We start from the raw sequence: 144,179 nt of genomic DNA on the forward strand, positions 1-144,179 counted from the left end.
TTTCTAAACGTTGTAACGTTGTGAGAAACGACGTATATAAATACGTATTACAACAATAACAAGTACATATACTGCCACTAGACGATAAGCTGCGCGGCTTTTTCTTTTGTTATGAACCAGGGCCGGCGCTAGTCATTTTGCCTCCCTGGGAGGTAGCGGCAGATGCCGCTCTATTTCGACCCCCCCGGTCATTACGCAGCAACAGAAAATTGAAAATCAATATATTCCTAACTAAAACATCAAAATATAAAATAAATAATAAGACTTCTTATGCTATTTCAATACTATTCAAAAAAATATCTCGCTCGATCACAGTTTTCAATAGGCTTATCACCCATCAAAACATGGCAATTTTAACACAGAAAACAATATGTATCGCATTAAGCAGCAAAAATAACAGCCTCCTCTATGCAATTTCTACAAGAACACGTGCCGGAGCCAGAGTTGAAATGATGTTGGAGCTACATAATTTATTTATTTTGAATAATTCCAAAATTATGAAATATGAACAATTTGTTGCTGCTGTTCGCTGCTCTCTTGCCAAAATGCTTTATTGGGATGCTAACACCATGACTGGCTTCCTCCTTCATGAACTCGTGCACGTTGCTTAGAATTTCCCGAGCTTGGCTATGCAAGGTTTTTGATTTCAACTTCGACAGAACTGGAGGCATTATGGAATTTAACGTTCATTAGCAAACACACACTTTTACATACACACACGCAATACACGCACACAACGTCAAACCGGTCAAATACTTAGTATAAAATAAAAATATGGTGCTTCCAATCCAACAAAACTCACCGCCACTTTACCTGCCTTTTCCCCTTCCATGACAGAAATAGTGCTTCATTATTACAGTTGGCAACACTAGTTACTAGCTAGCCAATAAACATGCACTGCATAAAAAAAGCAAGCACTACGCCGTGCTATATTGCCACATTAGCGTCCCTACCGAACGGTGGGAACCGCGAGCTGGAGCGCTATTCAATTGTTTTCAATAATGTTTGCGCGAGTGTGTCCAGGAATGGAATAACAATGTGGCAACAATAGCGAAGGTTATCGAGCAGGGTAGAACACATGATGCTAAGAGAGAGGGAGACGAAACGAAAATTCGTTTCTACGCAACGGCAAATTTACGTGTGTGGCACTCTACCACCATCGCCATGAACACGAAACAAAAATTGGGGTAGGGTATATAAATAACATAGAGTGAAAAATAATAATAATAACAACATGTCTCGTATAACTGATTTGCCACCCGAGCTACTATCTAAAATATTCAAAAAAATAGTAAACGGAGATGTAGGGAAACTTGTAATCATAGCAAGAACAACGCCGGAATTTCGCATCCCTTGTGAAATGGTTCTCAAGGACCGTCTTCGGGGGATCAGCGGCCTGAGGTGCGGTGATCTCAACATTCTGCTTTCGGCTGCAGGGGAAAAATTGGACGAGAGGTTGGACGAACTGGAGGAGGCAAGGCAGGGAAGAAGATGGTACACAGTAGATTGGTACAAGTCTATGCAGGAGACGGAAGATATCATTACGCACATCATCGCGTTTTCCGAAGCACGGACTTTCTTCCTCTGTTAAAAAAATAATAATATATATACGTGTCAAAAAAAAACAACAACTTGAAGTTGGCAATAGAAATATTTTTTCCACACTTAGAGCACAGTTTGGTCGCACATATTCGCTTTCCCGGCACACAAGTACGACAGTGCCTTTGAAAATGTTTACTTGACACAGCAGTTTGGCACGTAGGGCAATTTTTTACAGAACGCATAATGCAGAGATTTTTTGGGGGTATGTTATTTAATACCTAATGCTGTGCAATGCAAAATATAATTGTTCACTTTTTTTTTAACTATTCTCTATGATCTTACTTGGTTTTTTTTTTTCGCCAAATTATATGCTTCTAGTCTCCTATACAATACAATATACGTACAATATTGTCAACAGTATCATATTTGAGCAGGTCGCTTGTCACCTAAACACTACAGCTCACAGGTTGGGAAAATCTGACATGAAAGCAGATAATACGCTTATGCCTTATTTATATATAATTTTCACGGGGCGTTCAATATTGTCAACAGTATTATATTTGAGCAGGTCGCTTGTCACCTAAACACTACAGCTCACAGGTTGGGAAAATCTGACATGAAAGCAGATAATATGCTTAAGTCTTATTTATATATAATTTTCACGGGCGTACAATATTGTTAAGAGCGTCAGTTTCCGTAGAGCTCTCTTTTTCCATCTTCCCTCTATACAGTAAAGCTGTAGAAGACACAATTAGCTAACCTAGCATACAATATACCTTCCTAATTAATATGGATATTGTCTGTGAATTGTGAATAATAAAAATATATCACCTTTGAATATTCTAGTAGAGTTGAGGAGGGGAAGAAAAAATTAATTGTTTTCTGGTGTCATTGGTGGAAAACTAATAATCCTCGTAAAACTAATTTTCAGAAAACTATTTATGGAACATTTAATAAAATAACAAATCCAGGTAAACAAAATAAACAAAACATATTATTACGAATAGATTTTGTGTAAAAACCAGAAATTGTACCTTTTCAGATAGATAGCGAATAGATCACATGTAGAATATCATTTAGGCAAATTATAAGAAATTAATTAAGTCAGTTATCGGAGGTTCATACCTCCAATTTCTCTGTAGGCACTTTAGAATAGAAGTTTTTCTATTTAAACATACCTATTCAAGGGGATATAGAAAGCCCTTTGAAATAATTCATGAAAAAAACAGATTTCTTTCACACTTTCATGAATATTTCGGAAGGGGCCAGAGCCCCCTAAACCTCTCCTCCTGGTTCGCTATGGAAATGAGGAACTAGCTGATTGGAGAGGAGAGCATAAAAGTTTGTAAATCTAATTAAATATGTTTTATTTTATATATTAAATCTTATCATTTCTTCAATCAAAATAATCAAAATTAACATGAGGTAAATATGTGATTAATTATAACTAACATTCCTTCTGTCTATTGAAAGCAAATGTTGCGTGCATGCGGAAATAACACAGAAAAAAAAAGCGGATGGAAGCAATTTAAAATCAGTGGAGCAAGGTTAGTATTACGAGAGCGTAAAAACATGTGCTTTCATTCAACTTCGAAAAATAAGAATAAATGTGTGCATACAGAACACATATGCTTTCTTTTCACAGTTGTAAAATCATATAAATTGTACATGAAGTAAGTTACGGGAAGGCTCTCTCTTTTATGTCTGTGTATATGTTGTACAATTAGGTACAAGTATTGTACAATTAGGTACAAATTGTTGTACAATTATTTTCCCCAGTTGTCCAGTTGGAGTTGGGGGCATAACACTGGTACTATTTGTAATCACAGTGCTTACTCATGTATTTTGTTTAATATTTTATTTCAAATTCACTGTCAGAAACTAGTGTTGCCAGTTCCTGGATGTAGGTTTACCTACTCTGTTGGTTGTCACTGTCAAGCTTCCAGTATTCGTACAGCATAAAAAGCTATAACCCCCCTCTCAAAATATATACATTGTATACGCCAAGATGCTCAATAGCCTAGCAACACATCATGAAAAAACATGTCAAGAGAACCCAATGGGTTTATAAGTCAGTGCTGCCAACTCCTATTTGTAGGGTTAGCTTAGCTAGTGAAAGATCATATAGTGGAATTTTTGTAGAGTGGGTAGGCAACACCGACGAGCATCAAATAATGATTTCAAGCCTCAAATAATAATTTCGAGCCTTGTTAGTGTTGCCAATTCCTATTTGTAAACTTTTATTTTTTTTTTGGTTGGGCACCACACACTCCTGGCAGGGTTATGGGGGCCACAAATCCTAAAAACAACAATTATTATTATTTTGTTTGTTTGTTTGTGTTATAATATAAGTGTGTGTGTGCGCGCGCATGTGTGTGTGTGGCACATCGTTCCCCCGAGAGAGGTTTACAAAAATCACGATATACGGAGTTGGAAAATTACGATATGGCGCATTCGCTCATTACCGTTGCCAGCCATAAATCTCTCTCTCTTTTCATCTTACAGCAACGTTGGCATCTCTATTTTTTTAGTTGGAAGTAAATTGCCAACACACTCTAGTTAATAATGCTACATATTATACGCACACACGCACGCACATACTATATTGCCATCCACCCATCTTTCTCTCTTTTACGGCAGTGCCGGCTCTCCCTGTTTAGTATATGTAGGTTGGCAAAAATTGCTTTATGCACTGTAAGGCAAGCCTCAAGCAAAATTGCCAGCTCCTTGCTTTAGGCTAGGTTAGACCAAAAAAGCTGTAGGTGGGCTGTCGGTTGTTTAACTCTCCCCTCTCTCTCTCCTCTCTTTTTTTTTGTAAAAGGTTATGGCAAAAATACCAGTAGGTTGGCAACCTTGCTTTATGCACTGTAAGGCAAGCCTTAAGTAAAATTGCCAGCTCCTTGCTTTAGGCTACGTTAGGTTAGGTTAGGTTAGGTTAGGTTAGGTTAGGTTAGGTTAGAGTAGGTTAGGTTAGGTTAGGTTAGGTTAGGTTAGGTTAGAGTAGGTTAGGTTAGGTTAGGTTAGGTTAGAGTAGGTTAGGGTGGGTGTTGGCAGCTGTCGGTTGTTTAACTCTTCTCTCTCTCTCTCCTCTTTTTTTTGTAAAAAGCCATGGCAAAAATACCAGTGCTTTATGCACTGTAAGGCAAGTCTTAAGTAATATTGCCAGCTCCTTGCTTTAGGTTAGGTTAGACCAAAAAAAGCTGTAGATGGGTGTTGGTACTTGTCGGTTGTTTAACTCTTCCCTCTCTCTCTCCTCTCTTTTTTTTTGTAAAAAATTATGGCAAAAATACCAGTAGGTTGGCAACCTTGCTTTATGCACTGTAAGACAAGCCTCAAGCAAGATTGCCAGCTTTTTGCTTTATGCACTGTAACGCAAGTCTCAAGCAAGATTGCCAGCTCCTTGCTTTAGGCTAGGTTAGACCCAAAAAAAAAAACCTTGGTGATTTTTTCGAGTAAAATATTGGCAACACTACCAGAAAATAGAGCTTATGCCTTACAAGAACAAACCATTAAGGCGAGCCTCAAGCAAGATTGCCAGCTCCTTGCTTTAGGCTACGTTAGACCCAAAAAAAAACCTTGGTGATTTTTTCGAGTGAGGAGCTGGCAACACTGCCAGAAAATGAGGCTCATGCCTTACGAGACAAATCCATTAAGGCGAGCCTCACCGAGCCTCATTTTCGGTTTGTGAAACCGCCCACTACCACTACTGAAATCAATCTTTTCTCGTCAGATTTGGTCACCTCAGCAGGTTTATTTATAGTTCTATGTATTGAGTTATTGTAATTATGAACTAGGTCAGGCAAAATTTGTACCCATTTATAGTTACCATGTAGAGTAAATTGTTCCCACATGTGATATTTTAATTTTCTGTTGAATCGTTCTACTATGCTTGCTTTAAGATCACTGTATGTAGAATATTGTCTAATATTATGTTGATACATTAATTTGATAAATGTGGAATTGAAAAAATCTTTTCCTCTATCTGTTTGCAAATAATTCGGTATCCTTCCCTCAATAAATATTAATTTTAAAGCCTCGGTAACACAAGTACCAGTTTTGGATTTTAGAGGAAGAGCCCATGCATATTTGCTAAATGTATCTATCACAGTGAGTATATATTTGTAACCATGATTTATCTTATGTAAATTTTTTAAACTTCCTGTGTTTATTTCAATCAAGTGTGACTGCCATAGATCATCTGTGCCTTTTGTTACTACAGATAATCGTTTGTAGTTACGACGGGCTGGTCTGTGTAATTCATTAACTACATCTTGTCTACACATTTAGTACGAAGAGAGAATATTATATAAAATTGATTATTTTCAGGGTATAATTTTTTTATATCAAAAATTAGTTTATCACCAATTTCAATATCAAAAAAAGATAATTGTTCATCATCATGTATTTTATATTTGTTGCTAGACTCATCCCAGTATGCTATAGGTATTTGAACTGCCTTATGTATACCATCTTTTCTCACCATAGTAAATTGAGGAACTTAAACATGTTTTCAATTTTTTACAAATCTAAACTTCAGAAATCGAAGATTGCCATCGATGAAAACTTCGTGTGCGTGTGTGTATGGATATAATTTGTAAACATTACCAGCATTAACATATGTCCAGTGCCCTCGAGCATTTGGAACACTTTGTAATCTAACACTCTTGATAGAGGAAAATTGACGGAAATCTATATCATCCAATCTGGTTAATATTGGTTCCAGGTGTTAATTGATAGTACGAACCAACTCATCATAACCTGGTTTAATTTTTACATCGACATAAAGTTATTGGAATTGTTCTTTCAAATCATGGAGTTGAATGGTAAAATTCCATAAGTTCGATTCTTGAGCTGCTTCAATGGTGCTAATTTGTAACTTGATGTTTTAAATAATCTGCTGTAGACTCTCTACGAGTTTTAATTTCGAACTCTGGCTAGCAAGATCGTGTACTTGATTTCTGATGTTCATAAATAATGAGTGGAGTTCATTGATTATTTGGTTGGTGGGAAGAGTAGCAATAGTTTCTCTAATTTGTACAATTTCCCCCTGAATGTTTTTGTATCCTCTGATTTGAGTATTCGATTTACCGCTCTCTTCATGGCTCTGATTTCCTGAGAAGTAGGTAACCCAGCTACAGTATTCTGAAGTGTAGTCAGAGTTAATTTTACAGCATCCAGTTCGGTTGCATCAGCTACAGTTTTCAAAATTTATTGGAGTTGAGTTATGTCATTTTGCGTAGGTGTCGATAGTTGCAGTATTTCTAATTTGTTCTGTATGTCATCAATCAGATTATGGAAATGTGATAGTTCAGATTCGGTATTGAGGTTTTCCAACTTAGTAATCTGCTGTTGGAGTATGGCTAGAATTTCAGTAATACCTAGCAATTTTGATTCCAGATTTTCCTGTACACTAATTAATTCATTTTTCATGGTTGCCAGAGTATCCTCGATGTGAGCTATTGTTGCTTGTATTTTACCAAAATCTTCAAAAGTTTCCAGCTGGAGTTTAATAATTGCCAATGAGCAAGTGTTGTGTGGTTGGGAAATCCTCAGGAGTTGACTTGCAGAGGCATTCTGTGACGAGGAATATGTTAATGGAATGGTGAAAATTAGGCGAGACGTCAAATCAGTTTCTTTAACTCCCTAATGCATACTTTTGTTTTGCAACAGCATTGTACCGATAAGCCAATACTTCTTTGAAGAATTCGAATTATAGTGAATATTTTGGATGCGTCAACTCGAGCTTATTTGCCACTGTGGGTAGGGTTCTGTCTGAGGGGATTTTTTTCGACAATCTCCCTGCATAATGAGCAGAGGCGCAACCACGAATTTTTGTCTTGGGGAGGCAAGTACCAGGAGTAACGTACCAATAATAATAATAATATTGGTAATAATATTAATAACAATAGCAACAATAATGACATTATTATTATTATTACAAGTGGTAGTAGTAGTAGTATGATAGACGTGATTATCGTCACAAATTACGCAAAAAGGGGGTAGAAGTCTGTGCTAAAGCATTTGATTTGAACAAACTATTTAAAATATTTTTTCAACACGTTCATTTCACATTAGTTAATAATGGAAAACAAGCACACGAACTTTATTTTTGAATTGCAAAAAATGAATGATAAATGCATTCCGAAGAAAATTATTCTTGTACATAAGATGTATAACTTTCATGTACAAGATATGTTCTACTCATATGCAACATAGAGCGACATAAAATAAGTGAAACACATATCCAACATGCTAACACTAAATTGTGTACGTATTCAAAGTATATTCAATACATATATGCAACACATATTATCAGGGGCGGATTCAGTTTTTTTTGGGGGGGGCACCAATTTCCAAAAATGTACACATAAATAATAATGAAGATTACAGTACTACTTTAAATTCAATTTACCATTGTGAAACAAGTCTTTAATACTTTAATATTTCTTTAAGTACCAATTCCAGTCATCTGTACATGCGGCCAACTTATTAAGAACAAATATATTTAAAAATTGTATTGTATAAAAAAACAATATATTAAAAATAGCGTATTCCTCGCGAACACAGAAACGCACAAGTTACAGAAGTATTTTCATATTATAGACACACTGTTTTTCTTCATTTCTTAATTCTTTTTTGCTTTATAATTGGTTTAATGTAGCACCTGAGTCCTTTTCAGTAACATGCATGATACATGATAAAGCTGCTAGTAATTTGGATACCAGTTTAACTTTTCAATAGTTAAATAATTGGAACTTACTAAAGACATTTACCTCACCCTACACATACTGTAGCTGTAGTTATCATTAATGTTTCCTTGCAAATATGTCAATAACCTCCTCTGGTTTCACTTGGTAATTGTCTTTATGGATGTTCAGGAGAACCAAACCAATCAATCGTTCATTACCCATTGTAGATCTAAGGTAGGTCTTGATTTTTCGCAGATTGGAGAATGAACGCTCAGCAGTAGCCGTTGTGACTGGAATCACATACAACAGGTGAAGAAAACTTCTAATGTTGGTATACAAGGAAGAAAATTTGTACGCCTCTGCTGGATTATTTGGGGTAGATTTTTCCAATAACCAGTATTGTCTCCATAACTTGAGTTCCCCTTCTAATGCTAAAATAGACTGCACATCATCTTCATAAAATTTAGCTGCCTCAATTATATCTTTAGCTGGATCATTTTCTTCAACAATGAATTTCGGAATTACTTTCTGTAGAGTGCTTAAGACTTCAATCTGGTTTCTTTTAAATCTATAATCAAATTCAGATATTAAATAATACAGAAAGGGATGAACACAACACATCTGAAATAATCGATGACATCCTTTGAGGGAATATTTCACCTATGTCTTTGATTCTGTGCAATTCTTGGGACTTTTACATCAACATTCAGCTCTTCAGCAAGTGCTTTACTTTCCTGAAAGACTTTATCAAACTCTTGAGCAATGTTCTTTCTTATATCCAATAGAGATGAGTTAACAATGTAAAGATGAGAACATTGTTGAATAAGTGGGAGCTTAGTTCTGATCGCAACACTATATGCATTATATGCAGGTAGGATAATGCGTTTTAAACCTTACTTTCACGCCCTTTGATTCTTTCATGACGGAACAAAGAACAGGGAGAAACTTTACAAACGATTTATGAAAGAAACATAGTTGATGTTCGAGAGGCACCAACTTTCAACGGCATACGGGGCACTAACTTTCGACGATGCACGTGGACACCAACTTTCAACGATGTTCGGGTACACCAACTTCCAATGGTGTATGGGGGGCACCAACTTTCAACAATACACAGGGGGCACCAATTTCAAATGATGTTCGGTACTGAGCAATTTTTAACGATATACGGGGTGCACCACTTTCCAAAAGTACACATACTTAATATAATTATTTTATTAATTTTGTTATTACATATTACGAGTAAAATTTGCTCAAGCATTTAGGGGGGGCATGTGAATGTGCCCCCCTCTGGATCCGCCACTGAATATTATTTAAATACATGACAGAAAACAACAAAACAGCGAGCGAAGCGAGCACGAAAGTTTTTAAATCCAATTTTTACAAACTGATAATAATATTGATTTAATAGGGTGCAATAATTTCACGGTGCACCATGGCATTTTCTCTTTTACATTTTTTTTCCTTTAGACCGTTCTGCATCCCTCGCCTCCTAGCTACGGCTCTAAACTTGACGAGATTGAGAAAAGCAGGCATTTCGAGTGAAGCGAGCAAGAAAATTTTACGAAATGTATTTTTATTTGCATAAACTTTGAAATCGAGGGGGCAATTTCTCCTCTGTGCCCCCTGCAGGTGCCCTTGGCCGTCAACTTTGGCCCCCATGCCCCCGTAGAATTTACTTCCGTCGAAGGTTGGGGGATTCCCCCTACCGCACCCTGTGGTTGCGCTACTGATGAAGAGACTCTGGATCTCACCCATCCGAAGCGTGTTGCGAATCACGTCACCTCTGCTCTCACTTCTTTCTAAACTATAGATGCGTAGTAGTAGCATTGCCTTCTAATCAAAGGGTCAAGGGTTCCATACCCAGTGGAGGCGGATTGCGAAGTGGTTCGGTTAATACTTTACACTGTAGGTCCAGTCCCGATTAGCCTATCTGATTAAAATGGCCTTTTAATTTAACCCCATACACACCTTCGCTGCACAAGTTTCTGCTTTATCTCTACTAACAACCTGTGATTGAGGTTTGAGGTTTTAAGTCCACTTTATGCACAGAAAGGCTAATCGGGACTGGACCTACAGTTTAAAATGGAATCCGAACCACTAAGGGCCTCCAACGGATATCGAAACCGACCTATGATTGAAAAGTATCATGTCGGAAATTTTTATATTTTATTTTGCTTCACTTTTATGTCACGCTCCATAATCAAGGTTAATAAAAACTGATGATTAGACATTCGCCAAGGAATGGCCATTCTCGGGGCCAGGATTCCAACTCGAAACCAATCATGAGTTGACGACCGGAAAGCCCAATTTCCTAATACACACACACACACACACACACACACACACACACACACACACACACACACACACAGGAAGACTTACTGGGCCGAGCACGTTAAGTGGTCGCCTGTTGATCATGCCACTGGAGTTCCTAGGTTCAAATCCTGGCGTGGTGTTCTTTCTGAATGTCACTTCATCAATTTCATAATCATTCATCGTAGCGATTAGCCAAAAGCAGGGTTTCGGAGCGGAGCGGATCGACGCTCCGGCTGTTGCCCACGCTCCGGAGCGAGATTCTAAGAAATGGTTCGCTCCGCTCCGGAGCGAGGAGCGAAATTTTAGAAAATGGTTCACTTCGCTCCGGAGCAGAGCGCTACCTTGACACGCTCTGCTCAGGATCGGAGCAGAGGAAGTTGGCAGCGGATATCGCTCCGGAACGAAACTTTAGAGAACGGTTCACTCCGTTCCGGAGCGGAGCGATACCTTCTGACGCTCCACTCCGAAGGAGGAGCGATATTCTAAGAACTTGCCCACTCCGCTCCGGAGCGACTCCGGAGCGCTCCGAGGTTGGATAATACGAGTGTATACAGAAAACTAACGATCAAAGGTTCCGAGTACATTAGTAATTTTGTTTGTGGAATTTGTACGGCATTTGAAAATCGCCCGTTATTGTTGTTATAAAACTGTTTATTACTAAAGCTAACGCCACGGAAACAGTCCAGACAAGATTACGTCACTCGCCTACAGTGTTGCCAATAAGCAAGGAATAATCCTTACACAAGACACCAGGGAAGGCACAATCAGGTGCATATGTACAACGCGAAATGTGTCAACTGTGAAGCGTGTGAAGCGTAGAAGTAGTATGGCAAACCTGGAGGGCCAGGGGTGTGGAGGAGGTAAGGGGAAGCTTCGATCTTCACTGGACTGTTTTCGTGAAGAGAGCGATATTATTATAATTATCACATTTTCATTACCACTTTTACTACTCTACTATTACTTCTGGGGACAATATATTTCAATAGCAGGTGTGCCACCTGTGGTTTTATAAGTTGAGAGAACCACTCTCTCATTTCCTGCTACCAGGGATCGCGACTGAAACTCATTTCGGTTCAACTTCTGGTTCGGGCTAAGCACTTCGGCATATCGGCACGACGTTACAGTCCACGCCGCGGGAGAAGCGAGTTATTCCGAAATATTGGTTCGAGTAACACTGGCGAAACTACTGCAGAGAATCCATTCGACCTTCTAAAGGCCAGGAACGCGCAGAGGAAAGGCGAAGCAACTGTACGGAGGAAGATAAAAGGTAGACAGGTGTTCATGCAAAACACTCGCTGGTGCATGATTGCCATATCTAATTTTCTTTTACGCTGGTTATGTATGATACTTTGAATGTAGCGAAAGGGAAAAGTTTAAAGTAAATGGAAATTGAGGTTGCTAATTTTAACTTTTCGATTTTTGAATGAATGAAGTTGAAAATCGAAATCATGCTTATTAATGTTACCGTAAACACGGCCAATTAGGAAACGTTTTAATTTGAAATACAGAGTTTTCATATCTAACTTTTTAAAAATCCTGACACTAGAAAGTTGAAAACCGGCTTAACCAAAAATGTAAGTTGCGACATTTGGTTTAATTTTATGAAGGTATAAAGTCGAAAATCGGAATGCTGTTTGTATACATCCGAACAGGGGAATTTCAATAGTATGAAGTACAGGGTTGTCATATCCATTCTTTTTCCCAATTACAAAATGTCTGGTTGCCATATCTAGCATTTCAAGTTTGTAAGCAGTAACCTGGAAATAGGCATGGTGGTTATAAGAAAACTGCAAAAAGTTTGGAAAAACGACGAATGGAATGTTGCTATATTTAACTTTCTGAGTCTAGAAAGCCAGAAAACGTATACGTAAAAAAATAATATTTTTTGTATTAAGTACGTTGTACACAGCAAACTGAAAGCAAGTTTTCAGTAATAAACAATGTGTAGTCAGCAATTAAGTCGAAAGAAGATGTATAAATCTTAATAACCGTGATAAACACAAAATGTAATATTATCTACTTGGATAGGGACATGTCCTGAATTTTATGGTTTCATTTTGAAAAGCAGGGCTGCGAGCAATACGTGCCTTCCTCATTGATGGCATTTCATTTGATTTTTGTTACTTAGCTGTGAATTTTGTTTAATCGCGACGATGTTAATGAGAGAATTGATAAATGTGTACTGAAAAAAAGTAGCGCGCTGTACGCCGATAACATAGTGGTAACAACGTCGCCTTGTAATGAAGGGGCACTGGGATCGATACCCGGTGGAGGGACATAGTGGCTCGAATCCCACTTTAGGTAGGATTTAAACTGTACGTCTATACTCGATAGCGTATTGTTGAGTCTTAAATCCACCAAAAGTCCATAACAAAAGGCATTGTTTCAACGTATGTTGAATGTATAATTGCAAAGTATATTGTGATAAATTAATCCTTAAGCAAATATACATTTGTAATTCTGTTTAACAATAAGAGACTTCACTTTCCTTTACATCTATTCACAAGAGCATAAAAATACAACTTGGAAATTAATTTCCAAATGAACATCCTCTTATTCATATCTTTTACGTATGTGTGTGTGTGTTTTCTGAAATCTGACAAAGTCCTAATAATGTATTCACTTCATAAGTGTCTATTACATAACAGAAAGCATCATTGGGTATTCAATATCAGACGAATAACGAATTCCATGGGAATATTTCTGCGAGTTCGTGGACGTGAGTTCAGCTCTCAACGACAAATGGTGTTGGTTTGACCCGCGTTAATGTCATTGGTTTGTGTTTGTTTCTCTATCACAGCATATTTCTTTTCCATAGTTTCGGTGTCCTATTTTTTTGCCGACTTATCTAGGATTTGTTTAAAATTACGGATCATGAGAAATATACGATTAAAGGCAAGGCAAAGTTAATAGTCCTGCAAAGACAAATTGAAACTTATACTTAGTTGAAATGACAATTGGTCATTGTTGATTACAATTATAGAAATTACTTGATCCAAATACTTGGTTTTCTTTTACATACATTTTTGTAATTCTTTTTGTGCACCTTTCCATTTTTACTTGAACAGGTAGACTATAAATAAAAACTCGGCATGATTTCCTTCAATTCATTATTACAGTATAGATCTTCCATGATTCTCGTGGCTTATGATGCATAGAATTAACAATTACGGATTTTTCTTTGTTGTTCTTGTATATTGATTTAATAAATCTAGTCACCTTATAATTCCATTAACCGTGACTGGTTGGAATGATTTATCCATACGCATGGACGTCCGGAAGGGAGGGGGCCACGCCACCCGGAAATTAAAGTCAATCAAAAAGCTCATATTTCACGCATATAATTTCATTTCAGTCACAGTAATATATGTTAATTATTGCAAGGGCGTTGCAGGAACATGATAACTTCAAACTGTAGAATTTTTTTAAAGGGAGTAATACTATTTTGGGGAAATTCTGCCTCATTCTGCCCCCTCCCTTGGAAAAATACCTTGCTTGTCCCTTCCTGGAAAAAGTCCTGAAGACGTCCATGTATCAGCGGCGTTAAAAATTTCATTAAATGTCCATACATCACCGTTGACAAGCACACATAATATGCATGTAATGATACAAGAGAACACAGCCTTTAAAGGCTTCTTTTTATGACAGTGAAGAGAAGAACAACACGGGCAAGTAATACTTTTAAAAGAGAACAATCTAGCCAGAATTGGTGCAGCATAATTCTAATACAACTGGCAACACTGGATCTGTCTGGCAAAGGCGATGTCTCTACCATGTACGGATAAGTCGAACGCAACATACAGCGCAGCGAACGAAGTTCTCAATCCCGAAAGCACACATAAACAAGCTATGTACCAGTTTCACCCTCTCCCCTCTTGAAACGGGCACGAGACCAATGCGCTAGCCGATTGCACTGAGTCACCTGCAAGGAACACGGAATACGGCACAAAACGAAGCTGTCTGTTGTATGGGGGAGGTGGGTCGGACAAATACGCAAAGCAGAAAAACTGATTGCTTGAAATTATTCGTAACCCATTCAACACATAACAGTCAAACTCTTATAACTCTTAATCTAAGTGTCACAATAGAAAATAGTACAGTTCAATACAGAAATACTATTTACGTAATTCATATTTCAACTTACCTCAAATGAACAATTTACGTACTATAGCTCGCTCTCTCTCTCTCTCTCTCTCTCTCTCTCTCTCTTTCTCTCTCTATTGAGCCAAAACAGCATTCTTGTATTGTTTTACCAATGTTTAATTTGCATGATTGATTGATTGATTTAGTTCATTTTACTTCTCTTCTTTGTCGCTTTTGACTAATCGCGAAGATGGGGATGATCGATGTTATGATTAAATTGATGAACGATACACACAAAGATTGTACACTCGCCTCACTTAGTACTCCGGCAGTTTGTTTCTTTATACAGCATATTTGCAGAAGATACAATTCAACAAGTGTATAAAACAAACTTATTACTAACTTCGTTGACCCTGTGCAAGCCCATGCCGGGATTTGAACCACCCCACGGATCCCTGACGTCATAGGGTGATGTGCTGTAGAGCGACCACAAACAAAAAAACTTCGGCCAAAAGTCCCCGCGCACCTCCCCCTTCACCCGGAGCGCTCCGAAACCCTGGCCAAAAGTAGAATAAAAACGACGTAGAATAACAAAAAATCTAGAGACGAAGAGTGACTGAAAATTTTTCAAATACACTTTGTATGTTCAAAACCGTCATTAGTCATATTGAACCAATACGCTCTCTAATATTTACAAACATTAATATTTTTGGGAGGTTTATAGATCAGATGATTTTTTTTAAACCTCTTTAGTTCTCTGAAATCTAATGTCATGGCAATCTTCCACATGTTCTCTTGTTTTCAATCTCGAAAGATTAGAGAAGTTTCAAAAGCTCGCTTGAACTGTAATCCACGAAAATTCACTTATTATTCACCGTCACGAATAACTGAAGACCCGTTTTTATTACGAACATGCTTTGAACGGATTACTGGTAAAGAACAGACAATAATTGCAAGTTGATTCTTATTTATTGGATACTGATACACTTCCAACAAATCATTTGAAGCAGGAATGAAACATTTTTTTTCTAATATGTTGACTTCCCTTTCACCAACTGTGCTGCAACGATGCTCTAGTAGAGTTGTTGCTATGGAGACCTGACTGTTCCGCTGAAGAGCACAATGCCGCTGTCCTTCTCAACAATGAAGTGGAGGAACGGATGATCTGCGTGGAATGTGTTAGGGTCGTCCGGTATCACCAGACTTACAGCTACTGCTTGTATCACTGAAAAGAAGAATAAGCTTAGTTAACCCAAGTTTTATCCACTGGCGCGCACTGGTGTATCCCCTCTCCTTCTTTGCGAAACTGAAAGTTGCATGTTTATTCTTTTCAACAGGGAATGATGTCCCATTTCGGTAGGGTGACCATACGTCCCTTTTGACCGGTACAGTCCCGTTTCAGATGTGTGTCCAGGTCGTCCCATCCATTTTATTAAAAAGCTACTATTTGTCCCGTTTTATAAAAAAACCTAGGAGTTATCTTGAAAACTAAGTCTAAACGTGAAAGAGATTTCATGATAAATTAATATGTTTTGTATGTGATCCGTTATTTGTAGAGCAGTGAATAAGCATGCAGTTTCTTTACGGAATTGCAACATGAATTTAAATTTCCTACGTCTTGACACAAACTCAAAAGAAATATCTAGAGTTGTGAGTCTGATAGGTGGGGTAAGGTTTTCTGGGAGATTAATGAACGATTGGTGAAGAATAAAGTTTATCTCAAAAAGATTTGTTGCCCGACCCTGTGGCCGAGCGGTTAGCACATCGCGCTGCGACGCCAAGGGTCCCGGGTTCGAATCCTGGTCGGGCTTGGTTGTTTGTGAATGTCCATTCATCAATTTCATCCTTTCATCACTCATCCTCATCTTCGCAAATTAGCCAAGAGGCACAAAACGCGAAGTAAAATAAACTAAATCAATCAATCAATCAATCAAAAAAGATTTGTTCTTCTGCTAAATACTTCTGGCATTACTCAACTTTAACATCAAAGGTTGATCAGAAAGGACGAGAAACGCTATGTAAGTCTTCCCTAGATTATAATAATGCCTTCTGACAACGGGAGATCATATTTCATTTATTGTTTATGGTATATCATTTATGTTATCCAACCTTTAATAATTAATAACAATACGTTAATAATAGCACTAATTTTATAATTAGGCTTAAACGGTTTTTATGGAAAAAAGGGAGTAAACTGTTCTCCTTGGGATGTTCCGTTCTGGAGTCAAAATATTATGGTCACCCTATATTTCGGACATAGAATGTAAGGCCAGTTCCTTACAGTGATTGGTTATTCAAGATCACTTGAATTTGAATATAACATTTTGGGTGTGTCAACACTTAGGCTATTTTGCACCCACAAATAACATAACTGCAACGTCGCATAACTAAAATCTTAAAATATTCTGAATTAGGTAAAAGCTGAGGCTGTAAAAGGGCACTCAGCACACATAAGGACAAAAAACAGGACAACACACAAAATTATACTGATCATAGGGCCAGTCGCCAGAGCCTCGTTAGTTTGCAAAAAGCAGTCCAGCGTGTATTACGTGGAAGTGAGGTTGACAGTTGGGTGCACTACGTGGAAGGTCACCCCTTACACCCCACTTGATAGTTCGAGTCATAGTCCATAAATACAGGGTATCTCATAAGTAATAGCGCAAACTGACACAGGTGAAAGTACACGATAACAGAAACAAAAAAGTCTCAGTAAACATGGGTCTGAAAACAAGCCGTTTTCGAGATAATCGCGAATGTGCGATAAGCCGCCACTGGCTTCATTGTTTGTAAACGTCGTCCTAGTTGGTAAAATGGTAATAATGTGTGGGAATGTGTGGGTAGAAGCCGTCACTGATTGCATGCAGAGGCCTGCACAAGACCTGGAGCAGACGCGTTCGCGAGACATCGCTCCTTAAATGCCATGCAACTTGCGCAACACCCTCGCTTGAGCAGCTTGTATGCCCACCTGCCCAGATCGTTCCTGGCAGGCATTGTGGACCCGCCGGGTACTCGCAGTCTTACGATACCTAGTAGGTCTCAGTTCGTTCTTTCCATCAACTGCAGACCCCTCCCTCTGCATGACGTAGTTGCTTCGAGTAGAAACGGCGCCGGACCCACACCGTTCTGCAGTGTTGCCAACTGCACTAGATTTTCACTACTTAAAAAAGGGAACTCAAAGCTTCGTAAGCCACATCACCAATGAAATGAGATTTACGAATGTTGCTACCCCCCCCCCCCCCACACACACATTGAAATAGGTTTTCCGTGGCACAGGATCCATAAGTATATGTCGTAAATAACCAATATACGTATATATAGTGATATAGGGCAGGACCGAAACATGTCACGTTCGACGCTGAGGTTGCGAGTCAAACAACACACTGTTCTACTGCGAACACCAGGGCCGTAGCCAGCCAGGGGCATTGCCGTTACCCTCGTTTGGGGGGGAGGGCAAGTACTTGGATAAACGTAACAACAAGAACAATCACAATAATAGTAATAAAGTAGCATGAAAGGCATTATTATCCTCATAAATCACGCAAAAAGGTGGTAGAAGTCGGTTCTCACGCATTTGTGTTGAAACAGAGGATTAGAAATATTTTTTTTCAACACGTCAATTTCACATTAGCTAATAATGGAAAACAAGCACACAAACTAGTTTTGAAAGAAAGAAAGTGCGTGATAAATGCATTCCGAATGTACATACATATGGCATGTAAAATTTCCATCTACAATATTTTCTTTTCACATGGAGCGACGTATTAAATAATTAATTCATCCAACTCGTAACAAACCAACATTAATAGCAAATAATATCACGGGCCGCCATAGCATTCTCTGTTTTAAAACTTTTCTCACTTAGATCGTTCGGCGCTCAGGGCCGACTCCCGCTACCCCTTTGCTACGGCATTGAACTTGATGAGACTTGTACTTTAATGTTTGACCCCCACCCTGACCCCTCCACTAGACAATTTCCGTCCAAGGTTGTTAGCAATGCACCCTGCCCCCTCTGGTTGCGCCACTGCGTGCCTGGTTAAGGCACCATGCAATGAAAAACAGTTAGTTTTCAGTGAGGAGATTTTTGTTTGCTCGATCATTCATTTAGATAAATGAAACTGTAATATTGCGTGCATTTCCTGGCAATAAGATAAAAACTGCTTACGCTAAACTGAAATCACTAAGTGTATAAATTCTCCTTGGAGAAGAAGCTCCTCCTAGGACTTCGTAGGATTTAGTAGATACGTAAGTAGGCAACACTGGCTGCAGCCGTCCACGTGGTGATGAAACACCTGGAGCGACACGCTGCCGGAGGGCTGTTTCCTTCCAGCAGGTTTTGCAGGCGCCCGAGTCTTGTTGAATGCCCAGGTACCTTGTAAGCGCAGAGCGCCTTGAAGACCAAGAACCCGGGTAAAGACGCAAGTCGACATGTTGCCGTGGGCAGGCGAGCAGGTAAACCTGTTATCGCGTGCAAGCGGGCAGTGGGTAGGTAAAAGGCAGACTATGCTGGCCTCTAATTGCATCTTGTAAACACCGAGTGCTTTACTCCTTGCGCTGTCCGAGTTTTGCTCTTTGTTTACAAAATAGACCATTATTAGCATTTTACCAACTAGGGCGACGTTTACAAACAATGAAGTCAGTGGCGGCTTGTAATCACACATTCGCGATTATATCGAAAACGGCTCGTTTGCAGACCAATGTTTACCGAGACTTTTTGCTTCTATTATCGTGTACTTTCACCTGTGTCCGTTTGCACTATTACTTTTGAGACACCCTGTATATTGGTAGAGTTGTACAGTCACCCGCAATAAAAATGGGATATCTAGACCCTGAATAACTCACTTCCCTGTTCTGAGTGTTGCCGAACTATACAGAGGTAGCTGAACTTGCTATGGAAAAGCAGCACAATTCATTCCAGGGAAGCGAGTATATCAGGATCTACGTGCCTAATTTTTATTGCAGCTGACTGTACAGCCAACGTCAAAGGTAATAGTAGGCAAATTGATCATCTCGGGTTTCATTATTTTTATTCCACATCCTGTGGTGTTTAAAGGAATGGAATTCGGCTGATTCGAAACAGGCGTTGGCCTCTATTTATTGACTTTTATTTCATTATCATCACAGTGTGGAAAACAGACTGAATGAAAATAGTGATGAAACAATTCGCTTTCTGTTTATTTTGCCGTTGGGTGTACAGCTTATGATAAAAGGTTCCAAACTTCAATATACAAGCGAGAGTCAAATGAAAGCCTAAATTTGTTTTAGTTTCCTATCTAGTAGATTTCTATATGTAGCGCTGCACAAGTTTTCTGCATTCTAGCACAAACTTATTGCTGATCTACGTATATTTTCAACTTTGAGTTAGTGCCTGTGTACCTAAAGAAGAATAAGTCTTTGGGGTCCACTTCCATCTGCCTGTGAACTGAGGCTATTGTCGAACTTTCTCCTCCATTAGTAAACTTGCTGGTGTGGTAAGAATGCACAGAGATATTGAAATTTCATTTGCAGAGACATTTCTGTAAGTTTTAGGCTGACAGAGGGCAAGAAACCACTCCTCTTCACTGTGTCACTTTAAAATGACAAAATTTGTATTTTGAAGCTCAATTGATCAGTGTTGCCGCCATGAGATTTTCTCTAAAAGTCTATACTTCATAAAAATTTGAGTTGTAGAGGGTGAATCTCAACATGTTCATAGCACAAGGTGGACAGCATGTTGAAAACATTGTGTAACTTTCATATGTCCATAACTTCTTTATCATTAAAGTTTTCACAAATCTGACTTCACCACTGAATTTCTGGTGAAATTCTAGCCCAAAACCATATCCCACATGCCTCCTTTCCCATTTAAGGAAATGAAGTTGGATCCAAGATGGCGGTCAACAAGATGGTGGACGTTGTCATGACATGCACCAAAAAGTTTCCCCCTAGGTCTAACATATTACTACCATGCCTAATTGCTGTAATCTACACTCCCTTTCATTTTATAAGGAGTGGTCAGGGACTTTTGACTCACCCTGTATATTGTTATTTTTGTCTGACGGTTAAGGTTTTCATTTGACTCACGCAATAGTTTAGCTATATTGATTGGCGGCTTTGCTATATTCACGCACAGCTGCTTTGGAATAACCAAACAGAGTTTGCCACGTACCAAGTCTTTGTTTACATTGACTTCTTTCTTGCAGTGGACGGGAAATTGGTCTTCTCATTTTTTTTTTTTACTCTGTCTCTACTGTATGAGCTTCTTTTCCAGTGTTCACTGTTAATTCTTGCAACTTGATACAAATCTGAGTTTTCGTTTGTAAAAAGAAGTAAAATTTTTCCCTGTGCATTGCCCTACACCACGAAGACTCTCGGATGCCTCTTAAATATCTGCAAACTCTCTTCGTAGCCATTGTCAGGCCTCGATTTATACTCTGTCTCTGTAATCTCTGGAGCGAGCGAACGAAAGCAAGTCTCTGCGCAAGTACAGCTCACCGCACACGAGAAGATCCCCAAACGAGGGAAACGGGGAGCGGGGTTGAAGGGAAGGAGCGGTCCATTTGCAGATTTTAGGTGTAGCAGAAAGCCTTCCGCTGCGGTCTAGTATCCTATTCGAAGTGCGTGGGAGTTGATTTGCGTCAATTACGCAGAGCGTGTGTCCGCAGCAACAGTTTGCTGCTTTTCTTTCAGTGGCCAGAATACTTTTGTATTGCTTATCCTGTGCATTATTTAGACTGCATTTCAAATAATTTTAAAAAGAATATACGGCATTTGGTGAGCTTTCACACCGTTTCCATATAACTAATAATAGGCCTTATTATAAGCATATGTCTGAATATTCTAATATTCACTATGCCCACAATATTATACGGTTATGAAACTCTGTCTCTTACTTTAAAATAGTAACATAAATTGACATTCTGTTTCTTCCAGGCCTAAAGTCAGGAAACCGTTTTCGTAAGGTAAGTCGTTACTAAAATCTCAATTGCGTTTCGTCATGGTTAAGATCGCTGATCCACAGCACTTCGCTTCTCCACTGCCATGTAATAACTAAGAGTACAGCAGTTAAAAACTATTGTTTATTTCTGAATCCTGATGTCGAGGAACTCAAATCAAAGAAAGCCGCGGAGTATAGCATATTCTTACTTATTGTTAGAAACTTGCAGATCACCATGAGCCGCGGTAGATATCACAAATGCTTTGAAATCAAAACCTTACGCGACGAGCGGCGACAACAGAAGTGACGCAAATGTCCAACATTTTTTCTTTGTTGGAAGAAAAATTTCTTGGCTTTGCGGTTGGAACTGAGAGTGTCGTATTTCTTTACTTCGAAATTGAAGACGAAAATAATAGTAACAATTATTATTAAATAACATTTTGTTACTAATCTTGAAGCTAAGCTTTGGTTTGAGTTGCTGTTTTAAGTCCACTTTATGCACAGTAAGGCTAATCGGGACTGGACCTACAGTTTTTAAAGTGGGATCCGAACCACTTGTGCCTCCACCGGGTATCGAACCCGGGACTCCTTGATTACAAGGCAATGACGCTACCACTGCGCCATGGGGAGGCCCTCTTGAAGCTAAGCAGTTGTCTTTATCACAGAAAAGATAACATTTCCAAATCTTACTAAAAATCTTGCTGGACCATTTTTAGGACTTGAAAAGAGGATTAGTCCAGTTAAAACTGGAAACGCTAATCGACTTGTATCGCTGCATTGGTTACAGCGAGTCCACATATGTTTTTCACTCAGGGTGTACTCCCCTAACCCTAATAGTGGAGTCGCCTGTCGCTACGTCAATGTACTTCCGTTGGGGATCATCTCCTGAGCGGTGAGCTGAAGGGCTCGACTAATGAAAACGTGAGAGGGAACGGGATTGCGTGGAGGAAGAAAGCGATTGCAGCGCTCCCAACTCTTTGTAACAGCGTGTACTGCTTCGCTCCGCCCACTTCCTTTCTATCTTTATGTGCGACCTTACTCCCGAGGGGAAAGTGGGCTTGGTGGTGACTCATTCTCGAGCCTTCACTGGAGAAATATTACTTCCAAAAGGGCCAAAGTACGAAAAATAGGATATCTGAAATGTGTTAACAAAAAATTTAATAATATAACTAGCAATCTAACGTAACATTGGCTGGAAGTTATGAATGAAATTGTCCACCCAACGGCAAAAGAAATAGAAGGCAAATTGTCTATCACCATTTTCATTCAGTCAGTTTTCCACAATATGATGATCATGAATTGAAGTAAAAACGTCATTAGGCAGAGCACAACATCTGCTTTGTATCAACAGAAATGCATTCCTTAAAACAACACAGGGTGTGGAATAAAGAGTAATGAAAATAGTGATGAACAATTTGCCTACTGTTATATTTGCCGTTGACTGTACATCGGCGGAAAAGGAGTAGGGGCTTACGACGTTGTTAACCTCGGGCTTCAACATCGACCCTGTTTAATCTGAACTAATAAATATTAATGGCAACTGTACTCTTAGTGATTAACATTATCTACTAGTTTGTTCCATCTATGAAGACAATGGAATATTTATGTAAATTACAAATGTGGAGGAAACGATAAGTTGTAGCCACTGCGAAACTGTTATATTAGTTTCAAGAGTACTGCCTTAGAAAAATATTTGGACCTAAAAGGCGATGAGGAGACAGGTGAGTGGAGAAGGTTATATAATGTAGAACTACATAATTTGTATTCATGTCCAGATATTATTAGAATATTTAAATCAAAAAGACTTAGGTGGGCAGGCCATGTGGTACAAATGGGAGAGGAAAAAAGAGTTTAGAGGATTGTTATTGGGAAACCCGATTGTAGGAAGGCCAAGACGAAGATGGAGGGATAACGTTGCGATGGACCTATACCCTGTACCAGCTATCTGTAGAGCAGGCGAACGATTGATTGATTTGGTGTTTTAAGTCCACTTTGTGTACAGTAAAGGCTAATCCGGACTGGACCTACAGTTTAAAGTGGGATCCGAACCACTATGTACCTCTGCCGGGTATCCAACCCCGGACCCCTTGATTACAAGGCGTCAACGCTACCACTGCGCCATCGGGGAGACCCAACAGGCGAACGAGAACAAGTCTCTGCGCAAGTTGTGACGCGAGAGGACTCCACCAACGAACAGTGAGAAGAACGGGATTGCGCAATGGGCGACTGGAGTTACCCGCTTTCCCAGCTTCGCTCTGGCAGCGTTGCCAACTTTTGAAAACGATGTTACCGTACGCACAAAATGAAAAAGTTCGACTTACCAAACAATAGCAATCAAAGCTGTTGCAGTTCTCTTGATCGTCTTGGAATATTGGATCTGAAGAATTGGGGTCCAGGTTTAGAATCATTTAATGACGTCTTTGACACAGACTTATGCATTTGGGCCTTCCCGATTTGTAGAGGTAACGTTGTCGTCTTGTACTCAAGGTGTACCGGTTTCGATACCCAGTGTAGATACATGTCACATGGGTTTGGATCCCACTTCAAACTGCATTTCCAGTCCCGATTAGCCTTTCTGTGTATAAACTGAACCAGGGGCGCCGACTTGTCAAAATTATTGGGAGGGCTCTGATCACTGAAATAAATTAACGAATGACTCACTCTCTCCCTTATTTAAATTTTGGCCTCAGTGTTCGGAATCTCAAACGCTAGGAGCGTGCGGGATCACGAAAAGTCGGGACCGTGATCGGGAAAAAAATTTCCCGTCCCGATCCCGAACTTTTCGGGATCCCGAGCAGTCGGGAAGTAATGAATGCTCATGTTGAAATGTCGTTATTTCTCGACGTTTTCTGCATTGTCAATTTCTGGAACTTATCGTAAATTGTTAGTTTTTAATCCGGAAATCACTTAAAGTGAAAATGACATGTAGAATTAGAGATTTTCAGAGCTTCGGGAAATTTCGAACATTTCCCGTCCCGAAAATTTCACGACTTAGTAGGGAAATTAAAAATTTTTCCCGTCCCGCACACCCCTAATAAAAGCCCATGAATTCCTCAAAAATATCAATTTTTTTATTCACAGTTCGAAGGCAGAATATTAATTGTCCACGCATGGATATGTCACAAGTTTCGTCAACCATAATAGCAAAATATTCCCGACTTTTAATATCTGCTACCATGGAGCGCAAAACAGATCTCCCTAATATATCAATGATCTCGTTCTGAATGTCATTTCAAAGCCATTTGTAGTCCGAACGTCCCATCCACTACCCTAGTTCATGCACATCGTCTTTTGAAACTATTTTTAGTAAAAATGTTAACAATACTCATAATTACATACTTAGTATACAGTAATGAGTCGTGTGTTTTGCTATCTCAGGTCATAGCCTCCCCCAAGTTGATGGTTTAGCGGTCTGAGCCCCCCAAAGTTGATGGTCTAGAAAATTTTAAATGTGTATTTAAAGTTAAGTTCATGTGGCACAATTCAGAGTAAACTTTACAAGAGAAGCAAAATAATACATTAGATCCTCTTAATCAAAATTATTTGGGGGGCTCTGCTCCAACATCGTTAATATTGGGGGGGGGGTGCTCGAGTACCCCCCAAGCCCCGTGGAGTCTGCGCCTATGAAGTAAACTTAATACAACAAATCAAGCATGTACACTCACTGTCGATTCACTGACTAAGAAGCATACACCAATTAATGATCAAAGTAGAAAAGAGATTCCTGTTCTTTAATTTTATCATATTTGTTTTACTAAAAACACGTTCACAGTCAACATTTCAATGTAGGAGGGACAAAACAGCAAGTGGAAATTTTGAGAAGCCGTACGTCTGGACCATACGTCCGTACATGCCATGAAATTTCCGTACGTGTACGGTTAGAACCGTATGGGTTGCAACGCTGCGCTTTCACCACTCGATTTCCCTCCTCGTTCTCTGCTGTTATGTGCAGCCCTGCTTCACAATTAGCTGGGACAGGATATATACCAAGGATGGAAAAGATTGGATTGATCTTTCCCAGGATCGGGACAAATTGAAGGCGTGTGTTGCTCCAGCTATAAACCTTCGGGTTTAAGAAGGCTAGAGATGTAGTTCGAGTTCAAGAGTACTGCGTGTTCACGTTGCAGATACGTTTCATCCTCCCTAATTATGTGGCACTTGGAGGAAATAATAGGTGGAGATGGAGAGTGATAAAACGTGTTGACAGGAATCATGTAGAAAGATAATTAAAAAATGGCAATTGTGTAAGATGTTTGCAATACTTTTTAATAAAATAAACGATACAGTTATTACAATTATTATCAATTAATAGATTGTAGTGCATTTCCATATTCGATAAGAGGTTTCAAACTACTGAGGATTCAGAACTTTGCTGCTGAAGATCACTACGCCGCTCTCTTTCTCCACAATGAAGGTGGCGAATGGATGGTCCACCTTAAACATTGGTGGTTCACTTACTGGAATTACGAAGGAAGTTGCAACCGCGATAATCACTGTAACGATACGAAAAGGATAGATGAGAAAATAAACAGAAATTGCACTCTCAAGTTGTTTCTCAGGAGAGAAGTAAGTTTCCCACACCAATAACTGTTCTTTTTAAATAGACTTGCAATTAGGGTGGATAAAAATGATTTTTTTAAAAAACTTAATTTTTGTTGATTTTTTATATTAATCGATTTTAAAAAAACATTCTTAAATTGCTTATATTTTTCTGGGCACCGTACATATAGGTAGATATATCTTTGCTTATAGAATGACTTTTCTGGTAAACGCCCTCTAAAATGTTTGAACAGTTTGATCAAAACAAATAGAAAATTACATCTAAATACACTTTTCTCTTTCTGATACTGTACGTACATATGAATTTAATTTGGAAAAGTATGTTGAGTGTGTTAATGATAGTATAATAATTTCAGTAACTTTTATTCCAGTTAAACTCAAACATTCTGGATGCAATATACAATTGTATCAAAATATTTTTACAGTTTTTGTAGCTGAATTTTGCCGATATTAATAACGACAGTTTGCAAAATGTCAGCTGCCATGTTTATTTACAGCTTAGTGACACTATTTACGGTTCAATATGATTAGCATTTTATATATTATAACTTTAAATGTGTTTACAGTTTAGATATAACATTTTCTTTCATATGAGCTTCACCCCATTAGCACATATATTTTTTTCCTTCCTTTTCCCACCTTAGAGCCTAATAAACACAGTTCAATGATTACGAGATTAAATTTACTTTCACCAAAAGTGATTCCGATATCTTCAAATTACTTATGTACGTTATTCTATATATTATTTTTTTAAAATGTTTTAAATCAACCTGATTTAAATCAACCCACCTTGGTTGCAATTCTATTAGCGTTGGATAATTTTAACTTCTTAGTGGTGTGATGTACGAATAACGATCCTATCGACAGAAACAAATATGTACTTTTGTTATTGGTTCTCAAGAACCTGATAGAAAATAATGAAGTATTATTTTCACAAATCCTTTAGCGAATTAAAAATTGAAGACTAGGATATAACCATAGACAAGTGTATTAGTATATAATTGATCTGGCCCCTCCCTCAAAAAATCCTAGGTACGGGCTTGCATAGATGTTTCCTCATGGCCATTAAAGGTCTTCTCTTTTGAGCCGGAGTGGGTTTGGGGAAGACAAGAGCAGTAGAACTTGCTATCGTCTGATGCAAAAGATCAGGCAGCCATCTTAAGCCAAGAAGGATGCTCTCAAGAAGTATTGATTACAAGAGTTTAGTCTTTTATTGTTAAATTGAGTAAATACAAACATCTATCATAGTTGGATCAGATTTAGATTTGCTGGTCCTGCAGTTGCACTAACCCCGAAATCCGCTGCCTTTTTACAGTATCAAAAAATTCATTCATCGAGATGATCATAGATACATGCCCGTACCCGGAGGAGGGGGCATGGGGGCCATGGCCCTCCACATCGAGCCGTGAATTTTCTAAACTTGAATCTATAAAAAACTACGATAATAACATCGACGATTTTTTAAACTTGAAAAAATATCAGTTATGTCCTTGCATAAATTAATGTGTTTTTTTATGTAGAGAGGCAGTCTCCAGAAGTTTGCAGTCTGCGATATTGGGTACTTTTAGTTTTCTAACCATTAATGCAAGGCTACCATCAGTGGCGGCGATTGGAGGGGGCATTGAGGGCAGTTGGATCTTTCATAGCGGGCTCTGGGTTAACTCACCTTTAGAATTATTTATTGTAATAATTGCTAATGCGTATAATTTTATTTACAAATATATTTTCTAAACATAGAATTATCGTGGCTGCTCAATGGTTCTGGTATAAGAATATAAAGGACATTTGAAAACATTTTAATTTTCGAAACTCTGAACTATCCGAATACTTCCGACCAGTATCGATGATTGATTGCCAAAACTGGGGAGGGGAAGGCGTGGGGCAAGGATAGTTATTTTCTCTTGGTAGACCAGCATTAAGAGGGCGTAGTACGGAGGCAACTGCCCCAGGTCCTCTCAAATAGCCGCCACTGTACACACACCACAAACATACATTTACACATTTTATTATATATATATATTACTGCAGGACCAGGAAATCTACATCTGATTCAACTATTGTAACTATTGTCTAATCATCAATTTCTGTATGCCCACCTGAATTATGTCAACATCAGCAACAGCTTCTTCAACAACTACCCCTAAAACAAATTTCTGAGCAACAGCATTAGCTAGCCTCCTTTTGTTGAATGCATTAGCCAGGTTGTTCTTTCAAACCTCTTAGCCATAAAAATAGTGACGACACAACTGATGCTGTTTCCGAGAGATCCCTCAAGTGAGGGCGGAAGGGATGGGATGTTACCCCACAGCTAACAACATTTTCACAAGGCATCCTCCCAGCTGTCTAATTGTTACCATGTTAAATCATAGGAGGACCCCCACTCCACAGCTAACCCCATGGCTGGTCTAAACAAGCCCCAGATGACATTTTTAACTTCATGCGCTGCCCTGAAGAACTCTAGAGTCCCTTGATTCATTCACTTTTAAGTCCTGCTTTCTTTGTTTCTTCTTGGCAACTGGAACATGACAAACATTGGTCTTTGATTATAATCAAATATAATAAATATAATTATTAATACAACAGCGGCCGATGCAATCCACAACCTTTCTACTGTAGGTTCGTCCCTTCTAACCTTTTATTACTAATCCACTAGTTTGAGCTTTGTGTGCCAAATAGACAAAACGAAAACAAGTCCTGGAGAGGGTTCGATCAGTGAGTGCATGGAGGGGAAACGCGGCTGCAGCTACCAGCTGTTTGCAGCAGCGTGCACAGTTTTTCGTCCACTAGTTTTCTCCTCTTCTCTACCGTTGTGCATCGCAGATTCCCGGTGCAGAGTGTAACCAGGCTACGAAAAAGTACTTGAAGCACTCACGTGTAAAGTTCAACAATATGAGAATGACAGACAAGAATGCTATTTTTCTGAGGTAACTAATGCAAATATTTGCTTTCAGGTCATTTTAATATTTTCAAAATAAGACATTTAAAATTATATATTCTATCCATCTATAGCACATGGGCTACTATAAAATGTTAGAAAATAAATATATAAAAATATTGTTTAAATGTAGCACATATGAACAAAAAACATCAAAATGTGTGCATTATTGCTGAACACAGCGAGAGTAGGGGAGCGCATATAGCGAGTGAAAGCGCGTGCGCGTTCAAACGTTGCTCGTTACAGGGCAAATGTTAGTAAGTTCGTCGTTATTGGTATTAAATGAAATAATTTTATACTGTACAACTTTTGTTCGGATAATTTTCCAATATTATAATTCGCAACGAAAATACAGTGCCAAAAAAAGTAAGTTTAAATATTTACATTTTTTTCATTTTGTCTTAAAATTACTGAAAATCCACTTGGAATATTTAAAAAATGAAGAGAATAAAATTTGTAGAGAGTAAGGTTGGCACCGAAATTTAAAAAAAGAACGTTCCGGTATGTTCACTAAATTCAGAGATATGGACGTTTTCCTAAAATAATGCATATTGAATGTTCAGGGGGCTAAGGGGGGGAAGTTACGGGGGAGGAGTGGGGAATTTTGCGAAAATACATCTCTCATGATGGTCTAACATTACACCAAAACAAAAATCCTTCGATTACTGGACTATAATATTTCGAGGAAGTCTTTCAATGAACGTTAGAATGTTTGTAATTGCTAGATAATAGAAGTATTGCACGTACATAACGTATCAAGATATTTAAACAATTTAACTAGAGGAGATGAACAACAGGAAGTTGGTGGTGTTTCAACAGTACGCTTTCGATTCTACCTTTGTGACCAAGATTGTTTTTTACAAACATGAAATGAGTAGAAATACGTTTATCTTATCGGAAATGTTTGAGCAATGACCTTAGTAATTCATTTCCTGTAATTGATGTTTATGACACACATGCACATACGCGTATAGTGTGCTTCGAAAGGTTTTCCATCAATCAGAAAATTCCTAGAAGTAATATATTTATGCAAAAAACACTCATTTACACCAGTTACCAGTGGCGGCGATTGGCTTCCAAAACTATGGAGCAAGGTGCCAAAACTGAGAGGGCAAACTCAGATTACTTTCCCTCGTAGTTAAGGTTTAGCATAGTGCTGGGGAGAAGTAAAAATTTGTCCCCCACTCCCTCCCATAATCGCCGCCACTGACAGTTACAGATGTTTAAAGAATTATATAAGGCCTTCAGCCTTACTCGCACGTGTAAAAATCAAAGTTTTTCTCCATTAACTTCAGATCAACTATGAACAGATTTTTGTCTATTTAGAGAAAATCACTTTCATAGGCAATATGACAATTTGGAGAAATTATTTTCATATGTAATATGGCAATTTGGAAGAAAATTACTACAATATTTGATATTTAATATTTATATTTTAGTACACAGAAATACAGGATACCACAACGTTTTCGAATGTACAATCATTTCAGCTACACAGGTTTGAAAACTTTACTGCTGAATACAATGATTCTGCTATCTTTCTCTACGATGAAGCTAACAAATGGACGATTAACATTAAATATTTGTCGCTTAGGTTCGCGAATTACCAAAGCATATAGCACAAATTTTATCACTGAAAAGACAAAAGAAAAGAAAGTATATTGTATTAACTGGAATATATAGCTTCATACGTACCAAATATTAGATTAAGGCTTAGTTTGGTTACAAATGTATATTGAAGATTCTTTTGTTTTGAAGATTTACACGATATCTCGAATATGTGAGTATGTATGTATATTAAGGTGGGTAGAAAACGTAATCTAAAAGTTAGGAAATGTTATAGTAAACTAATAGTTTCGAAAGTTCACGTGCGAAATATCATCTCGATACGCCATCATTTAGGCCCACAAAACTTTCACACTTCTTTTCATTGATTACGATTTCGGGAAAACGTATCTTCTTGTTAAATTCAAATTATATTATTCTCCGTAAGGAACGGTATGGAGAATTGGAAATTTTAGTTTCTCAATCAATATCTCTACAAACAAATTTGAAGATTTAGTCTACTTTATGCACAGATAAACTGTAGGTACAGTCCTGATTAGTCTAAAGTGGGATCCGAATCACTGTGTTTCCAGTCAGCATCGTGATCCCTTCATTACAATATTATCAGGAACCCCTCACGGAAAAGCGTTACTCCCACCAAGATATCTTATTTTGGCCTATATACTAGAATCTAGATTTAATTCCAACATAATGTACACCAAGTAGATTTTCCTGCTCCAACAGAGACTCCAAAGAGAGTAATTATCCTGAATGACAAAATCCTGTTGACAAACCTTACATGTCCGGAACTGCTTGTGAAAACCTTGTACTCTTATCACATGGATATGAAGTTGTATAAAGCAATACGGATGTACAGAGTCAGAATGTGTCGAGTTCGACAACGGTTGTGTCAAATTTTAGTAACATAGAGTAGTAGTGGTATTTGACCTATTACTAGGACGAGAAAGTATGAGCCCCCCCCCCCTCAGGCTGATTTGGCTACACTTACAAAAGCTACATCTGTCAGATTGTTGTCCATAAACTTGTTAAAAATATGGCCCTCTTGATATTGTTTTGGCTACACTTAAAACTACGTCAAGATGCTCATAAGAGCTTATTGCTTTTAGTGTAATACTCTGTAAAGTGTAATCTTATTAGCTACATTTACACCCACGCACACCCACACCCACCCACACATATTTACTTCCGGTCCACTTCCGGTCTACTTCCGGTCCACTTCCGGTTTAAGTTCAGAGTATTAATATGTTAACCCGAATATTTTAATTGGACACCAGGCTCAACTTGTATATCTAGTACTAAGACAATGTAATATGCAGAGGTTTTCTAGAATTGCTCTGCGACTCTCTCATTTCTTACATCATAAATATATGATTTTTCACCTATAAGAATAACACTACATATGGTGTCATCAGGGAGTGTATCATGGAATTCACAGATAATTTTAATGTTTGTCCTGTCATTAACCACAACTTGTTTCCTTTTTGAGGTGTTGATGACAAACATGGGTCTCTGTGCTTTGAATTCATCTGGTGAGTAATACATGTCTGTATTCCCGGTTGTAACTCTTTTGTATGCTGTATATGCCTCGTATAATTTGAGGAAATCATCCTTGGACATGTTTAAATTATAATTTTCTCTGGGGAACACATCATTTCTGCCATTTTTAAGATATATGTTCTTGATGTTGCAGCTATCAAACTTACTTGAAATTTTTTCTTGGTTATTGTTTCTTCCAGTCTGAAACAGTTCTACTACAAAATCTGGCATGTCATATTGTATACTGGAGAATGAGCTTGTAGCATCAAATTCATAATAGCTACCAGTGGCAGGCTTCTGCACACATTGATATGTATAAAATTGTAAAGGCACCTGTGGATTTTTTAGTATATCTGCTTTGTATTTAAGAGCATAACTAGCTTCATATTCAACTACAGGGATTCTTAGCTCCATAGTCTGAATAAAGCATTTGCCTTCATCAGGTAGAGTATTAGGCAGAGCTGCACCAGTAGAATTTAATGTACTGTACCTCATCAAAGCATTATTATCATTAGCAGCTCTTCTAAATGTAATTCTTAAACCACCCTTCCACATAATATCTTTGTAATCTGAGAAGAATCCTGGCAACAGGCGCATAGGGAACAGTACTGTGTGGCTCTTAGTTAATATTTTATCACCAGCCTCAAATCCACCTATTTTGTAGTATGAGGCCTCGGTTTTGGATAATTTTAGTGTGGCTAAAGCTGTAGAGGTAATACCAGGGTAATCTACTCTGTTTATAACAACACCATGTTTTCTGATCTCAATTTCAGAGAACAGATGTGGCACAAAATTGTCTACCAATCTTATATTTGAGTTAGCCGGATAATCTGTACCATCGAGCTTTAAAACATCAAATTTGATGTATAGGTCTGCTCTGTAAGGGTGTATAAAACCATCTCCTACATCAAGGTCAACCTCAATCTCTGTGTTGGCTTGATTTAAATTTGCAAAGGTCCTCCTGTTTGCGGGGAATGATTGTAGCTCATAACTCTCAATATTTTCCATTTTATTTATTTATTTATTTTTTTGTATGTATTTTTATTTAAATATTAATTTCTATGATAGCAGTTGTTGTGGCTCCAGCAAAATCAACTAATTCTTCTTTTTCATTAGTGACCATCAACTGAATGTAGTCGATTCTATTATGGCACACAGGAAAATATAATGTTGGTGATGGAGTGTAGATGATCGGTTCCATAAATTCAGAGTTAGGTTTAAATGTTGCAATAATGCCAGTTTGTTTGTGAGTGCCTATGCCATTTGATTTGGTGATCATATCCTCGGCCACATTACAGTGAATATTTAGTGTCTCTATGGCTAAGAATTTAGGTATATTAATAGCAGTGTGTTTGATGGCTGGTTCAAGTTTTGTGTTGTTCTCAAAGCCAATAGCTCTCCTATAGTACCCAGATCCACTGTCTCTGTAGCAGACACAATCTCTACTCTGTGAGTGACAGAATTTTGAGTTAACACTATACCTCTGGGTAACTGAGCATTTAGAGTAGACAGATTATACTGCCCTGGAGTGATGACAATTTTTTGGTCACCAACTGCAATTTTGTTGTTGTGATGTGTAATATTAGGGATCAAGTACATGCCATAGAATGCTCTGAGAGCTATTGTTTTGGGATAAACTATATCATCATGTAATCTGAGCTTTAATATTGAATTTTGGCTGGTGAGATGGAATACTCCCATGATGTTTTAGATACCACAAAGCTTTTTGAAAATTTTCAATTGATGGTTTATTTATTTGAGACAGATATCTAAGAACAGATAAACACAGATGTCCACAATTAACATCTTTGAAGTTTTGAATACGGGCATTATTGTAATAAAGATTAGTTGATTTTAGATATTTTACTAAATTCTCAGGTGGAATACCTCCAAATGAATCAAACACAAATGCCTCATTGTTTAAATATTTAAGATAGCAAATCCAGTGAGTGCCCGGATTTTTATATTTATCCAAATTAACTATGCCACACTCTTTTTTGAGTGGTTTTTCTGCTAAAGAATCAGACATGTACACACCTCTAAAATATTTGATGCCTAGTGGCTTAATTGAAGCTTCAATATCTTGGTTTGTAAGCGGCTCTTGTTTTTTTAAAACTTATTCATGGCTCTCTTAAGACCTTTGCCTTGTTTTTCCATAGCCAGAATATGGCGCCTTTGTTCATCTAATTCTGCCATATTCTTCTTGGCATCTATTACTGTTTTTGCTATGGCAGCCGATCCCGCTGCTAAGCTGCCAACTGCACCAAGTGCTGCTAAGATAGCAGGGATACTAAATATAAAGCCCCCAGTATGCAATTTTTTCTAGATTGCTGTAATTTTTTTAATTGGGGGTACTAAGTAATAATTTCATACCATGGCCCTTGGCAAGACAAGAACTTTTTTTCTTGCGCTGCTTTTTAGTTAAAAGACTATCAATAGTTTTAAGAGATTTAAGACCTGCATAAGGTATCTGATACATAACACCCTTGGCCTTCATTGTTGGTTTATTATATACATATTCTGGGATTAACTAGTTCAATTAAATTGCAACTAGTTTATTTAATTTATTACAACCCCCACCCCAGTTTTTGTTTGGTGTTCATAGCTATGGTGGTCCCCAATGCTGCTATTCTCTCACCCAAGGAAGCATCTTTGCTTACAAATCTACCAAATGCAGCTTCTTCTAATTTTTTGTCTGCCACATGTGTCTTGTCAAGATCGGTATGTGTGTTGTATGCTATGTCATGGTCTCTACAAGCAGCATCTAGAGGATTAACACCAGGGTCACCTCTGTTTAGTCTATGGTCTAGTTTGGTACCGGGACCACAATACTGATAGCCTGGTATGTGTAGCTCAAATGGCAGCTTGTATATGATGTGATTAACCAGCCCCCGACCCTCAGAGATATTCCAAAATTTAGGTGGTAGAGTATTAATAATTTTTATAAGATATCCAATCCCCTTAGTGTCATTCACTATAAAATTAGACAATTTGGTGCTTTTCATGTCCATAATTCCAACCTTTTCATTGTAAAAATTGTGGTTACCGGCATTTTCTTCCCCAGCTATGACCAGCAATCTGTCTACAAGTTTCCTGACATCATCAACCCAGACAAATTCTTTAGGCAGGGTGTTGTACTGTTTGATCCCACTACCTGTCTTGATCTGTGACCATATGGGCTTGATTAAGTTGTTGTATTTTGCTCCACTGCTAGACTTGACTCTTTTTTGTGTGGGATCATTGTTCTGGTATAGAGCATCTGATTTTATTAATATTTCTTTGTAATGCTGATAATCTTGATCTGTATAGCGGCCAGGTCTCTTCCTAGTCATCAGTTCCCACAATCCAGGTGTGCCAGGATACTTAACAAAACCACCTCTTTCTCCAAGATGAGATTCTGAATATACAATTAGATCATCTCCCATAAATGTTACCCTAAAATTGCCAATTTTATGTATGATGCTACCATCAACCTCTGTGTCAGCATATAAACCAAAAACCTCATCTTTGTTGCCTTTAGGTGTGCTTAAATATTTCTGAGCAAGAAGACCCAATTCAATAGGATCCTGACTAGCCTCAATTCTTCGAGGAGGAACAGGACTAGGTGTATGAATACTAGAAAGTGGGGTGATTGGATAATCTAATATGTTCCTAGTAGCTACAGGTACAAGCTCTGTGATCAAATTTTGATTTTGCTCTGTAACAGTTGATATTTTTACCTAGTTCACTAATAGCATCAATAATAGGCTGTTCTGTTTGCTTGTGTTGTTCATAGATTCCTCGGTTCTCTGATTTCCATCCCTTAAATCTTTTTACAAGATAGTCTCTTAATTTAAGATCATCAATAATTGGTCTTTTCATGGTTATTTATATATGTTTCAATGTCTAGAAAATTGTTAATTTTATTTCTATATTTACCACTATTAGGTTTCCTTGTCATATCAATTGTGACAAACCCATAACTGTCCTGGTTCCAGCACCTACTGCAAAACTTAGAAAAATCATTGTAGCTCAAGTCCCCACCTACAAATTCATCATGTATGTGTTTGAGGTTGGTATGGTCTTGATGAAACACACACATAAAATTGCTGTTGTCTCTTATCAGCTGCTTTGGTATTTTAGAAAAAGTTTGTGCCAGGTAGAAGCAATCTATGTTTTTGTGTCGGCCCTGTGTAAAGAAATTTCTAACCTTGTTTTGGTTTTCCAGTATAATATCATCAAATACAACAACAGAATTATCAAGACAGTCATGGAGTGGCTTAACATCTGATTCAAAAGTGGCAATATCCAGTCCATCATATAGCTTCATCAGCTGCTGATATTTTAATTGTTCCAAGCTCTTAGAGAAAACATACAAGTGCCTGTTTTCCCAGTCTAACCAGTTGGGTGCCAATAAAAAAATATCAATCATTAGTGTAGTTTTACCACAAGCCGATGGTCCAACAATAAGACATCTAATATTATCAGGCAACAGCTTTCCATTTCTGCTGTTCAGGATCTGGTAGTCTCTTTATAACATCCCAGGTGTTCATAGTATCACTTTGTCTGCCTCGATCCAGCTGTGTTCTGGAAGTCCTAGCCATTTCACCAGTATCTTTTTGCCTTTTCTGCGGATAACTTTCTCTATCAAATATGTGTCAGGCTGTTTAGTTTTGCTGAGTTCTTCTTCATAAAACCTGCCTTTGAGAATTTCTCCTCGATGGTCTTTTATTATATATGTGTATCGGGTCGCAGGTTTAACTTGAACCACTGTAAATAATTCAGTACTCCAGTTTCTGGTAAAGTCTCTTTTGAATAAGTGCTTATATTTGCTAATTCTTACTTGATCACCAACTTTGTATTTAGCTTTTTTTGTTGTTGGCTGGTATTTAGGATAGTAAACAGTGCTGATCAATTTCTGCTCATCAGATGAAGTTACCTCAGAGGGCCTCATGTTGATTGTGGTGTGAACTGAGTTGTTATATCTATCTAGAAATTCTGGTAGGATATTAAGCAATTTATAATTACCTTGAAGCGTAAACTGTTTATACATATGATTTTTTAGAGTTCTGTTGAATCTTTCTACAATAGAGGCCTTGAGATCACTGTAACTCGAGTAATGTTTTATTGACTGGCTTTTAATAAATTGTTGGAACACCAAATTATAGAATTCTTTGCCATTATCTGTTTGAAGATAGCGCGGTGATGTTCCACTCTGATTGATAATTGTCCTGAAGGCTTCTGTAACACATTTTCCAGTCTTAGATTTGAGTGGCATAGCCCAAGCAAATTTTGAAAATGTATCTATAACAGTAAGTATATACTTGTAGCCCTTGTTGATCTTGTCTAAGTTTTTCAGCTGTCCACTTGCCATTTCAACCAAGTCACACTGCCATAAATCATCTATGCCTTTTGTAACCACTGGCAATCTCTTAAAGTTATGTCTGGTTGGTTTGTGTAATTCATCAACAATAATTTGTCTAGACATAGTATGTAAACAAGAATATTGCAACTATAGGGTGTTGAGCAGCTGATACTACAGGATTTTCTAAATATAATTTGTCTTCTATTTGTATATTAAATTCAAGAGAACCATCATCTTCAGCATAAGATGTCTAATGTATTGGGGTCTGTAAAATCCTCTAACTCTACACTGGTGATTTTTGGTTTGTTGTCAGCATTAGTTATTGATAAGATAGGGTAGTGGTGTGCCTGTGGTTGTAACCAATATTTGATCTTGATTGGTCTGAGTGTGCCCCCAACAAAAAACTGGTAATAAAATTGTGCAGGGGACAGCATATACAATTTACCACCTGGTGTAAATGGTGAATCATATTCTTTGTTGGGGATACTGTACAATTCAAGAATTACTGTATGTTTAGGATTCTCGATTAGGCCAGTTATTTATTTTTCTGCTGTAAGCAATCTACTCATTACAGATTCAAGGTGCTCATTGATAGTCCTAACAATCTCATCGTGCCCTGGTTTAAATCTTATGTCAACAGCAAGTTTTTTGTATTGTTGCACAATTTCTTGAAGCTGCGTGGCAAAAACAGACAAAGCATTTGCTTGGTTGGATTCCATGGCCCCTAGCTGTTGCTTGATATTAGCTACAATTTGCTGTAGATTTTCAACAACTGCCAATTTTGAATTTTGAGCAGTAAGATCATGGACTTGTCTTCTGATATCCTCAAACAAAGCATAAAGTTCATTAATATGTTGATTAGTTGGTAGAGTGGCCACTGTCTGAGTAAGCTGTTTGATCTCTGTCTGGATATTCTTGATATCTTCTGATTTCAATATGCGATTCACAGCTCTCTTAATATTTTTAAGTTCCTGTGATGTAGGCAGATTGGCTACAGTATTCTGCAAAGATTCAAGTGCCAATTTCACATCATTTAATTCAGAAGCATTAGCCACACTACGCATAGCATCTTGGAGCAGGGTTATGTCTGCCTGAGTAGGTGTTGATTGTTGTAAAATTTCAAGTTTTGTTTGGATATCATCGATCAAGTGATGAAAATGAGATAGCTCAGATTCAGTGTTTGGTGATCTGTTGCTGGACACTGACAAGGGTGTCTACAATACCAGGCAAGCGAGATTCTAGAGTTTCTTGTACATTTGTCAGATCACTTTGTACTGCTGCTATGGTACCCTCAAGGTGGGTTATGATACTTTGAATTTTTCCAACATCTTCATATGTTTCAAGTTGCAGCTTGATGTTGGCAACACTACGAGTGATAGCACTCAGAGCATCAGAAGATGGTAGGTTGTTCATAAAATTTTCAAGTGTCTCAATTTTTTCTTTAACCTCGGCTATGGCATTGTTCAGAGGGTCCAGATTAGGAATCTGTAGTGATTGGATCTGTTCTTTTAGAGTGGAAATTACTAGATCAAAATCTTCTTGTGATTTTATGTTTTTGACAATTGTTTGGAGCTGTGTCTGGACATTATTAATCTGCTCTTCTAATTGTTGTTTCAATTGCTCAGAGTTGGTAGCCTGAATCTTTAATTTGGCTTGAAGCGCTGCTATGGCCTCCTCTAAACTTTGAAAATTATCTAATGTGGCCAAGTCAGTATATTTTTGAAGCAGTAATTTGAGTTCTGAATCAATTTTAAGAAGAGGGTCCATGCATTGTGATTGTAAATTTGTAATTTCTAGTTGAAGACTGGCATTGAGTGTAGTTTGTAGAGCTTGTACATCACTTCTTAACTTTTTGACTGACATCAAGCATCAGAATCTCATCACTGTGATCTTCATGCCTTGTATGGCCAAATATATCATTAGGCATTTTTGTTTTTGTTTTAGTGGTTATTTATTATAGAATATCTAATTCTTAATTCTATAAAAAGAGGTATAAGCTTGTCATAGTATCCCGGGACTTCAATATATAAGCAATCACCGGCAGAGACAGTATATACAGTGCCAGAAACCATGTTTGAATGCTTAATTCTATAAATATTTCTCCCTACTGAAACCTAGACATCACCCTCGGGAGTTGTAATAAATTGTAATTGACCACCTACAGGTAACTGGTAGTGGTTTAAGTTATTGTTAAATATGTACAATGTTTTACCTGTTTTATCATCAACATCTGTAAGTATGCTGTTCAGATGTATAATTAACAAACCACTTAGTTTAGATATCAGATTGTATATCAGAAGAGGTTGCTGGTGTTGGCAGGTCCATAATAGCCTGTTTTTTTAACCCAAATAAGTTCATTGGCATGTTTATTTATTTCAAATCATGCTCTGTGATTGGGCATTGTTTGCCACTTATCAAGACACAATGACCCCATGGTAGAGTATGTATGCCACATGATAAAATGCATCTCTTATCATGTGGGTCCAGAGCCACTTTTCTTTCAACATTTGTAGTCAACAAGTGATCCACACTCTGAATTCTGCATTCTGATGTTCTGATTAAACTCTGTGATTTGAGACAATCTTCATAATCTTTAAATTGGAGCTCTTGTCAACAGTTACTCTACCAATACCCTTAGCTTTTTTAGCAACAGCACCACTACATGTTTCAAAGCTGTACATCTTGGCCCTTAACCCAGCAAATGCCATAATAACATCGCCAAGTGTTTCATTTTTTAACTTGCCAGGCACCTTTTTCTTGTGGTGTTGAATTTTTGTATGTTCACTGGTATCAAAATATTTAAGCAATGCAGGCTGTGATATATCTTGATAGACATCTTCTGTCTGAATATCAAGGATAAAACTATCTGTGTCCATGTACATCAGTTTTACACGATCACCATAAAAAGGCTTCAGCACATCATAATAGAGCTTTAGCATGTGTAATTTGGCCAATTCTAATATCACAGCCCCTACATAAATAGGCTTATCAAACTTAATCTTTGTTTTTTTCATGTTGAAGAGTGCCATATTGTCATCATAAATTCTTCTGTAGTTGAAATTAGGCTTTGCAATGAATGTTTTGCTCCGGCTGGGGTCAGTAACTAATTTAACATGAGTATGTTTTCTGACATTTTCTATGGTTTTGCCATACACTGAATTGACCATTAATTTAAACAAGGTCTTATCAAATTGGCTTACTGCACATGTTCGAAGCTCGGTGTTTGTATCAATGTATGGCTTCAACCATCTTGAGTGCCTGAACCTTAAGACTTTGCCAACTTTGGGCACTTGAACACCATGATGCATCAGGAACTGGAGGTTTTTGTAATATATGACATAACCCTGTTTTGGCTCTAGAGTCATCATTAGCTTCTGTTTAGAGCCTGGTGAACACTTAACCTCAGGAATTGGGGGCAGATCAGAAAACTGGTTGTGTAAATTATCTGGAATTGTCAGATCAACCTTTGAGAATAGACCATAGTTACTGTCATCAAAATCCTGAAGATCCCCAATACTAAAAGCTTCAACCCACTCAAGCCCTGCATATGGCAGTTTATCCATCATAGCATAACCATACAGGCTGTTGGCATCCACATAAAGTATAAAATTTGATGGCAGTGCTGGATTATAATCAGGAATATATTTGTTGTTGGCTCTAGCATATCTGACAGCATTGCACCATGCCTCCTCTTATACATTGTTCCATAAACAGATACATGTTCTGATCCTGAATGAGATCCAATTGCATTTTAGTATTCAAAAACATTGCAGACCATGCTAGGCCTGGAGCACTGTAGAAATACATTGGATCCAGCTTATAATTTTCCATTGATGATTTTCTAAATGCCTGAAGTATATCGGCTAAGAGAGTCACATCAAGTTTCAAGTATGCCTTATGATAATCACCAAATGTCTGGCATTTTAAATTGGCCCACATCAACTGAGCATGGTCATAATCTTCATCAGTGATTCCGGATGCCCTGAGTTTACTATAGAACTCTTGTTGTGATGGCAAAGCACACTCATCAAATTTAGAAAAATCTGTAACATAATCATATGGGTATACACCTTTTCGCCTAATTAATTTCAAGTCCTGATTTGGAAACATAGCACAAGTAATTTTAAATTGATCATCAGATAATTGACTGGCCAGAGTAGCCAAGCTAGCCGACAAAATTCTGTATGAATCAAGAAATCTTAAGTGAATGGGAACACCATTAAGTTTAATTATCTTGCTAATAGCTATATATTTCTCATCATTTTCTGCTAAAATATTTAAATTCTGCTTGTCAAACCCCACGTACCTGATCAGATGATGAAAATCATAATTGGATGCCCCATGACAAAATATCGGGACAAATTTTGGTCTCTGGATCTTAATATTACAGCTATTACACAGGGCCATTTTGAATTTACCATCTGTATGAGAATGGTGATGCACCTTGATATTTGTATCTGAAAATTCAGAATCACATACCGGACATTTTTCTGCATTGTTGAAATCTTCAATCTGATCCTCTGTTAAAGGCAACATAGGTTTTGATGTTAATAAGACATTAGATGCTATATATGGCACTCATTTTCTATTCTATGTGGAAATTCTTTGATGGCATCTGGTCCCATGTATAAATATTCTTCACTAACAACACCATCCTGTACAACCACATAATAAAAAACTAGAAGGTTCATGTAGCTGGTATGATGTACTTGAAGATTCATCAGGATCTGGGCTGCATAATGCAAGGGGTTTGAGGTTTGATTCAAAATCACAGACTATATATGCTGGATGATCCAACAAGGCTTCAAATTTTTTTAATTTGGCATTTTCATTTGGCTTAGGCATAACCATATGAACAGGTTTATGGTTGCCACAGTATTTCAGATGCTCAACTAACTTGTTTTTAGCAATTTCTGCATTCTGTTCACAAACACTATTCATCATTTTTCTACCATCAAATACAGTCAAACATCTTCTACACAACTTGTATATTGTATTAGATTTGTCTTGTTGTTTTCTGACTAAAGCTTCAAGACTGTGTATCAGAGTGTAATGGCATGTGCTATCCTCTTCAATTAGGAGCAGATCAATCGGGACAGCAGAATCATCATCAAGTGTACTGATTCTGAGAGGTTCTATCAAGCAATTGCCACGACCAGTAGAACAAATAAAAACATTAATAGATAATGGCCTACCATTGATATCTCTGGCCTCTTTTTCAAATTTATCAATATTCTGAACTGACATTGGATATTTTAAGCCCTCCATTGCTTCATCAAAATCATGTTCATGTTGTGTATAATAACTTACTCGCTCTGGATGATCTAAAATTGGAAACAAAGCAGCTAAAATACACCACAGAAAGCATTTCTGATCATTATTTTCTAGGTTAACCACGGCTTTTTTGTTTTTGATATTGGCAGGTAAAGGCAGATATGTAGATCCTTGTAATGGGTTAAATTTAGAAATATTAATATATAACTTGTGTGGAGATGCACATAGGCTCCAACCCGATTCTTTTGCAGCAAACTCAGAATGTTTAATATTCAATTGCTCTATCAAACTGCTTATTATTTTGTCTAAATTTGTATTTGAATATATAGCTACAGTTTCTGTTATGTGGGGGGTGTAAATTTTGTTCCATTTGGTTTCTTATATTGTGTCAATAATTTGAGGGAAAGCTTATAAGAGCCATTTTGTGCATTTAGAATAGCCTGCACATCAGAATTTATAATGTTCAAAAAATTCTTAATCACATCTTGGCTCTGATACAAAACTGTAATCCCTTAGTTGGCCAGCAAAACTGCTATGAATGGGTGCATAGCGTGGCTGCTTTGCTGCTCTAGCATTATCGGGTGTTTCAAGCTTCCTTTTTAGACCAGATGAAGATGTAGATGTCTGTGATGAAGTAGAAGGCTGTACATAACAAGTACCTATATGTTTATATGTGAAGTATTCCATGCTATATTTTCTCTGGCATTTTGGGCATATTTTTGTGGGTGTTCTGCATTTTTCTGGATCACAATTCCTTTGGTGCTTAGCCCAATTGGGGCTAGATATATTCTTATTGCATTGATTACAATATTTTTGATTTGGCATTTTTGTTGTTGGTTTGTTATATAAGATTTCTTGGGGTTCAAATCAAAACTCTATACTTAATACAAAATATCAGTTGGGTTCAGCAGTGTGCTTTGTATACTAAGTGTATATACTAAGTGTCTTAATATTTTTGGCTTTGTTGTTGGTTTATTATATAAGATTTTTTGGGGTTCAAATCAAAACTCTATACTTAATACAAAATATAAGTTGGGTTCAGCAGTGTGCTTTGTATACTTAGTGTGTAAACTTAGTGTGTATACTAAGTGTGTTAATATGTTTGGCTTTGACATTTTTTGTTGTTGGTTTATTATATAAAATTTCTTGGGGTCCAAATCAAAACTCTATACTTAATACAAAATATAAGTTGGGTTCAGAGGTGTGCTAAAAATTGGAGAAACCCACAGGTGTGTCAAGTAGACCGGAAGTGGACCGGAAGTAAACCGGAAGTGGACCGGAAGTAGACAGGAAGTAAACCGGAAGTTGACCGGAAGTAAATATGTGGGTGCGTGGGTGGATGTGGTTGTGGTTGTGCATGGGTGGGTGTGGCTCTTATGAGCATCTTGACTTAGTTTTAAGTGTGGCCAAAACAATATCAAGAGGGGCATATTTTTGACAAGCTTATGGACAACAATCTCACAGATGTAGCTTTTGTACACATGGCCAAATCAATCTGAGGGGGGTCATACTTTCTCATGGAATCCATGAAGGCTTTCTTTACTAAATGGTTGGATTCAACAGAGTAGCACACTTGAACAATAACCTCATATAGACATCTTGACCTAGTTTTAAGTGTAGCCAAATCAGCCTGAGGGGGGGCTCATACTTTCTCGTCCTAGTAATATCACAAATTACACTACTTAGTGATTGAATGTATTCTTCGTATCCAATGAATTAAGTCGACATTGCCTAAAAATGAAGTTCTGGAAAGTTTAAAAGGACAGACTGAAATGTAACAATTTTCTAGAAAAATGTTTGCGAGTTGGAAACTGCATAGGGCAGTTTACTTGGGATTATGGCTAAAATTCTATACCCTTACAGAATATTTCCCTTTAACATAATGAAATTAATTGCACATGGGGAGTTAAACTTAGCAAATTTAATGCATAACGATTTCTCAGAAAATGCCTAAATGATTTCTCAAATAAAATTTATTCCATATTGTTTAGACAGGATTTTCAGAATATGTTCTACTAAGGAGATACGATTTTGCTGCTGAAGAGAACGACCTCACTATCCTTTTCCACAATGAAGTTGATGAAGGGACGATCGACCGTAAACTCGGGTGGTGGATGGAGAGTAACTAGCGAACTGAATGTAACCACTTTTATCGCTGCAAAAGAGAGCCAAGAATTAGATCCTAGTCTTGTTTGTTTGTATTGCTGTTTTAAGTCCACTTTATGCACAGATAGGCTAATCCGGACTGTATATACAGTTTAAAGTGGGATCCGAACAACTGTGCCATGGCCTTCGTTGTCATGTTATTAGAATTTTGTTAGAGATAATATTGTTTGCTAGAACGTTCGATGAAGTTTTGTGAAAGTCAGACTTATTGCTCAAAACTGAATGCAGTTAGTGTGTTTATAATATGCTACTGAGAAAGTATACGCAGTCTGGATTAAGGCCGCGCATCGCAGCATCAAAGAAGGGGGCAGAGAATGAAGCAGTACACGCTGCTGAGAAGGCTGGTAACTAGTTGCTTCCTCCCCCTCCACGCAATCATGTTCTCTCTCACGTGTTCATTGGTGGAGCTGTCTCTCGTCACTACTTGCTAAAAGACTTGTTTTCGATCGCTTGCTCCAGAGATAGTAAGGACACAGTATAGATAATAAATAATCTTAAAAGAGGACGGGAGGAGCTGATGCGCCGAAGATAAACTAAACTACACGTAATCAAGTGGAAGCTCGCCGAATGGGGCCGGAGTAACACGGGAGAAGTGAAATTTCTCGCCCCCGAATATACTACGTACTGCTTTGTAGACAATTAAAATGTCCATTTCTAAATAAATATATCATGCACTAAAAACGTTTAAATAAAAAAGTAAGTATTTCAAACGATATAGTTTCTTCTGTCAACATGAATCGCCCTGTACAACTATTTCTCTCTGAAAGACCTTCCAGTGATGGATTGTAGAACTGATTTGGATACTACATAGATTATTCTTCAATTGAACATACTCGCGGGTTAGGTATCTATTATTGTTACTTGTTTTGATGAATTGTCAGCAATTTCGTGTGCTGTCAGTGACGTACTAGTTTTGTTTAAACAAAAACATCTTTAACGTTCGTTGCTTCTCATGTTGCATCAATTTTGTACTAGTGTATGCATGAAGGTCACATAATTTAGACAGTGTTACATTTCATTTGTCGGGAATAATCCTACACACATATTATAGCGTCATCGAAAGTAACCCGACCATACATGGCATCTTCAAAGGAATTTTAAAAGAAGTATGACAAACTTCTTTTGGGCTTGCCATGCTGACACTACGACCGTCATAAAATCATTCTGTAAATATGTGATAGCAGCTACTGAAGAAGTTACCTCAATCAGAAAAGTAGGCACTACTTTCGCAGATTAGAACATTTCAATTGAAGATAAGTCCGATTGCGACCGGATCTACACGGTAATCACATATTGACCTGTTGTTGACAATGGATGGCGTGAAACATTTTAGAACCATTCCTCAAAACCTTCTTGAAGATGACGCATGGTTAGAAACCAAATTCACAAACTATTAAAACATGTAATGATAAAGAAATGTTTGAGGCTTACTGCTCAATTCAGGGGTGACAGAGATTGAGCTTCATGCGAAAGTTCAACTACCTCTCAACTGATCTGCAAGTGAAAATAGTCATTGAAATTGTTAATGTGGCCCGCACTGTCTGACGAGTTGAAGACCCCTGGCTTAGGTGGTTAAAATGCTGAAAGTTTATTTCCTATGACAAGTTGTTCATGTGAAAACGTGTTCTAAGATGGTACACGTTAGAACTAAATTACGATAACAACACCTGTTCGCGCCCGTGATCCAACAGGAAGCACTCTTCTTGTTTCGGACGCCTTTTGTAGTGTTTCCAGGAATGGAAACTGTAGACAGACTAGTACACACAAAGACACTCAATTAGATATATATGATGTATTCGTTGCAAAATACTACATTAATTGCAGACAGCCTGCAATACATCTCATAGCGCCGCTTCCTTCCGCTCACGGACTACACTCTCTTTACAGTAGGCACTAGTGTCATGAGAGTATTCTGGCAGCCATCTTGGCTCCAATTGTTCAAGGTACGGAAATTATCTCACCGCACAGGTTTGCGTCTGTGACAAAGCAAAGCTACTTTTAGATTAGCAAGAGAAGGATAGAGAAAAGCAGGAAAGGGTTAATGTAGTTCAAGCAAAATTCTTGGGAAGCACTTAATTCCGGTAGTAACACGAGTGAAACGGTTACTATTCATTATATTTTCTCATACTTCGTGGCTCTATTTTACTTTTCCACATCTGTATGTTATCGTCCAAGATAAATAATGATGAACCTCTCGACAAACAAAAGAAACTCCGACCTTGTCTTCATCATAATCGTGTCCAACAGTAAAGTGGCACTTGTCTACCACGTGAGAGACGTGTTGCCGGTCGCTGAGAGCAGGGCGCTGCATGGAATCGGCAATGGTTTCTTCCTTTTGATTCTGTATTTTATTTCTAAGTTTTGTCCGCAGTGATTTATAGCACTAAGGACACTGTCGCAACCCTGGAAACATTAGCACAAGCTATTTTCTCCTATCCTCATCTACAAACATGTGGGGGAAGGAATGTTCATGACAAAAGTTTCTTTATCGATATCCCCAAGAGTTAACCTTTGTTAAGATTTACGATGAGATTGAAATATTTCTTATGTAACCAGCTTTGATAAACTTCATTGGATCAATGATAAAACAGACATGTTCAGTTATTGAAATATTTATACACACAATATATATACCTTGCTAATTAAATGGCATCAAGACTTTGCTGATGAAGAGAACGACATTGCTGTTCTTCTCAATAATAACGCTCAGAAATGGGCAGTCAGCTTTGAAAGTTTCCCTGAATGCAGGCACTATGGGTGATAAAATCGGCTTATCGACTACAAAGAGAGTACGCCCAATTAATTCCTTGCGAAAGTTAAACTCCTTGCTAAAAGATTACGTTTAATTACTGGAAGCAAACTCAAAACCTAGGCATAGTTTTGTGAAATCTGAAACTTGAAACAAAACTAATAAACGTTCAAAAAAAGAAGCATGAATATCACCTATTTATGAATAACATTACCTCATAGAAAATATGTTAACAGAGTTAGAAGTTTAATATACAAGGTTAGCCTAAATGAAAGACTAAATTGAAATTTGTTTCTTACATCAGAAACCACTTAGTACTGATGTATAGAGAAAGCCTTCAAGTTTACGACCTCCGCTTTTAGTTTGTCTCCGTGACGTCAGCATCACGTGAGCGCCTTTGACGTCAGTCGAGCAATATGGCCGCTAGGCAGGTAGAAAAGGCTTTGTGTGTGCTTGAATTTGCAAAAGACAAATTCTGTTACTGACGTCCAGCGTAGTTTTAGCAAAAGATATGGCAAACAACCACCCATAAGGTAGTCCATCTACGATTGGAGCAAGACATTTGAGGAAACTCGTCTGTGCAAGGGGAAAGTCCTGGGAGAGGAGAACTGGACTACCGCATTGATATCTGTCGTGTTACAAATGGGTCACACATAGAACATTTGTAACTTAGCCATGTAAACTTCAGGACATACTCTTAACAACCATTAAGTATTTCTGCCATGTTAATACTCTTGTTTCTGTAAAACTTTGAAACTGTATCTCTTTTAGGCTAACCCTTCATAATATACAGGCCTAGTTCTCAAGTTAAAGTATGTAATACTAGGGACAATGGTTCTGTCATGTTTCTAAGGCAGTTTTTCCAAGTAGAACTATAGAAGTTCTAATCTGAGAAATTTACAAAACTGCCGAAATGTAGTCCCCGACTTAACCAGTACATAGGTAATTTTAATGGGTGGAAGGAATTTGTCTCAGAAGGAGCATGTCTGAACGTGGCACAGCTGTATCAAGCCTGTAAAGTTCCCTACTGATGTGTTTCCAAGGATTATAGAAGCTTTCGGATAATGTCAAGTCTGGACATGTATCACCAACATTTGATTCAATGTTATTTTTCATATATTAAATAAGTAATTATGTTTATAACACGCCAAATTAAAGTAGGTTAATTATTTTTTGAACATTCATAAAGAGGCATCGTAGAAAATTCCATCTATTTTTCTGCTCAATCATATCGAGACATTCTGTTTACATTTAAACCGGAACTAATCACAATCCACCAGTTTCTAGAAAACCAATACCCAACATGTTTGAGGTCTTGTATTGATACTTCAATCATCACCAGAGACTATATTGTCCTAAATTGTGGTGTGTTAGGAAATAATACGGAAGATGGAAATCTAAACGTCTGAACGAGTTGAAAAGCAATATAAACTATGTTTCTGAATAAAAGAAAGATGGTTCCTGAATTAAAATTTATATTCCATTATGTTAATACATGATATTACAACACTTTTTTGTACATGCTTGGGTTATATCTTAAGGAGTAACAATTTTGCTGCTGAAGAGAACTACTTCACTTTCACTTTCCACAATGAAGGTGACAAAGGGTCGATCAACGGTCAACACGGGTGGAGGATTAAGAGTAACCAGCGCACTCAAACCAACCAAGGTTATCACTGCAAAAAGAGAACCAAGAATTACATTCCACCTTGGTTTGAGATTAGTTTGACTAAGCTATTCTTTCCGTTTACCACAATAACCAGAAAACAAACCATTGCTACTGTGAGGAATATTGTGAAATGAAATGTCATGTTACAAGTTGCTGATCAGAGTTGTGTACGTATCAAAGTGCTTCCGAATATCTTTGCCAATTGTGAAAATTGTGCATAATGTTCATTAAAATGTGTTTAAGAGGAGAATTATTTAGTCTGTTTTACCGATTGTTGCAAGTAACATAATATCGAGAAACATGGATTAGTATCAAAAATTTGGGCATTATGAATAAAGTCCCTAAACAGTGGAAGATAGCAGGGATATGTGGAGCCTTACATCATTCCCAAAGAGAGAATATTATCGTTCTGTAACGTAATTAACATTTTCAAATGACTGTATTGAAAGTGTCTTCTTAAGTAGAATACGATTAGATATTAAGTTGAATATAAAGTTCTTAATAATTGTAAATGTATTTTGGTGATTCATGATTAAATTTGAAGAGCTACATTTACCTGAAGATTCAGAATAAACGCAGCTATGTTAGAAGCAACAATACATTTAACTTCATATGAGTATTGCTTCTCATTTAAAATTATACATTTTCGAACAATGATAAATTTAATCTAGGGAAGAGAAAAAAGCCTTACAATTTAGAAACTGATAACAATATATTTGAAATGAGACTATGAATACTGATTTCTCACACTTCTTTTGTGATTTAGGATGGAGATTTGGAATCTCTCAGCTTGCCATTATGCAAGCACACTCTTGGAATTATTGTTAAGTTACAAGTTGAATACAGTGAAAGATGTTTGAAAAACTATCAAACGTGTTGCGATTTCTGTAGCCTATTATGTGAAATAATCGAATTTCTATGTCGAATAGTCTCTTCTTCATACAACGTAGTTCACATTTATATCAAGTTAAGTTCTCGGGTAGAAGTCTCTCAGTACAACTGTTTTGTAACAGAAGTGGCAAATAAGCAAATCATGGATGTTAAGCATGTTCATGTCTTAACATCCTGGTATCTACAGCAATGAAACCAAATCTTGGCCTTCCCTGCTCACATAGAGAATTAAAAAATCAACATTTATGGTAATCTGCCCTCCAACCTCCACACTCCCAGATTTCCTCCATTACCATTCCCTTATGTTTTGAAGGACGTATTTCGTGGTGAATGTAGATTAAATTCTCCTTACCCCTGCTTCCGAACGAAAATTTTGGAGAAACTCCAGAATTTGTATTTTACCACAAGTTTATAATGTTATTGCTAAAGTGCAATAGGAACAAATTCGAAAAGCTTCTAGATCAAGTTTTTCGAGATCCTGCGAAGATTTCTACGTTAATGTGAAGTACTTGACAAAAACTGTAGCTCTAATTACGTATAAATATAACACGGAGTGCCAGTTTAATAAAAGTATAGCACAAACATGGTAAAGGCAACCAGAGAGAGATTGTCCTTTTTTCCGAAATTTCAGACATATGGTACAAACAAGTTTCCTTACGTCATCGTATACAGGACAAAGCCTTCAATTTTAAATTAGCTTGAAAAGGACATAACATTTAACATTTCGGTGAAGTGCTTTTCAAGTTAGTATGAAATTATGACTAACCTGTAACAGCGGCAGCCTTTGTTCCTTCTTCGTTGACTTCAATAACAGCCTTCTGGATGACGTCAGACACCCTAAGAGTAGCTTCACTGATTCCAGCCAAGTTGGCGCTGCTTGAGAAAACGTCCACGATGCCCAGCTGAAATGGTTCGTAGAAAACAATTAGCTAAATCCAATGGAGCAAGAGATGCATCTTAACCAACCTTTAAACATTTGACTACATTTCTTAAAAACCCTTCAAGCATCTCCAATGTAAAAAAGAATTAAAAAAGAGAGGAACACAGAGTGAGTTTCAATGAAGAATATCTATTTCTTCCTTTTACCAATTTTTGATATTCAAACTTTGTGTTTAGACCCACATTTGGAGTTACGAAACGAAACTCGTGGTAATGTTAGAGCAGCACTTGTACTGCACTCTCGCACCAAGATCATTTATAGTGAAATTCAGGAGGACAGTGCACAAGTCTCAAATTTCATTACACCACAATAGAGTTTTACAGCTGAAAACTTAAACTCTTAGAAGTCAGCATAAAATTTACATTAAATTATGATAATGTATGAATTTACAAAATCTGGGAGCGAGCGGTTTTTTATTTATATTTTAATATTTTATCAAGGATAAAAATATATATAATGATTACAAATTAGAGCATCGAATTAACACTGAATCATTGAAATTACATTAATACCCATTAATATTTTTAAAACTCACTGATTTTTTAACTGTAGTTTGATGGTAGTAGATACAGACAAACTTAAATCTTGCTTGTTACTTTACATATTGTTGACGCTTGTTTGCTATCGTATTTGAGTGAGATAGAATAGAGAAGTCCTTTTATTTACTAAAGAGTGAGATTTAGCGTTGGGCTGGTCTACCATCTAACTGATTAAAAGTTACAATACGTATATTTACCTGTATGATACTAAAATTAAATATATAACATAACATGAATGAATTTGACAAATTAAAAAAAAAAATTAAGAGAATACAATGACAGGTTCATTAACACACACACACACACACACACACGTGTACATACGAAATTTCCAAATAGAGACTAAAATAGGTTGCACACAGGTTGAAATATTCGATATGTCGGATAAGTGTTTGCAAGATACATACATCTGCCGTGGGATTCAAAATGACGATCAGAACCCCATTTTTTCTCCCATGTTGTATGCAATGTACCTTCTGTTCACATAAAGTGGCACACTAAAGGGCTGAAGAATTATTGAATGTGGGACACACTGAATATGAGTGTACAAAGTATCTAGTTCAGGTTTTTGCAGCCTAAAGAATTTCAGGATTACCTGGGCTACAATTCATCAATTAAGCAACGTGTGGAGGTCAAATTTCGAACGTTGTTGTTACTATTAATTGAAGTAAATGTACAGCTCGGAGTTGAAGCTCTTCTTGGATCGGGTACCCGGTAAAGATTTGAAAAGGTGGTAAACTTAAACGTGGAAAATGGTATATTTTCCTTACGTTGCAATTGCGCCAAATTCTGCTGATATTTTCCGACTATGTTTTCGAAGCCTGAAATCTTATTTCAAGACGACACACTGTAAACTCACTGTGTGTGGACGAGGTACTTAAAATGGATTAACATTTCAGGCATATTTATGGTCGTTGCAATATAATAAAACAACTTTAATTGAATTCTAAATTTTAAATTTAAATTCAATTTAAAAGTCAACGTGTGCAAAGTTTATGTTCCTCATACCTTCACTGTTAGATATTACCATAAAATATACAGTATTCTACCGTTAAATTTTATAATAACTGAACGCAATAATTCTTGCCATGAGTATTTTTTAACGCTAGTATGATGCATTGGCGTAATGTGGGACTTACTTTTGGGGTAAGGGGTATAGTCAGACTTGAGACTAACTGGGCAGCAGAGTCGAAATTTTCCATCCCATAAGTAGTGAAATTTACAAAATAACATTTATATTAGCAAAATTATAAAAATTACTCTTCAGTACTTTTCAAATCGGGTTCCAGGAAGTTGACAAAAATACCCTCAACTTGTAATTTTATTACAACCTGAAAATTTTGGGGGACGAGTGCCCTCTTGCTCCCATAAGTTAGGCTTATGGTTTCGATGACAGCGAAAATGGACGATTTTAGACAGTCAATTCCCCAGTGTATATTTCTTTTACAGTACACATTTCTTCACTCCATAGTGAAGATGAAATTTCTAATATTTGGTTATTAACTTTACTTTTCCTTTTTCTACCTTGGGTGATGAAGATGAATAGTGAAAAGATTAACAAACCATGGAACACGTGCGCCTTCAATTGCCCTATTCAGGAAGGCACCATGCACCATGGGTAGAATTATCATCAACTTTGTTTTTCTCAGTATTCACGTAGTGTTTCTCCTTACCTTATTCAGTGGTTTGTTTAGTTTCAGGTCACTCTCGATCTTGAATCTTGGAAGGGAAACTATAACCGTGGTCTCGTGCATTTGGTTCTTGATCTCCTCAACAGATGTCATATTGGAAATGACTTCATTCACATTGGTGTCTTCGTAGGGAAGAAGGATCAGCATGTAGAACTTATCATTCTAGAAAAAAATATATTCGTTAATAATTAACAGAAATAGCCTCAAAGAATTATTAGTGTAAGAAATTAAATACTCTATTTTCTGTTACAATGAAATTATGGAAGTTATTTGAATACTCTGTTTACGTCAGGCAAATCAACAGTATATGGTTTGGACAGGGATAGTTATGTACATTGCATATTATGTAAATGCATATTATCAACGCTTTTTGATAAATGTATATACGAACTATATGTATTAAATTCTTGCATATTTAAGAGCCAATTACTACTACTAAAATTGTTTGACTAAATTTTTGAGTGACTTTTTAAGCCCACTTTATGCACAGATTGTCTAATCGGGACTGGACCTACAGTTTTAAGTGGGATCCGAACTACTATGTGCCTCCACTGGGTGAAGAACCTGGGACCAAATGAATGAAAGACAACGACGTTACTAACGTGTCATGAGGAAGACCACCACTACAATTGTCTTTTACGTCTATGTGTTGGGCATGTTGTCTCCATAACAAAATAACTTCATATTTCCTTCCACTACTACTGTTTATTCTCCACCTTCTTTCACAAAACAAGAAAGACTTTCGTTGTTCTCGCAGGAACACTCAACAACTACTCTTTTTGAGAGAAAGAGCAACAATGCAATGAACAATGGATGATGTTTAACTTGTGTCAGATACTGCTGCCTTAAAGCTAAAAATATTCTCCAATTGTATCTTGTGAAGTAGAGCGAGTTTTTCTGAGTATATAAATATTATAGCCGAAAACAGGAGATATCATGTTGTAATCAAGTGCAATTATGATATGTAAGAAGTGTAATTTTTCTTTCATTTAAAAGAACAGAAGTATAAATCAAATATGAGCGTGTGTTAGAATTCAGAACTGCAACTTTTACACTTATTACATGCTAAATCGCTGAAAAAAGAACATACCTGTTCACATTGAGGGTTTTTGCAGTAACTGAAAGAAAACATTAAAAAAGGTAAGGCGTTTTGGTGAAGAGCATATTTGCATATTTTGAACCTTTATGGTGCATATTTTAGATATTTTTTTACGTGCATAACTACTATCCATGCCCTAATGATGATAATAAGGTCTTCCCTACAACAGGTGCAGGAAAAACAGACTCCCTTTTCTAGTTCTTCATCGAGATTCACACCAGTTTTATAGGCAAGACAATTGTAACTAAATTACAAGCAGTTCATTAGCTTCCAAGACGAGTGTTAATGCCTCTAACAAACGTGAGTTGTTAAATTAAAGTGGCAACACACTCGGAAAGAGGCGATTACACCGAACATGCGCTATCAGTCAGTGACGACGAAAACATTACCCAATACGGTCTCAATTTCGCAGATCTCATAGTCAATCGGGTTAATTTAATTAAGTATTATTTGTAAGTCTGTAATTGTAATTTTGGATAATTTTAACCTAAGAACTTTGAATCAATGATCGAAGTTAGGGTTAATTTGAACATTCTGTATGAGTATAATAATACACTCAGAAATATTATTGTAAATTAACACTATAAACGTAATACACTATAAACGTTTATAGTGTGTTATTTTACAATATATCCTGGCATAGTCAGCATTTTGAGTATTTTATTATACATTGAAGCAAAGGTTAACAGTGTTGCCATAAGCAATATAAATATTTACCATGGAATGTATTGTAACTTACGTCATACGGAAGAGCTAAAGCCTGGGTCTTCAAATCTTTGAAATCTCCATACAAGAATTTCGCTTCTTTCTTCATCATTTGGACGTTCACGGACGCTGCCTTCTTGCCGTTGGGGTAGAACTTCTCTTCGACAGTCAACTCTGGTTCGAAAGGAGACTTCCAGAGACCCTTGAAGAACACTGCGTTGGCCAGTAGCAGGGCGGTTTCCGGAGAAAATGAATCTGAGGAATTTAATCAACAAGAGTAAGTAACAGTAGCAATCTCAGTTACTCATCGAGAAATTAACTCAATTAAGCTTACCACTACTTTTAATAGTACACTTACAGTTCATATCGATAACATGTATACAGTGGAATCCAGATTTTACGTTCCCGGATTGTAAATTTTATCACAATATACCGTATTGGCCGACGCACCCCTTTTTTTGTACACAATTTTGAGGAAAATGCTTTATCACCGAATTAATTTACAGCATTTCAAATATGAAGTAATATGCATGTCTACTTTCAACTTTTTACTTTGACAGCGTGTACGCATCCATGCGTATCAACTCTACGTGATTATAGAATGCTCTCGCATATCGCAAGGGAGGAAGAAAGAAATAGCCGAACTCAGAACAGAAAATTTCCAGAAAGGCAATCAAAAACTTAATATCGGCGTATAAGACTCACCGTTTTCAGACATATTTTGAAAGGAAAAAAGTGCGTCTTCTATGCCGGTAAATACGATACATTCAGTCTTTACGGTCGCAATAAAAAAAATGTTTAATTTTAAGTTTTCGCGCATTTCAAATTTTTCTTATTTTGGTTACCATAAAAACGTAAAATCGAGGTATTTACTGTAACATTTTTCAATGCATGAATTACAATAGCGCTTCTCTTTATTTTACTGATAACCATAATAAAATTAGCATTAGCATTGTTATACAACATCTACATACTTGAAAATTATGTTTTTCTTTCTTTGCATACACTTTTGCTATTTAGACTTGAATTTAGAGTTGAGCCAAGAAGCTGTGACATATCCAGGATAATTGTAGTAATTAATTTAGAACACACAAATGGGAAAATGAAGTAATGATTTTGGCGTTAGAAGCAGAATTTTTTTCTTTGACATTGAAAACATTTTAGGCGAAGTACAATTTTCTTGCATTAGAAAAGTTTTGAAAACTACCTCTAAAAGTATTAGCCACTTTAAAAAGCAAAAGATATATTTACAGCAAGGAATTTCATAAAACTAACTAGTTACAGTCATCATTAATCGAAATATTAACTATCCAAGTCCACCTTACTAACAAGATTTACAAGACATATTTTATATGTACATAATTATATATATTTTCATAATATGTGCTCTTCATGAGTAATTTTGAAAGGTAGCAGAATATGCTTTGCCCTCTCCCCTCAAGTCAGACTGGTCCTCCTACAATTAAAGCTGCCACTGTACAATAATGTGCTTCTACCGGGGTTTGAACACGGGACCTTTCGACTACATAGTGTTTCACTCACTATGCCATCTGGGAGTTCCTATTACTTTTAACCTATTACTTTTAACCCTGCGTTGGTAGTTATTTATCAATGATTGTTTTGTCTAGCTGATTTTCCAACCTTCCTCTTTTACGCGTATCCCAGGATCTTGTTTTCAGTGTTAGTAAGATATTTGAGCCGCTGGGGAGGGTTCGTTGAAGCCCCTCGCTGTCTCAGTCCATGCGTTGCTATAGGCGTACCTAGTTTTCACGGAAAATCAGATATGCCGTTCCATGCCCGATTAACAAAGAGTACCTTTTTATAATTTAATATAATTTCAATTTTTATAGTTTTAAAGAATCTTAATTTGTTGAAAGAAAAGATCTAATCGCAATAATTGAAGATTTGGCGTTTTACACCATTAATTAACATTTTTAAAACCAGGTCTCGGAGCATGCGCGACCATCGGCGTACTCTTCTCGCGCGACCCACAAAGGGTTAACTGAGTTACAAATAACTCATTAATCCGAAACATTGAAAATTGCCATTTAAATATTTGAAATAAATATGTTGCGATAAAATATATAAACATTTCATAATAGGGTTTCGTCAGATTGACACGCTCGAGATTCATTCTGTAAATTTTTGTATGTAAAAATATGCTACATGTAGGACAGGTTCTTGAGAAAAGGCTAAGTCACAATTTTCTAAATTTTGAAAACATATTACACGACAATACTTTAAAATGTAAAGAACAGAAATGGTTTCTCACCTTTCGAGACTACTTTCTTGATGAGGCCTCGAGTGTTCTTGTCCGCCCACGAGTTGATGTGTGCTGCCGCCTCTTCTGGCTTTCGGTAATTCACGGTTTCCACTTCTCCCTTGTAAACTGACTTAATGGTGTTGGTGAATTCCTCTAAAGGCGTGAAACCCTCGTTAGGGAACAATGCGTTTGCGATATCCAGGCTGTTGTTGGAATTATTGTTCTGAAAATTTAAAGAGAGACTTTTTATTTTCCGTTTACAATATTCAAATTAGTTTTTGCAAATCACGTTAAGAAAATGTGTTTCAAATTAGCAATATTCAACATCCCTACAGTGATTTATCTACACAATTTCTTTAAAAAAAACTACATATTTTTCAAGACGCTCACAAATTTATTACAATAGCAAAATTTAACTTGACTTCTCAAGAACATATTCAAACATTCTGAGAAAAATCTCATCACTCAGACGTAGGAAATTGTTAATTTATAGGAACCAAGTTCGATTTTACACTAGAACTAGTAGGTTATAAGATTTGAAGAAATGTTATAGTCTGATTAAATTTAAAGTAATTATCATAATAGCAATAATGTGATATTTGAAGTGAATATATTAGAAAGAAAGTTTTTTTGTTTTGTTTTATTTCTTCGCTTGGAGATAAGATTAATATTACGGACTCGCGTACTTTAGACGTGGCCTTTGGCCACGTCTTGTACGCTCGCATGCGTGATCTTCGGCCACGTTGTGGGCGTAATCATGTTATAGATGGGGTAAAATGTCTGCATGCTTTATTGGATGAAGCCAAACAAGTGTAAAGTTCTTTAATTTGAAAAGTTGAGAAAGTAACGTTATGTCTGTATGGGCTCTAATAAGGTACAAATATTCAAAATATTATTGTCTATTTTCCTGTTAATAAACTGAGTAATAACAGTTTCAAGATAATTAGTTGGATGTTTTGCATAAACAAATTCAATAGCGACACTAAATTGGAAATGCAATCTTTCTGTCATTCTCCTCAAATTCCTACCTTGCCTCTGTAATAAATTCTGACGCTCGTATTTTGAAATTCGAAAAGTCTAGCATAATTCCCTTACAGTAGTTCTTGGGGTGAAAATAAACTTTATGTAAGTTCCCTAGCAACGTCCGTTTCCATGGTGAACAACAAGCACGGCAAACTCTCTAGATAATTGTTTCTTATTATACCTCTAAACATTTAATTAAAACAACCACGATGTAAATATGTTCGCATTGAGTTTACCAATATATACGTTTCGCTTTTTTGGAAAGTTTTGAAAGTAACTGTGTGTGTACGGGCTCTAATATGGTACAAATACATAAAATATTCAAAATTGTCTATTTTCGTAATAACAAAGTGAGTAAGCAATAACTGTTTCAAGATAGTTAGATTTCTTGTATAAACGAATTCAAGAGCAACATAAAATTGAGAAAACAATATTTACGTCTATTGACATTTTCACATTTGTCAACATAATAGAAAAATAAATGTTTTCCGTCGTTCCCATCAAAGTTCTACCTCTCCTCCGTAATAAATTCTGACGCTCATTTTTTGAAATACGAAAAGTCTAGCATAATTCCCTTACAGTAGTTTTCGGGGTGAAAATAAACGTTCTTTAAGTTCCCTAGCAACGTCCGTTTCCATGGACAACAACAAGCACGGCAAGCTCTAAAGAATTGCATGTCATTATACACTCTAAACATTTAGTTAAAACAACCAGTGGCGTAGCGTTATAGTACGCCCGTACGCCCGGCGTTCCCAGATTTAAAATTTCAAAAATGCTAAAATGCTGTGATTATAAAGTAAAACGTGACTAATTTCAAATATGTTTGACCTTCATGGCATTATAATAGCTATTTTTCGCGATCCGCTTGCAACGCTCCACTCTCAACACTCGTTCTAGCATCTCTTTTCAATGCCTTTCCCGGCCGGACGCCGAGCAGGTTCGGCGTACAGGACTCCTATATTCCTTGCTGCCTTTATGGAGGGAAAGCTTCCATTTCTACAGCACGCGCGTAAATGGGCTCTCTTACGCCAGCGTACGAGAGGTCTGCCGTGATTGGTTCATGTGACCCTTCCTGCCTTCTGAAGCAGACGACAGCGGTATAATTCCTACCCTGTTCTTCACTCTTCGTGCTCATGCAACTCGTGATATATGATGCTACAATACGCAATATTGACTGACGTAACTTTACCAATCTCAAATATACTGCTTCTTAATGGCCACTGCATTGTATGATTTATCGCACGAACAGCGATGTGCATTAGAAACTAAAAGATCAACACAGTTTTTGTGAAGTAAGTTGGTGAAGTCCTCGTGGTAGAAATTCAGCCTGTTGCTGCTCTACCACTTAACCCGCAAAACTATTAATTTTTTTAATTGTATTTTTTCGTTATTATCTAACTGCTTAATATTGTGTCAATGGAAATGTTTAGCATTCATTTGAAAACTCTTAACATCGAATGGTCTCTGGACAAAATTATTTTAAAATGTTTATCAGCATTCTCAAGATGTAATAAACAGTGGTCTGAATTACTAATCGGCACTGTTACGTCAGTAGAGTGTACGATATTTGGATCATCCACTCTGCTTTGCATAGTGTGCCAAGACGACAGAGGTCCCTGGTTCGAATCCCAGCGTGAGCACGGGTGTTCTTTGTCAGTGTCCCTTCATCAATATCATCACTCATATTCATATTCGCGATTAACCAAAAGTGGTAGAAAAGCGAAGTAAAATAAACCAAATCAATGAGTAGTTGGATCAACCACAACAATGACGTCTGCTGTTGTTCAAAGGTGCTTGGATTCAGGTAGGTTTTCTAATGACTTGCGTCATGCAGAAAGGTATAAAACACCAGAGTTCAAAACGTTTGTGGCTTAGTGAGGCATCTAATTGTCTAGCTAAAACATGCATGGATGATGTTTTATTGAAAACGCAGCTGACTCCAGGCAAATAAACAATACCTGTGGCGACTAATACCATAAGTAAGTTATTAAGCAAGAAAGGGCCGACCCTTCCTTCGGACTTGGCGTTCCCACCCGAAATGTCCATGCTACGCCACTGAAAACAACCACGATGTAGATAATATTTTCGCATTGAGTTTACCAATATATACCTAATTGTATCTGGGCTGAAACTCCTTATTATGTAGATGTCACCCTTGTTTGATCCACCTTTTCAAAGCCAGGAGTTGATTCATCTGTGTGTTGTAGATCTGTGAGAAATATAATGTATCTCGACAATTAAGAATTGAAGGAAACAAGAGGAGAATAGTCTGTGGTGAAATATTAGCTAGTTGCGTAATATATAGTTGCAGACAAATTCAAGCTTATATTGTGGATTTAATCATCGTTTTTATTGTAAAAGTGTTCTGTGTTATTACAAGACAGTACATTTATTGAAACGTAAGTTAATATTAAATAATCTTGTGATTTAGAAGATAAATCAGTGTTAAATCTGGATAGCATGGAAGGCTCTGGGCCATCCAGATAAAGTTTCCTGCTTGTAAGAAATTCAACAAATTTCATTCGAGGGAAAATTTCTAGCGAGGAAATTATTAATCAAAGCAGAGAGGACGTCCAAATGGAGATGAATGAAATAGTGGAAGTAAAAAAAGGATACGTCTTCAAATAAAGACGGAGAAAATATGGATGTTGAATTGGTTGCTAAGCAACCAAAAAGTCAGAACTCAAAACTAAATCGAGCAAAAGTTAGTGAAAAGGAGGAATCTATAAATGCTCCAAAAATTTTCAAAGCAAACGTATTAGAGCGTACAATGCAATCAAAGGACAATGTGAATAAAAATGACTTATTCTATCCTGGGCACGATGGCCCATATATTGTTATTGTTGAAGGCGTGGAACACAATGTTGGTAGCTTTAGTGCTATTATGTTAGGTAGTCACTTAAGAGAAGCTAGAATTAAGGTGAATTTTGTTAAGGCATCGGGTCCTAATCGTGCAAAGGTTTCTTTTTAACATCCAATGATGCAAATAACTTTTACTTGAACAAAGAATTTCAGAAGAAATATAAGGTAAATGTCAAAATCCCGAAGAGTCTTTTACACAGAATGGGACTAATATATGGGTTACCGTTACATATAAATTTAGAAGAAGTACAAGATGAAGCAGAGGCTGAGAGAAATATTCCAATAATCAAAATGGAAAGAATGAAAAAAAGATTTATCAAGAAAATGGGGAATTTGTATTCAAACCGACCAAATTGATCAGCGTAACGTTTCAATCACAAAGGTTGCCCTCGCATGTAAAGCTACTCAGTAACATACTTCAGGTACAACCTAAAATAAAATCTGTGATGCAGTGCAGGAATTGTTTCCGTTTCTCTCACACAAAGGATGTTTGTAAGTCCAAAGCGATATGTCCAAGGTGCGGTGATTATGAACAGGATGATATATGTGCTGCAGTACCTAAATGCATAAATTGCTCAGGAAATCATCTTGCAACTGAGAGGTAGTGCAGTAAGTGGGAAGAGGAAAGAGAAATTCAGAAGGTGATAGCATATGAGGGCTGTTCATATCAAGAAGCAAAGAGAAAAGTTAGTTCTAGTAGTTCATTTATGACCGAAAGAGACGATCATTCTTATGCAAATATACTACAACATTTCCCAGAGTTAAAAACAACTAAAGCAGTCTTTTCCTTTGTACACTGGCGAACTTTAAAAAAAGGTCTCCCTCCTCTTAGTTAGATTGGAAGGTAGTTGGAAACACTTCATTACTCCTGTATTGGATAAGAAAGTGGGGGAAGGCAGTTGCAGACAAGGCCATCACTACCCTATGGGCACCTAAACTTGTTTCCGGAAAGCTTTCTGTTAAAGTCTTGTCAGGCATGATATGGACAGTTTGTGGAAGATTCTTGTGTTCCTACCACCCCCCCCCTCTGTGTGTGTATGTGTTTGTGTGCGCGGGAACCAACACCTGTTTCTTTTTAAGTTTGGCGTATGTTTATTGCATGGACTAATTGCTGTTATGGCTGGGAATGAATCAGGTTAGCAATGGGCAAATAAAAAAGTAAAAAAAATACCAAAATTCCTGGCATGAGTAGTTAGTAGTAGTAAAGGTTAGGTAAAGTTCCTCGTGTGTATAGCAACGTGCCATGAAGGCACATTTAGGGGTGTGGTAATAGGGCACCGCATATTCTTGAGCTCGTCCATTTTCGAGGAGATACGATCAGCACCACGCTCCAGCCGCCTTTTTTTTCGACAGGGTTGTAGTAGAAATGAGAAAATAGAAATGTTTTGTATTCTGCGTATGTGACAATATTCTTTAGATATTGCCCCTGAACCAGCAGGTTTTTTTTTTCAGGATAACCTAGTTGAAGGCCGCGAGTGGTTCCTGAGAAGTAATGAACATATCACAGAATGCGCAATAGTTTAGCTCACGTTTCTTGCGGGGGGGGAGAATGATATACAAAATTTCTTCTACAAATGCTTACGTCATTGTGACCATGGAGTGTATTTTGTAGACTAACGAGGATCTGGCGTCTAGACACAAGGCCAGTATAATGGTCTGTGAAGTTTGGGCTGTGTCTTTCGTTTGTGATTGCCTTTCACACATATCGTCTTAACACACCTTTCATCCTTATCTATGTGATTACTCAAAAGTGGAAGAAAGGCGAGGTAAAATAAATCAATCAATTGGTCGTTGTGTCCCTGCGTGTTTCAATATTTCTTCCTGAACGAAAATTAATGTTTCACCGATGTAATGCATCACTATAGCCATGTGGATTATTATTTTCCGTCATCATAGTGTGCTTAATCATTCCTTAAAGGATAGATTTTAACGCTGTTGTCCGTAGTGTAAACGATCTTAACTGTGTGGAAGTTTTTATGTAGGCAAAAATTGGTTAAGAGTAAATCCCAATTGATTGTTATAAATTTTAAATATTAGAACTCTGACGTGACGCATGTTAACTGTTCTTAGTTCGCTGTCAAGGAACGATTTCTCCTAACTAAAAAGGATTCCGGCCTCCGTGGTAGAGTGGTTAATACAGCTTGCTTAAACACTGCCTTGGCATTGTGTTCGTTCGGTGTTCATTGTGACTGTCCCTTCATCAATTTCATCTTTTCATAGCTCATCCTCATCGTCGCGTTTAGCCAAAAGTGGCACAAAAGCGAAGTAAAATAAACCAAATCAAACATAAATAAGAAGCTGAAGGGAAAAATATCCCATTACCAAAAATAAAATATATAAATATACAGTAATTACCTTGTTGACACTACAGTTTTTTTGGCAGTGTATAGCTGTCTTAGGGTCGTATGTTCGAATTAGCTGACCTCAAAATATGCGAAGAGTGAACGATTAATGGAAATGGGGATGCAGATTTCTAATACTTTAGTAAGCGTTCAGTCGTAAATCCTGTGGACACAGTGTGATTTTCGTGCAAGGAAAGGTTCCTGGGACATCAACTAGGTTGACGTTTACTTATAACATTACGAGGGTATGGATTTCTCTCAACAAGTGCAACAAATGTTTATGGTCATGGAAATTATTTATACAATTTGTTTGAGTAACGTCGTTTTCTACCTATTCAAATTAATGGTGACTGGAGATGAAAAGACACACGTGGCAGATTGTAACGTGCTTTGAAGACAGAGGTCTTAAGTTCGAACCATGATTAAGGCATGTTTGCCCCATCCCATCCATGTTATCAATTGATCAATCATTCTCATCGCCACGGATTAACCAAGAGGTAAAAAGGCAACGTAATATGTCCTAAATAGAAAATAATACAGAAAAGGGGCAAGGAAATGCACATATCGTGCCGAGTCGAGGTTGTGTGTTGCAAGACGGAAATGTTTAACTATTACCGCAAGAGCACGTTCAATTATATTAGGGTAGAACCATATATCACACAATACAGGTGAAATTGTTGTAGGTTGACGTGAATTGTTAATCTGCCTAAACTCTTAAAATACTCTAATATCAGGTTTTTTGTTCCACTTATTATTTCAATTTTGAGGGTCTTCATGAGCGAGTGCTTTGCATACTGCTCTATGAAACCGGAGACCATATGTTCGATTGATTGATTTGCTTTATTTTACTTCGCTTCTTGCGCCACTTTTGGCTAAGTTGCAAATATGGGGGAAGCCTCCCCGATGGCGCAGTGGTAGCATCGTCGCCTTGTGATCAAGGGTTCCCGGGTTCGATAACCGGTGGAGGCACATAGTGGTTCGGATCCCACATTAAACTGTAGGTCCAGTCCCGATTAGCCTTTTTGTGCATAAAGTGGACTTCAAACTCAAACTCAATCAATCAAACTCAATCAAATATGGGGATGAGTGATGATTTGATGAAATTGATGAATGGACACACAAATCCATGCCCAGGCCAGGATTCGAAGGCGGAACCCTTGGCGTCGTAGCGTGATGTGGTAACCACTCTGCCACTGGGGCCGGAATCTATTTTCGAAGCGTGGGTAATATTTAAGAGCTTATTGTGTTCGTTCATTTTTTCTGGCCACTACAACATTCGTCCTTATCGTTGAAAGTAAACAGGAGGGATATAATATGGTCGTAAAAATAGCAAAGTTACCACATATGCCTGTCACGTGCCGAGAGAAACGACCTTCTTTGCTCGTTCTCTTTTTATATTGGTTTTAGAGCTAATGACAAAAGAGAGACAAGAAACGAAAAAATGAAGAACCTATTTTCATTCGTGAAGGAAATAAATCGCCAGCTCAGAACCTGATTTCTTGAGAGCTCAAAATGGACAACAAATATTTCTTCCGAGGCCGAATGACCACAGAAGGAAACGCTGTGCTAATTCCTTGATGACTCATGGTTAACATTGCTCTTCTGACAGCTGTGCAGCTCTTCCTTATCTTGCATAGAGTTTCGGCATTGACGCTGGAGTGTTTCCAATTCAATATCGGTTTTTGTTTGTTGCTTCCAATCTAACTAAGAGGAGGGAGACCTTTTTTAAAAGTTCGCCAGTGTACAAGCTCCAAGTTCAGCAATTACAACAGGTAACAGATATGAAGTGCTGGCCACACTAAGAGATGAGGAATCAGGGACATCAAGAAACTTATATTCGTGGAAATCTTCTCAACCTCATCTTTACAACATGAACAATAGTTATGCTGATCGAAGACTTGGGAAGATATTTAAAAGTAAATAAGTTATGAAAAATAAAGGTATGCAAAATCTAAAGCCGTGTGACAATCCTCAAACCCAAAACGAACAAGAAAGACCAGATTATATTTTACTAAATTCCCAAAGCAGTCCAACGTCAGTGACAACAACGGAAAAACGAAAATTACGGACTAGCATCCCACAATATGACTCTCAAAAGCAAATAATGATTAGTTTGTTACAAGTTATGGCGAAACTAACGTCGAACATAACTGTGGATGATAATCTTCAGAGAATTAAAAATATTCTAGTCGACTGTGCAAATATTACTTCACAGTTATTGAAACTTATTGGAGAGCTTGAATCATATGAAGGTAAAGGTAAAAAAGGTAAAGTGTTCCCCTGTGCATAGCACCACGCCATGAAGGCGTATAGGGGGTGTGGGGGTAACGCCCCACACTTTCTTGATCCGGTCGTGAGTGGGGGTGATGTGATCAGCATCACGCCCCTGACCGCCTTTACCCCCCAAGGTTTCCCCCAGGTACCCATGTTATTCGACGCTGGGTGGGCGCCGGAGCCGCTTCCACCGTTAGAAAAGTTCCCGGATTTGAACCGGCCGGGGATCGAACCCGGGACCTTGAGCATGGACCGCGGCCACTGAATCATATGAAGATGCTCAACATTAAATATAATAATCAGTAATTTATTACATGCAAAATATGTTTTTGTTTGTGCAATGGAATTTATGCTCGTTTCCTTCAAGAAAACTTGAACTCATGAAACTAATAGAAGAGCATCATCCTCTCATTATATGTGTGTGTGAAGTATGGGGGGATGGAAGAGTTTCAATTGAAATAAAAAATTATCACGCAGTACTTAATCAAAAAGGCGGAAAAGGAGTGTGTATATTTGTACATGAAAGTCTGGCATTCAAACCCATATCATTTAATCCCAATTTAGTGATTCTTCGAGAATATCGGGTGGAAGTAGTGGGAATACAAGTGCAAATTTTGAATAAAATATTTACAGTTATCTCGATCCATATACCATCTTCCTATACATCGCAAAAAATTGCAGTGAAACATTTAAGGTCTATGATTAGTTCATTCAAGACTCCATTCATCATAACTGGAGATTTCAATTGCCACCACCCATTGTGGGATCGACAGGCAGCAGATAAGTTGGGTCGAACTCTTGTTGAATGGATGGAAGCGGAACAGTTAACTATAATAAATGATGGTTCACCTACTCATATGCCTAGAAATGGAAGTAATCCTCATCTATAGACTTAACACTAATTTCAGAAAAGTATTGTGCAGACTTTACATGGGAAGCCGATGTGGACTTGAGAACAAGGGATCATTATCCATGTTATTTTTATCTGGCTTATTGCCATGCAACAAATGAAAGAATATTAACTATTCGCAAATGGAAAGTATTCAAAGCTAATTGGTCTAATTATACTAAACTTTTAAATATTTATTTCTCAGAGAATGATGGATTAAAACCTGATAATATTACATATGAGGAGTTTGTAAAAACCATTTCGGCTGCGATGGACTTGAGTTGTCCCAGGGTGATAAAAAGTAGTCAGCAACACTTCCCAAAGATATACTGGTGACAGAGGAGTGTGCTGAAGCAAAACTACATAGAGTCGAATTGGCAAGAATATACTCACGTCAACCAAACCCGGAGAACTGGATAGCATTCAGACGCTCTGTGGCCAAATCAAAGGGATTATGCATAAAAGCAAAAAGAAAATCATTGAAATTATTTTGTGAACATTTCCCAAGCATGAAATTAGGATATGTGTGGAATAAGTTTAGGTCGCTCAAAAATCCTCGTACAGCAAATGTGGTCCCTTTGAAATCAAATTGGAAGACTGAATTTATTCAGAAACTCATACCTACAGTGTCAGACAGAGTAAATGAAACGCCAAATGAATTATGTAGTTACACATCAAAACTACGTTCGGCGAAAGGTTTTGCAACTCCAGTTGAAAAGAGGAAATCTATGAAATCATCGGCAACAGTAAAGAATCTGCTCCAGGGATGGATGGAATTACTTATTCGATGATTAATCACCTTCCAGATGTAGCGTTAACGGCGATGTGCACAATTTTTAATAAATTCTTAAATAATGGAAAAGTACCAGAAGATTGGTCCAAACAGTTGATTATTCCAATTTTAAAAACAGGCAAGGACCCTCAAGTAGGTAAATCATATAGACCTATAGCTTTGACGTCAGTTATAGGAAAGATATTTGAGAAACTGATACAAAAAAGAATAGAATGGTGAATGGTTTTTAGAAAACCAAAATATATTTCAGTTCGAACAAATAGGATTTCGAAAGGGATTAGGATGCCAAGACGGATTAATCACTCTTTCCTCGTATATTTTAGACTCACTGAAAAGAAACAGAATTGTAATAGCTGCATTCTTAGATGTAAGCGCAGCTTATGATAATGTAGATATTAATATCCTAATCCAAACAATACAACAGTTAAAAATACCTCACAACTATGTTTTGATATTATGGAAGTTACTCAGTAAAAGATCTGTATATTTCCACATTTTCAGTGAAAGTAGAGGACCGTGTTAGTAGTGTGATTTGTGGTACAACCAGGACCACTTACAGGTGTACAAATGATGAGCTCATATAATTAAACAGCCCGATTTGCCCACACTTAAAATTATGCCAAGATGCTCTTATTCCCTAATTCTTCAAGTGTGATATGCTCTTAATTCTAAGAATTTTGAATCCTAGTGTACAAATGATGACCCCCCTCAGATTGATTTGCCTACACTTATAAAAGGCACTTCTGTGAGATTGTTGTCCATAAATTTGTTAAAAATATGCCCCTCTTGATATTTTTTTTGCCCACACCTAAAACTAGGCCAAACGTATTAACACACACCCACACCCAGCCACACCCACCCACCCATCCACATACACACACATATTTACTTCCGGTCCACTTCCGGTCCACTTTCGGTTTGCCTACTTCCGGTACACTTCCGGTCCACTTGTGGTCTATTTCTGGTTTATTTATATTGCATCATGTTTTGCAACAAATTATTACCTAATATTATGCAAAAAATTATTAGACATGTGTTGTTTTCTGATTGGTTGGTTATGACATAATGTGATGATGTGTTATATTCTGATTGGCTTATTGTTTCAGATGTTTTCAATGCGGTCTGTGTTTAGGCTATATAAAGAGATTTTGCATTGCATATCAGCCAGTATTGTGAGAGTTGTTGAAGAGTAAGGGTGTGTTGTTGCAGTGCTGCTCATACTTACAGGCCTGTTTGGTTTAATATATAACATTTATTATTATTCATATTAAATATATTTCTGGTATATTGAACAAAAAGGGCTTATATTTTGTATAAAAAATCTGATATTTGTTGCATCCAGCTTGTTTGTTGTAATCCACTCTTATTTAGAGTCAGGCTTATATCTGTCCCAGCCTGTTATACAAAAATCAATACATAACACTCAGCGATAGGTCATTGCCTTTCTAGGACATGCATGTCTGTGCAGGCATTTGCGGAAGGTCAGTGTAGATCAATATTTATTCTCTTTTTCCACTTGTGGGCTATTAGCTTTACAACCTGTCATAATAAGCATAGAGTTTTGGTTTAAAACCCAAAAAATTTTATATAATAAACTGAGAATAAAAATTAACAATATTAACATATTAAATATACACAAGAAATAAACAAAGCACACAGCTGAACAAAATATATATATATATTAAGTACAAAATTTTGAATTGAACCCCAGGAAATCTTATATAATAAACCAACAACAAAAATGCCAAATCAAAAATATTGCAATCAGTGTAATAAAAATATATCCAGCCCAAATTGGGCCAGACACCAAAAGAATTGTGACCCAGGCAAATATAGAACTCCCACTAAAATATGTCCTAAATGCCACAAAATATTTAGCAAGGCATATTTCAATAGACATGTGGGCTCTTGTTCTGCACAGTTATCAACATTGCCCCCTCAACCATCTACATCTGGTCTGAAAAGGAAGCATGAAACACCTGTTAATGCTGGACCGGCAAAGCAGCCACGCTATGAACCCATCCATAGCAGTTTTAACGGCCAATTAAGGGATCACCGTTTTGTATCAGAGCCAAGATGTGGTATTAAGACTTTTTTGAACAGTATAAATCCTGATGTGCAGGCAATTCTAAATGCACAAAATGGCTCTTATAAGCTGTCCCTCAAATTGTTTACACAATATAAGAAGCCAAATGGCACAAAATTTACACAGCCCCACATAACAGAAACTGTACCGGTATATATTCAAATGCAAATTCAGACAAAATAATAAGCAGTTTGATAGATCAATTGAATATTAAACACTCTGAATTTGCAGCAAAAGAGTCTGGATGGAGCCTATGCGGATCTTCACACAAGTTATATGTTAATATTTCTGAATTCAACCCATTACAAGGTTCCACTTATGTGCCATTACCTGCCAATATCAAAAACAAAACAGCCGTGGTTAATATAGAAAATAATGATGAAAAATGCTTTTTGTGGTGTATTTTAGCTGCTTTGTATCCAGTTTCAAGGCATCCTGAGAGAATAACTTATTATAAACAACATGAAAATGATTTTGATGAGGCAATGGAGGGTTTAGAATATCCAATGCTTGTTCAGAATATTGATAAATTTGAAAAAAAGGCCAGGCACATCAATGGCAAACAATTATCTATTAATGTATTTACTTGTTCTACTGGCCGTGACAATTGCTTGATAGATCCTCTCAGAATCAGTACACTTGATGATGATTCTGCTGTCCCGATTGATCTGCTCCTAATTGAAGAGGATAGCACATGCCATTACACTCTGATACACAGTCTTGAAGCTTTAGTCAGAACACAACCAGACAAAACTCATAAAATATTCAAGTTGTGCAGAAGATGTTTGTCTGTATTTGATGGTAGAAAAATGGTGAATGGTGTTTGTGAAGAGAATGCAGAAATTGCTAAAAACAAGTTAATTGAGCATCTGAAATACTGTGGCAACCATAAACCTGTTCATATGGTGACGCCAATGCCAAGTTAAAATGCAAAATTCAAAAGGTTTGAAGCCCTGTTGGAACACCCAGCATATATAGTCTGTGATTTTGAATCAAATCTCAAACCCCTTGCATTCTGCAGCCTAGACCCTGAGGAATCTTCAATTACATCATATCAATTACATGAACCTTCCAGCTTTTATTATGTGGTTGTACAGGGTGGTGTGGTTAGTAAAGAATATTTATACAGGGGAGCAGATGCCATCAAAGAATTTGCAGATAGAATAGAAAATGAGTGTCATGACATAGCATCTAATGTCTTATTAAAATCAAAACCCATGTTGCCTTTAACAGAGAAACAGATTGAAGATTTCAACAATGCAGAAAAATGCCCGGTATGTGATTTTGAATTTTCAGATGCAAATATCAAGGTGAAACACCATTCCCATACAGATGGTAAATTCTTAATGGCCCTGTGTAATAGCTGTAATATTAAGATCCAGAGACCAAAATTTGTCCCTATATTTTGCCATGGTGCATCCAATTATGATTTTCATCATTTGATCAGGTACGAGGGGTTTGACAAGCAGAATTTAATTATTTTAGCTGAAAATAAAGAGAAATATATTGCCATTAGCAAAATAATTAAAGTTAATGGTGTTTCTATTCACTTAAGATTTCTTGATTCATACAGAATTTTATCGGCTAGCCTGGCTACACTGGCCACTCAATTATCTGATGATCAATTCAAAATCACATGTGCTTTGTTTCCAAATCAGGACCTGAAATTAATTAGGCGGAAGGGTGTATATCCATATGATTATGTTACAGATTTTTCTAAATTTGATGAGTGTTCTCTGCCACCACAACAAGAGTTTTACAGCAAAATCAGAGGATCTGGAATCACTGATGAAGATTATCACCATGCCCAGTTGATGTGGAACAATTTAAAATGCCAGACATTTGGTGATTATCACAAGGCATATTTAAAACTTGATGTGACCCTCTTAGCTGATATATTGCAGGCATTCAGAAAATCTTCCATGCAAAATTATAAACTGGATCCAATATATTTTTACAGTGCTCCGGGCCTAGCATGGTCTGCAATGTTTTTAAACACTAAAATGCAATTGGATCTGATCCAGGATCAGGACATGTATCTGTTTATGGAGCAATGTATAACAGGAGGCATGGTGCAATGTTCTCAGAGATATGCCAGAGCAAATAACAAATATATTCCTGATTATGACCCAGCACTGCCATCAAATTATATACTTTATGTAGATGCCAACAGCCTCTATGGTTATGCCATGATGAAAAAATTGCCATATGCAGGGCTTGAGTGGGTCGAAGATTTTAATATTGAAGATCTTCAGGATTTTGATGACAGTAACAATGGCCTGTTCTTAGAGGTTGATCTGACAATTCCTGATGATTTACACAACACATTTTCTGATCTGCCCCCAATTCCCGAGGTTAAGTGTTCACCTGACTCTAAACAGAAGAAATTGATGATGACTCTAGAGCCGAAACAGGATTATGTCCTGTTCCTGATGAATCATGGTGTTCAAGTGACCAAAGTTGGAAAAGTTTTGAGGTTCAGGCACTCAAGATGGTTGAAACCATATATTGATACAAACACAGAGCTTCGAACATCTGCATTGAGCCAATTTGATAAGACCTTGTTTAAATTGATGGTCAATTCAGTGTATGGCAAAACAATTGAAAATGTCAGAAAACATATTGATGTTAAAATAATTACTGACCCCAGCCGGAGCAAAAAATTGATTGCAAAGCCCAACTTCAATTACAGAAGAATTTATGATGAGAATATGGCACTTTTCAACATGAAAAAAACAAATATTAAGTTTGATAAGCCTATTTATGTAGGGGCTGTGATATTGGAATTGGCCAAATTACACATGTTAAAATTGTATTATGATGTGTTGAAACCTTTTTATGGTGATTGTGTAAAACTGATGTACATGGACACAGATAGTTTTGTTCTTGATATTCAAACAGAAGATGTTTATAAAGATATAGCACAGCCTGAATTGTTTAAATATTTTGATACCACTGAACATTCAAAAATTAAACACCACAACAAAAAGGTGCCTGGCAAGTTAAGAGATGAGACACTTGGTGATGTTATTGTGGCATTTGCTGGATTAAGGGCCAAGATGTACAGTTTTGAAACATGTAGTGGCGCTGTTGCAAAAAAAGCCAAGGGCATTGGCAGAGTAACTGTTGACAAAGAGCTTGAATTTGAGGATTACAAAAATTGCCTAAAATTATGTAGCACAATCAGAACATCAGGAAATAGAATTCAGAGTGTGAATCACTTATTGACTAGCAATATTGTAAGAAAAGTGGCTCTGGACCCACATGATGACAAGAGATGCATTTTATCATGTGGCATACATACTCTACCATGGGGTCATTGTGATTTGAGAAGTAGCAATCAATGCCCAATTACAGAGCATGATTTGAAATAAATAAACATGCCTATGAACTTATTTGGGTTCAAAAAACAGGCTATTATGGACCTGCCAACAGCACAACCCTCTTCTGATATGATATCTAAACTAAGTGCTTTGTTAATTATTCATCTGAACAGCATACTTACAGATGTTGATGATGAAACAGGTAAAACATTGTACATATTTAACAATAATTTAAATCATTACCAATTACCTGTAGGTGGTCAATTGCAATTTATTACAACCCCTGAGGGTAATGTCAAGATTTCAGTGGGGAGAAATATTTATAGAATTAAGCACTCAAACATGATTTCTGGCACTGTATATACTGTTTCTGCTGGTGACTGCTTATATATTGAGGTCCCGGGATCATATGACAAGCTTATACCTTTTTTTATAGAATTAAGAATCAGATATTCAATAATAAATAACCACTAAAACAAAAATGCCTAATGATATTTTTGGCCATACAAGGCATGAAGATCACAGTGATGAGATTTTGATGCTTGATGTCAGAGTCAAGAAATTAAGAAGTGATTTACAAGCTTTACAAACCACACTCAATGCCAGTCTTCAACTAGAAATTACAAATTTACAACCACAATGCATGGACCCTCTTCTTAAAATTAATTCTGAACTCGAAGTGCTGCTTCAGAAATATACTGATCTGGCAACATTGGATAATTTTCAAAGTTTAGAAGAAGCTGTAGCAGCTCTTCAAGCCAAATTTAAGACCCAGGCCACCAACTCTGAGCAATTGAAACAGCAATTGGAAGAGCAGATAAATAATGTCCAGGCACAGCTCCAAACAATTGTCAAAAGCATAAAATCACAAGAAGATTTTGATCTAGTGATTTCCACTCTAAAAGAACAGATTCAATCACTCCAAATACCTAATCTGGATCCCTTGGACAATGCCATAGCCGAGGTTAAAGGAAAAATTGAGACACTTGAAAATTTTATGAACAACTTGCCATCTTCTGATGCTTTGAGTGCAATAACTCGGAGTGTTGCCAACATTAAGCTGCAACTTGAAACATATGAAGATTTTGGAAAAATTCAAAGTACCATAACCCATCTTGAGGGTACAATAGCAGCAGTGCAAAGTGATTTGACAAAAGTACAAGAATCTCTAGAATCCCGCCTGCCTGGTATTGTAGACACACTTGTCAGTGTCCAGCAACAGATCACAAAGCTTGAAAACCTCAACACTGAATCTGAGCTATCTCATTTTCATCACTTGATCGATGATATCCAAACAAAACTTGAAATTTTACAACAATCAACACCCACTCAGGCAGATATAGCCCTGCTCCAAAATGCTATGCAAAATGTGGCTGATGCTTCTGAATTAAATAATGTGAAATTGGCACTTGAATCTTTGCAAAATACTGTAACAAATCTGCCTACATCACAGGAACTTAAAAATATTAAGAGGGCAGTGAATCGCATATTGAAATCAGAAGATATCAAGAATATCCAGACAGAGATCAAACAACTTACTCAGACAGTGGCCACTCTACCAACTAATCAACATATTAATGAACTGCATGCCCTGTTTGAGGATATCAGAAGACAGGTCCATGATCTTACTGCTCAAATTCAAAATTGGCAGTTATTGAAAATTTGCAACAAATTGTAGCTAATATCAAGCAACAGCTAGGGACCATGGAATCCAATCAAGCAAATGCTCTGTCTGTTTTTGCCACCCAGCTTCAAGAGATTGTGCAACAATACAAGAAACTTGTTGTGGACATAAAAATCAAGCCAGGCCATGATGATGTTGTTAGGACCATCAATTAGCATCTTGAATCTGTAACAAGCAGATTGCTTACAGCAGAAAAAGAAATAACAGGCATAATCGAGAATCCTAAACATACAGTAATTCTTGAATTGTACAGCATCCCCAACAAAGAATATGATTCACCATTTACACCAGGTGGCAAAATATATATGCTGTCCCCTGCACAATTTTATTACCAGTTTTTTGTTGGGGGCACACTGAGACCAATCAAGATCAAATATTGGCTTCAACCACAGGCACACCACTACCCCACCTTATCAATAACAAATGCTGACAACAAACCAAAAATCACCAGTGTAGAGTTAGAGGATTTTACAGATCCCAATACATTAGAAACATTTTATGCTGAAGATGATGGATCTCTGGAATTTAATATACAAATAGGAGACAAACTGTATTTAAAAAATCCTGCAGTATCAGCTGCTGAACACCCCATAGTTGCAATATTCTTGTTTTCATATTATGTCTAGACAAATTATTGTTGATGAATTACACAGACAAGCCAGACATAATTATAAGAGACTGCCAGTAGTCACAAAAGGCATAGATGATTTATGGCAAGGGGACTTGATTGAGATGGCAAGTGGACAGTTGAAAAACTTAGACAAAATCAACAAGGGCTACAAGAATCTACTTACTGTAATAGACACATTTTCAAAATTTCCCTGGGCTGTGCCACTCAAATCCAAGACTGGAACATGTGTTACAGAAGCCTTCAGGACAATCATCAATCAGAGTGGAAGATCACCGCGCTATTTGCAAACAGATAATGGCAAAGAATTTTATAATTCTGTGTTCCAACAATTTATTAAAAGCCAGTCAATAAAACATAACTCGAGTTACAGTGATCTCAAAGCCTCAATTGTAGAGAGTTCAACAAAACCCTAAAAAATCTTATGTATAAACAATTTACACTTCAAGGTAATTATAAATGGCTTAATATTCTTCCAGAACTTCTACATAAATATAACAACTCGGTTCATTCCACAATCAACATGAAACCCTCTGAAGTAACTTCATCTGATGAGCAAAAATTGATCAGGACTGTTTATTATCCTAGATACCAGCCAACAACAAGAAAGGCCAAATACAAGGTGGGTGATCAAGTAAGAATCAGCAAATATAAGCACTTATTCAAAAGAGGCTTTACAAGAAACTGGAGCACTGAATTATTTACAGTGGTTCAAGTTAAACCTGGGACCCTTAACACATATATAATAAAAGATCACCGAGGAGAAATTCTCAAAGGCAGATTCTATGAAGAAGAACTCACCAAAACTAAACAGCCTGACACATATCTCATAGAAAAAATCATCCGCACAAAAGGCAACAAGTTATTTGTCAAATGGCTAGGACTTCCAGAACACAGCTGGATCGATGCAGACAAAGTGATAATATGAGCACCTGGGATGTTATAAAAAGGCTGCCAGAACCTGAACAGCAGATTAAGAGAAATGGCAAGTTGCTGCCTGAAAATATTAGATGTCTTATTGTTGGGCCATCGGCTTGTGGTAAAACTACACTAATGGTTGATAATTTTTTATTGGCACCCAACTGGTTAGACTGGAAAAACAGGCACTTGTATGTTTTCTCTAAGAGCTTGGAACAATTAAAATATCAGCAGCTGATGAAACTATATGATGGATTGGATATAGCCACTTTTGAATCTTATGTTAAGCCACTTCATGAATGTCTCGATAATTCTGTTGTTGTGTTTGATGACATTATACTGGATAATCAAAACAAGGTTAGAAATTTTTTTACACAGGGCCGACACAAAAACATAGATTGTTTCTACCTGGCACAGACTTTTTCTAAAATACCGAAGCAACTGATCCGAGACAACAGCAATTTTATATGTGTGTTTCATCAAGATCATACCAACCTCAAACACATACATGATGAATATGTAGGTGGGGACTTGAGCTACAATTATTTTTCCAAGTTTTGCAGTAGGTGCTGGAATATAAACAGTTATGGGTTTGTCACAATTGATATGACAAGAAAACCCAATAGTGGCAAATACAGAAATAAAATCAACAATTTTCTAGACATTGAAACATATATAAATAACCATGAAAAGGCCAATCATTGATGATCTTAAATTAAGAGATTATCTTGTAAAAAGATTTAAGGGATGGAAATCACAGAACCGAGGAATTTATGAACAACACAAACAAACAGAACAGCCTATGATTGATGCTATTAGTGAATTAGGTAAAAATATCAAAACTGTTACAGAGCAAAATCAAAATTTGATCACAGAGCTTGTACCTGTAGCTGCTAGGAACATATTAGATTATCCAATCACCCCACTTTCCAGTATTCATACACCTAGTCCTGTTGCTCCTCGAAGAATTGAAGCTACTCAGGATCCTATTGAATTGGGTCTTCTTGCTCAAAAATATTTAAGCACACCTAAAGACAACAAAGATGAGGTCTTTGGCTTATATGCTGACACAGAGCGTGATGGTAGCATCATACATAGAATTGGCAATTTCAGAGTAACATTTATGGGAGATGATCTAATTGTATATTCAGAATCTCATCTTGGAGAAAGAGGTGCTTTTGTTAAATATCCCGGCACACCTGGATTGTGGGAACTGATGACTAGGAAAAGGCCTGGCAGCTATACAGATCAAGACTATGAGCACTACAAAGAAATATTAATAAAATCAGATGCTCTATACCAGAACAATGATCCCACACAAAAAAGAGTCAAGTCTAGCAGTGGAGCAAAATACAACAATTTAATCAAGCCCATATGGTCACAGATCAAGACTGGTAGTGGAATCAAACAATACAACACCCTGACTAAAGAATTTGTGTGGGTTGATGATGTCAGGAAACTTGTAGATAGGTTATTGGTGATAGCTGGGGAGGAAAATGCTGGCAACCACAATTTTTACAATGAAAAGGTTGGAATTATGGACATAAGCACAAAATTGTCTAATTTTATAGTGAATGACACTAAGGGGATTGGATATCTTATAAAAATTATTAATACTCTACCACCTAAATTTTGGAATATTTCTGAGGGTCGGGGGTTGGTTAATGACATTATAAACAAGCTGCCATTTGAACTACACATTCCAGGCTATCAGTATTGTGGTCCAGGCACAAAATTGGACCATAGATTAAACAGAGGTGATCCTGGTGTTAATCCCCTAGATGCTGCTTGCAGAGACCATGACATAGCATACAACACACATTCTGATCTTGACAAGAGACATGTTGCAGACAAAAAATTAGAAGAGGCTGCATTTGGTAGATTTGTAAGCAAAGATGCTTCTTTGAGTGAAAAAATAGCAGCATTGGGGACCACCATAGCTATGAACACCAAACAAAAACTGGTGTGGGGGCTGTGAATATGTATATAATAAACCTAGAATGAAGGCCAAGGGTGTTATGTATCAAATACCTTATGCAGGTCTTAAATCTCTTAAAACTGTTGATAGTCTATTAACCAAAAAGCAGCGCAAGAAAAAAGATTCTTGTATTGCCAAGGGCCATGGTATGAAATTGTTGCTTAGCACCCCCAATTAAAAAAATTACAACAATCCAGGTGAAAATCACATGTGGGGGTTTCATATTTACTATCCCGGCCATCTTAACAGCACTTGGGGCTGTTGGGAGCTTGGCTGGGGGATCAGCTGCCATAGCAAAAACAGTAATAGATGCCAAGAAAAATAGGGCAGAATTAGATGAATTGAAGCGCCATAACCTGGCCATGGAGAAACAAGGCAAAGGTGTTAAGAGAGCCATGAATAAGTTTAAAAAAAACAAGAGCCGCTTACAAACCAAGATATTGAAGCTTTAATCAAGCCACTGGGCATCAAAAATTTTAGAGGTGTGTACATGTCTGATTCTTTACCAGAACAACCACTCAACAAAGAGTGTGGCATTGTTAATTTGGATAAGTACAAAAATCAGGGCACTCACTGGATCTGTTATCTTAAATATTTAAACAATGAGGCATTTGTGTTTGATTCATTTGGAGGTGTTCCCACCTGAAAATTTAGTAAAATATCTAAAATCAACTAATCTTTATTACAATAATGCCCGTGTTCAAAACTTCAAAGATGTTAATTGTGGACATTTGTGTTTATCTGTTCTTAGATATATGTCTCAAATAAATAAACCATCAATTGAAAATTTTCAAAAAGCCTTGTGGTATCTGAAACATCATGGGGGTATTCCATCTCACCAGCCAAAATTCAATATTGAAACTCAAATTACATGATGAGATAGTATATCCCAAAACAATAGCTCTCAGAGCATTTTATGGCATGTACTTGATCCCTAATATTACACACCACAACAATACAATTGCAGTAGGGGATCAAAAAATTGTCATCACTCCAGGGCAGTATAATCTGTCCACTCTAAATGCTCAATTACCCAGAGGTATAGTATTAACTCAAAATTCTGTCACTCACAGAGTAGAGATTGTATCTGCTACAGAAACAGTGGATCTGGGTACTATAGGAGAGCTGTTAGGCTTTGAGAACAACACAAAACTTGAACCGGCCATCAAACACACTGCTATTAATATACCCAAATTCTTAGCCATAGAGACTCTGAATATTCACTGTAATGTGGCCGAGGGTATGATCACCAAATCAAATGGCATAGGCACTCACAAACAAACTGGCATCATTGCAACATTTAAACCTAATTCTGAATTTATGGAGCCAATCATCTACACTCCATCCCCAACATTATATTTTCCTGTGTGCCATAATAGAATAGATAACATTGAATTGATGGTCACTAATGAAAAAGAAGAATTAGTTGATTTTGCTGGAGCCACAACAACTGCAATCATAGAGATTAATATTTAAATAAAAATACATACAAAAAAAAATGGAAAATATTGAGAGTTATGAGCTACAATCATTCCCTCCAAACAGGAGGACATTTGCAAATTTAAATCAACCCAACACAGAAATTGAGGTTGATCTTGATGTAGGGGATGGCTTTATACACCCCCACAGAGCAGATCTATACATCAAATTTGATGTTGTAAAGCTCGATGGTACAGATTATCCGGCAAATTCAAATATAAGATTGGTGGACAATTTTGTGCCGCATCTGTTCTCTGAAATTGAGATCAGAAAACATGGTGTTGTTATAAACAGAGTAGATTATCCCGGCATTACCTCCACAGCTTTGGCCACACTAAAATTATCCAAAACCGAGGCTTCTTACTACAAAATAGGTGGATTTGAGGCTGGTGATAAAATTATATCCAAAAGCCACACAGTGCTGTTCCCTATGCGCCTGTTGCCAGGATTCTTCTCAGATTACAAAGATATTATGTGGAAGGGTGGTTTAAGAATCACATTTAGAAGAGCTGCCAATGATAATAATGCTTTGATGAGGTACAGCACATTAAACTCTACAGGGGAAGCTCTGCCTAATACCCTACCTGATGAAGGCAAATGCATTATTCAGACTATGGAGCTAAGAATCCCAGTTGTTGAATATGAGGCCAGTTATGCTGTTAAATACAAAGCAGATATAATAAAAAATCCACAGATTCCTTTACAATTTTATACATATCAATGTGTACAGAAGCCTGCAACTGGTACTTATTATGAGTTTGATGCTACAAATTCATTCTCCAGTATACAATATGACATGCCGGATTTTGTGGTGGTTCTGTTTCAGACTGGAAGACACAATAATCAGGAAAAAAATTCAAGTAGATTTGATAACTGCAACATCAAGAACATATATCTTAAAAATGGCAGAAATGAGGTATTTCCTAGAGAAAATTATAATTTAGACATGTCCAAGAATGATTTCCTTAAATTATATGAAGCATTTACAGCATACAAAAGGGTCACTACTGGCAATACTGACATGTATTACACACCAGATGAATTCAAAGCACAGAGACCCATGTTTGTCATCAACACTTCAAAAAGGAAACAAGTTGTGGTTAATGACAGGTAAAAAAGGTAAAGTGTTCCCCTGTGCATAGCACCACGCCATGAAGGCGTATAGGGGGTGTGGGGGTAACGCCCCACACTTTCTTGATCCGGTCGTGAGTGGGGGTGATGTGATCAGCATCACGCCCCTGACCGCCTTTACCCCCCAGGGTTTCCCCCAGGTACCCATGTTATTCGACGCTGGGTAGGCGCCGGGGCCGCTTCCACCGTTAGAAAAGTTCCCGGATTTGAACCGGCCGGGGATCGAACCCGGGACCTGGAGCATGGTAGTCAGACGCGTTACCGACTGAGCCACCGCGGCCACATGGTTAATGACAGGACAAAAATTAAAAGTATCTGTGAATTCCACGATACACTCCCTGATGACACTATATGTAGTGTTATTCTCATAGGTGAAAAATCATATGTTTATGATGTAAGAAATGAGAGAGTCACAGAGCAATTCTAGAAGAATTACATTGTTTTAGTACTAGATATGCAAGTTGAGCCTGGTGCCCAATTGAACTTAAACCGGAAGTAAATATGTATATGTGTGTGTGTGTGTGTGTGTGTGTGGGTGTATGTGGGTGGGTGGGTGTGGGTGGGTGGGTGTGGGTGTGTGTTAATACGTTTGGCCTAGTTTTAGGTGTGGGCAAAAAAAATATCAAGAGGGGCATATTTTTAACAAATTTATGGACAACAATCTCACAGAAGTGCCTTTTATAAGTGTAGGCAAATCAATCTGAGGGGGTCATCATTTGTACACTAGGATTCAAAATTCTTAGAATTAAGAGCATATCACACTTGAAGAATTAGGGAATAAGGGCATCTTGGCATAATTTTAAGTGTGGGCAAATCGGGCTGTTTAATTATATGAGCTCATCATTTGTACACCTGTAAGTGGTCCTGGTTGTACCACAAATCACACTACTCGTATTCAGCCTGCAAAGGGTTACCTCAAGGAAGTCCTTTAAGTCCTTTGTTATTCAACATATATATGATCGGGATGAAAAGGAAATTAGTTCCAACAGTCAATTATCTTCAATATGCAGATGATATCTGTATCTATATGTCCACGACACAAATTCATACTGATTTTCCTCTTTTAGGGGAACAAATATTGGAAGTGCAAAAGTGGCTTGAAAGTAAAAAACTCTCCATTTCAATGGAAAAATCTAATATTACAATTTTTAGTAAAAAGGGAACACCTCCAATAGTTCACTCAATGTCCCGAAAACAAGAATTCCTATTACATCCAGAGTAAAATATTTAGGTGTCATCTTGGATGATAAACTAACTTGGAAGGGCCAAATTAAAGCAATACAAGTCAAATCAGAAAAAGTGTTTAATTTGTTCAAAGCAATAGCAAATACTCGGTGGGGATGTCATCCTCGAGTTATGCTTTTATTTTACAAGAATTATTTTCGGCCTATGATAGATTATTCTCTATTGGCAATGTGTAACTTGACAGAAGGAAAATTGAATTCCATTGACGTCATACAAAGGAAATTCTTGAGAAGATGTTTAGGCGTTATGAACAGCACTCCAAACGTAGTAGTATACATGGAAGTGGGTGAATGTTCCATTTCATGTAGACAGAAGATGTTAGCAGCAAATATGCTCTTCAAAGTGAAATCATATTGTGAGCATCCTTTCAACAATGTACTAACAAATATGATACACTTATATGAAACGGGAAAAATAACAAACAGAAAATCTGCTATGTGGATAGAATTTTATAATTCGTTTTGTCAAGAATACCAGGATGTTCTACAGATGCGTTCATGGCCTGCTTTTCATTAAATTATCCTCAACAGTCTCTGGATAATATTCATTTCCCTCGTTATTCGCACATATCGGAATATTTTACTCAATGGCCAAGTTTTTATTTCATATACACAGATGGATCTAAAAGTGAGTCAGGAGTTGGATGTGCAGTGTACGATCCACAACATAAAACAGACCTATTATTTCGGCTTCCACAAGACTGTTCAATATTTACAGCAGAATCTTACGCAATTTACCAAGCTTTAATATATGTCCAAAAATTAAATTTACAAAAGTTCTTAATACTTACTGACTCGCAAAGTGTATTACAGGCTCTTAAATCTTCTTACAAGAGTCTTTACAAATTATCCCCTTATATTATAAATTGTATACAATTAGTTCAAACAATACAAAAATCTGGAAAAACCATTGAGTTTTCTTGGGTTAAAGCTCATAGCAATATTACAGGTAATTCTCATGTAGATGAATGTGCAAAGAAAGCAGTGCGTCTTCCAAATATTACGAACTTATCATTATACTATACGGATCTTCTCCCTAGAGTAAAGAAGAAAATTCTGAATGAATGGTTTGATTGGTGTCGAAATGAACTTACAACAGTTGGAGAATCATACAGACCATTTGCTGAATTCAAAACACAAAAACCATGGTTTCATCATGTAAGTGCTACAAGATATGTAATTGTATTAATTAATAGACTGAGAACGGGCCATTTGTGTACTAGGCAACATTTATCCAAAATTGGAATAACGAATAATAAGAAATGTGAATGTGGCTGGGAAAGTGCAGATGCACAACATATAATACTGGAATGCTCAAAATATAATAGAGAGAGAAATATCTTGTATAAAACTTTAAATAATCTAAAGGTTCAGTTTCCAACAAATTTGTTCCAGATGTGAGAATTGGTAATAGTTTGTTATCATTTTTAAGGAAGTGTAACATACAATTGTAAAAGGCAAAGTGTTCTTAAAAAAATCTAATATCTGTAAAATAGGAGGGATGGATTGATAATTTTATTGTAAAACAATTGTGTGTGTATTGTTATGGACAAAAAACGGCATAAAAGCTGTTAGGTTCCAAATAAAGAAATGAATGAATGAATGAAAGAAACAATGTGTGCTGCAAAAAATGCCCGTGGCAACGGTTGCTAAGGACGTCAAAAAAGGGCATTTTCGCCCTTAAGGAAGGGCCGATTGAGTGATTTTTTAATTTCTCGACCTTTTGGGACGATTTCATGGGGGGTCGTAATCGGGCATTTTTCGCCTCCGGGGCTTCCTTCATGGAGAACTTTTATGTCAGTGAGTCAGTGGTGGGATTGGGGCTATATATATATATTGGATTTTAAAAAAGAAGGGGATTCAAAGGGTCAACCGACTTCAATACTTATACTCTACCAAGGACTCAAGCAATCTATGATAGCTTTGAGTTTGAAATCATGGGAAATTGGCAAACACAAAATACATTTGACATATTTAGTCTTTTCATAAAATCCACGACGTGTTAAAACTTTTAACATTAGTAAATAAATAAATAAATAAATACAGGCCAGACCGGTTAGTCTAAACATCATATGCCTAAAACATTTCGCGGGAAGAGCCAAAAATCTCCAAAGAAGCAATTAGCATTTTATATACATACTCATACTTAACGAGTTAATATTTTAAGTTAACTTGTTAGAAAGTAAATTGTGCAATAATTTAATTGTTCTTGATTTAAAAATATAAATATTTATGTCTTTAATAATATCTAAATATATTCGCATTTGCATTTTTTGAAACTGACAAGTTTCAACAAAATGAACAATGCTCGGGCAGAATTTAGCCTCATATTAAGAAGGAGTTCGTAGGATATATACCACATTTACGACTAGCTTTCCTCAACAAAGAACCTTATAGACATGAAAAAATGGAAGTAAATATTTCACCGATAATGCAGAAGAAAGTCATAACACTAATCAAGCTCAACCTCTCTCTCGCAAAATTCTTCGATACGGAGCTGAACAAATTTCATTTTCAAAATCCCTCTCCTTTCTCCCATTTCATCTGCCTCTACGTTCTCCGATTCTCTCTCTCTCTCTCTCTCCTATCCCCCCTTCCCCTCCCCCATTTGATGCGTGTGTTTTTGTGTCTGCATTGGACATATCATATTTAGAAAAGTCTTAGAAAGAAAAACAATACTGACAATTCACACACTACAGGTATTTTTGCTTCAACTTACCAGAATGTCGCTAACAATCTTCGAGTATCCTTTTCTGGTGACTTGGATGTCACTTGGGAGGTTCAAAGTCGACTGGAGTTCCTGGGCAGACGCCCCCTTGGCCCCTTCCCTCAGCATCAGCAGAGCACTTGTCAGACTCCATGGCGACACAATCAGATTCTCCTCTTTTTGTAGGGCCAATTCCTAAAAAAAATAATAAAAAAATTATCTTTACGAACAGAGTAATCTTCTTAAAGGTTAGGTAGGATGGTAGTTGGTTGCTCATGGAATCAAAGTCCTGTTTAACATGCTTAAATATTTTTAATTACACATTAATATAAAATCTATAGATTCTAAATAAACCTAACGTATTTCTCCAATTATTTTGTGAAAGTTAAAAGAGGTATTCTGGAGATTAAAATAAACGTACGACAAGAGATTCAAATTGTACAAGAACTTAAAAGTAATTGAAATTGTTATTCCAAGTTAGAAAAAAGGTAGCCTCACTTGAAACAACAGTTCAACTAAAAATAAAATGTTCTATATCTACAAATCTCCACCTTTCCCCCCTTATATCATTTCTGTATCAAAATCCTATAAGACATTAATCTATGATAAAAATCCTAGGTCAATTTTAACATCATAAATTGAATTTTAACGCGCTCCTCTTCCATCAGAATCGAAACAAGACATGCTACATGATAGACGGTATAGTATTAATGGGTATAAATGTGTGTATGACAGAGTCGTTACATAAAAAAATGAGCTATGATATTCAGTTATTAAAGTAATGGGTACAATTTCTTCTGTTCTTTTCTAGTTAACTTATACCTGAGAATTGCCGTCATATTAATGCCCTTTACAAATGAACGGAATCTGAACTCAAAACACCAATATTCTGCGCACTTCCAGCATGACTAAATAAAGTATAAGGTATGAAGTATGAAGATCTGAAGATGTGAATAATCAGTTACTACAAACTTAGATCCCGCTTAAAACTATACCCTCAGTCCCGATTAGGTTATCTGTGGATAAAGTGAACTTAAAACGATAACCATGGATTCAATAAAATACATGTTGGAAGTGTGTTTATCATTCTAGAATTATCATTTCTCTTTTCCAAGTTTGTTTGGTTTGAGTTGGTGTTTTAAGTCCACTAATCAGGACTGGACCTACGGTTTAAAGTCTGATCTGAACCATTGTGCCATGTGCCTCCACCACGTACCGAACCCGGGACCCCTTGATTACAAGGCGACTACGCTACCACTGCACCATCGGGGAGGCCTCTTTTCCAACTTTGTGTCCATACACTGAGTCATCAAAAAATTCCAGAATCTCGCCCACCCACAAAGAAACTATTTTTCCCTGTGCTAAATTGTCCGTTTCGTTGTTTCACAAATCTATTGTCCAAAAGAGAGTTTTGACGCCTGTAGTTATATACTTGCAATCTAATATAGAAGTTGATCGCATCTGTGACGTTGCTTCCTGTCGTGAAACTGCGTGTGCCAGGGTTGGAAGCAGCACAGTAGGCTATATTGATTGTCTCCCTCATCGCCAGGCCATTCAAGTTACTTTATGTTGTGGTCAGCAAATTTGTTACGTCTCAGTCTACCAACACAGTGGAACCTTGATAAGTCGAACCTCAACAACTCTAAAAAACCTTGATAAGACGAATTTTTGTACAGTTTATGGGATGCCGTTCCACCTCAATAACTCAAAGGTAGACTATGGAAAACCTCTATGAGTCGAAGTAAAATTCTAATCACCTCTATAACTCGAAGTTTTAGTCCCACGGAACTCAATAAGTCGAAGTGTAGTAAACTTTAGATCTCTATAACTCGAAGTCTGCAATTTTATCCCTCCATAACTCGAACCTTGGTAAGTCGAAATCCTTGATATATCAATTTTTCCCCCCTTCAAGTTAGACTTATTAAGGTTCCATTGTATTTGTCGTTAGATATAGTAGCTACTGGTAGTTTAAGGTACTGATAGTTGACAGACGAGGAGACTGACACTACCCGTGCATAAGGGTACTTATTCAGCTTTGCCGATTAGTATCCTAAAGGAATTTTACATTCAGCTCAACAAAATTTTATAAAGGTACCATGTTAGCTTTATTGCAGTTTAGCCAAGAAGAATTGCACATTGAGAGACAATTTTCAACATAATAAGCGAGCACATTTTCTTTTCAAGCAAAAGAGAATTTGCACGAAGCATAGCGTTGTTACTACTCTTTACGAAATTACGTCAATACTAGATGAAATTTTGGCCGGTGAGCATGAGTGAACTGTTCAACGCCGTCGACCACAAATGCGCCTCCACAATTATCATTGATTTGGTCAATTTTACTCCGCATTTCTGCTACTTGCAACTAATCACGAAGATGATGAGCGATACGACGAAATTAAGATACACCGACAAAGAACACACATGGCCAGGATGGCATGGTAATAATGTCGTTTTATTCTATCGCTGCAGCTGAACAACCTGGTCAATGAAGATATTATAACATACATATGAGTCAACTTACCTTAAACAAGTCAAGGGCAAATGTGTTGGCTCCTTCCCTGACGGTTCTTGCTGCTGCAGCATCTGCGTCTTCTATTGCAGCTGAGTGTGCAGCTGTCAGGAACGTGGCTACATGGCGAAAAAGTATACAATCAACAACAAACAGGGATCTTCCTAAAGTAAGCAAATTTGGCAAATGCGGCAAAAAATTATAAAATTTGATCCATGCCAAGAAACTGTATAAAAATTTGATCCATGCCAAGAAACTGTATAAAAATTTGATCCATGCCAAGAAACTGTATAAAAATTTGGTCCATGCCAAGAAACTGTATAAAAATTTGGTCCATGCCAAGAAACTGTATAAAAATTTGGTCCATGCCAAGAAACTGTATAAAAATTTGATCCATGCCAAGAAACTGTATAAAAATTTGATCCATGCCAAGAAACTGTATAAAAATTTGATCCATGCCAAGAAACTGTATAAAAATTTGATCCATGCCAAGAAACTGTATAAAAATTTGGTCCATGCCAAGAAACTGTATAAAAATTTGATCCATGCCAAGAAACTGTATAAAAATTTGATCCATGCCAAGAAACTCTATAAAAATTTGATCCATGCCAAGAAACTATAAAAATTTGATCCATGCCAAGAAACTGTATAAAAATTTGATCCATGCCAAGAAACTGTATAAAAATTTGATCCATGCCAAGAAACTGTATAAAAATTTGATCCATGCCAAGAAACTGTATAAAAATTTGATCCATGCCAAGAAACTGTATACAAATTTGATCCATGGCGAAAAATTGCAAAACAATTGAGTCCATGCCAAGAAATGGCAAGATATAAACCATGCCAAAAAAATATCATATTTGAACAATTAACCAGTCTAGAACGAAAAATCAGTTTTGGTTTCTACTACCATAGTTGCAATAAAGTTTTCATTCCACGTTTATCTCAAAGATAAGAATTTCTTAGGTTAATGAGTGCATTTGTCCTAAGTATGTAGAGTTCTCTGAAAATTTATAGTTTCCGAGGGCAGATCTCGAATAAGTCTAGATTTGAAGAGTTCTAAACTTTATATTATATACACGCAAACATAGATAAGCACAGTTGTATTTAAATTTTATTACACGTACATATTTGGTGAGAAAAACTGACTGATGCTTAACTTTAAATCAAATCATTCATGAATATCATTTAGTGTCAAATTTATTTTCTTGATAAGCCTTCATTTGATCCCTGGTAACGTTTTTTCGAGTAGCATTTGTCACCAATTTTGGATACAATGGAACTAAGAACACGAAATTGAATAATTATAACTAAATGTTACATTGAGTTAAATACAGAAGGTAAATTTTGCTGATCTAAAGTCTCGAAATATTTAAAGGTCCAGGAATTTCAAATAAAGTCAATTCCGGTCCAGGAGAGAAAATCAGCAAGCGTAAATGGGTTCTGGAGCGTAAAGAATCTCTCTATATGTAAAGTATTTCAATTCGTTCCAGGAACCTTTTTCCCGGATGAATTGAAATACGGTTCAGGAACGCTTTTTAGGTCCAGAAACATTTTTTTCGGTCAATTTAAAAACGGTCCAGAAACATTTCTTCCAGATCAATTTAAATAAGGTCGAGAAACCTTTTTTCAATGAAACAATACGAAACTTGGACCGAATTTAAATTGTGCCAGAAATATGGTTCCGGTCCTATTGCGGAACCCAACAGAACCAATCAGAATTTATGAGTTCCTGGACCTTTAACAAACCATGATTTTATAATATCACCATGCTCATTATATTAGAAGTAAGTTTTGTATTATACGAAATTTTAGTCTGGCTGTTCCAGATAAAACTAATGCATAAATATAGCACATAACTTAAGATTTCCATTTTAAAAAATCCTTTCCAATACATTTTGGCAATCCTGTTGAATTTTCTTGAACAAAATTGCTGGTGGTTATATTTTCTTAATAGCATAACTGAAGTTATTTTGAAAGTATAGAAAAACATTTAGAACACATCCCAAGGCATGCAAGAAATTTACTTGGAACATCGGCGCTTACCTAAAAATAAAATGATCAGCTTCATGTTTGAGGTCCTTTGATAAAAACTTTAAATAAAACTGAAAGAAAAAAATATTAAGAATTAAACACATGGAATACATTTGGTTATTTCTAATCTTTATTTCATATTTTACATATATTCATATTAAGTTTTAAGTTAATGTATTGTAAACGTGGAATTAGTGGAAATTATTTTATTTTCGTACATATATATTTACAAAAATCTTAATATGCTGACCAAGGCAGAAATTTATAATTAATTTGTATTTGGTACAGAGTCTGAAGATCTTGCTAGGAGATTGAAACTTAACGTTTAGTTTATGTTTTAGAATAAAATAAATTTCAGCCTTTGTCAGCATATTGAGTTGTTTGGTTATCATGAAAACAAGGCTTAATGGTGTTAATATACAGGGTGTCATTTTAATAGCGCCCACGGACCACGGAAACTTAAAGAGGACATTAAATCAAACAACTTTTCTCGGTAACATTTTTCTCGTTGGTGCGTCATTTCAGCGCTACAGTCGTTCAAAAAAGTCCGTTTTGCCGCCTGAATGCTGGCAACCACACACAACATTTGATTGCATTTGTGACGTCATATCCCGTCGTGAAGCGATGCGTTACGGGGTTGCCAGGAACACACATGTTTTATGAAATATGACATAGCTACAATCAGCCACATTATGTACCGTAAAACAAAACAAGAAAACACGTTCTGTAACCTAACAGGAAGTAAACAAACGATACGAAAAATTGCAGAAAGAAAATAGAATTGAAGTGGTGTCTCGGCTTACATGTCAAATATTTGCAAATCTACTTACCAAGTTGGCATCTACTACTTAATCTATCCACTTCGTCCTTCTGATACTAGTTGTCTGTGACACACTGAACAGATGACAAAATAGAAATGAAAGAACTCAAAATTCCATAATGTACGTATATTCAGGGCATTATGAGGCAAGTGGCAAAAATGGTTGAAAATACAGGGATATAAGTAGTAGTAATACAAGCTATCCGACGACTGTGTTTATCTATGCACCGATGGTTTGCAACTGTGAACAGGGCAGTATATTCGCTACTGATTCATCATTACATTGTTACTGTGGTTGTACGTGTTTTAGCCGTAATGTAACAACGTGAACCTCGGATACTTCCCTTATCAGCACAAAAGTACCACAAGGCATCTGGACACAAACCTGTAGATATCAACCTTGCAACAAGATTTGCAAATATTTGATATGTAGCTGGGCGTAAACAGCCATATGTAAGCTGTAAGTCCAATAAAATGTATTGTTGTTGATATTTGACATGTAAACTGAGACAAAATCCGATATTGACACTTCATTTTGAATACGTTTACCATTTCTCAAATCGTTGGTTTACTTCCACCTTCCCCGGAGGACTGCTGATCTTCTGGCTGGTAGGCGTTTGGTCTTCTGGACGCGTTTCTCGCTTCGTTTTACAGCTAATAATGTGGTTGGTAGTTTGTTATTTTTCACAAAAATTGTGTTCCTTGCCACCCTGCCGAGTGCCGTTTCGCCTCAGGAAATGACGTCACAGATACGATCAAATGTTGTGTTGGGTTGCCAGCATCCAGGCGGCAAAACGGTCTTTCTTGAACGGCTGTAGCGTCGAATCGACGCACCAACAAGAAAAATGTTACAGAAAAAACTTGTTTGCTTTGATGTCCTCTATATGAATCTGTGGTCCGTGGGTGCCATTAAAATGACACCCTGTATATTTGGTATGTCACTGAAAATTATCTTGCTAGGCAACCGATGAAAAATGAATGAGATGTTACATCTTTTTAAGGTTCAAACGACATATTGGTCCGGTGATACGCAGAGTGACGTCACCAAAAGGAGCAAGGGGGGTTATCACCTTTTCTGTTCCCATAACGTCACCAGCAAATAAAAACTAGACAATATATGTTTTTTTCAGTCCAGTATGAATATCTGAATATGGTATTTAGGTGTGTATAAAGTGTCACCATCCTGTTTCCGAAAATATTCTTACCCCCACTTTGCCTCACCACTGATTTGCTTCTGGTGCTAGTGTTGCGAAGATATAACTGTGCCACAAATACATATGTATATATGAACTGTAGAAAATGTAAATATGCTTCAATCCACAGTATTTTATTACTTCATTTTATGAAAATATTAATATACTAATAATGTTAACGAAGGAGTGTTGAAAAACTGCTTTAAAAATAACTTCTGAAAAAAATTTGCTTCATTCACTTCTTTCTGTAGTTGACACCCCACCACGTCTCCTACACTATTCTAATCAACGTTTCCTTAGCACCAGCTGACCAGTTCGCCCCCTCCTCTTTTAGACACCATATGCATTTTTCTGTTTAATTTGATGGTGCACTTCTCCAATCGTTGTATGAACGGAATGAAACCGTTCATATGGCAACATAGCTCTTGAGCAACAGCAGAGTGAAGCCAACCTCAGCACAGTTGAAAACTCAGGAGTGGAAGCTTTACATCCACTGCCAGTGGCGGCGATTAGGAGGCTGAGGGCGAACAGTTGCGCCCCTCTCCCCGCTTTTTGCCACACTTGCCCCCGCACTATAGTAGAGGGATAAGTACCGCTCAAAATAGTACTTGGTACGAGGCCTATATTTTTATTAATTTAACCACAATGGAAAACCTATTTTGATGATGTTTTTGTCGATTTTATACTATTGCAACTCTGATTTTTCATCTCGTATTTCGTACGAGTGTCATAATTTCTTACGAGTTAAAGTACGCAACATTGCGATGGCTCGTAAGGTAAACTATTGCGCAATGTTTACGCAGCAAGTTATTACGCAGACTCGTATCTAGCGTGTTGTTGGTATGACGTAACCTAATGGGTGTCTTCTGATTGACTTGCTGTTTCGGATGTTTTCATCCGCGGTTAGGTTACTTAAAGGGTTTTCGCATTACAGATCAGTCAGTATGGTGAGTGTGTTTTGAAGAGTACGGATGTGTTGTTGCAGTGTTAAAAGTTAAGCATTTAATTTATTTTAAAGCAACATACTATTTATTATTTTAAGTTTAAAAAAGTGTATCAAGCGATTTTTTTCATAGTAATTTCGATCAGCTTTAGTTTTGGTGTATTTATTATTTTTTTTATACTTAGTACTAATATATATTTTATATATAATAAAAAAATAGCTAATATAAAATAAAACGTCATGAATATTTTAGGGTTTAAAAAGCAACAACATAATCAGCCTGTAGAGAGAATTCCAGTAAACATGGATGTATATTTAGAGAAATTTATCATCAATTGAAAGGGTTACTTCTTGTTCACTTGAATAGTATTTGGTCTCATGTTGACGAGGATACTGGAGAGCACTTATTTGTATTTAATAATAACTTATCATCATATAAGTTACCTGTTAGTGGGAAAATTCAAATAAACATTTCACCACCCAATGCGTCAGTTTTGCACATAGGTCGAAGTTTGTATAGAATTAAACATAGTACATTACTTCCTGATACGTCTTATGATGTGGAACCAGGTGAATTTTTGTATGCTGAGATAATTCGAGAGTATGATAAATTGATTCCTCTGTTTATCGAAATAAGAATAATCTATCCTCTTATTAATATATAAAATACCTAAAAACAAAAAAAAAAACATGGATATATTTGGTAATAGAAGACGACAGGAGATTCCAGATAATTCCAGCGAGATTGCTAGTTTAGATGTACGTCTAAAGAAACTGAAATGAGATTTACTCATATTAAAGAATTCGCTAAATCTAAATATTCAAGCAGAGATTACAAATCTTCAAACTCAACTGATTGATCCTATAGTATAAATTGATGGAGAACTCAAATCTTTGCTTGAGAAATATACTAATTTAGCTTCAATAGATAATCTTCAGAACTTAGAAGAGAATATTGTCAACTTGAAAAAAGAACTTGATAAATTTAGACAAATCCAGAGAACGAATACCGAACAGTTGAAACAGCAATTAAATGACCAGGCAAATAGTATTCGTACCGAACTGAAACTATCATCCAGAATATCAAAACTCAAGAAGAATATGAGCAGGTAAATGCTAGTATTGCTAAATTGCAAGAACTGTATCAATCTTTCGAAGTTCCTACATTGCAAAGTATCAAATCTGAATTACAGACAGATGAACTGCATACAGCTATAACAGAAGTTCAATCGAAACTACAGACATTGGAAGAATTTATCAATAATTTGCCTTCATCTTCTGAATTAAATGCTATTGCTCGGAGCGTTGCAGGCATCAAATTACAGTTGGAGACTTATGAAGATTTTGGGAAGATACAAGGTACCATAGCTCACATAGAAGATACTATAACTATGAGAAATGAGCTAACAAGTGTACAGGAAACTCTGGAATCGAAACTGCCTGGCATTACTGATATTCTAGCTATAGTTCAACAGCAAGTTACTAAGCTTGAAAGCTTGAATACTGAATCAGAATTATCGCATTTCCATCATCTTATTGACGACATTCAGAGTAAATTAGACACACTGCAACAGTCTACACCTACGCAGGATGACATAACGCAACTGCAAGAAATTTAAAAAAATGCAGCTGATGCAACAGAACTCGATGCTATAAAATTAACTCTTACCACACTTCAGAATACTGTAGCTGCTTTGCCTACTTCTCAGGAAATCAGAGCTATGAGGAGAGCAGTACATCGAATTTTAAAATCTGAGGATATCAAAAACATTCAAGCAGAAATTGCGCAAATCAGAGAAACTGTTGCTACTCTCCCCAACAATCAAATAATTAACGAACTACATGCATTACTTACAGAAATCAGGAGTCAAGTACACGATCTTGCTACCCAAAGTTCTAAATTGAAACTTGTAGAAAATTTACAGGAGATTATTTCTAATATTACGTTACAAATTACTACTCTTGAAGCAAGTCAAGAATCTGCTTTATCAGGTTTTGCTACTCAACTTCACGATCTCAAAGAGGAATATAAACAACTGTATGTTGATGTAAAAATCAAAGCTAGCTACGATGAGTTGGTTCGTACTATCAACGAACACTTGGAATCGGTATTAAGCAGACTAGATGACGTAGATACTAGTCAATTTTATTCTATGGAAATTGTTAGGTTACAAAGTGTTCCAAATGCTCGAGGGCACTGGACGTACCCCAATGCTGGCAATGTTTACAAATTATATCCGTACACCCAGTATTGCATACTGGGATGAGTCTACCAATAAATATAAAGTACATGTCGACGAACAATTATCAGTTTTTGATATTGAAATAGGTGACAAGCTAGTATTTGACAAAGCGGTTATACCCTGAGGACAATCCATTTTAAGCGATATTCTCACTTCGAACTCGATGTCAAGACAAGATATAGTTCATGAATTACACAAACCAGCCCGTCGCAATTACAAGCGATTAAGTGTAGTAACAAAAGGTGTAAATGATTTGTTTCAGGCTGATCTGATTGAGATGGCCTCTCCAAGGGGGACTTTAAAAAATTTGGATAAGAAAAATCATGGTTACAAATATATGCTTACAGTTATTCATACTTTTAGCAAATATGCATGGCCTGTTCCCTTAAATTCCAAGACTGGTACTTGGGTCATTCCACGTCAAATCATCCAGAATTTTGTGAAAATGTCACCCACCATCTCCGATTTTGATAAAATTCGGTATACTTATAGAACTTTTGATGCTAATTACAAAAATGACAACTTTTTTGAGTTTGGACAAGGGGTTCAGAAATTACGGGTTTTTAAAAATCTTCGTGCGGCTCCACTTTGAATGACACGTATTAGGTTATAAATTATAGTATCTTCTCAGGTTTGCCGTAAAAACTTCAAGTTTGTTTTCTTTTGCTCAGGATAGTGTAAGCTTTTATTTAATTAAGGTTTCAGATCAGTGTATCAATAATCATGTATTTTATGTATATTTTCATGTATTTTTTTTAGAAAAATAAATGACAAACTTCAAGAGTGAATTTCGTGCAATGCCCCCTTCAATTTCCCCAAATATTATATACAGGTAGCTCAGAGTGGGTACTGATGCTTGATGGAAAAATTGGGATGGGCGGTTCAGATACAGGGTGATAAAAAATCATTTGCATTAAAAGTTAATCTTATTAAAAATGCTTATGTATTTAGCACAAAGTCTGAAGTCCAATATGTTTTGAGGTATAATATTCAAAATTTATGTTCACTATGTGTGAAGTTAAGCATAGGCGTAACCTTGCGGGGGCAAAGAGAATCATTTGCCCCCTCCAAAATGTATAGATTAATTAAACCTACAAATAATAATTGCAGTGGAATCCCGATTTCAAGTTCCTCGATTTTACATTTTCCTGCATTTTACATTCAATCTTGGTGGTCCGAACATAGCAAATTGCTAAGAAATTTTCCTCGGTTTTACATTTTCTCGCATTTAAGATTTTTTCATCTTGGTCCCCTGAACGACGTAAAATCTAGGTTCCACTGTATCTATGTTAGTTTCAACTGTCTTCAATTTTTTTAAAAAATATAATCATCATCTCTTCACGGAGATACGTAGTATGAAGTAAGAATTAATAACACACATTTGTGCTGATTAAAGTTTTTCCAAATGGAGCTTTTCTTGCCACATACCACAGAAAATCTCCTTGTGATGGGGTGGTTGTATCACTTAGAAGACTTGTATAGACATCAACAGTATCAAGTAACAAGTGCAGCAATGAAGTACCAATTCCATAGAAATAGTATTAGAGGCATAACTTTCTTATTAATCACGTAAGGTGAAATGACAACAACCCGCAGTACAATTTGTCAGCGATTGCAAAGTACTATACAACAGCACCAGGAAGATTAAGTATGCACTGTTTTGAACTTAGGCTACAGGCTATTTACAGTGTTCGGTAAGTTACTTTTTACAAGTAACCGAGTTTCAGTTACTCATTTAAAAAGTAACTCAGTTACAGTTATTGCTACTTGGAAAGTAACTGTGATTTACTTTACAGTTACTGTGAAAGAGACTTAGAGTTAATGATCATTGATTTGTGTAAAAATTACAAATTGCCTTTCTAGTACATAATATGTCTTCATATACTTACATTACTACTGCAAATAAATGATGGAACACAGAGTCAACTTTGCTTGAACGATTTTAATTAAGAAATCATTTGTATGCTGACCATGGTATTTTGAATATGGTGTCATTGATTCCACTTCCACCTATTTCTTTCTCATCCATTCCAAGTTCAACAAGATCCAAAGATCCACTCCTTCGACAATGACTTTTTCCAAGCTCGACAGTCCACCTAAAACACTGAAGTTTTCACATACAAGTACATATGAATTGAAGTAGAGCGTGGATGATGTTAGCATGCAACAAAGCATAGCTTCCTTGCCAGGCCAGCAATTCCAAGAAAATCCTTTTACGTAGCATCCAGAGAAGGTACAGATATATATTGTTTACAGTTGGGAACAGAAAATGTGAACGGCACAATTTATAGTGCATGAAATTTTGGCAATGCATAAAATACAATAGAGTAAGTATTTTTCGATACTATCTTCATGGGCGTAACTTGGGAACTATCTTTGGGTTTAGAGAATCAAAGTTTTCCGTCCCATAAAAATAGTATCAAAGATTATTTGCTAAATACATTTGAAAAATCACAATAATTACTCTTTTTTGTTTGTTCCTCAAGTGCCAGGAGGTTCACAAAATATATTTAACTTGTAGGTTTCAATTAATCTATAAATTTTGGATAGGGCAAATGATTCCCTTTGTCCCCACAAGGTTACGCCTATGCTTAACTTCACACATAGTGAACAGAAATCTTGAATATTATACCTCAAAACATATTGGACTTCAGACTTTGTGCTAAATACATAAGCATTTTTAATAAGAGTAACTTTTAATGCAAATGATTTTTTATCACCCTGTATCTGAACCGCCCATCCCAATTTTTCCATCAAGCATCAGCACCCACTCTGAGCTACCTGTATATAAAATTTGGGGGAAATTGAAGGGGGGGCATAAAACGAAATTCACTCTTGAAGTTTGTCATTTATTTTTCTAAAAAAATACATGAAACTAGACATAAAATACATGATTATTCATACACTGATCTCAAACCTTATTTAAATGAAAGCTTACACTATCCTGAGCAAAAGAAATCAAACTTGAAGTTTCTGCGGCAAACCTGAGAGAAGATACTATAATTTATAACCTAATGCGTGTCATTCAAAGTGGAGCCGCATATGGCGTACATATGCCAATCTCAAAAAAGTTGTCATTTTTGTAATCAGCATCAAAAGTTCTATAAGTATACCGAATTTCATAAAAATCGGAGATGGTGGGTGACATTTTCACAAAATTCTGGATGATTTGACATGGAATGACCCACTTGTGTTACCGAGGCTTTTAAGTCGATATTTAGTGAGGGAAGGATACCAAAATATTTACAGACAGATAGAGGGAAAGAATTTTACAATTCTACATTTCTTAAGTTAATGCAACAACATAATATTACATTATTCTACATACAGTGATCTGAAAGCTAGTATAGTGGAACGATTCAACAGAACATTAAAAAATCGCATGTGGAGACAATTCACTCTACAGGGTAATTATAAGTGGGTGCAAATTTTACCCGAGCTAGTCCATGATTACAACAATACAGTACACAGTACTATTCACATGAAACCTGCTGAGGTAACCAAATCTGATGAGCAACGATTGATTTCTACTGTTAATTGTAAAAAATATACACACACTAGCAAGAAGCCAAAGTTTAAAATAGGGGATCAGGTAAGGTTTAGTAAATATAAACAGTTATTCGAAAAAGGTTTTACTAAAAATTGGAGTACGGAGTTATTTTCAGTGGTTCAAGTTTTACCAGGGAATAGAAATACATATATCATAAAAGATAATCATAACAAAATATTGAAAGGGAGATTCTATGAAGAGGAACTCAGTAAAACAAAATATCGAGAGACATATCTAATCGAGAAAATATTGAAGAAGAAAAATAATAAATTGTATGTGAAATGGTTAGGTCTGCCAGACAAAAGTTGGATAGAAGCAAACCAGGTGATTCTTTGACACCAACATGGAATGTGGTACAGCGTTTACCAGATGTAGTGGAAACTAATAAGAAAAATGAAGAGTTGTTACCTGATAACATAAGATGCCTCATTGCAGGCCCATCAGGTTGTGGAAAAACCACTTTATTGGTTGATAATTTCTTGCTTGCCCCCAATTGGCTAGATTGGAAAAATAGACACTTGTATGTATTCTCTAAAAGTTTAGAACAACAGAAATACCAACAACTCCTGAAGCTGTACGAGGGACTGGGCATAGCTACATTTGCATCAACAATAAAACTTTTGACCAATGTTTGAAAAATTGTGTTGTGGTATTCGATGATGTTATTCTGGAAAATCAGAATGAAATTAGAATTTTTTTTACACAGGGTCGTCACACAGAAATAGACTGCTTTCATTTAGCTCAAACTTATTCCAAAATTCCCAAACAATTACTACGAGATAATACAAACTTAATCTGTTTGTTTCGTCAAGATCATACTAATTTGAAACATGTATACGATGATTATGTGGGAGGAGACTTAAATTACAACCAATTTTCAAAATTCTGTTCATCTTGTTGGAACAGCGACGATTTTGGATTTGTTACTATCGACATGACTCTGAAACCTAACAATGGTAAATTTAGAAATCGAGGTTTTTACGAACAACACAAGCGTCAAGACCAACCAATTATCGATGCAATCAGTGGTCTTGGTAAAGAGATTAAGAGTGTGACAGAACAAAATAAAAACCTCATCAATGAATTGGTACCTCTTACTTCTAAAAATTATGCAGATTTCCCTCCTACGCCATTATCTAGTATCCATACTCCTCTGGTACTTAATTAACCACCTGCTAAAGCAGCTATAGAAGAATCAGAGAAAATCGAGTTGGGTCCCCTGGCAAGGGATTACCTGAGTACAGGAAAATTCGAAAAGATTAGGTGTTTGGTTTGTATCGAACTATGGAGGGTAATGAAGGTGTAGTATGGAAAATTGGCAAGTCTAAAGTAACATTCAAACGGGACAAAATAAAAATTAATTTGGGCGGGAGAAACAGCTGGTCCAGATATCCTGGTACCGTAGGGCTATGGGAGCTCATTACCAAAACATTTTACAGAAGATGATTATCAAAGTTACTCAGAAATTTTGACACACTCTGATGCTTTGTACCAAAATAACGATGTCAGTCAAAAGCGTGTGAAATCGAGCAGCGGGGATAAATACAAAAATCTGATTAAACCTATCTGGAATCAACTCAAAACCGGTAGTGGTATAAAACAATACAATACTCTACCACTAACTAACTAACTCCCTAGCCTTCTTAAACCCGAAGGTTCATGGCTGCAGCAACACAGGCCTTCCATCTGTCCCTATCTTGAGCAAGTTCTATATACTCTTTTCCATCAATACCGATTTCCCTTAGGTCCATCTCAACGTTGTCCCTCCATCTTCGTCTTGGTCTTCCTACAGGTCTCTTACCATCAGGTTTCCCAACAAGAATCCTGTAAACTCTTCTTTCCTCTCCCATTTGTGCCACATGGCCTGCCCACCTAAGTCTTCTTGATTTAATTATTCTAATAATATCTGGACATGAATACAAATTATGTAGTTCTAAATTATGTAACCTTCTCCACTCACCTGTCTCCTCGTCCCTTTTAGGTCCAATGATTTTCCTAAGGATCTTATTTTCAAATACTCTCAATTTATGTTCCTCTTTCAATGTAATGGACCAAGTTTCACATCCATATAATACTACAGGCAAAATTACTGTTTTGTATATTTTAACTTTTAGTTTCTTAGATATTAAACGAGAAGACAAAAGTTTATGAAGAGAAGTAACATGCATTTCCTGAATTAAGCCTACTTTTTATTTCCTCTTTAATATAATTTTCATTTGTTAATATTACTCCTAAGTATTTGAATTTGGAAACTGGTTCAAACGAGTTGTTATCAATAATTAGATTTTGATTATTACCTAACACTTGGTTTCGGCCTGTAAGCAAATAATTCGATTAGCAGTCACAAGGAGACAGGTATTATTGGTACATTTAAACCGAATTCGGAATTTATGGAACCTATCTTCTATTCTCCAATCCCACCAGTCTATTTCCCTGTTTCTATTGATAAAGTTAATTACATAGAGATAACAATTACGAATGAGAAAAATGAAATCATCGATTTTGCTGGTGCCAACAGCACTGCGATAATAGAAATTAATATTTATAATATATAAATAAATACCAAGATGGAAAATATTGACAGTTATGAATTACAGTCCTTCCCTCCAAACAGGAGGACATTTGCAAATTTGATTTTTGATTTGATTTTGATTTACTTTATTTTACTTCGCGTTTTGTGCCTCTTGGCTAATTTGCGAAGATGGGGATGAGTGATGAAATGATGAAATTGATGAATTGACATTCACAAACAACCAAGCCCGACCGGGATTCGAACCCGGGACCCTTGGCGTCGCAGCGCGATGTGCTAACCACTCGGGTTTGGGTGTGTTGTTTATAAAGAGGCGGGTGGTGATTATATTTCTAATGCATATTGAACGAATTGGTCTTAACTCATAATCATGCCGTAAGAAAGAACGAGCTCGTGGTGTAGTGGTTATCGCACTGGGTTGTCACTCTAATGGTCGTAGGTTCAAATCCCCACGGTGGTAAAAACTTTTCTTAATCTTTATTCGTTCCCATTGTTACTATTTGAATTGGTCTTCTTTGGAACTAACAACGGAAGATTATACAATTAACTCTCTCTCTTTCAAAATGGTAATATGAGGACAGGTTTCTTATTATAAGAATTGGAAATTTTAGTGGTCTCAACGCATCTAAAATCCGAAATACTAGATCGACGTTATTTTCTACTGAATTCTAAATCCACGTTATACACAGATAGGCTAATGGGGCCTGGACCTACAGTTGAAAGTGAGATACGAACCACTATGTGTCTCCACTTGTTATCCTGCACTGAACGTAAAACAAACAGCTCCCCGCCCTCATTTTTAAAACAAATTTACATTAAATATGGTATTTATAAGATAATCATCATTGATTTGATTGTTTTTATTACTGAACGTCAAATAAAACATTTTCCACAATCGCCTCTTCGTCCCATCTCTCCCAATATCTTTCTGTCCCTCTCTTTTCCCCCTTCCCCACCCCCCACACACATGTATCAAAGTAAATATTTCTTAGGTTTGTATGTGTATAAATATAACATTAAATACCCCCAAAAATACTATTTATTTTCTACTTTCCGTCACCCCTCTTCCACTCCCACAACCCCTCATTATTATTGGCGTTCGCCAGACCAAGCGGTAATGTATCGACGTCTTGTATTCAGTGTGTCCTTTTCCGAGTTCCAGTCAGGTCGCATAATGTTTCAGATTCCAATTTAAATGTATCCCGAGTCGTGATTAGCCTGTGTGTGCAAAAAGTGATGTTAAAACGAACTCTTGACCTCAATAATACAAGTTGTGTATTTTCTTTCAGCTGTGGTTCCCTCTTTTCGCGAGAAATAACGAATTAACCTAATCATTAACTGAACAAATAAAAATGTATCTCTAAATTAATTAACGAAAACTGTTATTACACCACTATTTTATCGTAAATGTAAATGAAATGTCATCTCACGTAGTGAAAACAATGTGAAAATTGTTCTAATGAGTGATATATGATTGTCAAACACATACATGAATTCATTATATTAAGCTCGTGAACTATAATCGGGACAATTTAATACTAATTTGAAACGATTAAAGGCAATTACAACGACAAAGTATACTTTTGCGCAATCTTTCTGCCGATTCGCATTATTGAAACAATATTAAACCAATGGGGACGTTATCTCATATTTGGAAATGCTGCATTGGTTGAACTTCCTGTGGACAAGACCGTGAGTCACGCCTCCTGCTCCTCCGAATCGAACTTCACTCTGATTGGAGGATCGTATATTTCACAACACTTCCTTTTTTCAGAGCTACCAACATAATTTCGTAAGACGGACTTTTACAGATTAGATCAACATATACTTTTATGGAGTTGTTTTCCAGTTTATTTTTCAAAATATTTATGATAGATGTTTTAATTTCACTGAAAAAACTAGAAATATCACAGCCTGGTTTCGAAGTAAAAAGAAAATCCAGGAGTTGGTTGTTGAATGCAGATCTAATCGGCTTTTGGTCATTAGACATCTTAATTTGTTTGGAAGTAGAAGCTTCAGCTTCAGGATGATCAATTTTTCTTTTCAATGTTCCATGTCCGATTGATGCCTTGCAAATTTTCATGTGTTTACTTAAATTAGTAATGCGAATTATTTTTCCACATTGAGTACAAGGCTTAGTAGGTAACGAACGATTTATTGTTGAACCTGTTTCGCTACATCTTGCCCTATGTTTGCTAATATTAGTTTTGGAGATGAATTTCCCACAAATAGCACATTCGATTAAATTGGTAGATGACATTTTTTTAATATACTTTAAGTAAATAACAATAAGACGCACAATCAACTCAAAATTTAATAAGATTCTATTTACTAAAAAAACACTTGAACTTACGCTAATTGATAGAATGTAACTTAAAAAAACAATAGTTATAATTATAATATTTTTTCAGATCTGGTATTTATATATAAATTTTCTCGGGAAAAATACAAAATTCAATACAAATACAAATTCATACAAATTCAATCTGTGTGAAAAACGACTTTAACCACCTTCAAAATAAAATAATTTTAGCTCTTACGATAACATTTTCAGCTATGTTATTTATACAGAATTTCCGGAGACAACAAGTAACATCTGATCACATCAAAACTCAAGCTGATCGAAATTACTATGAAAAAAACAACAACTTGATACACTTTTTTAAACTTAAAATAATAAATAGTATGTAGCTTTAAAATAAATTAAATGCTTAACTTTTAACACTGCAACAACACATCCGTACTCTTCAAAACACTCTCACCATACTGACTGATCTGTAATGCGAAAACCCTTTAAGTAACCTAACCGCGGATGAAAACATCCCAAACAGTAAGTCAATGAGAAGACACCCATTACGTCATAACCAACAACACACTCGTACCAAGTACGAGATGAACAATCACAGATTTGCAATAGTATAAAATCAACAAAAACATCGTCAAAATAGGTTTTCCATTGTAGTTAAATTAATAAAAAAACAATAGGCCTCGTACCAAGTACAGCTTTGAACTCCCAAAATATATGTACTTGTATACTTAAAAAAAAAAAAAAAACTGGAATAAACTCTCAGGTGTCTGTCAAGTAGACCGGAAGTGGACCGGAAGTAAATAGGTGTAGGTGGGTGTGGGTGAGTGTAGGTGGGTGTAGATGTGCGTGGGTGTAGGCGTTACGCACTTTAACTCGAAAGACATTATGACATTCGTACGAAATAAGAGATGAAAAATCACAGAGTTGCAATAGTATAAAATCGACAAAAACATCGTCAAAATAGGTTTTCCATTGTGGTTAAATTAATAAAAATAATAGGCCTCGTACCAAGTACTATTTTGAGCGGTACTTATCCCTCTACTCACTATGCTAACGTTATCTACAAAGGGAAATAATCTGGCCTTCCCCCGCCCCCCAGTTTTGGCGCCTTGCCCACCCTGAGAACCCAATCGCCGCCACTGATCCCTGTTTATATCAGGAAGTCAGAAACTGTAGTCTAATATATTAATAGAGAACAAAGCTGAGGAAAATATCAGGAATAACGTTACAAAATATTTTCCACGTTGAGATTGGAAACAGAAGTGTTTGTGAAGTTTGAAACACTGCGCTCGGTATTCGTCCACCTGGAGGAAATCACTATCAAGTCGAACGCAGAGAGGCGTAATTACGAATAGTTTTTCTTTGATTGAATTAGGTTATTTTCTTCCACTCTTGGCTAATCGCGACAATAGGTAAAATACATTTGACCAGGCCAGCGAATTTTATTTCTGGAGGGGGTTTTCATCCCTTATCAGCAGCCGCCATCTAAAGGCAAAAAAGTGGGGTGTAGTGAAACCCTGAAGATGAATTTCTCAGTATATTACAAGCTTATTATGAAAGATGTTTTATCCTACTGACGAAGTACAATTAATTACCACAATACACTAAGTTAGATATTTGTAGGATTTCGTGTGGGGGCATCCCAACGAGCCCACCTCCCCTGCCTGCATTTAACATATCTTGCTATGCATAACAGTTGGGCTGAAAAGTTCGTAGGCTGACTCATAGATGGCGTTACTAGAATTAAATCCATGTGATTTTTACTTAGTACTAACCTTCAAAAGATACGTGTATAAATTTCACAGCTGCCGGATAATTAGTTCGTGAGATATAGCATTGTGAGTGAAGCAGCTTTTGTTATTGTGAAAAAATGGATAAAAAAGAATTTCGTGTGTTAATAAAGCATTGCTTTTTGGCGAAAAAAAAATACTGTTGAAGCCAAGGCTTGGATTGATAAACATTATTCGGACTCTGCACCAGGAAAATCAACCGTTGAGAAGTGGTTTGCTAAATTTAAACGAGACGAAATGAGCATCGAAGACGATGCACGCAGTGGACGCCCCAAAGAGGCTGTTACCGACGAAAACATCAAAAAAGTCCACAAAATAATTTTAAATGATCGTAAAGTGAAGTTGATCGAGATAGCTGAGACTTTAAAAATATCAAAGGAACGTGTTGGACATATTGTGCATGAATATTTGAACATGCGAAAGCTGTGTGCAAAATGGGTGCCGCGCGTGCTCACAATCGATCAAAAGCAACAACGTTTTGATGATTCGGAGCAATGTTTAGCGATATTCAACCGTAATAAACACGAATTTTTTTGTCGATATATTACAATGGATGAAACATGGCTCCATAACTACACTCCAGAGTCCAATCGACAGTCAGCCGAGTGGACTGCACGTGATGAACCGAATCCAAAGCGTGGAAAGACGCAACAGTCGGCTGGCAAGGTTATGGCATCAGTATTCTGGGATGCGCATGGTATTATATTCATCGATTACCTCAAAAAGGGCCAGACCATCAACAGCGATTATTACATAGCGTTGTTGGAGCGTTTAAAGGATGAAATCACGAAAAAACGGCCCCATTTGAAGAAGAAAAAAAGTGCTGTTTCATCAAGACAATGCACCGTGTCACAAATCAATGAAAACGATGGCAAAATTATATGAATTAGACTACGAATTACTTCCCCATCCACCATATTCTCCAGATCTGCCCCCCAGTGACTTTTTCCTGTTTGCAGACCTTAAAAGAATGCTCGCTGGATAGAAATTTAGCACTGATGAAGAGGTAATCGCCGAAACTGAGGCCTATTTTGAGGCTAAAGAGAAATCGTACTATAAAAATGGCATCGAAAAATTGTATGACCGCTATAATCGTTGTATCGCCCTCGAAGGCAACTATATTGAATAATAAAATCGAATTTTGTCAAAAAAATATTTTTTGCTATGTTAGCCTACGAACTTTTCAGCCCAACTGGTTAAATGTGTAGAGACTAATATTTGGGACAACCTGCGGCGAAAATGTTACAGTAACATGAGAAAGTAGTTGCTTGGACATCCATCCACATGTTTCAAGACACTATTTAATCGAGGTTATGGAACACATTGTAAAATGCTGGAGAGGTTTTTTTCTTTCAAGGAACTTGATGCTGTGAGTTCAAATCCAAACCTCTTCAGTTCCCCCTTTTTAAAGTATGACATTTAGAGTTAATGAGTGTGAAGTGTAGTCATGAAATTAAATAATGTTACTCAATGTTTAACAATTAATTCTATGTAGAATTTGACAAATGTTTTCATCTGCTGAGCTTCCGTGATTTTCTTTCCACTGGCGTTAAAGTTTGATATATGCTACTGAAAAGTTGAAATTTATTAACACTACCTCTAACAGATATAACACAAACTTTCAGCTCATTTTATGTAAATATTTTGAAACTAGTTGTAAATCACTTATGTTTTAATATAATACTATTGCCATCATTCACTCTAAATAATTAAAGTTATTTTGTTATATATTATTTATATACATATTTAAAATAGAAATTCGTAACATAGTAGATATACGATATGGGGGAGACATGCTAGACCATGCCCAAGATACTTTGGAAAGGCGGGAGGGGGACCAGAGAAAGTTTAGATCCTTGTTCTATGCATACGTCCTTGAACTGTTTAAAGGTCCAAAAATTATAACTATACTACTTGTAATTGCCAAATGTTTGCTTGAAAGTTTTAGCTTCTCATATTACTTGAAGCTTTTAGGCCCGAAAGAATTGATTTAGTTCATTTTGCGTCGCTTTTCTATCACTTCTGGCTATTCATGACGATGAGGAACCACTTGTGCCTCCACCGGGTATCGAACCCGGGACCCCTTTTTTCCCGGATCAATTTAAATACTGTAAAGGAATCTTTTTTCCGGATGAATTGAAATACGGTTCAGGAATGCTTTTTACGGATCAATTTAAATAGGTCCAGAAACATTTTTTTTCGGGTCAATTTAAAAAGTGTCCAGGAAAATTTCTTCCAGATCAATTTAAATACGGTCGAGCAACCTTTTTTCAATGAAACAATACCCAACTTGGATCAAATTTAAATTATGCCAGAAATATGGTTAAGGTCCTATTGCGGAACCCAATAGAACCAATCAGAATTTATGGGTTCCTGCTCGTTAACAAACCTGCTCGTTAACCTGCAACACTGTAGTTACCAGGGGGAAGTACCACAGATATGTGGTACTACGTAGAAGTGATGTTGTCTTTTGGAAACTTACACCCTGACCCGAGAGAAGGAAAGCCTAGAAAGCAATTAATAATTGTATTCTTTCAGTTTAACGTTCACACGTTATGCATGCATGTAGGTAGGTAGGTACGGAAGCGGAATGCTGGTACATTTTCCTTAACAGTTTTTATTTTTTTATCTCAAGGCTAAATGCCATAATCAACCATCTTGGTTCTCATCATTAGCAACTGATGCGAACACGTGACCTGTGAGTAATTTTACGGCGTAAACAAACAGGAAATGTAGCTAATATAAAATGCCGGAGATGGTCACCGACGTACTGGAATCAAACTTCTGTTCTGGTATTTTGTCAACCCGACCAAGATCACAAAATAGTAAAGAGAAAATAATAAAGACATCAGTTTCTGCTCGAAATTTGTTTTGAGGAAAATACCAGGTTGGGCATTGAAGCGTAATATACGTAAAAACTATGAAAAATGCGTAAAAACTTACATATCAACTGATTTAAAGTGCTAACTCAAAAAACCATACAAATTAAGCTATTATTACAGATCTTAAAAATCTGATTTATTTCCTTCATCATATCATATGTTGTACAAGTTGTGCAATGATATTGAACGGTCAATATAATACTATATTTCTCAACTTCTACATCACATCAGGTATACATAAAGTATTATTTATTCTGTTTATGTATTTTTTATCACTTGCGGCCAACTGCCGTCAAGAGGGAGAGAATGAGCGAGAGGGAGAGCGAGAGAGAAAGAAAGCAAAAAGAAAGGGAAAAGGGCAAGATAGAAAAGGAGAAAGAGAAGAGAAAGAAGGAATGGAAAGAAGGAAAGAAAGGAGAGAAAGAAGGAAAGAAGAACGGAAGGGAGGGAGAAGGGAAGGAAGGGAGAAAGAGGAAAAGGAAGAGATAAATTAAGAAAAAGCGAGAAAGGGAGAAAGGGGACGGGAAGAGAAAGAGATAAAAGAGGAAGAAAGAAAGAAAAAATGATATAAGGCGAATTGAAGATAATAGTAGACAGAGAGAGAGAAATAAATAAATAAAGACTGCAAGTCATGCTTGAAATTACCTTCCGCATTTTGCCACCACATCTTTCTGCTTGTCGCTAGTTCATGTTAGAAGTTTTCGCTCTACTAATTTGCATTTCAATCTTAAATTCTTATATGCCCTGAATGTATGCATTTTAAATTTATCATTTCTATATGTCGTGATAATTTGCTAACGTTCATTCACATGTGCAAGTCAACAATCGCGCTGATGTATTGCGTAGTATGGTTTTACCTCAAGTCAGGCTAAGAATGTCTTACCTTACCCCTCCTGTATTTGAAACCCCAAGAATTAGTTATATCTTATTTTGGTGTTTCAACATTTACATGTAATTTCATATAAATAAAATACTATGTGACCAAGATAAAATTCTGTTATAATTCCAGATACTCAAGGTGAATTTTACAAAAATTCAAGTCAAAAAGTTGTAACTTAGTTGTTTGTTAGTTAGTTGCCAACATAAAAATCACATCTAAAAGCTAAGACGTTTTTTATATATATATTTATATACTTTGCGGTAGCTGACGAAATGCGATGAGAAATTGAGAAGAAATAACAAATCGGACTAATTTCTGTGTTCTGGGGATTGCTGGGTCGAGTGTCACAGACGACGCTCTGTTGTTCGTTTTTTGTGTGTGTTTTCGATATTATTCCCGTGAAGTATATTAGTCTTCAAAACTAATTGTTTCTTTTGTTATAACAAAAAAATTCTCCCCCTGGAAAAGTTTGGTGGGTGGAAAGTTAAATATAAAAGTTATATTTCATTCTAAAAGCATGAAGTAATTAATTCATTGAGCCATTGCACTTAACGTAGAACATAATGTAGGTTTATGTTGCATCAGAAAGTAGTTGAATTAAATTGAATTAAATCCAGGCTGTTTGGGGGTAAACACCTAAGTCAATAAAATCAATTTTACAGCAGAGTTATTTATGTTTATTTCTACATACAACAGATATTATTAACACGTTGGACCATCACTGTTAAGAATTTTTACACATGCCCGATGAAAAATTGTACTTGATTGATTGATTGATTTGCTTTAATTTACTTCGCTTTTGGCTAATTGCGAAGATAGAGATTAGTGATATGATGATATTGATGAATGGACACACACAATTCTAACCCGGGACCCCTGGCGTCGTAGCGCGATGTGCTAACCCTAAGCCTGCGTAAAATTGTACAGTCACGGACACTTCTGGGTTGTAACAATCGCATTGACTTTCAATAGGCTTATAACAACCCAGAACTGTCCGTGACTGTACTTGTAATCAGGGTTCTTAAAGGTCCTGGAACGCTTAAATTCTAACGAGTTCTATCTATTGGGTTCCGTAACAGGACCGGAACCTTTTTTCTAGCACAATTTCAATTTGGTCCAGGTTTCGTATTGTTTGATTTCAATACGGAACTTTCTTCTATTTAAATTGATCGGGAATAGAAAGGTCCTGCATCGTATTTTAATTGAACCTGAAAGAAAGGTTCCTGGGACGTATTTAAATTCATCCGAAAGTTCAACCAAAGTTCTCGGTTGGTGGACAAGTTTTTCTCTAAGAGTGTACCTTCATCGATTACAGAAAAGATCATTCCTCCTCATCGTTGCGATTATCCCGCAGAGACAGAAATTTAAAAAGAAAACGAACACCAAATATACAAATTATTTAGATTTGCTTCCTGGTACTCTAGAAACTGCACTGTGTACTTTGGTTATTTTACGTCGCTTTTAATTCATTTGTAGGTTAATTGTATCGATGGATATAAATTGAGTTAAGATCACATGAATTTGTTTTAAGTCCAGTTTTTGGACAAAACAGTATAATGCGGGATCCGAACCACTGTGTAATGTGCCTCCATAGGAGATCAAACCCGGAACCCTTTGAGGGCCTAACCGTTAGCGTGATGGTAACTTCGTCGCATTTTAATCAAGGAGTTCCGCCTTCGATACTCGGTGGAGGCCCAAAGTGGTTCGGATCCCTTTTTAAACTTTAGGTCCAGTCCCAATTAGCCTCTCCGTGCACGAAGAGAACACTCAAAACTGCTACGCCATTAAGATTTATATATATTAAAAAGCTAACAGAAAGAAGAGTTGATATTTTACTAAAGATTCGAACTTAAGACCTCTGGTTTTCTTTGCAGCACACTTTACGGTAACCAACACGCCATAAAGGCCAGTTTCATACCGGAGATATGCAAAAGTTCACTTGATAAATGCTAATTTCGTAAAGCAACACCAAACGCAAGAGTAACCCATGCTAACTACTCGTCCGAGGAGGCTCAGCACCCCTTTAGACAGAACCAGAGGATTCGGACCGACTCACCTGCTCTGCCTACTGCTGTGGACTGAAGAAGCAATGCGCTGAAGATGTTCCCAGTTGAGCGTTGACCTTGGGCAGCGACTGGCAATCATGAAGTTGGCACTTTCTGATATATACGTCGTCGTCTGCTCGTGCAGCCCCAGGCAAGGTCAGGAATCCCCGTATCTGCCAATGAGCAAGTGTTGTGTGGTTGGGAAATCCTCAGGAGTTTCCTTGCAGAGGCATTCTGTGGCGAGGGATATGGTAATGGGATGGTGAAAATTAAGCGTGACGTCAAATCAGTTTCTTTAACTCCCTGATGCATATTTTTGTTTTGCAACAGCATTGCATCCATAAGGCAATTCTTCTTTGAAGAATTTAAATTCTACTGAATATTTTGGATGCGTCAACTCCGAGCTAGGGTGGGGTTATGTCTGGGGGAATTTTTTCGACAATCTCCCTGCATGAAGAGCAGAGGCGCAACCACGAATTTTTGTCTGGGGGTGGCAAGTACTAGGATAAACCTACCAATAATAATAATAATATTGGTAATAATATTAATAATAACATAATTACATTATTATTACAAGTGGTAGTAGTAGTAGTAGTAGTATCAAAGACGTGATTATCGTCACAAATTACGCAAAAAGGGGGTAGAAGTCTTTGTTAAAGCATTTGTTTAGAACAAACGATTTAAAATATTTTTTCAACACGTTTATTCCATATTAGTTAATAATGGAAAACAAGCACACAAACTGTATTTTTGAGTGGCAGAAAATGAATGCTAAATGAATTCCGAAGATAATTCTTTTTGTACATAACATGTATAACTTTCATGTACAAGATATGTTTTACACGTATGCAACATGGAGCGACATTAAATAAGAGAAATGCAAACATTAAATTGTGTACGTATTCAAAGTTTATTCAATACATACAGATATATGCAACACATATTATTTAAATACACTACAGAAAACAAACACATCGCGAGCGAAGCGAGCAAGAAAATTTTTAAATCCAATTTTTGCAAACTGATAATAATATTGATTTAGTAGGGCGCAATAATTTCACGGTGCATCATGGCATTCTCTCTTTTACAATTTTTTTCATTTAGATGGCATCCCCCGCCCCCTAGCTACGGCTCTGAACTTGACGTGATTGAGAAAAGCAGGCATTGCGAGTGAAGCGAGGAAGAAATTTTTACGAACTGTATTTTTATTTGCATAAACTTTGAAATCGAGGGGGCAATTGCTCCTCTGTGCCCTCTGCAGTTGCTCTTAGCCGTCAACGTTTGCCCCCCCCCCCCCCACCTTCGAATTTACTTCCGTCCAAGCTCGGAGGAATGTCCCCCTACCGCCCCAATGATGAAGATGCTCTGGATCTCACCCCTCCGAAGCGTGTTGCGGATCACGTCACCTCTGCTCTCGCTGCTTTCCAACTACAGATGCGTAGTAGTACCATCGACTTGCAATCTAAGGGTCAAGTGTTCCATACCCAGTGGAAGCACATTGCGAAGCGGTTCGGATCATCCTTTACACTAAAACTAATGATTAGACATTCGCCAAGGAATGTCCATTCTCGGGGCCAGGATTCCAGCTCGGAACCGATCATGAGTTGACGACCGGAAAGCCAAATTTCCTAATACACACACACACACAATTATATATATAGATATATATATGTGTGTGTGTGTGTGTGTGTGTGTTTGTGTGTGATGGTGTGTGTGTGTGTATGTATGTATGTATGAATACATGTATGTATCGCCAAAGGTACCAGGTTCGATTCTCAGCCGGGGATTGTGTGTTCTTTGTGAGTGACTCTTCATGAAATGATCACTCTCCGCGATTTGCCAAGAGAGGAAGAAAAGGGAAATAAAATTCTCATTCCATCAACACAACTTTCTACCTTATTCTTCACTTCTTCATTAAGACCAAAACCAACCTCCATACATTGCCCAACATTAGAAACCAAGGCTCCTGTGGTCTTATCGCTATTAAAAAAAAAAAAAAAAAAAAAAAGGTAAAGTGCTCCCCTGTGCTTAGCACAACGCCATGAAGGCGTATAGGGGGTGTGGGGGTAACGCCCCACACTTTCTTGATCCGGTCGTGAGTAGGGGTGATGTGATCAGCATCACGCCCCTGACCGCCTTTACCCCCCAGGGTTTCCCCCAGGTACCCATGTTATTCGACGCTGGGTGGGCGCCGGGGCCGCTTTCATCGTTAGAAAATTTACCGGATTTGAACCGGCCGGGGATCGAACCCGGGATTGAGGGCGTCAATTTGTTGCTTCCCTCATGGATGTCATGAAAAAACATAATTAATATTCAGAACTATTTAAATTTGCACCGGGTGAAGAAAATGAATCTCAGGTCAGGAAAAAGACTTGTTATACAAGAATCCATTCTCTAGGTGATTATTGGGCCTCCCCAATGGCGCAGTGGTAGCGTCGCCGCCCTGGAGGCACATGGTGGTTCGGATCCCACTTTAAACTGTAGCTCCAGTCCCGATTAGCCTTACTGTGCATAAAGTTGACTTAAAACACAAATTCAATCAATCAATCGAGGTGATTATTGCTGAGAATAGTGTGTGACATAAATGTTGCCCTCCATTGTTGGCCATACCAAACGCTACAATATATAGTTGGAGCTGGAGTAACCGCAAAACTTACGGTAAAGACTTAGCAAAACTTCAGGCATGGTTCTAAGAGTAGTAGGTTGGCTCATCCGGCGGACGACTTTCGATCTGGTGAGCAAATGTCGCAGCCAGCGGGTAGAAAACACATAGCAGGGGTTCTTTTTCATTGAATGAAGTTTTCCGGGGAAGGCTTAAATACCTATTTACTGATTAAAAGGACTGGTATTTCTTTATGCACAAAGTCAGTAAAAGTAGGAATGAATATAGCGTAGGGGAGGAGCATACGGAAGAAAACCTGTAGCTAATTTAGTCGCTTTTTCCTCTGTACCTCAAGTTAAGACATGTTGCATTGATCCTTGTAAGTGTTTGGACATTGTGTTAATATTTTCGCATTTTCACCATGGCTGTTGCTTTTTCTTCTATATTTCGCAATGGCAAGTAACAGAAATGCATTACCCGATATTCGAACTTTTGTAACTCACTAGACACTACTGATATATTGTCTGATGATACGTAAATTTAAAATGAAGCCTACATATTTAAATTCCTAAAATGAAACGTGTTAAAACACATTCTAAGATCCTTCAGTGTCATTGTTACTAATTTTAGTTACATTAATATACCCATATCAGTGTTTGTGAAAAGTGGTAAAAAAAGTTAAATATTGTATATAGGGTCGTAGTCACGGTAGTCATCCAAGATACAGTTCGTCGGGTGGAAAAAGTATCAATGAAACAACAAAAATTTAAATTGAATATTTTCTTTAATGGAAGAATGAATAATATAAATATAAAATTTTATATAGTGCAGTTTTTTCATTCTTGTAAAATTATATTTCCTAAATGCCAAATATTTAGTTATTTCTAATGTAAGTTTGTACTACATTTTTTTTTAGTTTAACACAAATTTTATAAAGTACACAAACAACATTACAGTACCACACGTACAAACACAAGGGCTGATGTAATCCTTCTTAACATAGAATCAAACCCATAAGAACAGTGGTGCAGGAACGAAAGTACAGGGTTACATTGTACCCCCTAAATTTTTGAAGGGCTTACTGTACCTCCCTAAATCGAAGATTCTAGTTGCACCCCTTGTACCCCTTGTACCCCCTCAGATACAAGATGCTACTATTAAAAGAATCTAGTATTTTCTAATTGCTCAATACAAAAAATATAAGTTGTAAGCATTATTTTCCTTACCACAGGAATTCAAACCGTTGTAGACTTATTCTACATGTACTACATTGTGCTTGCTATTAGTTAGTTCATTGATCTATGTGTTTGGAAATCTTTTTAAGGAGATGAAAATTATTCAAAATGTGTGTGGAACGATGGAATGAGTTAAAGTTTACTTTCAGAAAATCACGCTGCAGACGAATTCCCTTCGTATAGGGGAGGGGGGGGGGGTGTATGTTTTGTAAACAAGTGAACGCGTCGATTCGAAGATATAAACTTGCATCAGAAGAGCATAGGACTGACCTTCTTTCATTTTGAATTTTTCAAATGGAATTTTCCGAAACGAATTCCTGCCTTGTCTTGTTTTCGAGATGCGACACGACAAACCAATTTCGGGGGTACAATATACCTCACCGATTATTTTTATAACTTTGTCAGAGGGTGTTCAGAAAACTGTACTTAAACCTACATATTAAGATATTTTTTTAAAGTAGAGATGGTACTGAGACAAGAAAAGTCTCAAATTTGGAGAAGAGACTGGAATAAATCTCTGCTAAATCAAAACGAGACGATACTTGATGTCTGAGACGATCTCGTTCGAAACTTTGGTATCACATTTGAAGAATTTACTTAAAACAAATTTAAATTAGTGTGTCTTATTCAGACATACAAAACGTATACCTTGTTCATATTCCAAATAAGTCGTTTATTTTGTTTATTGTAATTGAAAAGTTAATCCATTAGTGACAATTACAAGCCTATGCTACCCGGTTTCATCAATTCAGGATAAAATGTTTCGCAGCGTCGAACAAAATGTAAAGCAGAAAAACGTTAAGAAAAGATTTTGCTTTAATGACATATATACGTTGTGAAAGTTTGAGTGGTGATACATTTGTCTCATCTCGATACCTTTCCTAGTTGAAATGGATCAGCGACATTTCCTAGACATTAAAACAGGGTGCGATTTGTGATTTTATCAGAATCCGAGGATTTACCTATGAATTAGATATGCTTAGAATTGGACATAAATTGCTTAAAATCTAATGTTGATATTGAATGCAACCCAAACATAACACCATTTCAAGTAAAATTCTAAAGTCAAACTGTAAGAAAATCGCATTATTCAGTTGAAAGCACGAAATTAATGAGACTCTGCAGGTTCGATGATTTGCCATTTGGCTTGTCAAGAACGCTGTAATGCTTATGACTTGATCCATTTTGTTGCAAAGTTTTCTGCATTAAAACAATGCACTGGGAGTCTACAAGTATTGAAAAAAAGCAGGTTTAAAACTTCTAAATGATTTCTCTAATCAGTAAAGTTAAGGTTCGTGGCACTGACGCCGCTTTCACACTCAGCTGTAGATTTTGGTACAATTTGGATTGGATTCACAAAGTCTTTGAGTGAGGTGGGAAAGTGTATTGAATTTTCTTTGTAGATGCGAAAATCTTAGACTGGTGACGCATACATGCTTTCGCTTACATTAAAGTTCACTTTTTGATATAAACAAGGAATTAACATGTCACCATAAAACACAGGTATGTATCTGCATTTAATACGACCACACCCGAATAGAAACCTAGCTTTTCAAACCGGCTCTTCATATTGTCCACCAACCATTGAAAGTAATTATTTCGAGTGTTGGTTTTCCTCTAACTTTGCTTGCTCTGAGATATGAAGGATTTCGGTTTATGCAATGATAGTACTTACAGCCTTTGAAGAGCATCATAAGGTACAGCTAATTACATTACAAATAATTACTATGTCAAATGTTTTACAAATTCTGCGAGTTGGTCGGGAATCATCTCGATTCAGTATTTTTTTTTTAAAGAAAAGGCAACACAACGCTATAGATGTCAACAAGCGTTTGAAAAGTGCTGTTAACATACGTCAAAGTTTTCTTATTTGATAGAAAAGTAAACACCTTCTAGAAGTCTGAGAAAATACCGAATACATGGCTTCTAAAGGGCACTGTATACGGTACATATCTGTCATAAATTAGTTTAATGATATTTTATATATAGCTATGGGGCTCTAAAATGAACTCAACTGAAGTAGAATTCTGTAAGTACGATACATTTAAAAATATGATTTTCATATTCAGTGGGTAGGAAATGATTATTCCTGATTTGGAATGAATCAAGTTAGAGGAGGGGGAATGCTCCTCACCCCATAGCAACCTGCATTAAAATTAATACATGTAGCTTTGCTCGCAATTTTCATATTACACACTCCTAATTTTCCATCCCATTAAATTCAAAGGGAGCTCAGAATAAGCTCCAGAGCTTTATATGTTTTGGAATTGTTATCTGGCCTTGAAACCGGTTTTAAAATAGTCATAATTTGTAAAAAGTAAATAATAATAAATACATACAAATTATTTAGGCAAATTTTGCATTAAAAACTCTATATTCGCGTCTAAAGTAGAATTCCGCATGCTCCACATTTTACAGAAGTATACATATATGTGTGAAGTACACACGCTTCTACAAAGCGAAATCCACTGTTTTCGTGCATTTTCATCTCTCGGAAATCTAAAATATACCTAACAGCTCCTCCTTTAGTCTTACTGTTGTAATTATTACATCCGAACACACCACAAGCCATTTTGAAGAAAACTCTCAGTAAAGAAATAAACGTCTATTTGTTAGCGAGAGACAAAGATTCACTTCCACATGTAGCCAGCGAAATCTCGAGTTGCTCACCAGTTGACGTCACAGCAGCCCCGGGGAACCCCCGGCGATGCGCATCAGCCTACCATGTCTCTTAGTATCATGGCTTCAGGCGAATTTGAACCGTGAACCTTCTGAATTCGAATTCGTCTGCTAAACAAATATATTGTTGATAGAATATTTAGCCTAATGTAAGTTTAAGTATAGCTAAACCTTGCCTATCTCATGACAGATGTCTAGAAATTTATTGCTTCATTATGACTAATGATACCATTCCAAGGATTTTCCTCCACCTTTGGCTCTTTTTCACAAAGCCAAACAATTAGCCGTTATCAACAATTCTTTCAACGGCGGCTCCTTATCGCCTGAACTAACAAGCCACCATAATGGACCATATTAGTGGTGACGTCAACAGCAGACAACTGAGCGCAATTGAGTCCAAACAAAATTTGCCACGTGGTTTTGGCCTATTCTGTAGCATTTGATTTTTAATCGCAAGGAGTAGCTTTAAGAATTGGGACAGCAATATTGTGATGTTTATCGTACATTCAAGTAAAGGTGAGATTATATATACAGTCAATATATTACACATACCTCACAGAAAGGTGTAGAATAACTGGAATAAGGAAATCATACATTTTTGACGAAAATCCAGTCATTCTGCTTCCGGACATAGCCGAAGCTCAACCGAGCTCAACTCGTAGCCCATGAAAGTGACGCAGCCGATAGGGATGATAGGAGTCAGAGCCTTACGTGACTGCAGCGGCGCCTCCTATTGGCTGGCCGGTTAGAGCATTCGCTTTATTCCATTTCTTACTCCACTTATTCTTTCCTTTATCCTCTGCAAGGTATATGTAATATAGACGTATTCCTCGAAATTTCAACTTTATGTTCATGTACGATATAACTGCTGTCACATTCCTTAAAGCTAACCCTTCCGATGCAAAATCAAACGTTATTGAACATCCAATGTTATTGAATACGGAAATAACTCGTGACAACTTTGAGTGGACTCAATCTTGCTCAGTGACGTCACACAAATATGGTCCTTTGTAGCTATGGCATGTAAGCAGTGGCGCTGGTTTCGAATGGTACAGATATCTTGGTGCTTTAGTAACGAAGAGTTCCTGGGTTCGATTCTCTTGGAGGGACATAGAGGATACCGTTTTTAACTGTAGGTATAGTCACAGCTTATCCGGTAATGAAGTGGGCTTAATTTGAAAGAAAATCATTAATGTTTATGTTGTATTACAGACGTTTCAAACTTTTTGCAGTTGTGGCTCCCCTCTGCTGCAAGAATATGTACGTGCCTCCACTCAATAACAGTAAGTAAATACGTACATGTGACATGATCATGACAGATCAATACAACTTCATGTGTTTGTTTACTGTTGGTACACATACAAGTGATAAACATACTTTTGGAAAAACAAACGTATTATTTATGTAAAGTTAAATTAACATTTAGATATAAGATAGATGCGTCTAAAGGGCCATCCAGACATATATTTTTTAGATAGTAAAAAATCCTATGGTGATGTGAGTTTCCTTTGACATTTCGACAATTTCTTTTACAAGAAATGTGTAGGATATTTTCGACATCCAGTTGGAATACGTGTGCATGGGGAAGGAGAAGGAGAGAGGATTTGTTTTTACCTTCCTCTTATAATTGTTGTGTTTTTAGGGGAGTGTCCTGTAGTGTATAAAAGATAGGTTAGTGAGTGAAGATGAATCGGATTAGTGCGTAACTTAATTATTTGACACGATCGTGCCAGGTTCAACCATAGGATATTAATAGCCATAAGAATATATTTATCTCAATACAAATTGAGAATGAGCAACATGAGACTGTATATTGGTATACGCGTGATACCTCCCAGGGCACGGAAAAACATTAAGATTTGCAGTAAAAGAACAAAACTCAGGACTTACGTTTTAACATATAGATTAAGAATCTATTTATCTCGATTATGCAATTAAGAACAACATTTTACATCATAACGAAACGCACTGAAAGTCATAGTAACAGCAGCACAAAAATTATCACATGAACTTCCAACTCAACTCAACTAAGATTTATTGGACTTACAGCTTTACAGGTGGCTGTTTATGCCCAGCATACATTATAGGTACATAAGATACATTTTTAATATAAATTTTACACACAAAGTTCATAAACGCTCTTAAATACAATTTTATATAACTACATTAACTCATTCAGTAACAAAAATATATTATAATTTTATATCAGCTTTTCTCAAAAAAGCAAGTATAACATATCCTATTCTAACATCTGGAGCATACAACATTGAAGTCATATTAATGGGAAAAGGAACATTAATTTTGACAAAGTTTTATATAAGGTCTTTCTTTTCTCTGAATTGGACATTCCAAAATAATATGATGAGCATCACCCCTAAAATCACCACAGTCACAATTCGGAGATTTCAAAATGTGTATTTTAAATAAATGATGATATGTTCTCGCGTGACCACTTCTTAGTCTATTTATTAAAACAATTGTATTTCTTGAACCTTTACAATTATAAAACCAAGGTTTTTTCCTAGTGTAATCAACATAAGGACGATAACTTTCACCAACACTTTGTAATGAATTATTACACAATAAGTTCCATTCTTCAAAAATTTTCTTCTTAACCCTCGGCAAAAGATCTGTGTAATGCAATGGTAACTGGATTGTTTCATTCAATTGAGCAGCTTGTTTTGCATATCTGTCTGCTTGTTCATTTCCGTGAATATTAATGTGTGATTTTACCCACACATAATGAACTACTTTTCCATTGCTTATTAAGTTATTAGTTGCACGAATACAATTGATGACATATGGTGATATTTTAAATAAGTTTTTATAACTAGAATGTATTGCTTGTAAAACACTTTGGGAATCAACTAGTATTAGAAATTTCTGTTCAGGAACTGTACCAATATAAATCAAAGCTTGATATACCGCATATATTTCTGCTGTAAATATGGATGCCTCCACTGGTAACCTAAACATTTTTGATATATTTCTTTGAGTATCATAAAGAGCTGCTCCTACTCCACTTTCAGTTTTAGACCCATCTGTATATATGTGATAAAAGTCTTCCCAAGATTCTCTAAACTCAGCTGTATGATTATATTTCGGGAAATATATATTTTGAATTGGTTGTGTGGGAAATTCTAACGAGTACACTGGCAATGTTCTTGCTGTGAGTAATTGACTACATTCATGATGATATTTACTAAATAGTTGTACCCAAAGCGTAGCTGATTTATCATTGGTTATTCCTGAATCATGCAGCTCTAAAAGACTTAATAAAACATCATTGAAAGGATGCCATGGTGAATGTTGAATTTTAAATAACATTTTTATAGCGATTAACTTTATCCTCACAGAAACCGAACATTCTACTGACTCCATATATACCACTACATTAGGAGTACTGTTCATTAATCCCAAACATCTTTTTAGAATTTTTCGTTGCTGGACTTCTAGTGGAGAAAGTTTTGTTACTGGAAGATTACACAAGACCATTAATCCATAATCTAATACTGCTCGATAATAATTCTTATAAAACATAAGCATGCTGGTAGGATGTGCTCCCCATTTGGTATTCGCCATAGCTTTAAATAAATGAAATATTTTATCGGATCTATTTTTCATCATATTTATTTGATCTCATATCGCTTTCCCTACTTTTCTCGCATCTTATCTCCATACCACTCATCTCCACTCCTCGTATCTCCTCTCCTGTCTTAGATTTCCGACTCCTCTACACTCTTCTCTTCCTCTTTTCGTTCATCTCTTTTTCTCTCCTTTACTTTATTCTCCACTCCCTCTTCTCGTCTCCTCTTTTCTCTTCTTTGCTCCATTTTCCTCATCTCTCCTATAATCTTCTTCCATCCTCCTCACTACATCTCCTCTCCTCGTCTATCCTCTCTTTCTTCTCTCCTCTACTTTCCTCTTCTCCTTTCGCTTTCTCTTTCTCCTCTCCCTTGTCACCTTTCGTTTTCTCTCACCTCTTTTCCTTTCTGTAGACTCATCAGCGATGAAATACTAAAAAATTTTTTTTCTTTCAGAAAGAATTTTGTCACTTGCGATATAATAGTGATATTTTTAATAATTTTATACAATATTACTTGTTTTTATTCCTTTCGCGTATTTTATAAATATCTATTGTGCATGTGGCAACCCTGAAATTGAGCCTAACTCTACACGCAACCCACCAACGCCTTGTGTAAATTGGGTTGCCTAGTTTAAAATGTCGTTGTCCTAAAACTTTTGAGAGACACTGTACAACGCAAGGCTACCGTACTTCGCAATCTAGTTTCTATTACACCGACCATATGTTAACCAACGACATTCATTCAACAATGAAAGCACGTTCATCGTTAGCAAGACAGAGGGGAGGACGCGTCCAGTCCAGAAAAAAATGTATTTTGTGTGTATTAAGATATTTGGGTATTATACAGAATGTCCCCCTGCTCACAATAACTCGGTTGCGATGCTTATGATTGAAGCATCAGTCAATGTGATATTGCTCATATTCCTTCTTCCCTCGTGTTTCGTATTTTTCCTGCAGGCCTCCGTGGCGGAGTCGACCTCCGTGACGAAGTGGTTAGCAGGGCGAGCTACAACGCCAGGGGTTCCGGGTTCGAGTCCCGGGTAAGGCATGGGTATTTGTGTTCGCCCAGTTGATAAGAAACAAAGAAAAAAATGTAAGAATTGAAAAGTGTAAAAGTGAGAAAAAGAGTGAATGGTGGGGGATACCTCCGTGTAGGGCGTATTTCCTTTTTCTTTAAAAAAAAAAAGTTGTTAGCACATCGCGCTACGACGCCAGGGGTCCCGGGTTCGAATCCTGGCCTGGGCATGGATGTTTGTGAGTATCCATTCATTAATTCCATCATGTCATCACTCATTCCCATCTTCGCAAATTAGCCAAAAATTGGCACAAAATGCGAAGTAAAATACAGCAAATCAATCAATCAAGAATCGTATTTTTCCTCTTTTCTTATTTTGCCATGGTTCTGAGAGATTGATTTTCGACAATTTAAATCAAGGGTTCCCAAACGTCTGCTTCACGGCGCCCTTAGTGTTTCAAGGTCTAACACTTGCAACGCTCAGTTACTTGTAAGATTGCATGCCTTAATTTAAAAATTATATACGTATTTCAAATTCAGAAACATTTCATATGCAAAAATGTACTAAATAAGCACATATTTGAAACATTCATAGCATTAACTTACAATTCAGTGAAAATATTGGAACATTTCACAGCGCCCCTGGAAGTCAATCACGGTACCGCAGGCTGCCGCGGCATACACTTTACAATGCACATAGTAACGATATCAAGAGCAATAATTAAAATTTAATTCTACATTATACAACTATGTAGCGTAGACCGTCTCGAGTCCCGCTAGTTATGCCCTGTATATGCTGCGGTCTGGTGCCGAATGCAAGATTTATTGCCGCCTGCATCAGGACTCGCACCACGATGTGTTCGCACAGTGCAATGAACATTTTCGGGGTATATTGGCCAACAGCCCCTTAGTTGACAGTTTGATGCAACACGCACAGCAATTGTGTTCAACGCAATCCGTGGAACACCGTGGAAGTCAGTATTACCAACTATCTAAAAAAGTTATCAGACGTGAAAGACGTCGTGTCAGAGTAAATTCTGTGTATATACTCCAACATCGAAGAAGGGTTTTTCGAATAAATATATGTGTGTGTGCATTTAATATGTACGTAATTTAAAACATATAGTACATGAGTGTTCACGTGCTCATGCGAAAATTATCAGGCGACGAGCCTGAGGGTCGCTTTTCTTCTACCTTCGGCTATTCGCGACAATGATGACGGGTGACGATTACACAAAGAACACCCACGTTTCTGGCCGAGACTCACATCCCAGTACTTCGGTGGAAACATTGAATTCGACCACTTATGAGGCTCATATAATCCATAGAAATTCACACAGTGGCATCATTAATGCTTACAATCTAAGCTACTAGTTGCTAATTTTCAAACAAAGTACAATATTTGCGTAGCTACTTACTTTACTAAAGAAAAGTACCACACCTGTCATAATTAATATCTGAAAACTGCCGTTTCATAATCCTAACTTTCCGTTCAGTGCACTCACTACCCGAAACTGTGAATAAAAAAGGACACACGTGCTTCATTTATGAGACAGACTGTTTATGTAAGAGATCACGTTGACTCTTTAGTTGCCTTGAACTCACACTGCGTGTATATTGTTGCATTATGACAAAGGGGATTTCCATGCAGGAAGGAACAATACAGAAACCCTTCCGGCAACATTCAGTGATGACGAATACATTTGTACTACTATTTCAGAACAGTGACGAAATTACACGATATGTCATTTTATTATTTTTCCACTCATCAAAGAGCCACCACATAAAATTTCAAAAATTCTAAATTCGCTTTATTTCAAATATGATGATTTTGAAATGATTGATTTTGACATCCATGTTTCCTTTGATAGAATTAAAAGGGGGTATAAAAGTTATGGATGTGTGTATAATGACAATTTACATAAGGAATATGGCCATTTGTTTGTGCAAGGCTGGATTCATGTACCAGGACCTTTGTGCATGATATTGGCAAACAATAATTTTCATGCAGTGTCATAATTAACTCCGTAAACCACAATAAACCTATTAAATAGTAAGTATCTTTGATTGATTGATTGTACTTGGGATTTTTGCCCTTTTTTGGCTAATCGCGAAGAGGGTGAGTGATGATGAAATCGATGAAGGGACACTCACAAAGAACACGCATGTCCAGGCCGAGATTCGAACCTGGGACCACTGGCATCGCAGTGTTAAATACGGGTAGTAGCTATGTAAGTGAACAATAAGTAGCTATGTTTTTAAAATAAGTTTTAGTAGTATGAATGGATATTTCAAAAGGCCTTTTAGAGACAAAATATTTGTTTCCATGAATTCATCATTTGTTTTATTAGTTTTGCTATAAATATATCCAAGGATGTCTTCGGGATTTTCAACGGAGTGCTAAGCAATACATTAACTTTTCATGGACTATTTGTTGCTCCCCTAAATGACTCGAATTTGAAATTAGTCGTGTGAGAACTAGAGGGACGTAACTATAATTTATCAAATTTGCAAGGAGAGGAATTAATGTATTCTTAAGAATATGTCTGACTCTTAAAAAGAGTCAGTTAAGTGGAAATATTTGATAATGACTTACTGCTAAGGATTAGAAGTGAAGTAATTATGACGATCTGACTTGACTCCAAATATAGCTCTTCAGAAGAATACAGTTAAACACAACCGAAAACTTAATTTTTTTAGATACAGTAGAACCTCGTTAATCCGGACCCCGATAAGCCGGACTTCGCTTAATCCGGACGGGCAAAAGGGCAAAAAAAAAAAAAAAAAACAGAATGCAAAATTTTAAATGTGGCTAGAAGTCAACAATCGCATTCGTCATATTGCTCCGTAACTGCTAAGAATACGTACATCCAACGTCCATGGTAGAACTTCCCAAAGAAAAGGCAGTCAACCACTGATGGAATTCTGTTTCATCATAATATGTGTATCGCGTATGTACGTACTGCATTGTATCTACAGTATTGCTTCACATTTTACTGTACTGTATAGTGTATTTATGTCTATTGCTCTTTAAATACACTCTAATAAACGTGTTTTGTTGCTATAAACGGAGTTTCAATGCACTTTCTACTGTTCTTTTAGGTTATTTCAGTTAATCTGGACTTTCGTTAAATCAGTCAACTTATCTCCCCCCATTAGTCCGGATTAACGAGGTTTTACTGTATGTTCCTCTGATTCTCACGCGACGAACTCTGAAGTTCAAGCGATATACCCCTGATCAGGACAGTAATGTTTCATTGTGTTTGTTCCGTTGCCTATTTCATCTGTTTAATCCCACAGTATCCGACGTCCGTGACGGAGTTGTTAGCACAGCGCGCTACGACGCCTGATGTCCTGGGTTCGAATCCTGACTTTGGCATGGCCGTTCTTTGTGAATGTCCCCTCATCATTTTCATCATATCATCACTCACTCATCTTCTTCGCGATTAGCCAAAAGTGGCAGAAGAGCAAAGTAAAATAAACCAAACCAATCAATAAATCATCCCATCGTGTGCCCCTGCACATTAAAGACATAAGCTAAGGGGAGTTGTGGAGGAGGCAGTGCCCCACACACTAACAACCTCGGCTATTTGTGGAGATGAAGTGATCAGCACCACACTCCGACTTCCTTTACCCACCATGCAAGGGCAGTGCTGGGAAAATTCTGCATTTGAAATCACCACCACGGGAATCGAACCCGGGCATCCCGCGTAGCAGTCAGACGTAAAACAACCAAAATAGAAATATAAAATTCACAACCCTTTCGTTCAGAGCACTAGATCTTTACAAGGTCAAATTGACTCACATATTACCGCTGAGTAGATAAGAGAGAGGTAAGCTTGATTCTTATATAATTCCCCCCTCCTCCCATCCAATCAAACTGTCCATCAAAGTGCTATAATGCGAGATTTTTCACAAGGAAGCTTTCCTTCTCGGAACACACGCGGAGGTCATGTTTTGTTTACTTTCCTAACTGACGTTAAGGCTCCTTCATACATTGACGAAAACGCGCAGTGCAGACGTTCCGTTTTAAACAGATTTTTCAGTTACGAGCAAAGATAGGACCTCCGGGTTTATTTTCTATCCTTCAGAAAATATCGCTGCGTATTTCATACAAAGCAGAAATTTAAAAAAATACCCTGCTTAATAAGTAAATTGGGCATAAAAAAGGGAAAAACCGTAATTTTCACATGCAATTATCTCGTTAATCACACAAGCTTATGGAAAACTGTTTTGTTGGGGCCATGCAATGTTCATTGTACTTGACATTAAAATCATCACTCTAGAAGTCAGTTTTCCTATTTTGAGACTGTTTGAGGAAAACGAAACCCTTGCAATACGTAAAAGTGTCCCTGCGCCGTGGCGACATCTCGTGCAGATAGTTAGAAGCGTTCTAAACCCCACCCACATTGGAACGCGGAGGGATACAACAAAATAGCTCGTGAAGACAAAACACGATCGCAAGAGACAGGGAATTGTGCTTGCGTCAACTGGACGTGTTCAATTGCAAAATATGGGTGACGGCAGCAAGTGTGTTTGGCGTAAGATGTGGGCTCCGAGAAAATCGTCTGCTGCAGAAACAACAATGGAGTCTCAAGCACTACAAAATAGCCGGCAAAATAAGGGTTCAGAATGAAATATAAATAATACCTATCCGTTTACTACATCATCAAATGGGGAAGTATTTATCGGTTTCCATTAGACGTTTACATTGTACGTACGTAAACCAGTAACGTTATTTTGAGTAATTCAATTAAACCGGTGTCCTTGGCAAATATTACGCTATAATACGTAGAACAAGTTTGCTGAGGGTCCGGGCCCCCCCGAAAGGATTATGAAGTACTAAAATTAAATAACGTAAATATACTCCTTTAGCAATATTTGCCTATTCGATGGATAATTTCCTCTGAACGCGTATTGGAGGGAAGGATTATAGCTATAAATATAATACGGCTTTGAAGTATAGCACCCGAAATACTTATCAAGTACTACTATTTTTACTCTGAATATTTTGGAAGGCAATGATTAGGATTGAGATCATAAGGCTTTGAAAGACATAAAGGATTTATTTAGGGCGTCTGGACCCCCTTCCCCAAACGAAAAGATTACCAAGTGATAAAATAATAACAATACTCGTTTAGCATTTGTTGTATATGATGGTTGTTAGCTTTATCTGAAGAGACTGAACTTATTGGAAGGCAAGGATTATATTGGGATAGCACGGCTTTGAATGATATTACAAAGAAGGTTTATGCATACTACAACTCATAACAATATGTATACAATATCTATCAGAAACTTCACTGTATCTAACATTTATTTCGTTATGCAATTATCGAAATTAAGTGTCCCTTTTCTGTCAAACATGTAACACCTGCACATGCCATCAAGACGAAGAAAGTAACTTTCTGGAAATTTTACGAAGAGCTTAACGCCAATATCGTGAACAACACACATAATTACTATTACCACGTGTAGGGTAATAGTAATTATTACACGGAGAAGGTACTGTATCTTTGGTCTGTGGACACAGAAAGGTGTTAAAATAGAATACATCCAGAGAGATGATCAATTCTGGAAGAAGAATATGGAAACGCAGCTACAACAATTCTATGTTGAGTGTCTACTACCAAAACTTGTCTATCCACGGCACACATGTTCAATGCAGATCCGAAATCCCACGAGAATAATCCAAGCCCAAAATAGAAGGGAAGAAAAAAAACCCACCGGCAAACTGATCAAGAAGGAGAATCTTTCTAAACGAGGTAACCTTTGTAGGTAACGTATGCACTGTTTGTGGCAAGTAGTACAAAATTCCCCCTCCCCCATATGTGTGTGTGTGTGTGTGTGTGTGTATATATATATATATATGGGGGAGGGTGAATTTTGTACCCCCCCAAATGCAAAACGTTCCTGCGCCACTGTTCACATACAACGATGCCCAGGCTAGGATTCGAACCCGGGACCCCTGGCGTCGTAGCGCGATGTGCTAACCACTCCGCCACGGGAGCCGGCAATACATTATTTTTATTATACACACACACACACACATACTACTTCAAACCAAGTGTCACAAATATAATAATTAGTTAAATATGTAAATTAATTAATAATGAATTATTATTATTACATGAATAGGTCAAATATAGTAAAATAATATAGATATAACAGCACGTATTCATTATCTAGCTTACGTGTAGTTAAGATCGCCAAGATTTGCATAAAAACAACTGCCCTGGCAAGGAATTTAATGTCAAATAGAAAAATAATTGAATATTTATTAAATAACAAAAAAGGAGTTTGATCCAATTAATGAAAAGTAAAGTTCCTGATTAATATTTTATGGATGATATTAGTAGTGTCCATAAATGTTTGGAACCCTTCAAAGCTGTATGCGTCAAATTCCTTGCCTTTCAATAAGTTCAGTGGAAGTAATCATCGAACGAAAGCTAAACAATATTTTGATTATTTACTTTTACTACTTGGTAAGTCTTTCGGGGAGGGGGATCAGGAACCCCCCCTTAAATACGTCCTTGATATCTAAGTATAATGTGAAATATTATATTTTAGAACAACACACACGAATGTCCTGTTATTTAATGCATATTTTGCATAAATATTTTTTTCTTTGTTTTTCTTAGAATTTAAAAAAAAAAAACAGATTTTAAAACCAGATAAAAATTCTGAAACATATAAAGCTCTGGACCTCGTTCGGGGTTTGTTTTAATTTAACGGAACGGAAAGTCAGGAGTTTTAAATGTGAAAATTGCGAACAAAGATATATCTATTCATTTTAATGCAGGTTGAGATTAAAGGGGATGAGGAGGATCTTGGGCCACCCCAACCAGAAATAATCATCTCCCACCCAATGGATATAGAAATTACATTATTAAATATATAATACTTATGAAGTTCCACTTCAGTTCTTTTCATTCTAATTTTAAAGTGCTATAGCTACGCATAAAAATATCTTAAACAATTTATGGCAGATGTGTACCACATCCAATGCCTTTTAGAAGCCATGTATTTGGTATTTTCTCAGACACCTATAGGGCGTTGTATTAAAAAAAGAAGAAAAAACTAGAGTTGAGATGGTTCCCGATCAACTCGTAAGAAGTCTAAGTTTGAAATATTTGTGAAACATTTGACAAAGCATTTATTTCTTATATAATTACAATTAGCTGTACCTAATGACACTCTAGAAGCACTTTATCATTACATATACAAAACCGATATCCTTCAGATCTCAGAGGAAACAAGGAAAGTTATATGCTCAAGACTTTTTTTTCTTCTTTTCAATCGTTGGTGTACAATATGAAGAGCCGGCCAAGGTTTATTTTCGTATGTAATGGTATTAAATGCAGGTTCATGCGTGTGTTTTTGGGTGACATGTCAATTTCTCGTTTATGTGAAAAGGTAAACTTTAATGTAAGCAAAAGCATGTGCGCGTCACAGTTAAAGATTTTCGCATTGTAAGCCCATAGTGTAATATTGCTCATAAATGACGGATGTAGACTCAACAGACAGGTGACTCTGAAAGGTTCTGCCATTGGCTGAGCTTCTGCGCTGGTCGAGCGAGAAGTTTAGCGTGGCAGATCCTTGCCGACTACGAGAGACTTCTGACGTACTGGACACTGGCTGGACAGGCTGAGTATATTGCATTACAGTCTATCGCCCTTTATAGGCCCTCATGGCCGGGTGTAATTTACCTAAAGTCTATTGATTTATTTTGAGTTCTTAAAAGTGCAAGAAAAGGAAATTGTTTTAGTTTAGATTTTTGGTGGATTGCTCCGGGTCATGTTGGCTGTGGGGGGTTTTGGGCTAGGTTGCGATTTGCTCTGACTCGTGTAGCCTTTACTTACTGACTGCTGACTATCAAATGGGACAAATTAAACTAGGTTAACTGGGAGATAATCCATAGACATTTCTGTTGAATTAATTGTATTTGGAAAGTATAAGTACTAATATGTTTTGTAATAAATATTGGGTTAACGAATATTAAGTTCCAATTGTATACTTTAAGTACCTAATATATGATCATCCACTGCGCCGATAAGACAATCCTCGTCTCACTTCTTTGGTATTAAAGGGGAAACAAGAGACGTAGAGGATTATAAGAGCAGAGCATGGTTTCATGCTGGTTCTATCTCTGGTACTTATGTACATTTGGCTATCAATATATCAATATTTCTAGTATGGTTAGACTGTAAAATGGTGCGGTAATATGGCTACCTCCCGGAATTATTATACTGTAGATATTACGGGAACAGTGGATGGGAGGAATTTTGGTCCGCCTTTTCCCCCACTTTCTTCAACTCGTAGAGAACATTCTGCTTCGCAGTTGTTAAATGAATTTGTAGGACCCTTACCACACACCCCAGAAAATGCCCAAGGACGACAAAGGGAGGGGGAAGATGTAGAAACGTACGTAAAGGTACCTTGTAAACCCCGGTGGGTGAATAAACGCCCAAGTAAGCCTTTGGAAAGTTCTTCGTCGTCTGATGAAGACGAACGAGTATTATATAATAGGTCCGATTTGAGAAAGTTAAATATGGAAATGGCCAAAGAAAATTTGACTCAATTAATAACTACTGTACCTATAGTTAAGGAAATTAATGCTGAAAGCCTGTATCGATTTCTGTATGTATTGCAGGGTATTAAAGACAGAAAAATGTTTCCTTCTCACGAGATTATGCTCGCAGTTTTACCAAAATTAAATACTGAAATGGGTAAATTATGGATGAAATGTATAATTGAAAATATCCCTTGGAATGATGTATTTCAAATGATCTTAAATAAGTATGCAACTTCTATTGGGAGACAGTATTTATGTAATAAATATGTACTGGGTAATCAAAGAGATAATGAAACTCCCTTAGAGTATTTAGAAAGTAGAGTTCGAGCTGCTAAGATTTTGCAGTATGATATTGATGAAAGTACATTTGTAAGTTATCTTGTGGATAGACTTAAACCTCAGTATTCCCAAAAATTGTATCTAAAGGGGATACCTAATACTTTAAATGAATTGCAGAACGAGTTGAAAGTTTTAGAAAAACTTTCTTATTTGTCCAAGGATTTTTGGGGATTACATAATATGGAACGACAATTCAAGGCTAAAGGTCATGCATTCAAAGACTATACGCCCAAATATTGTCGTAAATGTTTAGCAAGTGATCATTTTGAGCGATGGTGTCCGATGCAGGTGCGAGGTGCTCAATTTGCTTTGCAAGGATCGCGTAGTGACATAGGACCCAGACAAGGTGGTGAAACTAAAGTGACTGCTGTGTTTGTTGACTGTAAAATCAATAATCTGAATTTATTGGCCTGTTTAGATTCTGCGTCAACATATAGTTTAATTAGTGAAAGTCTCTTAGAACGAATAAAGACTAGGGGAACTGTTCGAGAATGGGATTTGGATATGCAAGTGATAGTTGGTAACAACAACCTTATGAATATTAATAAAGGAGTTATGTTAAATGTTGGTCTTGGAAATTTATCGTGGACCACAACTTTTCATGTCTGCAAAAACATGCCTCTAGACTTAGTGCTTGGTGTGAGATTTCAGAAACAGTGCCACATGGTGATTAACTATTTAGAACAAATTGTTGGTTTTTCCGGAAGTGATGAGAAAATCCCTATTAAATGGACATCTGAAAGCTTATGCAAAAATTTTCGTGTTTTACAGAATATAGGTCAAAGACAAAGACAAGATCGTCCTTCATTTCCTGTACGTTCTCCTGCCCAGGGTTCAGCCAGCACAGGCCGAGGTGTCGGAGCTCGGTCTTATCAGCGCACGAGAACTGACCAAGGTCAACATGTAGCTTTTCAGCAGGCAGCAGGTGCGAACCAGGAAAACTTCGTCAGAAATGTAAACAATGGTGAGAACTCCTTTCGGAGCCAGTCCAGGACTTCGTGGAGGCCACGAGAGAGAAGGCGTGGACTCGAATCCAGAGCTTCTAATGTTTCTGGCGCATCTTTTGGACAGTTTGCATTAGAGGACACTGAACAACAGTTATGTAAGTTGAAAAGTGAATTTTCTGATGTTATTACTTCTAAGCTAGGACGTTTAAAGAACTTTTCGTATAAAATTAAATTATATGATAATGTTCCTGTACATCGGAGTCCATATTTTGTTCCACCATCTAAACAACAGGAACTAGATGGAGTGATTACGGAATTATTAGAACAAAACATTATTGAAGCATCTTCGTCACCGTACGCAGCACCTTGCTTTGTAATTCCTTCTTCAGGGGGGACTAAAAGACTTATTTGTGATTATTCTGCAGTGAATAAGAAAATAATCTATGATGCGCACCCAGTGGCTAATATGGAAGAAACTATGGCTCAATTGAGTCAGGGGAGAGTATTTTCTGTTATTGATTTGAAAAGAGCGTTCAACCAAGTAAACTTGGATGAATCTAGTAGAGATGTAACAGCCTTCGTAACTCCCAATAATCAGTATAGATATAAGGTCATTCCATTTGGCATTAGTATTGGGCCAAGTTGCATGTCACGAGTTATGAACAAAGTTTTTCATGATTATAAGGGAAGGTTTTTACATTTATTTTGTGATGACATAATTGTTCATAGTGCTAATGAGAAAGAACATCTGGAACATTTACGTTTAGTACTGCAGAGATTACGTGAATATGGGTTAACGATTTCCCCCAATAAAAGTTGTTTTTTGAAAAGGAGAATAAAATTCTTGGGATTTATTGTGGGGCAAGGAAATTGTGAAATGGATCCAGACAGAATTGAAGCTATTCAAAATCTCCCTTCTCCGAGAAATTTAAAAGGATTATTAAGATTATTGGGTACCTTAAATTTTTATTCTAAATTTATTCCAGAGTATTCTACTGTGGTAGCTCCCTTAAATGAAATCCGAACACCCAAAATAAAGTTTCATTGGGGTTCTAGGCAACAAGAGGCACTAGAAAAAATTAAAACTCTATTTAGAGAACATGTAATTTTGAAATTGCCTGACTTAAATAAACCGTTTGTTATTCAATGTGATGGGTCCTTGAGAGGATTCGGCTCTTGTCTTTTACAAGCTGATGAAAATAATAATCTGAGACCAGTGGCGTTCTTTTCTAAAAGATTAAAAGAAGTTGATAGAAAACGAACAATTTATGAGATTGAACTTATAAGTTTAATGCAAGCCATATCACGTTTTGAATACTGTTTGAAAATTCAGCCTTTTATTATTCAATTAGATAATATGAGCCTTAGTTATATGGTTAAACAATCTAGGAAATATTCCAAATATGCGAGATGGATGGAGAAACTCTCTTGTTATAAGTTTGAAGTGGTGCACATACCTTCTAAGCAAAATGTGACTTCTGATTTATTATCTCGTATGTATGATTGGAGAGATTATCAAACGGAAGAATTGGATTCTGATTATGTTAGTAATGTTAATTTGGCCATGTTGGTAAACCCATTTCATGCCGATACCTTGAAGAAAGAAATGTTGAAAGATCAGGAATTGGCCAATATTATGAGACAAATGGAGCAAGGTATAAATTTCCCAAATTATAAATTGCATCGAGGTTTCTTATACAAAAGAACTAAAGCCAAGAATTTTCCTTATAGGATATGTGTACCAGATAATTTGAAACATCCTTTAATATTATATTATCACACTAATATGCGAACAGGATCTCATGGTAATTGGTTGAAAACACTTAAGCGTATACAGAGACACGTTACTTGGGAACATATGTCTCAGGATGTTAAGGATTTAGTTCAATCTTGTGATGTATGTCAACGAGCTAAGTGTAAAAACACAACCCCTGAAAATATATTAACGTCTGAAATTGTAACAATTCCTATGAAAAGGTTGTACATAGATATTTGTGGACCATTACCTGTATCTAATGGTTATAAATATATTTTTGTTCTGGTAGATGGAGCCTCAAAATTTTGTATATTTGAGCCTATTAGGAAATTGAGTTCAAGGGTATTGATTGATAAATTAGATCATATTTTTATGACTTATGGCTATTGTTATGAGATTGTATCAGACAATGCGTCATATTTTGTATCAGATGCATTTACCAGTTATTTATTTAACCATGGAATTCAGCATATTAGATTATCTGTTGGCAATCCTCAGGCCAATTTAAGTGAAAGATACATACGTACTTTGAAAACTGCCTTGAGATGTTATTATTCAGCAGATCAAACTAAATGGCATGAAGGTTTGAAAAAGATACAGTATAGTTTAAATTGTTCATATCATCATACATTGAAGTATACTCCGTCGGAATTGTTTTTGGGACGACAATTGTGGGATCCATTGGAAGTCCAATGGCAATTATCTGATATGGATTTTAATGTAGCAGATGGTAATTTGCAAGATAAATGGAAAAATGCTATCAGAAATATGCAAAGGGAATGGGAAAAGAGAAAACAATTATATAAGAAGCGATATGCACCCATAACGTTTCAAGTCAATGACAAAGTATTAGTTAGGACTAAGATTAAATCTTCCTTAGAGGACAAGATAAGTAAAAGTCTTTCTAATATGTACGAGGGTCCATATTTTATAAGTAAATTTCTAACAGAGAATTCAGTTCTGGTTAAGAAACTTGATGATGACAAGGTATGTTCCAAAGTACATGTACATAAATTGAAAAGATATTTGGAGCCCAGGAGGGGCAATAATAGGTAATTTTATACATGGATCGACAAGATCTCTGACTATGTAAGGTTAATTAAGGATTCTCCCATTATATAAATGTAAATTATTGTAGATTTGGTGTAGGTTGCCTGTATTATAGTAAGAATGAATGGTTTATGTTTGTAAACTTGTACTGGTACCAGTTTGTTTTCTTTTTCTTTTTGAATATTTACAGGCGATGGAGTTGGAGGGATGACATGCGCAAACCCCTATAACTATTACGAAACCTCGCTCTAAAGCTTGAAACTTGGTTATGTAAGAAGAGTATGTTTGAAATGTGAATTCTAAAAAGATATGTGTAACTAGTAGTACACTATGTGCTAGAAAATTGTAATTTTTGGGGGAGAGGTTGTTTTGTAAGCCCATAGTGTAATATTGCTCATAAATGACGGATGTAGACTCAACAGACAGGTGACTCTGAAAGGTTCTGCCATTGGCTGAGCTTCTGCGCTGGTCGAGCGAGAAGTTTAGCGTGGCAGATCCTTGCCGACTACGAGAGACTTCTGACGTACTGGACACTGGCTGGACAGGCTGAGTATATTGCATTACAGTCTATCGCCCTTTATAGGCCCTCATGGCCGGGTGTAATTTACCTAAAGTCTATTGATTTATTTTGAGTTCTTAAAAGTGCAAGAAAAGGAAATTGTTTTAGTTTAGATTTTTGGTGGATTGCTCCGGGTCATGTTGGCTGTGGGGGGTTTTGGGCTAGGTTGCGATTTGCTCTGACTCGTGTAGCCTTTACTTACTGACTGCTGACTATCAAATGGGACAAATTAAACTAGGTTAACTGGGAGATAATCCATAGACATTTCTGTTGAATTAATTGTATTTGGAAAGTATAAGTACTAATATGTTTTGTAATAAATATTGGGTTAACGAATATTAAGTTCCAATTGTATACTTTAAGTACCTAATATATGATCATCCACTGCGCCGATAAGACAATCCTCGTCTCACTTCTTTGGTATTAAAGGGGAAACAAGAGACGTAGAGGATTATAGCATCTACAGAGAAAATCCAAAACGCATTCCCACCTCGCCGGCCTCCGTGACGATGGGGGTTAGCATAGCGCGCTATGACGTCAGAGGTCCCAGGTTTGAATCCCGGCCTGGGCATGGGTGTTATTTGTGAGTGTATATCAATTTCATCATATCATCACTCATCCTCATCTTCGCGATTTGCCAAAAGTGGCAGAAATGCGAAGTAAAATAAATAAAATAAATGAATCAAACACCTTGTGAATCCATCCAATCCAAAATATACCAATAGAACCTGCAGTGAATCTCATTTAACTAACTAACTAACTCTCTAGCCTTCTTAAACCCGAAGGTTCATGGCTGCAGCAACACAGGCCTTCCATCTGTCCCTATCTTGAGCAAGATCTATATACTCTTTCCCATCCCTATCGATTTCCTTTAGGTCCATCTCAACGTTGTCCCTCCATCTTCGTCTTGGCCTTCCTACAGGTCTCTTACCATCTGGTTTCCCAACAAGAATCCTGTAAACTCCTCTTTCCTCTCCCATTCGTGCCACATGGCCTGCCCACCTAAGTCTTCTTGATTTAATTATTCTAATAATATCTGGACATGAGTACAAATTATGTAGTTCTAAATTATGTAACCTTCTCCACTCACCTGTCTCCTCATCCCTTTTAGGTCCAAAGATTTTCCTAAGGATCTTATTTTCAAATACTCTCAATTTATGTTCCTCTTTCAATGTAAGGGACCAAGTTTCACATCCATATAATACTACAGGCAAAATTACTGTTTTGTATATTTTAACTTTTAGTTTCTTAGATATTAAACGAGAACATAAAAGTTTATGAAGAGAGAAGTAACATGCATTTCCTGAATTGAGCCTACTTTTTATTTCCTCTTTAATAGAATTTTCATTTGTTAATATTACTCCTAAGTATTTGAATTTGGAAACTGGTTCAAACGAGTTGTTATCAATAATTAGATTTTGATTATTACCTAACACTTGGTTTCGCCCTGTAAGCATATATTTAGTTTTCTCTTTGTTAACTTCCAAACCTATCTCTTTAGCAGTTTTGAAAAATATTTTAGCATTATTCTTAATTGTATTCACATCATCCCCCAGTAAGTCTACATCATCTGCATATGCTAACAACTGAGTCACACCATTTAATTTTAGTCCTTCTTTAGTTTCTCTTACCTTCCTTACAGCATATTCTAAGGCAAAATTAAAAAGCAATGGAGATAATGCATCTCCTTGTTTTAACCCATCATGAATTGTAAATTTGTCAGACACATTATTACCCACACGAATTTTACTTTCTGTTTCACTGGTGCATATTTTTATCATACTAACAAGCTTCTTAGGTATTCCAAACTCTACTAATATATTATATAATTTATCTCTTTTGACCGAATCATATGCTTTTTTGAAATCAATGAATAGCTGATGGACATTTTGATTATATTCCCACTTTTTTTCAAGTGTCTGTCTGATGTGAAAAATTTGATCTGTAGTTGATCTGTTATGTTTAAATCCACATTGATAATCACCTATAATTTCATTAGCATATGGGGTTAGTCTTGTTAAAAGAATGTTAGACAATATTTTGTATGTTGTTGAGAGTAGTAGGTAATTATTGCAGTTCATTTTATCACCTTTTTTAAACACAGGAACAATTATGGATTCTTTCCACTGTTGAGGGATTTCTTCTTTATTCCATATTAAACAAATTAATTTATGAATTTGACATATTAATGAATTTCCACCATATTTAATTAACTCAGCTGGTATTAAATCAATGCCAGGTGCTTTGTTATTCTTTAGCCTTTTAATAGCATCTTTAACTTCAGTCAAGTTAGGTTCTGGAACTAAAGGTTCTGCTGTGTGTACTTCATTTACTTCTGATTTATCTCCTACATGGACATTTAAAAGGTCATTAAAGTAGTTCTTCCATCTATTTAGAATATCGCTTGGGTCAGCTAGAAAATCACCGTCTTTATCTTTTATCAAGTTTACTTTAGGTTGCCACCCCTTTCTAAATTCATTTACACCTTTATATAAATCTCTGATATTTTTATTTTTGCTGTTTATTTCAATTTCGTTAATTTTGCTTTTCAAGTAATCTCTTTTTTTACTTCTAAACGTGCGGTTAACTTCTCGCTTTATTCTATTATAATTGCTTAGATTTGTATCATCAGAGTTATTTAACCACCTAAGTCTAGCCTGATTTCTTATTTCTATTAGATTATAACATTCATTATCAAACCATGGCTTACTTTTTCTCGGTTTATGGTATCCTATACTTTCTTTAGCTGCTGATTCTATTGCATTACGTATGTGCTCCCAATTCTTATTTACGTCTGTTTCATTTATATTTTCATCATCATTTAAATCCTGCAAAACATCAAATCTATTTGACAGTTTAATTTGGTAATCTTTCTTAATTCTTTCATCAGCAAACTTTCCTGTATCAAATTTTATAACTTTTAGATTTTGTTGCTTATGATTTATCACTGAGAGTCTTTCTCTTAATTTAGCAATTACTAAATAATGGTCACTGGCACAGTCAGCACCTCTATGTGTACGAACGTCAATTATACTAGTATGCCTTCTCTTATCAATGAGAATATGATCTATCTGATTATGAGTTTTACCATCTGGAGAAGACCAGGTATATTTATGGATATCTTTATGTTTAAATGTGGTACTTTTCACAATTAAATTCTTTGAGGTTGCAAAAGTAATCAATCTTATACCATTATCATTACTTAATTCATGAAGACTTTCTTTACCAATCGTGGGTTTAAATGTATCTTCTTTGCCAATCTGTGCATTACAGTCACCTAACAGAATTTTCATATCATACTGAGAAAATTTATCAAAGACCTGTTCTAACTCTGTATAAAAATCATCTTTAGTATTATCATCTTTATCTTCCGTTGGTGCATGTATGTTTATTAAAATAATTTTACACCACCTACCCTGTAAAACTGCATATGATATCCCATCATTAATAAATTCTACTGTTTCAAGAGCCGAGATAATTCTATTATTTATGAAAAACCCTGTTCCAAAATTATGATTTTCAGTACCACCATAGAAAAAAGTATAATTTTTAGTTTTACAATTCCCTTCTCCTGGCCACCTAACTTCCTGGACAGCTACTACATCTAATTTATACTTCCCTATCTCATTAACTGTACACTGAAATGCCCCAGGCCGGTAAAGGCTCAGAACATTCCAGGTGCCTAATTTAATATCCTTATTCCTAACGTAGATCTTATCCTTAGTCCAGGGACCTCCCAAAGTAGTCCCCACCCGGAGATCCGAACGGGGGACTATTTTACCTCCGGAATATTTTACCTTGGGAACATCCATGGCCTTATATTTCTGTTTCTTGACATGTCTTTTTACAGTGCAGAGTTGTCAGCTCTACGCCTAACCCCCAATATGAATGGAGGAACTACTACACAAGACAAGCACAAACATATTAGACAGCACAATTACTACACAAGACGAACACAAACACATTAGACAGCATAACTACTACACAAGACACACACAAACACATCACAACTATAACACAATATAAACACAAACACACCACAACTACTACACAATATAAACAAACACAGGACTTGCAAAACATATAAAAACATATAAACATATAAAAAAAACACCAGCCATAAAATCGAAAAAAGTACATGTCAAACACAAAGCGCACACTCTCATAGATACAAAAATCAAGGAAATGCATGTCATCATGCAATTTCAACACCAACTAAACATCGATGGTGGACAAGCACACCACCCGTGGATTCCCCTACTGGGCCATTCCAGCATTACGTGTGTGACATTTTACACACAAAATTTAAGGTTCTAGACATGAGATTGAATTAAAATATTCATAATGAACTGATATAGAATTATGAGGTACTTTCTGGTGTCTGCTACCAAACAAAAAAACTTGAGTATGATGGTATAGGCTAAACGCATGAGAATCATTAACAAAAGTGTGTTATGCTTTAAAAATGTAGCAAATTTTGACTATTTATCATTGAATCATATAAGCTGCAGATGCTAGTAACTTTTATTGGTGAAATGTGTAAATTATGTGCACTTACAAACTTCTAAACCTTAGCACATTTAAAAACAATAAGAATATCCATATTATTCATCAAATCCCCCTTGGAAGAACCAAAATGACCGAAGCTGAACCCATGAGGAGAATGTGCAAGTTATTTAATTCAGTTTCTAAGAATAATCCAAGCGTAGACCTATTTAAATGTAATTGTAACATAAGATCTAATCGCTGAATTTCTGTATGTTTTGTTTTGTTTTGTTCATTGAATTTTGGTTTTCATTCAGCTTGTAAGGTTATATCCAACAGTTTAGCTTCATTTATTATTGTATTGTCTCTGTGTTCCCTTTGCTTCTATAATCTAATAATTAATTTCTTCTCACAATTGTTTTTAAATGTAAAATGTATATTGCGTCATTCATATCTCTTGTTAATTTTCTTAGTTATGTTCTTGTTTATGTAATGGTGTCATCCCATATTGAACACTGTAATTGGGCATGCGCCTGTTTTTCCAAATTGCAGCCACAGTATGAGTAGACAACAACATCTCGATGCCTCAACCAATCTTCGACAAGTCAGACCACTAGTAATTGTACAAAGCTAAATTTTAGACCAATCTCATTTTCGCTGCATATATTCATCATTATTATTTGCCAATTGATTTATTTGGTGTGTCCAGTAACCAACCCAGGTGCTGAACTTTAAAGTACATATTACTTTGTGTTCCAATGTTTACATCAGATTAATACATTTTTTATCTATGTATTCCATTTTCAGCTCTCAAAATTGTTAAAAGATATAAAAGCACATTCTGTTGATAGAAATGGTGAAAACATACAAAACAGCAAGTTTTTTAATTTTTTTATTTATTTTAAGATGTCATCTGTTAAGGAGGAAAAGAACAAAAGAAGTTCTGGTAACTGACGGTCAACTGCAAGCCTAACAGTATAAGAAAACATTTGGTAACGCTGTACAACTCCTGAATATGGTTGTGTGAATAACAGTTGCTTCTGTTTGTGGAGTATAGTCTGCAATCTGGAAAATATTTAGAGAGCCAATCATAACTTGTTTCCTTGGCCATTTTATTATATTGGTCTCATTTCCAGCTGATGGCAGGGGAACAACGAATGAGCAATCAGTTTAATTTTCTTCGTCTGACATCGGGCATTTTCGAGTCACAAGGCACCGAACCCTCTTAGCTGGATGAAACAAATGAGCATTTGATACACTACATGTTGCCAAACGTACTCTAAAGTGAGAGAGTTCTCCAATAATGTTGTCGTCAACACCAGAAATCAACGGGGTTAATGGTACAACTGCACACATGGTCCTGGACAATGATGTTTTCGGAATGACTACCCACAGATCTGTATGCAACTGGTAAAAACAGAATTATGCTTAACAACCTTGCTTCGGGAGAGTGATGTTCCCCTACAGCTTTTAATTTGCAACCGAGTTTGTTGCCACCCATCGAGCCACACATCCCCCGAAGATGATTTGGAGACAGTAAGAGCCAAAATAGTCATGAAGGTCAGCCGGCAGTTGGAAATGCAATCAGTATAACAGCAAGTAAGATACTTGACAGTTCTGTCATTTGCTCCTTGCTTATGTGGGAATACAACATCAAAAGTTCTAAAATAATGTGCCGATGTTAAAACTAAAAATAATAAGGCAATGTCAATTTTTTTTGAGAGAGGTGTTCATTGTTATTTTTTTCTCTTCATTTGCAGGTTCCCAGATCACAAGGATGAATCTCATTTATGTCGTTCATTCATCTGACTAATGTAATGTACAGTTTGACTTTAGGGTTTAACTTAAAATGGCGTTGTGTTTGTGTTGCATTCGATATCACAATTAGATTATAAGCAATTAATATCCAATTATAAGTATACCCTAATACATAGGTAAAAAAAAGTTCCCCTGATAAAGTCGCTAATTGCATCCTGTTTAAATGTGTAGGAAAAATTTAATTTCGCCTAGGAATGATATCGCTATGCGATGAGTCGAGAATTGTCACAGCCTCATCTCATCTCCTGTGTGGTGAGGTCCTTCTCGTTCTTGTTTGTGCTTATTTTTGTTTCGGTTTCCACTCTGAAGTTATTAAAACTTATTCTAGATTCACTTCATGCTCAAATAGGCTAATCGGGACTCTATTTCCAAAAAAATATCTTAAAATATACGTTTAAGTATAGTTTTCCGTACACCATCTTACAAAGTTATGAAAAATATGGGTGAGGTACAGGAGTACATTGTACCCCCCAAGTTGGTCTGTCGTGTCTCGTCTCGTTTGTGTAAATATTCGTTTCGAAAAATTACATTTTAAACATTCAAAAGAAAATGGAGTCAGTCATATACTCTTCTGATGAAGATTTGTATCTTATCTTCGAATCGACGAGACCACTTCTTTAGCATTCGTCTGCAGCATGATTTTCTGAGAGCAAATATGGTTCCATCGTTCCACACACATTTTAAACAATTTTCATCTCCTTAAGGAGGTTACCAAGAACACAGGTCAATGAACTAACTAGTAGCAAGCACAATGTAGTAGAATAAGTTTGCAATGGATTGAATTTCTGTGGTAAGAAAGATAATGCTCATAAATTATAAACAATATACACACTTTTTATTGGGTGAATTGAAAATAGGTTATTTTAACAGTAGCACCTTCCGTCTGCTGTAAAATTACCAAAAGGGGGTACAACTCGATTTACTAGGGTACAGTACCCCCCTTTAAAAATTTGGGGGTACAATGTACCCCCCCCCCGTTCCTGCGCCACTGTATGTGAGTGTTCATTCATCATATCATCACCATCTTCGCAAATTAGCCAAAAGTGGCTCAAAAGGCGAAGTAAAATAAAGCAAATCAATCAATCAATCAAAAAACAATGTATTGTTATTATTACTATAAATACTAAAATCTAAACAAACTTGAAACACCTCGCGACAAAATTCTGCGTACGCCAATTATAGTTACAAAAATTGTAATTTCTATTTAGGAACTGTTGATACAAAATAGGAACAGTTTTCGATTTTTCTTTCATTGCTCTTTATGGAAGATTAAAAAGAGAAAAAGAGAGAGAGAGAAAGTGCATTTTCCCCTCCCTGCCTCTCCCACATAATGATATATCCAAGATTCAAGACATGAAAGCGCGCTGTGTTTACTATTCCATTTCATGAATGTTTGAGAATCTTTTGTCGTCAAATTACGGATTTACTATCCATGAAAAATTCGTTACGTGTTAAAAGAACGATAATTCATGTTTGTTTTCTTCGTTCGCCTGCGCGCCAGATGGTCAACCGCTTCACAACAAACACATTTTCGTCCTTCCTCCCTTGCAAGCGATTGTGTTTGTTTCCCCTCAGGTACCCCACCCCACCCCAACTGCTCTCCCGTCAGCCGTGAACAGTAAACAGCGAATGACTACATTCAACGATCTCATATGAAGATCTGTTTCCATGTGTAGGTAATCTTTTATACTTTTTTAAAATCATTTCGCTGTTTCTTTAACATAACTTGTGTAGGTTCGTTAGGGACTATTTACTGCGTCGGAGCTCTACGAGGAAGTAGAAGCTGAGACCCAGCAAACTGTGAAGACTGCCAATCTCGTGACGTACTCGGTTACGTCCGAGATACGTTACAGAGTAAGCCACGCAAAAACCAACCCACATGACCCTCCTTTTTTCTTCTTCTTTCTCAGATTCGACTTTCGTCAAATGTATGAAGGAGCCTTAACAGTCAGTGACGTCAAGTAACAGAAAGCGTTCACTGAAGCGCCACGATTCTTCGTGACGTCACGTGTACTCTGACGTCTTTCGTGCCACAATAACTTCGTGCAGCAAACTTTCATTGGTATTCTTAGAACATAAATGTGAACTGTAAATATTCTGAAGGGGACTGAGCCCGAGAACCGCACAACTGGCTACGCCAATAATCATGCATGAGTTAATATGCTGAAATTTAGATAGATGCAATTGCTTAGCCAGAACTTTGGTAAAGGTGTGTGGCTCCCCTTTTTTGGTAATCAGTACTTGCAATCTATTCACATATTTGACGATATGTATGTTTAGAGTGACTGGGATTTGTATAATCTATTGCAATTGATTTAAGTTGAAGTAAATTTTATCGTACATTTAAGATACAAGATTATTTGTTTCTACGTTTCCATTATCCTATTGGATTCTTCGTTATAGGTGGATCTAATTTAAAGACGATGACAACAGATGGGATGGAAGCACCTAAGTTAATGAAGAATATATAATAAACAAATATATTTTAAAAATAGATATACCCGAACACAGCGTTAATAATAAAAATAAAAGCTATTTAAAACTGCCAACTCTTTATCATTTTCATTTCAAATATTAATTTGTGTGATAAATTTAATGACACTCTTAAAGTAAAAAATGTAACAAATCAAAACAAAGCTGAAGACAAATTATGATTTTGTATGAATGTAATATAAAGGATGGTTTCATATATGACAAAATAAAATGGAAACTTGTTCAAATATTAAATTGAAAAAAGCATTGCATGTCACATAAACAGAAATTAGTAGTTAAAATCAATTTATAATATGAAGGGCTCGGGTGTAAAACATGGTAAGTGACATTTTAGTAATTTTTGAATTACAAAGTAGAATGTGCTATCCTTCAATTTTCGAGTCAAATTGACGTTTCATACAATTGGCATTGGACTCAGTGAAGCCTTCTGAAATTGGTGAAAACAACACGAAAACAATTTATCTACAGCATCTAATAAC

The 144,179-nt window shown here is 36.7% G+C and overlaps 1 protein-coding gene across 1 annotated transcript; it reads right to left on the minus strand.

Annotated features, from left to right (window-relative positions):
• Positions 1–25,796: 25,796 nt before the first annotated feature.
• On the minus strand, positions 25,797–110,657 carry LOC145990209 (iripin-2-like). The gene is made up of 8 exons (XM_083125877.1): positions 110,573–110,657; positions 87,356–87,462; positions 84,847–85,029; positions 57,483–57,696; positions 55,245–55,465; positions 53,389–53,568; positions 51,003–51,138; positions 25,797–26,039 (listed from the first exon to the last, which is right to left on the minus strand). Exons 3-8 carry the CDS (start codon positions 84,961–84,963, stop codon positions 25,897–25,899), a joined length of 1,011 nt encoding a protein of 336 aa, XP_082982003.1. The 5' UTR covers positions 84,964–85,029; positions 87,356–87,462; positions 110,573–110,657; the 3' UTR covers positions 25,797–25,896.
• Between the last annotated feature and the right edge of the window lie 33,522 nt (positions 110,658–144,179).

The sequence above is a fragment of the Lepisma saccharinum genome, chromosome 7 (assembly GCF_977018435.1).
Source record: "Lepisma saccharinum chromosome 7, izLepSacc3.1, whole genome shotgun sequence".
In the NCBI taxonomy this organism is placed as follows: Eukaryota; Metazoa; Arthropoda; class Insecta; order Zygentoma; family Lepismatidae; genus Lepisma; species Lepisma saccharinum.

What these genes read in the sequence shown, in the direction of transcription:
- LOC145990209 (XM_083125877.1), bottom strand. Translation starts at nt 84,963, where the DNA reads ATGCTGAGGGAAGGGGCCAAGGGGGCGTCTGCCCAGGAACTCCAGTCG. An exon ending in CAAGAAAGTAGTCTCGAAAG is followed by an intron (nt 55,466 to 57,482) that starts GTGAGAAACCAT and finishes TAAATTCCTCAG; the next exon opens with ATTCATTTTCTCCGGAAACC. An exon ending in CTTTAGCTCTTCCGTATGAC is followed by an intron (nt 53,569 to 55,244) that starts GTAAGTTACAAT and finishes ATTTTTTTCTAG; the next exon opens with AATGATAAGTTCTACATGCT.